General features: G+C 40.2%; 8 protein-coding genes and 1 long non-coding RNA gene across 13 annotated transcripts in view; all 9 read right to left on the bottom strand.

The window, feature by feature from the left end:
• Positions 1 to 551: 551 nt before the first annotated feature.
• Positions 552 to 7,893, bottom strand: elp6 (elongator acetyltransferase complex subunit 6). Of its 2 annotated transcripts, none has more exons than XM_036558453.1 (8): positions 7,783 to 7,893; positions 6,703 to 6,826; positions 6,516 to 6,594; positions 5,093 to 5,163; positions 3,639 to 3,763; positions 3,341 to 3,545; positions 1,487 to 1,636; positions 552 to 846 (listed from the first exon to the last, which is right to left on the bottom strand). In XM_036558453.1, exons 2-8 carry the CDS (start codon positions 6,754 to 6,756, stop codon positions 730 to 732), a joined length of 801 nt encoding a protein of 266 aa, XP_036414346.1. In that variant the 5' UTR covers positions 6,757 to 6,826; positions 7,783 to 7,893; the 3' UTR covers positions 552 to 729. The 2 variants fall into 2 exon arrangements, with proteins under 2 accessions (XP_036414346.1, XP_036414347.1); XM_036558454.1 differs by having other exon boundaries at positions 6,703 to 6,805.
• Positions 7,894 to 12,169: 4,276 nt separating this feature from the next.
• On the bottom strand, positions 12,170 to 36,580 carry sacm1lb (SAC1 like phosphatidylinositide phosphatase b). The gene is made up of 20 exons (XM_036558431.1): positions 36,508 to 36,580; positions 33,279 to 33,376; positions 32,378 to 32,452; positions 31,498 to 31,625; positions 29,332 to 29,481; positions 28,216 to 28,275; positions 26,849 to 26,882; positions 25,355 to 25,456; positions 24,950 to 25,035; positions 24,329 to 24,415; positions 23,029 to 23,097; positions 22,690 to 22,769; positions 21,662 to 21,760; positions 21,174 to 21,312; positions 20,665 to 20,734; positions 19,822 to 19,894; positions 18,867 to 18,960; positions 18,238 to 18,330; positions 17,208 to 17,265; positions 12,170 to 16,383 (listed from the first exon to the last, which is right to left on the bottom strand). Exons 1-20 carry the CDS (start codon positions 36,534 to 36,536, stop codon positions 16,247 to 16,249), a joined length of 1,761 nt encoding a protein of 586 aa, XP_036414324.1. The 5' UTR covers positions 36,537 to 36,580; the 3' UTR covers positions 12,170 to 16,246.
• Positions 36,581 to 38,986: 2,406 nt separating this feature from the next.
• gpatch3 (G patch domain containing 3) lies at positions 38,987 to 47,612 on the bottom strand. The gene is made up of 7 exons (XM_036558891.1): positions 47,174 to 47,612; positions 46,282 to 46,739; positions 43,276 to 43,450; positions 41,752 to 41,811; positions 41,490 to 41,605; positions 40,617 to 40,744; positions 38,987 to 39,413 (listed from the first exon to the last, which is right to left on the bottom strand). Exons 1-7 carry the CDS (start codon positions 47,610 to 47,612, stop codon positions 39,227 to 39,229), a joined length of 1,563 nt encoding a protein of 520 aa, XP_036414784.1. The 3' UTR covers positions 38,987 to 39,226.
• Positions 47,613 to 49,718: 2,106 nt separating this feature from the next.
• smpd5 (sphingomyelin phosphodiesterase 5) lies at positions 49,719 to 66,624 on the bottom strand. The gene is made up of 8 exons (XM_036558681.1): positions 66,342 to 66,624; positions 62,344 to 63,535; positions 60,214 to 60,289; positions 59,901 to 60,041; positions 58,041 to 58,130; positions 53,786 to 53,849; positions 51,054 to 51,213; positions 49,719 to 50,209 (listed from the first exon to the last, which is right to left on the bottom strand). Exons 2-8 carry the CDS (start codon positions 63,451 to 63,453, stop codon positions 50,123 to 50,125), a joined length of 1,728 nt encoding a protein of 575 aa, XP_036414574.1. The 5' UTR covers positions 63,454 to 63,535; positions 66,342 to 66,624; the 3' UTR covers positions 49,719 to 50,122.
• Positions 66,625 to 69,623: 2,999 nt separating this feature from the next.
• Positions 69,624 to 74,157, bottom strand: LOC118798508 (speriolin-like protein). Its single transcript, XM_036557887.1, has 5 exons — positions 73,986 to 74,157; positions 72,007 to 72,219; positions 71,411 to 71,552; positions 71,225 to 71,235; positions 69,624 to 69,928 (listed from the first exon to the last, which is right to left on the bottom strand). The coding sequence occupies exons 1-5, from the start codon at positions 74,155 to 74,157 to the stop codon at positions 69,624 to 69,626; spliced, it is 843 nt and encodes a 280-aa protein (XP_036413780.1).
• Positions 74,158 to 75,924: 1,767 nt separating this feature from the next.
• On the bottom strand, positions 75,925 to 88,770 carry grinab (glutamate receptor, ionotropic, N-methyl D-aspartate-associated protein 1b (glutamate binding)). Its single transcript, XM_036558592.1, has 7 exons — positions 88,625 to 88,770; positions 85,854 to 86,147; positions 83,003 to 83,115; positions 79,405 to 79,605; positions 78,236 to 78,364; positions 77,801 to 77,944; positions 75,925 to 76,726 (listed from the first exon to the last, which is right to left on the bottom strand). Exons 2-7 carry the CDS (start codon positions 86,137 to 86,139, stop codon positions 76,577 to 76,579), a joined length of 1,023 nt encoding a protein of 340 aa, XP_036414485.1. The 5' UTR covers positions 86,140 to 86,147; positions 88,625 to 88,770; the 3' UTR covers positions 75,925 to 76,576.
• Positions 88,771 to 94,664: 5,894 nt separating this feature from the next.
• On the bottom strand, positions 94,665 to 108,758 carry rbm24b (RNA binding motif protein 24b). The gene is made up of 5 exons (XM_036558816.1): positions 108,224 to 108,758; positions 106,313 to 106,436; positions 104,679 to 104,733; positions 103,777 to 103,842; positions 94,665 to 95,891 (listed from the first exon to the last, which is right to left on the bottom strand). The coding sequence occupies exons 1-5, from the start codon at positions 108,389 to 108,391 to the stop codon at positions 95,558 to 95,560; spliced, it is 747 nt and encodes a 248-aa protein (XP_036414709.1). The 5' UTR covers positions 108,392 to 108,758; the 3' UTR covers positions 94,665 to 95,557.
• Positions 108,759 to 109,551: 793 nt separating this feature from the next.
• Positions 109,552 to 110,681, bottom strand: LOC118798899. The gene is made up of 2 exons (XR_005006084.1): positions 110,244 to 110,681; positions 109,552 to 110,209 (listed from the first exon to the last, which is right to left on the bottom strand). It is a non-coding gene; the product is annotated as an uncharacterized LOC118798899 (long non-coding RNA).
• A 3,618-nt stretch (positions 110,682 to 114,299) lies between these two features.
• kif13a (kinesin family member 13A) overlaps positions 114,300 to 121,896 on the bottom strand; it is a 112,355-nt gene continuing 104,758 nt past the window's right edge. For 2 of the 4 annotated variants that reach the window (XM_036558446.1, XM_036558447.1), the window contains 3 exons: positions 120,375 to 120,482; positions 116,774 to 117,686; positions 114,300 to 115,183 (listed from right to left, as the gene is read on the bottom strand). In XM_036558446.1, coding sequence (XP_036414339.1) covers positions 115,002 to 115,183; positions 116,774 to 117,686; positions 120,375 to 120,482 — 1,203 coding nt within the window. In that variant the 3' untranslated portion in view covers positions 114,300 to 115,001. The remainder of the gene's footprint in view (positions 115,184 to 116,773; positions 117,687 to 120,374; positions 120,483 to 121,896) is intronic. The other 2 variants (XM_036558448.1, XM_036558449.1) reach the window with 1 other exon arrangement.

The following is a 121,896-nucleotide window of genomic DNA, read 5'->3' as shown; positions in this document are numbered from 1 at the left end:
ACTGCAGTAACACTGATGTGGTGGTGGTGTGTTAGTGGGTGTTGCGCTGGTACGAGTGGATCAGACACAGCAGTGCTGCTGAAGTTTTTAAACACTGTGTCCACTCACTGTCCACTCTATTAGACACTCCTACCTTGTCAGTCCACCTTGTAGATGTAAAGTCAGAGACGATAGCTCATCTGCTGCTGCACAGTTCGTGTTGGTCATCCTCTAGTCCTTCATCAGTGGTCACAGGACGCTGCCCACAGGACGCTGTTGGCTGGATATTTTTGGTTGGTGGACTATTCTCAGTCCAGCAGTGACACTGAGGTGTTTAAAAACTCCAGCAGCACTGCTGTGTCTGATCCACTCGCACCAGCGCAACACACACTAACACACGACCACCACGTCAGTGTTACTGCAGTGCTGAGAATGATCCACCACCCAAATAGTACCTGCTCTGTGGGGGTCCATGGGGGTCCTGACCACTGAAGAACAGGGTAAAAGGGGGCTAACAAAGTATCAGAGAAACAGATGGACTACAGTCTGTAACTGTAGAACTACAAAGTGCAGCTATATAGTAAGTGGAGCTGATAAAATGGACAATGAGTGTAGAAACAAGGAGGTGGTCAGAATGTTATGCCTGATCGGTGTATATAAACACTATAAATGACTGCAGTGACACAGAGTTTGGAGATGGCTGAGCAAAATGTCAGAGCAGTAGAACAAGTCCATCAGTTGGTGAAACTGTTAAAGTACTGCTCTCGAAGTCCCCGGCGCGAAGAAGGACGCCCCCTTGTCGTGAACTTTGTACTGAAAAACCCTCCGCTGGTTTTCCTCGGCTCTCCCTCGCCGCCAGATCTCCACCTGAAACACATCACAGAGCAGTACTGAAGTCTGGAGCAGCTCTCAGCACACCAGACATCGTATTACAGAAGCTTCTTAACTCTCAGATCTGATCTGTTTAGTCTCCATGACGACTTCAGTACGGACTGAATTTGGGACAGTAGCTATTCCAGAATAACAGCTCCTAACTTCATAATCTCATCATCAACTCCAGATTAGAAAACAGCATCACACAAACATCCTAACTAGACTAAACCTCCTAAATCCTGTCCTAACTTTAGGATGAACCCCAACAGGGTCCTCACTTCTGTTTAAGGTCCGTTTCTATGGTTTTTAGGCAGCTGAGTCAGCAGCATAGTTCACTACCAGCATAATGAGCTCCATTTATTCCTACTGTAAAACGCTGCTTTCACTGTGAGATGATTTTCTTTCTAACTCTGCGTTTTAAAGATCTCAGACGCTGCAGACTCGATCTCCACCGCCCCTCTGATCACCTTCGTGTGTTAATGTTGATGATGAAATATTACAGTGATGGTGGTGAATAATGAGGAGACGGAGCTGAACGTGTGTCTGTTTATTAGGAGGAGTAACGTTAGCGCGCTCGGCTAAAGCGTTTGGGAAATGGAGACTGAAACTGCCAATCAGCAGTCTAGATCAGTACCTGTCCGTGAATGTCCCTGCAGTAGCCGGTGGAAAGCCCCTCCACACGCAGAGACAGGCTGCACTGATGAGTGAGAGCCTTCAGGAGGTAGCTGGAGCTTTCTTCATCCCACTCCTCATCATCACATCGCACCAGAGCTACTATAGAACCCTGGACACAAACCAGACCAATAACAAAATACTTATTTATTTTTAACATATTTATTATTTATATTATTATTACTATTATAATATTATGGTCTAGGATCAGCTCTCTTCAATCTAAATACAGAATAAATACAGGCTGTGATTTCTATTTGGTTCACACTATACAAATATAACAAACTCTGAAACTCTGAAATGAAGTTTACTTCTCTAGTTTTGCACTGACCTGCAGCGAATGTAACTAACAAATAACTAGTAATTAAAGCATATAAACCCAACAATTAGCATCGGTAAAACTACAGACACTTCAAACCGTGTGGAGTTGTTCTGTGATCTCTAATAGACTGGATTATGTGGTTTCCTGTCTGAACCCCTGTAATCTAACATCATAGACAGAAGTATGTGGCTTAGCTAAGAACAGCTGTAGTAGCAGCCGTCTGGAACCCTGATTTTGTCTGAACTTTGCAGTTTTGTAAATCTGATATTTGGCTGATCCGTTGTGTTCAAGATGACAATTTGCACTTGGTCATCGTTTTTACCTCTACCACTTGTTTTTGAGTGTTGCCTCTTGGAACTGAGTTACAAGTTGTAGTGGTTGAAATCTTCCCTCTGAAGTGGGACCCTCAAATAAACAGAGCATCACTTCATTAACAGCTACCAGCGCTGCTCTGTAGGCGACCCTGCCAGTCTGCAGTGACAGCAGAGGAGGGTAAAGTTCAGCTCCTCACTGCTGGGCTTTAGTTACATTTAGGGCATCGTATGACTTCAAAGAGGGGGGCAATTATTTATTATCGCCCACCCCTAATTCTTCAGTGATATGAAGCTGAGAGATTCACCAACTTCTTATTTGAATTTTCTACCTTAAATGGTGCAGCAGTTCTGATGTCTGAGGCGCCAGAATGTAACTGCTGCAACATTTAAGGTGGAACAGGAAATTTAGCTAGATACCAGGACGTCAGCACTACTAGTGATTTTTATGCTTGTTATGAAGAAAAGGACCATAATACACTGAAACGACATTAAACTAAGATAATACAGTGGTTATCATAATTTTTTAACAGTGAAAATTCTCACATTTGTGGGTTTCTTTGGTCTCTTTTGCACCATCTTACCGTTTTTTCTTTTTTTCTCATAACTCTCTGTTTGGAGTCTCTAAAAAACCCCCGTTTGGAGGGTCATGTAGCCCTAACACTTCGCCCTACCCCTCTATCTCAACAAGAATCGGGACACCCTACTCCTAGACTAGAACACTCAGAACGGAGGGGTAGGGCTGAGTGGTAGGGGCGAGGGGTGAAATGGAACTGGGCCTAATTCTAATTCAGTATGCTACACTCACACCGGCAAAAATGTGACACGGCAGAAGAGGCAAGAAGTCACGGTGCTTGGTGATGTAATCAAAAACCTGAAGATTAGATTTTAGAAACGGGGCAAAAGGTCACTGCATTTGGATAAAAATGAACGAGCCGTCCGTTTTGATTTCAAGTTGACTTTAAACATAAAAGTTCTTTCTGTATATTTACAGTGCACTATGTACAATATATCCACAGTCCATGCATTAAGCACCAGTAAACAGGAAAACTTATATTATTATTGGTCTCACATTTCAATTACAGACAAAGACTTGGAGCTGCAACGTGAAAAATCAGCAATTGCTGTTACTGGAACTCATAAATTACACACCAAAGCACTTCAACTACATCTGATAACTCACCTGTAACTGGGAGCAGACGGTGGCCTGACAGTAGTGGGTGAAGTCCAGTATGGCTCCAGCGCTGACGCCTAAACTCAGCAGCACGCTGAGGTCATCTATAATCAGGACAGGTGGAGCCCACGGCTCACCTCCAGCCTCACTCCCACCCTGACTCAGCGAATTACACACAAACTCAAACAGACCTCTGAGCTCAGCACACGGAGACCTGAACACAGACACAGCCAACACGGCGGGACCGTCAGCGCACGTCTACAGCAGGAGGGCGAGAAACGTGCTCAGTGTCCTGCGGCTCACTGACCTGAGATAATCAAACGTGTGGGTCGTATCGCTGGTGTCCTCGTTGAGTAGAACTCTAGGAGAAGCTTTCAGTCCTTCAAGAAAAACCAGCTGACCCTTCTCCTTCGCCTGGTTCAGATTCACCCCCTGCAATACAGCACAAAGCACAGGCTTTAACCCCTTAAGGTATTATTCATAGCAGATACTGAGTAGTTCATAGTAGTTAGTGAACACTTTATAGTAGATACTAAATAATTCAAAATAGTTGCTGAATAATAAGCCTTAAAGAAATACTTTAGCATTTTTTTCTGCATTTTTGCTGCATCTGTAACATATGGTTGATTATCATGGACAATAATTCTTGACACACTTCTCTGTACTTAGAAAAGAGCAGAAAGCGTGAATACTACAAACACACTTATAACAGAAGTCAATGGGCTGTTGCTTCAGCACCTGCCAATGGTTTCTGTTTTGGGATGCACCAATGAACACTATTACATAACTATATAACACTATATTGGGCTGAATTTAAACTCACCCTAGCCACATTTACATGAAGCCTAATAATTCGTTAACAATCCGACTAATAGCTACTAGGAACAGACTGGTCAGATTGAGGCCATTACAGTTTCTATCCGACTGATCGAGGTGGGTAATCCTGTAAATAATCTGTTAAATAGAAGAATAATATCCGTGTAAACGCCTGTATCTGATTACATTCCCTATCGGAAAGTTTAAGTCTATTCTGATCATGTTCGTCACGTCATAGTGAAAGTTTATACCGTTCAACATGGCGGAGCAGAAACTGGTCTGCAGAGGAGACGAAGTCAAGCTTATTATCATACAAGAACTTTTTCAGTGCTACATAAAACCCTATTCAAAAATGTTGCATATAGAACCATATACAGCACATTCTCCATCAATCTGAAGAACTATTTCACCATGCAAAGAAACGTTTAATCATGCAAATGGTTCTTTGAGTGTTATTGGTTCTAGATAGAACCACTGGCCCAGATTCATGAAGGGCAGCGGGCAGGAGTGCTGATCTAGGATCAGATTCCTCACTTATTTACCGTGTCTTCATGAAAATGGGCCACTGTGTTTACTAACCACGAAGAACCATCTTTTTTAAGAGTGTAGAGATGCAACAAAAGTAATAAGCCCATAAATAAGCCTGTAAGTGCAGGGTTTGAAACATCGCTGCTGTCGGAAGAAAACCTAGTGTCTCCAAAATGGTAACTTTACAGGAGAAGGAAAAAACATACTCTACTTTTAATGTAAGTCAATGAAACCAGACATTTTTCCAAGCCATTTTGGGTCGTTTCTTCTGGTCCATTCATCATGAAATTTACAGACAAGGTCAAGGGTAACAGGTATTTTCATATTATGTCAAAAACTGAAAACGTCAAAAATGGAGATATGACGTTTGGTTCGGTTGTGAACAAGGAAGGGCACAGTCTGCTGGTTAGGACTTACCAGCCTTTGACTCACAACACTGTAATGACTGAAGGACTGTACGAGACCCAGAAAGCACACCTTACAGCGAGCTGCGAAAACAAAACACCAGTTAAAACACACACTTAACAAAAGGTCACAGCAAACAGAATCCATGAAGGACCTGAACTGTACACTGATGGTTCGAGAAGGTCTGGCTGTAGACATGCACTCTCAGCCTGACATGCACCGCTAGCCTATTAGTTCACGTCCTGCCACAACAGTGATTTTGTCTGTCTTTGTCTGTTTATGAGGAAAAACAGTGAACCACGTACTGCTGGGCAACAGGAGCTACACTGAATGTGTATTAGAGTTGTCATACTGATCATTAAGCAATAGAACTCTACGAGGAGTGTGTTATCGCCAATAACATCACGGCTGTGATTTGGTCGCCGTAGATCATCACAGCCGTGATGTTATTGGTGATAACACACTCCTCGAGTGTTCTATTGCTTTAATACAACAGTTAAATAAATACAGTAATAAATTAATAAACTGGGTCGTGAACGCGGCGTTTAATATGTTTTAATGTTCGCAGTTCCTTCACCAAATTATAGTTCCTTAACGAGCAGCTTGTTGCTACGTCAGAGTAACGAGCTCCGCCCACTCGCTGCACAGCCGGCAGTTCGTTCTCCAGCTCCACACAGACCAACTGACCGTTTGGGAATTTAGTGTAGTCTCATCTTCAGAGTCGGTCCAAATCGTCTGTCGGTCAAATGTGATCTTAAAAGTGTCCATTTTCTGTTTGCGGCAAAGTAAGAAGTAAAAACGTTCAAATGTCTTGCCTGTCTTCTATCAAAGTTGTTGCTTAGCAAAAGCATATCAGCGGAGTGATACAGTGTTTATGAAAAACCCGTGACATTATGGGGAAATATCAGCACGGTTAGAACGCTTCTCAACCAATCAGCTTGCGTGGCCAGAACTAACTGTTGTCTAATAATGTAATTAAATATGTAAACTTTCAAAATAAAACCTGCCACGACGATAAAACAATGTCGGGTTTACTAGCAGAAAAAACAAACAGGCTCCTGCTGAAACTCATGAAAGCCAAGATGGAGACAAAAGAGACCTTTAGGAAACGACCGAATGTATCAGGAATCAGAATGATCAGAATCCTTTACACTGTGATATCAACCCATCAGAAAAACCCAGGATACCAGTAGTGACTCCTGGGACACCACCAGGAACCAGCAGACACTTTTAATGGGTTCTATGATGTTTTTCAGCAGGGAGGTACATTGACTGAATTCTCTCGCTGTGTTATGGACGAAAAATGGACGAAGTGATGATGTCGCTAAGCAGAAGCAGCCAAAAGTTCCCGTGCCGTTGGGCGGCTTCTGCCACTGTGGCTGAGGGTGCATCTGTCTCCAGCCAGACTCTATCGGATGGTGCTGTAAACACTCACCCCTCAAGTAGAAGGTGAGGTAATGATGAATGAGGAAAGAAGCATCTGCCTGCCTGTCAGACAGCAGGATGAATTCTCTCTATAACCACCAAGAAAAAAGGAAAGAGTGAGTTCATTAATAGACTGTATTTACAGCCTAGTTAAAGCAATCACAGAGTGGAGTGAAGAGGAAGGGTGGATGAAGTACCTCTCTGAAGTTGTCCGGGCTGCTGCTCAGGATGCTGTTCAAGTCTGGAAACATTTCTCAGGCCTCATTCATGGACCAGGTTCAGTGAAACTGCTCTTCAGCCCTGAAGCCCCAGAAAACAACACTGAGGATAATAAAAGCACAGGCACGTTAAAACAGAACCTATTTGGAAAAGGTTCCATATAGCACCAAAAAGGATTCTATTACTGTTATGATATGAGCTTGTAACAGTACCAGAACCCTTTTTGGTGCTATATTTAAAACATAGGCACTTGTAGTAGGCCTTGAAACATATATATGTGTATTTATATACACACACACACACACACACACACACACACACACACACACACATATATATATATATGTGTGTGTGTGTGTGTGTGTGTGGGTGTGTGTGTATGTATAAAAATACACATATGTTTCAAGAACCATCTGCAGCACATTCTCAGTCAATCTGAAGAATCCGTTGAACATGCAAAGAACCCTTTAATCATGCAAAGGGTTCTTTTAGTGTTCATGGTTCTGTGTGTGTGTGTGTGTATATATATATATATATACACACACACACACACACACGCACGCACATACATAATGCTGCTCTATTTGAAGGGAAACTCCACCAATTTCCAAAATTTCTGCATAATTAAGTGGTTAAGATGTAAACAGAGTGGTTCAGAGTGGTTTGGTGTGAAATGCTCTGTTCTAGAGAAACTTACAGAGTCAGAACTGTTCACAGTGGTGGTGATAGGAACCAGACGTCCACCTCTAAAAGCTCCCTAACACAAAGTTACTAACCTACATGAAATGGTTGTGAATTCACTGCCTGATGACTGAGACACTTTTTTTGATCGTTTTGATCGTCTGGGCCTAAAATATATGTTTTTAAATCAATTCATGGCGGAGGGACACATGCAGGGTCTTGTCAGGCGAAATAGTCCCCAAATTATTTCAGATTTTCCATCATCAACATCCCATAAACACACATTCAGACACGTGTAGGTTCACCGGTGGTTCTGAACACAGAAAAACGCCACAATCGTTCATAAATGAATATAAAGCTGATTATATGTGTCGTACCTTTATAATCGTGGACTTTAAAGCTTTTCTGCAGTTTCAGTGGAAACTTTTATCTCTGTGACCAAAACAGCAACACCGCTCGCTGCTACAGCCTCTTCTTCCTCCGCAGCGCTGCAGCCGCTCCAGCGCTCTGCTGCCCCCACAGGCCACTCACAGTCTCTACACCAGGAGCACTACAACTCACTAACGCCAAAACCTCCCACCCAGAAATGTGATTAAAACGCAGTTAACCTGTCAAAATGTGCTAAAATCTGCTAATGTAATAATGTAATGTATCTAATAATGTAATAAAATTTCTTGACCAACAACGTAAGAGCATTTGTACTGATGTAATAACGAACTGCATTATTGGGAATTGGATTTTCCACAAGTTGGTCACTTTTTTATTTTAATCTTATTTTAAACTGCCACTGAGTGACCATTTGTCATTTTCTCAACATTCTGAAACGTTACACGTAGAATATGGATGTAAAATTAGCACACTTTTACAATATCAGACTACAGTATTATCTATCTAAGTGATCAATTTGTAAAGCGACAATTATGCAATGAGGTATTGCATCAACCTGAAAATATAAACAATATTCCCAATAATGTAATAACGTACTGCATCTGTAAAATGCTATTACATTATTGGTTAAGACATTTTATTAAATTATTAAGTAAGTCATCAATCAATCAGCCTTTATTAACCTCGGAGAACATCGAGGGTGACCCTCATTTACAATGTTGCTGAGTTGATACAGGAAAAAGGGATTGATAATGTTAAGAACATATCAAATAATAAAAGTAAATGAAAAAAAATGACTCAAATCAGGTAAGTATAAAAAGAATTAACATTAATAATAAAAATACGTAAAAATACAGTAGAAAATATAAAACAATAATTACAACATAGCTAAAATGTAGAAGTTAATCAAATCAAAGTAAGATAAATAAAACAGAAGGAGGATAAGATCAAAAAGAATACTAAAAATTTATTAAAATGAGTAAAATAATAATAAAATAATTGTAATTAAAATAAAAATAAGAATATGAACAATAAATAAATGAATAAATAAATAAAGAATAATGAAAATAAGACAATAATAGTGAAAAATCAGGTAAAACAGCTGCAGACAGAGTGGAGGTGGTTAGACAGTAAGAGTGTAAAGTGACTGAGTGACCCAGCGAGCTGAGCTCTAGTGGTTCCTGTAGTGAGGGTCCAGCTCACTGGTGCTGGAACTAAAGGCAGATTTTCCCAGTTCAGTAAAAACTCTCTGTACCTGAATACGATCCAATCACTGGAGCGAGTCTGATAATTACCATTATTTACAGACATCACTGAAGCAATACATTATACATTATTTGGTTCAAACAAGTTCAATTTGTAATCATATTTCTGGGTGTTATTACATTATTGGGTTTTACAGTGGTGCCCAAACTTTTGTCTCAGAGGAGCCACAGTGCACAATTATAGAAGGTTGGTGGATTGTCATTTGCCAAGCTTAAGTATCTGTATAAGCGGAGGAACGTCAGGTTTTCTTCCACAGCGTCGAGGAATCTTCAAAGTCAACATGAGTCATAAACCATAACTCATTCTCCTCCTGCTCTGGGACATATTAGTGGAGGGTCCATATCAGGGAGGGTCTCTAAGTTAGCTGATAGGTGGGGGGGGAGGTGAAATATGAAATTATTGGTTTATATTAGTTTTCCCCGTCCCCCTTATGCATGGTGACATCATCAAAAATCATTTTAAAGAGGAAGCTTCCTTAGATGAGGCACGCTGCCTTGTCTTTAAATGACTCTTTTACTGTCCTGTTGTGGCTCCACAGCAGTAAAATAAAGCTCTGCTGATCGATCAACACAGTTTAACAATAAATGGTCTTAAATGCTGCTAATTCACACCCTATAACTCTGAAGGTTGGCGTGCAGACTGCAGGTCACTCAGCAACGCAGACAACCGTCTCGCCTAGCTAGTAACTTAACGACAGGAGAAAGAGAGAGATTTAAGGCGAACACCAATAATTTGGAGACGAATGGACTTATCTGTGTTTATAATCACTCCAGCTGGTTTCCTGATACGTTTAATCTGCAGATTAGAAACTGACAAACACTAAAAAGTTACAAGGCTGAACTCAGTTTCTCGATCAGCTTCTCATTTAAATTTTTTCGTTCCGCCTTAAACTGTACAGTAGTTACATTCTGGCGGGAAAATTTGAACGAGAAGCTGATTTTAGCCTCGTAAAAAAATCGAACGTTGAAAGACGTTTTACGAGAAATTGTTCTACTTTTGTGGAAAAGTTTCCTGCTGGAGATGCGAGAAAAGCAACTATAGCTGAGCTAAAGCTTAAAGCAGAGCAAAGTAAGTCTGTATTTTTGTTTATAACTTTTTAGCCTGGGCGGCACGGTGGCGCAGTGGGTAGCGCTGTTGCCTCACAGCAAGAAGGGCCTGGGCTCGATTCCTGGCCGGGTGACCAGGGTCATTCCTGTGTGGAGTTTGCCTGTTCTCCCCGTGTCTGCGTGGGTTTCCTCCGGGTACTCCGGTTTCCTCCCACAGTCCAAAAACATGCAGTCAGGCTGATTGGACATGCTAAATTGCCCCTAGGTGTGAGTGTGACTGTGTGTGTCTGTCTGTCTGTCTGCCCTGCGATGGACTGGCGACCTGTCCAGGGTGTATCCCGCCTTCCGCCCAATGACAGCTGGGATAGGCTCCAGCACCCACCGCGACCCAGAAGGATAAGCGGTTTAGATGATGTATGTATGTATGTACTTTTTAGCCTGTATATCAGCACAAACTGAGACATATTTACTGTCAAGATGGTAAAATGGACATTAAATGTTGAGGCTCCCAAGGTGGTTTGATTTTTGTTGAAAGGACAAAATGGCTCTTCTTAACATTTGGGGTTCCGACCCCTGTTCTAGCTTTTAAAGGGGAACCTCACCGATTTTGCAAAATTACTTAATCATTCAAGTGTTTAGATGTAAACAAAGTCCTACCCTGTAAACTGGTGAGTAGAGTAGCAAGTAGTTTGTTGTTGACAGCATATATTTCTATTTGCTTTGGGTTCTTCTGCTTCAGCACCGGTGGGTTCAGTATCTCTCTCTCTCTCTCTCTCTCTCTCTCTCTCTCTCAAAAGCTGCTGTTGGTGTTATATCCGAATCTCTAATTCACCTTCCCTTTGGGAACTCTGGTATTCATGGCTATTGTTTTCCAGCTTGCTGTGCTTCACAGCATCAGGGCAACGTAAAGCAGCTTTTACTTTCAATTTTAGAACATTTTATGCATGTTACTGTTCAAATGCCATCGTGTGTGTGTTCTGCATTTCACTGTTTCGGCTGCATTTCAATGAGTCAGATACATTTAAAGTACAAAAAAGAGGACAAGCAACATGAAAAGCATGTAATAAGAGGTTTTGCTTTTCATTTTGGCACATATTCTGCATGTCATCTACATTATATCATCACGTTATGTCAAAAACATAACTGCTAAACAGCAGAGGGCGCCTGCGAATGAGTCCTCAAAGGATGGGAGTGAATGGAGCTAAACGGCTAAAAACGAAAAGTTAAAATAGTTTCTAATCACTGAACCAGAACTTTCCTTTAGTTTTAGACAGTAGAAGGATGTATTTCACTAAAAAAGCAAAGAAAACTCACCTGTATGTTTCCTTTATTCTACAGCAAACAGGTTTTGGGCAGCAGGACGCTAACATTACTGCTACTGAGTGCTGATTGGTTGGCGAGCAGAGCAGCTCATTGGCTGTTCGTCATGAACGTACATGAGGCGCCGTTTTAAACTCCTATAACTCGAGTTTAAAAGCCCTTAAAAACATAACGGCGGTGTTAAAATGTTTTATGCTGTTCACTGTTCAGTCAATTATGATTGTATTCTTTTACATTAAAAATATTAAAGCATTCATAAACTATGATTTTGCTCAAACGCTCCATATTAACCCATTCATTCTGGACTCGCTCTGGAGCGCCCTCTAGTGTTTGAGAAACCCGGAAGACATTACAGAGTGGTAATTCTCCTCTCTGCAAGTTCTCTGAGAGAAGGAGGAACTCGGAGAACTTGGGCTGGAGTTCTGGGCTTCTGCCTGTCTCTAGAAGGCCAGACCCCCTCATATCTGTAGTAGGACTGAGGAACTGGGAGGAGATGGGGTGGCGGAGGGGATTGCGAACCCTTCGTCACAGGAATGTAAGGCGAGGATGTGAATTTATAGGGTGTTAGATTGGAAGAAAGAGGGGTTTCAGGCATGTTGCCCCCCCAAACTTCAGTTATAACACAACTACATTAGTAAGCGGTGTTGAATGCAGCTAAGTAAGTCCAACACGGCATAAAACCCATCACGGAACTGACCAGACTGGCTAAAAACTCAAAGTACATTAACGGAACGGAAGCACAATATCAGATTTTCATTTTAATAACAATATTACCAGGTATTTCGTTTTACATTCTCTGATAAGGCAGATCCAAGACATACCAGTGAAATCTTGCACTAAAACACAGAGCGATGATCTTTATGTACACGTCTCCCTCGCGTGTGTTAGCACTCCCTTTCCCAGCTTAAGGCAGACCCATGTGGAATTACAAGGCTACAACGAAAACCCCCCAACACTGAGAATAAACACACTCAACAGAGGAAACAACTTAACGTTAAGGACAAATATACAGGGAGGACGGGGGGAAAGACCGAGACAGGCAACAGAAACGTGGCACGGCTCAGCGGCTAACCGCTTCTCCCACACTGTAAACTCGGGCACCAACTTGAGCTCTGAGGCTACGGCAGGCTAACAAAATAGTTTGCTAAAAACACTAATTTACGTCCATTACCACCTATAGCTGATCCGCCAAGTCACATTTGGTGTCTTGAGTTTGCTTTTTTTAGTTTTACACTGGAGCTACAAGGCTAACGTAGCCAGCAAGTAGCGGAAGCTTAGAAACAGCTAGCATCGTGTAAACCACATAAATCAGTTAAGGCAGGTTGAATCAGGTTGTTCAGTAATTTCAAACACTTTTTAATGTGGTTTCTGTCACTGTAGGACACGGTTCTCTACTAACATGTCCATTTTTATGTAGCTCTCATTTATATAACATTTACCTTAGCTACATTAGCCTCGTAGCTTCAATGCTAAGCTAAAGAAGCTACGTCCGACACCCAACATGTCTTACTTCATTATCACATTTAGGGTAAGAAGGCAATTTTATAGTTTATTTTTCAACAAACTATTCGTTTAAGACTCTTGGTCCCGCTGTCTGTTGTAGTTCATATTATTAGGCTATACTAGCCTCAGTTTACGATGGTGGTCCAGGACACGTTCTAACCGTACCAAACAGAACTCGCTGTCCACCCACCAGGTCGTGATAGTGCTGGACCTCAGATAAAACTTTTCACTTAATCATAAACAGACAAACGACGGAGGGAAGACCATAACATTAAAAATAAAAGGCAAAAAATTTAAATATGCCACACATTAAATAACACTTTAACCATTTTCAGTCTCTGGCTGAGGTCTGCTCCAGAACCTTGTAAAAGCTGGCAAAACATCGGTGTGGTGAATACAAAGGCATTTTCAGTACAGATGCAGAATATAAGATCATTTTCAACACAGATTTGGCAAAAAACGTGAGACGTATGAATCAGCAGATTAGCATGCCCATTAAAAACGTCCACTGGAGAGTGAATTTGTGTATTTGTGCCAGAAAGGTTGGGGCCAGGAACCTTGTGGCAAAACATAAGATCATGTACCTGGTAACACTGTGCAAGGCTACATGACACCTACTTGGGACTTTCATGGCAACAGACATAACCCGACGTAAACATACATAAAGGCTTATTTCAGCAAGCGTCAGCTGAAGGTTACTTTCATCAATTTTAATGTCATTTCACCTGAGGCTTGTTGAAATAAGCCTTTATAAATGTTCATATAGATTAACATCAGTTGTCCAAGGCTTATATAGGTGTCATGTAGCCTTATGGATGTTACCCTTCAGTAAAACCCAGAATCCTCCAACAGTTTGCTAAGAAAACCTTGTAAGTCGATGTATAATTTTTTTTTACTTTTCCCCACCATTTGAAAACAGCACCTGGCTTTCAGATCGAGCCAACATTTCATGACGAACTGACCAACAGAAATGGTCCAAGATCAACAAAAAATTAAATTCTGTATTATTAACAGTTATTTAGGACCTTTTTTCAACATTCTATGAAGTTACAGTTCTGGACATCCAAGGTTTTCTTTGGACAGCAAAACCCGACTTTTGTGTATATGTCTGTAAAAGTTCGACTACGTTTCTAGAGCTGACACCATTTAAAAACAGCTGTATGGGAAGTCCTTGAAGTGTTAAAGGGTTTGGGGTCCGGTCTCACCAATGTAACCCCAACATCATCCATTCGCAGACCTGGTGAACCAGCAGTAGTTCTAGACCTGCAGTTTCAAGGCATACCATGGTTTATGTTTGCGCTCCTTTAGCGGTTATAAGGTTTTATTGTGCTACCAGATTGTAGCTAAACTTATTAGCTGGGTAGCTAAGCCTAGCGATTAGAGTTAGTTATTCTAGCTATGTGTTTGTAGATAAAGTTATTACCTAGCTGGTAAGCCAAGATGAATAAATAAGACTGAATGCAAAGAAAGAGTTAAAATGACTCAGGTGTGTCAAACTGGCAAACAAGCAGCAGTTGACTGGACAGCTACAAGTTATGCCAGATGTCAGATTATGACAGAACGTTATGTAAGTGTTATTATAAGTAGCACATCACCAGTTACCTAAATGTTATGCTAGCACAACACTAGGTAGCCAAGTGTTACGTTAGCACCAGCTACCTAAACTGTATGCAAGCACAAGATTGTCTATTCAAGTGTTACCAGAGCCAGTTCATGAGGAGTCTGGCCACTTCCTATTTCCCCCATTATATCAAAAACAGGACTGCTGAACAGCACAGGGCGCCCGCGAGTGAGTCCTCAATGAATGGGAGTAAATGGGAGTAAATGGCGCTAAATGGCTATAAACGAAAAGTTAAAATAGTTTCTAATCTCTCGCCCAGAACTTTCCTTTTAGAAAGTAGAAGGATGGATTTCACTAAAAAGAAATCTTACATATATATTCCCTTTTTCTACTGCGAATGGGTTTTGGGCAGGAGAAGGCGGGCATTACTGCTAAAGCGTGATGATTGATTGGCGAGCGGAGCAGCTCATTGGCTGTTCGCGCTCACTGACATCATAAACGTACAAGAGGCGCCGTTTTAAACTCCTATAACTCGAGTTTAAAAGCTCTTAAAAATATAACAGCAGTGTTAAAATGTTTTATGCTGTACTGTGTTCAGGAAATTATTGTATTCTTTTACATTAAAAATGTTTCAGCATTTATAAACTATGATTTTGCTCAAACGCTCCATATTAACCCATTCATTGTGGACTCGCTCGGGAGCGCCCTCTAGTGTTTGAGAAACCCAGAAGACATTGCAGAGTGGAGATTCTCCTCTCTACAAGTTCTCTGGTGTTACGCTAACACAATCTAGCTAAATTGTATGCCAGTACAAGACCATCTATCCAAGTGTTACGCTACCACCAGCTACCTGAATTGTACACTAGCACAACACCAGCTATCTAAATGTTATGTTAGCACATAATATCAATATTTATCATTGTCCTGACGTCACAATATGCTTTGCTGAGCGAATTGTGGATATCGTCAATACTTAAAAACACTGAACTGCACTTTTTCTTTACAAAGAGAGCACAATTAGTCCTGTTTGAGTACAGTGCAGAGTGTGAAATGTTGAATAAATCTGACTGTATTCAAAGTTTTTGATTGTAATATTTTACACAACTGGTTCTTTTTTGTTTGTTCTAAATTGTGAAACCTAGAAAATATTGCAATGCATATCATGCTCTGTAAAAATGTCTTGGAGTATCACGATATAAAAATCGCTAAACCCACACTAGCCCAACACTAAGCGATATGCTAAGAAACATTCTTGACCGCAAGCCTAGATTCTCTCTTGATACTGCAAGTTTTTATTGAATTCTGCACCATTTAAGGTGGAATGGAAAATTCTGGCGGATAAGAAGCTTCAGCTTCGTTGAAGCTGCATGACTAGAAACGCTGCTGGCTCTCTGGGTCTGAGCATGGATGGGCTAAGGAATAGCGCCCCCTTCTGTCCAGCAAGAGACGGGCTGGTCCTCCTACATGGAACTGCAGTGTGGAGAGCAGCGAGTGTGCGCAGCATTGAGTCTGTATGTGTGCGGTCAACGCACTAGTCTCTCACAAACACACCCCTGTGGCCCCGCCTGGCCCCTGCTCTTCTTCCTCCTCCTCCACCTCCTCTCTCGCTCCTCCTCACGGCGGGTGATGATGACGATGAAGACGAAGGCGACGTCAGTACAGGCTCCAGCCCTGGCGCAGGCGAGAGTGGGAGAGGAGCGAGGATGAGGACGAGGACGAAGAGTCGACGGGACCCAGCTGCTTTCCACACACGCACTCTCAGTCCATCTTCTCCTTCTGGACCAGCTTGGGTGCGTCCACGAAGTCCCGGCCGTTGAAGAGGATCACGCCGAAGGTGACCACGCTCGCCATGCCCCAGAACAAGACGTACGCCAACGTCTCCGTCCACGTGTCACCTGGGAAACAGAGTTACAGCAGCATTGAACACAGGAACTGCAGGAATCTTGCATCCGCCTTGCATATTAATTTTTAATAATGTTTACGTGTGAAAAAAAAAACAAAACTGCAACTGATAAAAAAAATAATCATAAATAAAAAACAAAAAAAAAGCTGCAGAAATTTGTAAAGCTCCACTATGTAAGTTTTGGGGATTTGGAGACCTCTCTGGTGGAAATGTGAAACTGCACGCAATGTGTGGAAGAGCATTTTGTAGCGAGGGGTGTGTTTTGGTCCCCTTCCCCAAGAGAATGAATCAGATAAATTCAAATTCAAAAAGAACTTAAATTTATCAGATTCAAAACTTGGTGAAGGACACGTCTTCTGAGGATGTGAGTGAATTATCTGCTATTGTTGTCACATCTTCATCAGTATAACGTCTGAGATAATCTGAGACGTAAACATCGAGCTGGACCTTCTTTTTGAGTCTATGCATGTGACGTTAATACGTAAAGGGCGACTCCCAGCAGCGCATGCTCACCGTATTTTAGCTTGTTTTTATTCTCCTTACTCAGTAATGATACTTCTTTCAGTTTTAACAACACACATCTTACATAGTACAGCTGTAAATAATTTGCACAGAGTATAAATCTGTCTGTGTAGAGTTAAATTTTTTTTGTTTTATTTATATATTTTTGACCATGGCCATGTGCTGTTTAAGATAATGCTGAATCTTCATTTAATTTTATTATCCAACCAATATTTCTGTAATTTTTTTAAATCTAAGCATTAATAATGTGCAAATATATAATTCTAACATCTGCAGACATGAGGAGTCTCTTACCAGCCATGAGGAGACAGATAATACACATGGAGAACGCCACCACCATGATGATCGGCAGCTGAGGGAGAGAACACAGAACATTTACAGTTAACATCCAGAATGCCTTATGATGGGATCACAGCATGAAGCAGTAAACTTGACTAAAACTACAGCAAATAGATTATTACAGTATATTATTTATCATTTTATACTTATAAGTGCTTCCAAAATACTTTATTTGAACTTCAATTTAAAATATCTTTAAGTGTCTAGTTTAAAGTCCACACCACATAAGTTTCAGTATCACTTTATTTGGATAGTACACTTTAAATTATGGCTGGGCAATTTGACAATATATATTGTTATTGTGATAAATTATGTTAAAATACAATACAATATGCTTTTCTGAACATATCAAGAATATCGTCAGCAGCAGCAGAAACTAACCAGCTGCTTGTTTCATTATAAAGAGAGCAAAATTAGTCCAGTTTAACTGCATTTAGTGCAACACAGTTTGTCAAATATTGAATAAGTCATTGTATTTACAGCTTTTTGATAGTATTTTTTAAAAATAGCACTACTTATTTTTCTCTGTTCTAACTGATCAGATGTCTGAAAAAATAAATATCATGAAATATAGTGTATTGTTAAAATTTCTGAAAGTATCGCAATATAATATTTTTGCCATATCGCCCACCTCTACTTTAATTGCTTTGTTGATACTTACCTTTAACTCACATTTAACTAAATATCTATAAATTCACCTTAATTGTCCTTAACCCTAAACCTGGCCCTAACCCTAACCTTAACCCAACCCAAAGCCTAATCCTGAGGGTCACTCTGGTCCATATCCTAGTCCTAACCCTGCCACTGTTGAGAATCAACTTCATCACATAGTTTATTAACAATCTGAACATCTGCAGATAATCTATGGGAGGATATAGTGCACTAGCCAAATTAAGTAAGATCATTATTATTGTATATAAAATCTCAAATGTTTTACATGGCAAAAGATTCTGAACATTTGAACGATAGTCCTTTTGTTTCTTACCGTGAGGAACTTCCAGTCTTTGGGTTCATGGAGAGGCGTGTTCATGTCTACCTCGTCCACTGCATAGTTCCCTAAGAACAGGTCAATGGAGTCCTGAAACAGGAGGAAATAATTAAATAAAGAAAGGCTGAGATGCTCGACAACAAATAAAGAGCACTGATCCCAGATCTGTTATACCAAGAGGAAAATGAATCTGAAGGTTGTTTAGAGTTTAGAAAAAAAAAGAGAATTTGCTGATTGGCCAGGCACTTTTGCTGGACTGTCCAGCAGGCCTGCTTCGGAGTGTCACATAAACATAGCTTATTTCTTATTCTTTTTATCTATATTATCCATATTATTTTTATCTATATTCCACTATTGCGTAAATAATTCCTCCACATTCATGTACTCAGTCCACTTTAAAAATAATTCTAATATTTCACTTTAATAAATAAATAAATAAATAAAATCAAACAAATCATGGCAAAATCTGAGATTTCATGATGCACTGAATCATTTCCTAAAGAACTGTAATCAAACCTCATCAAATGACTGTGAGGTACCCATATTATTATCATTATCATTATTACTTTGTTTCCTATCAGTAAAGTGCATCCCGGTTCGTTCTCTGTATGAAGGCTTGTCTGCACCTGTCTGAAGCCGTCAGAGAAGTTGTTCTTGTAGTATCTAATCATGGAGTTCCAGCCGTCCATTAGCAGCCCCCACTGTGTCCTCTTCCCCGTCCTGAACACACACACACACACACACACACACACACACACAACACAGTGAATTACTGTCAACCAAATCAATCGAATACCATCTATTTGATTATGTTTTCTGTCACCCATCTGCTTGATACGTTATTTCTCTCTCAACCACAGAAACACAAAAACACCCAAGTCTCTTTTGTTCTCAAATATGAATATCGACTATAAGGTAGAGGTTAAAGAGGTTTTCATAATATGCGATGTATCACAATATGCCACAATGTTTCTTTGTTTAATGTTTGGTAAATTGGAACATACAAAAAAAACCAAAAAAAAAAAACCATACGTGCCACATTTAAGCAACACCATCAAAAACAGAGTGCAAATTATTTTATACATTTCACTGTAGGCTCTAAATCCAATTAATCAGGTCTAATTATGCTCTCTTTTTAACGCAGGAGTGTCCAATCCTACCCATAAAGGGCCGACTGGCTTCAGGTTTTCATTCCAAATGAGCAGGAGCTCACCTGATTCTGCTTGCTTAATCAATGAGTCTCAGTCTTTAAACAACTGATCAGGTGCTCCTGCTTTGTTGGGCTACACCGGCCCTGTGTGGATAAGACTGGGAATCCCTGTTTTGAGGCATGTGCGTGCAGCTGGTCAGTCTTCTTAAAGTACTGAGAATATTCCTGATATGCTCAGAGAAGCATGTTGTGACATACTGTCAAATAAATTATCATGACAACAACAAAATTGTGATATGGCCTAGCCCTGCGATAAGGATATTTAAAGAAAGACCTAGAAACTTTAAAAAACATATCGCCCAACCCTTTAACTCAGTTTCTCTGAGGATCTCTGATTAATCATGACTGACCCTGCACTCTGGGTTACTCACCGTGTGAAATCAGTCTTCAGAGCTCCTGTACCAGCGTACTGTTTGGCACAGGCATTGGCATTGTCAGCCCATGCTGCAGAGAGAGAGAGAGAGACAGAGAGAGAGACATGGAGAGAGAGAGAGAGAGAGACAAGCTATAAGAGTTCCAGTTGGCTTCTAGGCAATATGCAACATGCAAAATACAAAGTCTGAGCCGTCTTCCACTTCTAACGTGTAGAAAACACAGCCGGTCACCCCAGCTTAAAGCTTAAATAGCATATTTTGTTGATCATGAGTTAACACATCCTCTACAGGAAACAAAACTTTATTTTATACATTTTTTCAGCAAATTTTAGTGCACAATTTCTATTTATTTGCTGAATTTAACATACAGAAAGAAATAAAACATACATACATACTACACACACACACACACACACACACACACACACACACACTGTTGTCGGAACAAAATGGTAACTTTACAGAACAAGGAAAAAAAAACTTCTTTGCCTTTAATGTAAGTCAGTGGAACCAGAATGTTTCCCCATGTAATTTTTGGCTGTTTCTTTTGGTCCATTCACCATGAAAATTGCACATAATGTAAAGGGCAACAGGCATTTTCAAATTATGTCAAAAACTGAAAAATGTATATATACATATAAATAAATAAAAAACACTGCTGTCAGAACAAAACTTCGTATCATTGTCTGAAAACTTTGAAAACGTAGCAACACAATAAATCTACATAGTACATAAAAATATTTAAATATTTAAATATATTTAAAAAGCGTGCAGAACTTAGTTTTCCATCATATGGGTCTTTTAAAGGGAAGAGTGAATCAGTAAAGGCAGAGCGCTCACCGTTTTTATAAATCTTCTCAAAATCTATCTGATCTTCGATCCTCTGGCCAACGTGCAGGACCCCCATCCTCTGCAGGTGAAGCAAGCAGCAGAAAAGCGTTAGAAGGAGAAACACTAACAGCAGCACTGGGCCGAATACACCACATAACTTCCAAATACTTCCCATTGGCTTCTATTACAAGCCTGTTTCAAGTAAATGTGTTTTCTCTTGCTTTTCTTAGTACAGAGAAGGGTCAAGTCAAAGTTTATCTATACAGTGCTTTTTACAGCAATGTCACAAAGCAGCTTTACAGGCAAATCCAGGTCCGAGCCCCCATGAGTGTCTCCAATAGTGACAGTGGCAAGAAGAGTAAGAGGAAGAAACCTTGAAAGGAACTAAGGGCATTTAAATTTGTCCATTATTATCAGCAGTTAGCTACAGATGTGGCACACAGAGATCAGTTTGAAAAACGCTGGAGTACTACAGTTTAATGTGGTAGTATATGAATGTGTCAGTGCAGTGGCTTCACCTCCAGCTGAGACTGCAGCGATCGTCTGGCCAGCAGACTCTGGACCACATTGGTTCGGTCCAGACAGTCCATACAGTTACTGCGAAACGTCCCCTCCTGATGTACTTGGACTGTTCCATCTGTGTCCACCAGGAAGTAACTGCCCACAGATACAGTCTCATTATAGCAACACTCTTAATCATTAACCTCACTCACACATTAAAACGCTATTATACAGCCTCTGTATAACAGAGCTGCTCTCAAGAGCCGCAACAAAACCAAAACTCCTGAGGCCAAGGCTCCATCTCATGATCTTGAGGCCACAGTAAATTAATGGACAGTGCAAAAGCAGTGGAAGCTCACAGTTTAGGTCATTTCTGACAGTGTACTGACATGCAGTTTTCTATAAATACGCACAGAAGTGTTCAGCCTTTCAGTTCCACCTTACACAGTGCAGCAGTCGCAATCAGTGTGCTCTAAGCCTGTGAACTGTTCTGTGACAGACTCACCCGAACTCCTCCTGTAAATCAGCCACCGTGTCCACCAGAACCTGCAGACGATGCCACCTCATCCTGCTGCACTCCTTGTGGAAGTCAAAGGCCACATACCTGCAGGAGCGAAGCAGTCAAGGACACAAGGATAAGGTAGAGCAGGGCTCGCAACTCAAATGTTAAGAAGAGCCACTTTGTCCTTGAATAAAAATTAAACCACCTTGGGAGTCACAACATTTTATGTCCATTTTACCATCTTGTCAATGTGTCTCAGTATGTGCTGATGTACTAGTATAGGATAAAAAATATAAACAAAAACACAGACTCACTTTGCTCTGCTTTAATCTTTAGCTCAGCTATAGCTGCTTTTCTCACATCTCCAGCAGGAAACTTTTCCACAAAAATAGAACAGTTTCTTGTAAAATGTCTCTGAACGTTTGACTTTTTGCAAAGCTGAAGTCACTTCTCGTTCACCAGCTTCTTGCTCGAATTTTCCCGTTCCACCTTAAATGGTGCCTGAGGGACCAGAATATAACTTCTGCACCATTTAGGGTGGAACGGGAAAATTCAAATGAGAAACTGACTTCAGCTTTGTGACTTTTTAGTGTTTCAGTTTCTCGTTGCAGATTAAACGTATCAGGAAACCAGCTGGAGTGATTATAAACACTAATAAGTCCATTAGTCTCCAAATTATCGATGTTCGTCTTAAATCTCTCTCTTTGCCGTTTCGTAGCTACTAGCTAGGTGAGACTTTTGTCTGTGTTGCTATGGTGACCAGCAGTCTGTGCTGATCTTCAGGGTTAAAGGGTGAATTAGCAGTTCTACATTAACTCCAGAGTTTAAGACCATTTATTGTTAAACTGTGTTGAACGATCAGCAGAGCTTTATTTTACTGTAAAGGAGGATTATTTTATTTTTACCTACTAAATCTGATTCTGCTGTGGAGCCACAACAGGGCAGTAAAAGAGCCACATGCAGCTGCAGAGCTACCCCGAGTTAGAGCATCATTAGCGTAACCTTTCTTAGGTTTTCGGCGAGTCACTTACTTGATCATGCCGTTGCCAAGGCTCTCCACCATCTTGGCGAAGGCGAGCTCTAGAGGCTTTTCAGAGCCTTTCTGATTAATCTAGACAAGACAAACACAAATATTAGAGAGGAAAAATACAACAGAACGAGAAAGGAAATACAGCTAAGAGGTTATATCAGTTAAAACTGATGACTGATTGCATATAGGAAGCTTTGGGGAGCCACAATGTGATTTACACCAGATACATTATACACGAGTCACAACATTCTGCAGATTCTGATAAATCTGCTGTTACTGTGCTTTACTGCCGTGATAATATACTTTACTCACTTTACTCTGATCACGGCAAAGTACATACCAAGTTTAAAATGACTTGTTTTCCGTAGGTGATGATCTGAGAGTCAAAATGCCTCTGGAAACCATCCAGCTGTGACAAACAAGAAGTAGCCATTTATAACACAGAAACAGTTTTCTCACACAAACCCACACATTTAAACTTGAAATGTGCTAAAGATGTCAAAAAAGAAGAACATCTTTAAAAGGGAAATTCCATCGACCTTAGGTGGTGATAGGAACCGGACGTCCACCTCTAAAATCCCCCTTACAGGAAGTTACTACATGAAATGGTTACGAATTCACTGCCTGGTGTCTGGGGTTTTATGATAGTTTTGAGAAGATTTTAGCCTAAAATGTATGTTTTTTTTTCCAAATAATAGCGGAGGGATACATGCAGGGTGTTGTGAGGCAAAACAGTCCCCAAAGAAAACGTATTATTTCAGATTTTTCATCATCAACGTTCCATATAAACTCAGAAGACTCATGTAGGTTCACTGGTGGTTCTGGATAGTAAATAAAATGTCTATATTTGTGTTGTAGTCATGGCGACCCCTGGTTCCTATCACCACCACTGTAAAGAAATCTGAACCATTTCACACCAAACCACTCTGAATCTCTCTGTTTACAGCTCAAACACTGAATTATGCAGAAACTTTTCGAAAACTATAATTTTACTTTACAAGTATAAACTGAAACACAAAAGATTGGAATCACTGTTTTTAACAATATAGAACCAATTGTGTTATAAATACATACATAAAATGATTCTAATATGATGCTTATATTCTATACGTTCAAACTATTTGTAGGAAGCTGTAAAAATTACAAGATTTTCAATGATGAACAGAGCTGTAGGAAAAGCAGTGACCAGATCTCACTGATAAAGTAGCTATTCATAACTATAAACTACTATAACTTTTCAAAACAAGAGATATAAAATGATCATTACAGTTTATTAGATAACAGTTGCTTGCTTTCTTTCACACATTTCAAATTACTACAAATTAGTAAATGTCAATATAACAACATAAGCCTAACAAAACAAAGCAGACGTGATACATTAATAATATGTTGGGAACGGCAATAATTAAAAAGTATTAGAGCAAAATAAAGCTAAACATCATATATGTATGGAGACTTTTTTTAACCATAACTTCTTTGACCCTGTTTACATTTTGTTGTCCAGTTTAAAAGATTTCAGTCTACACTGTATGAGCTATTTCTGAATAACAATTATAAATTTACCTATACATAATCTATACTTTTAATTGTACATTAAAGCCATATATAAGGCTTTAAGAAAGGTTAAAATGAAAGCTTACGTGATTGCCGGACTTGCTGATCTGTGGTTTGGGTTTGTATTTTAGGTTTGGTCGCTGGGACCAGTAGAAGGGAATAGACCCGCGAGTCTGGAGGAGTTCGAGGGAGATCGAGCGAGATCGAGAGAGAGAGAGAGACCGTCAGCTCACATGAAGAAATAACACAAGCTACAAACTGTTAAAGAAGTACACTGGTTAAAAATGCTAACACAGCAAACAGTGAATAAAGTGAAGCTCCTTTAGAAATGTTATTCAACTCAATAAAAGCACTCAAGTAAGTTTGCTCTTATGTAGGAAAGACCCGTGAACCATCACTATAAGGTCTATACCATGGATGAAAAAAGAAATCACTGCGATAAGTCGTCATATGTCGATATACTCCACAATAAGAGATTATACTGAAACATATCTCAAGCCTGTTAAAGCATTAAAACCAGTTTTATATGAGGAGGTATGTGAAACTCATAATTTGTCTCAATTTCTGACAGCTGTGTCAATATCAGTATCAATGTCTGTGGTTTCCCTGGTGATGGTCTCCCAGGCCGGACAGAACAGCCCTTGGCTGTGATACATGAGCGTTTGTCCAGAATAAAGGTATATGCAGGTCGTTTGTCAGACACCTGCCTGTACAAATGAAGCCTTGGCGCCGTTATACTGAACAATCTGCTCCGTTTCCACAAAGTTGGCGGCGTGACCCTCAGAGTCAATTCCTAGGGAAATATGGGAGAAACAGATTATTATAAATGTTATAAAGGTTTTCAGAGCCAGAGTTAAACAGCTCTGAGGACCAGGTTCAGAACCACTGAATTACAGTTTACATAAATGTGACTGGGTGAACTAAAAGCACAGCTGTGAAATATACACAATAAAAATACCACCCCAAGAATTTTATTTCGTCCAAAAATTAAGTGCAGATTATTATGCATTTCCAAAAGTGACGCATGATGCATTTCGACAAGCCTAGTTATGGCGCCTGTTCCACAGCAATCAAAGCAGACGAAACAGGTGGATTGTGGGTAAAGCAGTTACCTCTGACATAGTAGCGCACGCCTGCGCGGAAGCAGCTCCTTCTGGAAATGAGGTTCCACTCAAAGACTTTGCCATTAATACAGCAGGACTTCATGACGATGACTGAGAGCAGCAACCGTTAAGGAGGAATCATCTAATAAACAGCCTGAACTGCTGAGGAGCTTCTTCAGCCAGACAGCGCAAACAAAAACGAACATTACAACAATCAAATCAGCTTAACCACATGATTAAACAACTCTGCGGCAAGTTTTAGCTGTTTTATAAGAGCAGTAAGTCACTTAAGGCCATGTGATTTCACCCCGCTTTGCATTTCGGGGTGACTTATTCAACTCTTTAGGCCAGCCAAGAATCGACACTGGGAACTGTCAGCTGATGAACTGAACTACAGATATAAAGAGGACTAGTGGAGCAATACGCCTTGCATTAAGGCACAACTGCCAACATAAATTAGTTAATTATACAGGGAGATTCACTGAAAAGAGGCCCCAAATATTCTGTTGTAACAAATATGCCACGTACCTTGACGTATGTGTAATCGATTGCATTACATGCGATGCGGGAAGTGATCTCTGTTTTTTGCCGGACACATAAAGGGGTACGGGGGGTTTGCACCCGGAAGGTGCAAAAGGAGGTTAAATGTTGCGATGGCTGTCTGGCGCCTACCTCATCGCTCCGACGCAGGGGCATCCCGGCTTGTTTGAGCCTCCATATACTGAGGAGCACATTGCACACTGTTTTGTTCAGACTGCTTTGTCCTACAGAGAGTTATTACAGAATATTCAGGGCCTCTTTCAAGTGAATCTCCCTGTATTATCTTATATTATATTATATTAGTAATTACAGAAAAAAAGGCCAAATTCAGGGCTGTTTTCTTTTTCACACTACTGAAGACAGCAGATGTTGCTTAATTGTGCACCTAAAAATAACCTCCCCAAGTCTGGCGACAGACGACGGCTTCAGGGCACTTTTTGGCTGAAAGTGCAGATTATCTGACATGCAAAGTTGTAATCACCATGGTAACATGAAACAGCTGCCCAATGATTCTCTATGGGAGTCCAAGCCCCTTATTTCTAAAAGCTTTTAGCTTAAAATCTGTGCTCATTGAATTTATAAAGGAACAGACTAACACAAGTGTCATCAATTACAACTTGCAAATTAGCAAATTCAGACCACTAAGATCGAAGAAAAGAACTGGGTTTACAACATTAATAACATTATATAACAACATACAATGAAATAGCACTAAAAAGACGAATGATGCAAGAGTAACATCAGACAACCAGAAGGACCACAGTGAGATACGCTTCACAGCAGTTAGGATTAATATCTCTCTAACTTGGGTAAACATTTCACAAAAGCCTGATAACGGCTCCTGTAAAGTAGCGAGGCCGCACCTCGTAAAACACAGCCTGCCTCTGTTTACTCTGCAGCTGGCGAGTCAAACCTGAAGGTAATAACCAAAGGTAAGGGCTCAGTTCAGACATTTAAGGATACAGCCGTGGACCACAGGGCAGGCGAACCTGTGCAGCTGTGAGAGAAACCAGAAGGATCAAATTAAAAGTGCTGAATTAATATAAACGTGTGCAATTATCAACTGATAAACAACTGACCTGTCCATCCTCCACATTCTTTAGCAATGTTGGAAAAAGTCTGACAACAGTGAAAGTAAGAGTGTTGTTCATTTTAAATGACAGGATAGAGCTGGTGTAGTTGTTTGTCATGCTAATGTTACAGTGGAGAGCTTGGACAGGTCCATTAACACGATTATCAACTACAACAAGGTATTCAGTATCTACTATAAAAGTATTCAATAACTACTATACTATATTCAGTATCTACGATAATGTGTTTGGTATCTACTATAAAATATTCAGTAACTACTATGAATAATTCAGTATCCACTATATATTATTCAGTATCTACTATGAATTATTTAGTATCCACTATATATTATTCAGTATCTACTATGAATTATTTAGTATCCACTATATATTATTCAGTATCTACTATGAATTATTTAGTATCCACTATATATTATTCAGTATCTACTATGAATTATTCAGTAACTACTATGAATTATTTAGTATCCACTATATATTATTCAGTATCTACTATGAATTATTTAGTATCCACTATATATTATTCAGTATCTACTATGAATTATTTAGTATCCACTATATATTATTCAGTATCTACTATGAATTATTTAGTATCCACTATATATATTCAGTACCTACTATGAATTATATATTATTCAGTATCTACTATGAATAATTCAGTATCCACTATATATTATTCAGTATCTACTATGAATTATTCAGTATCTACTATGAATTATTTAGTATCCACTATATATTATTCAGTATCTACTATGAATTATTCAGTATCTACTATGAATTATTTAGTATCCACTATATATTATTCAGTATTTACTATGAATAATTCAGTACCTACTATGTGTTTGGCATCTACTATAAAATATTCAGTATCTACTATTTATTATTCAGTATTTACTATGAATTATTCTATATCCACTATATATTATTCAGTATCTACTGTAAATTATTCAGTATTTAAACCTATCTAGTACAGATGCAATTTCTTTTTTGTCATGTATCTTTCATATCTACATTGTGAATATAAATATATGTATATATTTGGTGTTTTAACTTAAAAACTAAGTTACCTGGCTTAAAAAATTAATTTACAGAACACTTATATTATATATTATATTCTATTAAAGTATTAGTTGAAGTTCAATAAAATATTAATTTTAAGGCAGTCAAGTCACTTACTTTTTAAGTTAAAACACCAGATCACATGCTCCAGTGTTCTCTGACAGTGAGCCTGTTTTCTCTTACCTCGGGCTGTGTGCTGAAGTCTCTGAGCATATGGCCGTTCCACACAAACCGCTGATCTGCCTGCCGACCACAAACACAGGAAAGGGTAAAAATCATTACTCCTGACTAAACTCATGCTGGGACTGCACGATACACCGGCTGTTAATCTGTATCATGCTACTGGCTTTTGCAATACTGATATCAGAGAAGGTTGCAGTATGCAAATGAGCCCTCTAACCAATCACAGTGTTGTTTACTGCGCGCTGTGAGCATACCGGCCAATCAGAGATGGCCCTTGATTAGTGTTTTAAGCATGTTTCGAGGGTAAATTTCCTCGACAGCAGGTCTGACAGGTTTTTGAAATCCTTCAAATATTTACGTATTTATTTTTACTATTATTCATATTCATGTTATTCATTATTCCCTCTGAGATTTGTACTGACAGGCATCTCAACCTCTGACATTTTTTGAGAATTCTAAGAACATTTCAAAAATAATTCACTCTTTAATTACTTGTTTTCTTTTTTTTTTTTAAATAATGGACTAGAAATAGACTAAAACTACTCATTTTGGTCAAAATAATACAGGACATTATTTCGCTCATATCATGCAGCCCAGAAAAAGTTTTAACTAGATTTTCTAGGTGAGAATAAAAGAACACATCCTCTGCAGGGAACTCACTACTGCACATTTTAATACACAATTACTGTTTATTTGCTCAATGAAAAAAATGAGGGGGGAAAAATTAACATAAAATGTGGTCTGTGCAAAAGTTATGGCACATTTTATATTTTTCCAGTATATTAAACTAAACAAATAAAAAGAGATTATTTTATGCACTAAAATTTGCTGACAAATGTCACAATTAGGTTTATTCTGTTTAAAGGACTCATTTTTCAAAATCAACAAAAAGTAATCTGACGAGGGCGCCGAATATTTTTTACATCACTGTATGTGAATTTTGCAGGGCTGCACATTATAGATATATAAAATATCCTGTTGCGATTATTTTGTAATTATACTACAGTTACAACACATCCTGCAATGTATTACCTAGAGGTGGGCAATTCGAAAAAACATCACGGTACTTTAAGACATTTTCACTCTCTCACCCCTCTCTCACCCCTCCTCTCTCACCCTCTCCAGCAGGCTCATCTCCTGGAACTCAGGGCTGGTGTTGGCGAGCCGCTGCAGCGTGTGCGTGAGGTCGTAGTCAGTGGCAAAGTAGAACCCGTCCGTGTTCAGGACGTTATTGATCATACCCAGGAACGCCTTGTTGTCCTGCATCTAAACAGTAAAGTCAAAGCAGGTTAGATTCATATCACTCAATGTACCAGCCGTACAACCTACTTTGTAAATATACTTAAATATAATCGAAATAAACAGATCAGGCCTCTAGCAATTAATAACAATGAATCAAGTGCTTTGTTTGTTTGTTTGTTTTTTTAAATAGACCAAACAATAGAAATGTATTTAACTGAACAAAGTTAATGGTGCTCACTTCCAACACATGGGGCAGCTCTGCTTCAGCATGGACATTTGAAGCATTTAAAACTTGTAAAGACATTAAAGTGGCATTTTCTTTACTTTGTATGCTGCCGTTTTACTGAAATGAATATTATTGGAGAAGCCAGTTAACCTGTTAGCCAGTTAGTCTGCCAAGCTGTCCAGCCTTGTCCTAGTTAATAAAAGCCATTTACTTCAAATACAGGCGTTTTGTAACAGCAAACCTTTCATTTCACTCACATAAATGAAAAAATACAAAAGCAATGTTTAACTACAAACTCAGTGAGATCCTGCTGGTGTGGGTTTCTTCTCTTTCAGTGACGCACACTAAAGAGTGCTAATAGCTCACCCTGGTGACCCATGGATACACTGCCAACCATTCTTTGTTTTATTATACTAAGATTTTTTTTACAGTCAGTTTGCATGAGTTGCAGCTAGAGCCACAAACCTTCGCAAGATCTCAGAGCCTTTACTGGAATAGTGTGATTGTGCTTTAAGGATCGATCACGTATGTTTTTCATACAGTGTTAGTTCAAACACGATTTAATGCTGTAGGAAATTTATGCCAGAAAGTTGAAAAATTTATAATTTATAATCTCTCTCTCACACTGACCCTCATAGAAATTACATACAGACTCACAAACATAGCATACATTTATACACACACATTAACATCCACCTGGGATACCAGAGCAAAGGCCTAAAAAACTTAAGCAACCAATTGGAATACAGAAGCAAAGGTTTAGCAACCCTTCAGCAAACCACCTGGAATAACACAGCAACAACCTAGCAACACCTTAGCAACCACCTGGGATTCCAAAGCAATAGTTTAGCAACACCTTAGCAACCACCTGGGATTCCAAAGCAATGGTTTAGCACTATCTTAGCAACCACCTGGGATAACACAGCAACACCTGGGACTTCATCGCGATGGCTTTGTCAAGTCAGCTTAAAGTTGATTCACAAACTTCCACTTCTAGTTCAAACTGTGAACTAATCACTGAGCTGATTTATACACACTTAAAAATGATGGTTCTTCAAGGCTTCTTTAGTAAAGAAAATGGTTCTGTATAGAACCATGCACATTCACTAAAAGAACCCTTTGCATGATTAAATGGTTCTTTGCATCATATCATAAAAAGTGTTCCTCAGATTGATGGAGAACGCATTGTCACAATGATTCTATATAGAACCTTTGATTAAGGTTCTATATAGCACCAAAAAGGGTTTACTATGTCAGGCTTGGTACAGTAGAAGAACCCTTTTGGTGCTATATAGAACACTTTTCAAAAAAGATTATACATAGAACCCTTTTCAACATCTCTTTTCACTAAAGAACCCTCGAAGAACCGTCATTTTAAGTGTGTAAAGCCACATAATTGAGTCTATTAGAGATTACTTAACGACTCATGGTTTGACGGAGGTGTGTGATGATTTAGGCCTGCAGTTAGCACCATGCTAATTTGTGGGGTTTAAGCTTCAGTGCTAAAACTAAAGAAGCAAACTTCAGAGACCAAACATGTCATGGCTGATCGACTACACTGGGCAGGGGGGGCCGGTTTGAGTGGTAGATTTGACTGTGGACATTTGACTTTTGGCCAAACTATCGCTTTAACTCGAGCACTCAATCTGCTGCTAATGAAACGCTCTAAAAAAAGCCTCTTCCTACTGAGCAGGGCAGCGCAGGAGTGTGGTGGGCGGAGGTTTAGAGAAAGTAGGCCAACACTTTCAACACTCTGCGCTGAGACATTTCCAGAACACGGTAAAGCGAGTGGCCTACAGTAAAAACCGCCAAACCTGGTTATCAGTGAGGTGCAGCACTGTCTTCTTATAGGAGATCACATCAAACTCCACTGCCTTCCAGACCACGTGACCCAGCAGATCCCCGACTTTTCTCTTCTTTGTGATCACAATGAGGTACATGCCTAAAAAAAGAGCGCAGGAAAAAATAGAGGCAAAATGAGTCGAGGTAGTGAGAAAAAACACCACCGTTTATTAAAAGCAGGGCTGCACGATAAATCGGATTTTTATCTTTATTGCGATACGATAAACACAACAATATTACATTAACACTGAACTACTAGCCTGTATAAATACTTCATATATAAATGATTATTCTCTCTTCAATAGGTGTGACGAAGTCATGGTTACTGTTACAACAAACCTGCATTACCATGAGGAGCTCGTGTAGAAAATAAAAATGCACAGATGTATTCGTTTTTGTAAGCCTACATAGAAATATCTGTTCAGGGAGTGCTGAGTGTTTTTCGCTTGCACTTGTGATGCAAGTAGCTGTTCGTATTTCAGAGAATTGTGTTTCTGTTTCTTTATTTGTTTTTTTGCTATTTGTTTAAAGGAGAGGTTAGATAAGATTTCTGTTTATACAGCAAAAAAAAGTCTGTACTGGTGGCACATCCAGTCAGAGGAAAACTGATTATATTTATAATATAATAATTTATCACTTATATCATCGTCGAGATATCAAGCTTTATTGAACACTGCTATTTATGTAGGTATCATGCAGCCCAATTGAAAACAATAGTTCATCTGAACAAGTGCAAAATGAACATGAGGTCACTCAACATATTAGATTTACGCTAAAGTTTCTTAAATAGCTTTTATTCCTGTTACCACTTTCAAACAAGAGTCAGATTGGGTTTATTTTTTTGGCACTGACCTGCGACCAGCCGTATCGTTCCCATAATGCCACATATCGGTCGGGTCACAGCTGAAGGAGGGACGTCCTTCCTCCCTGCAGGACATTCAATAAGACTGAAAATTAGGGGTTTTAATCTCTGAGCTCACAACGAGTCAATCTGATTATGATTTTTTAGAAAATTATTCACTTCATCATGAAATCCACAATTTCGGGATGATCGAAGTAATAATAATAATTATAATAATAATAATAACAATAATAATAATAATCAAATATTATAAAGTAAAATAGTATACATTAACTATATATAAAAGTATAATAAATTGTGAAATGAAAGAAAGTGATTTACAGCTGTATTTTACCAAAGTGGGAACTGGTTTCAATTGTTAATGAAAACCTTTAAAGTAGCTCAGACACTTAAATACTTCCATATATTTTTCAAATTTTTGGATAATTAAGTGGTTAAGATGTAAACAGAGTTGTTCAGAGTGGTTTGGTGTGCAGGGCGTTGTGAGGCAAAATAGTCCCCAAAGAAAACTTATTATTTCTGATTTTCCACTATTTTCCATCATCAACATTCCATATAAACTCAGAAGACTCGTGTAGGTTCACTGGTGGTTTTGGATAGTAAATAAAATGTCTATATTTGTGTTGTAGTCATGGCGACCCCTGGTTCCTATCACCACCACTGTAAAGACATCTGAACCATTTCACACCAAACCACTCTAAATGACTCTGTTTACATCTCACACACTGAATTACGCTGAAACGTCAGTCAGTGAAATTCTTCTTTCTTCTTTAAACTATACTGTCGCTGTACTTCAGTGTATTTTGAGCTCGTTTCAGACCAGCTGCTTCAGCTAGACTCTGAGTGCTGTGGCGGTCCAGTATCAGTCACTGAGTGTTTGTCCAGCTGTACCTATAAGGGTCATTTCTGTGGACACTCTGTCAATGGCGAGGACTTCATTAGCGCCATCGTCCCCGGCCTCAATGTAAAACTTCTCCGGGGTGGTGTGCCTGCGAGGACAAACGAAGAGAACCCACGTAAACAAACGTCTGATTCAGAATTGGCTGATTTCTGCTCAAATCACAAAACTGGTCACTTTATTATTTTTATTTTGTTGCAGTTTTATGGTGTATAAATACACACATATGTACAAATTTGCTGTCCAAGCAAAACATGTAACTCCATTTTTTTTCCATTTTCATTTGCTTTACATCATTTGAACACAGCTTCCCTTTAGACTGCCGAATGCTGAACAGACAGAAACGCTGAAAAATCACTCGAAATAAAATGTTTTTATGTTAACTTCCATTAAGAGCTCGGAACGTTTTCGCCTTCGCCTGTAAAGTCTGTTCTGATATATATGAATAGTTTCATTCCAAAATCATCATCATCGTCCTTGTCTAAGCCGCTTATCCTTATGGGTTGCAGGGGGAGCTGGAGCCTATCCCAGTGGTCACTGGGCAGAAGGCAGGAAACACCCTGGACAGGTCGCCAGTCCATCACAGGGCGGGCAGACAGACAGACATATACATTCACACACACACACACACACACACACACCTAGGGGCAATTTTGCATGTCTAATCAGCCTGACTGCATGTCTTTGGACTGTGGGAGGAAACCCACACAGACACAGGGAGAACATGCAAACTCCACACAGAGAGGACGCTGGTCACCCGGCCGGGGAATCAAACCCAGACCCTTCCTGCTGTGAGACGACAGCAAAATGCTGTATGTATATTCGTAACAATTATGAATATGATGAGATTTTGAAAAGAATAACAGCTGATATATAACAGAAGGCTATTTCTATTATAACAATAAAGAAGATATTTATTGTAATACAGCACTGATGTTTCTTAAATGTGTAAACATCACAACCACCAATGTACATCCCGAACAAAAAAAAGTCTGCATTTGGCAAAGAAACCGTTCATATATACACATGAAAAAATATGAAACAGTAACTTTACAGGGGAGGGGAAAAAACCCTAATGTTTAATGTAAATCAAGGGAACCAAGCGTTTTCCCAAGTAATTTTGGGGCCGTTTCTTTTGGTCCATTCATCATGACATTTACACGCAATATAAAGGACAACAGACATTTTCAAATTACGTCAAAAACTGAAAAACGACAAAAATGGAGACACAAGGTTTGGTTCTGAAAACAGAATCTCCGACAGAAACATACGTTTAAGAGCTTCTTTGATGTCCATAATTCCATCATTTTATTCCAGACTATACTGTCTGAACAATGAAACAAACTGAATGTTTTCGTTTTTTTCAATCTTTCAACTTCACAACACTAGCGGGACACAAGCCCTGCAGACACTCTTTTCAAAAGAAAACACTTTCACTTCTACTCGACTACATTAGTGCGTAGTTTCATTTTTAGCCATTAACACTGAGCTTCTAAACCCTTTCTGACCTTTTTAGGCTTAATTTCATTCTGCTGTGTCAGTTCAGCTGCTGTTCTGCTTTACTGTTGACCACTCCTCTCTGCTTCTCTCACTTCAGAGCTTTAGACCAAAAACAGAAGAACAGAGCTGCGCAAACTTCAGCTGCTGTGCTGACAGATGATGAAGGAGCACCGTAGCTCTACAGGGGAACACGTTACTGCAGGGGGTTTTCGGACCTCAGACTTTCAGATACTCCCACTTGATTTTTACTAATAATAATTATAATAATTAAGTATACAGACACTTTAACTCCAGGACGGATTTATTCTCCTCTAAACTACCTCTAATGTCTATCAGTGACAAATATATATAATATATACGCTTTCATGATGCAAAGAACCATTTAATCATGCAAAGGGTTCTTTGAGTGTTCGCGGTTCTATATAGAACCATTTTCTTTCTATAAAGAACCCTTTCAAGAGTGCACATCCTACACTGTAGCAGATCTGCTCTGATCTTTATCAAACCTTTTTAAATAACTGAAAGAAACCATGCTTGTATGCGTTTTGAGTATAAAACAGGTGAACATGGGTATAATTATATTAATCCTTATGATAAACATCTCATTTAACATTACGGCAATTTCTACGAACTCCTACAAGAACCGCACAGCAAATTTATACAACTAACACAGTTTCTGAACAGGTAGTTAGGGCTCTTTCGTAAGGCAGAACCACATAAATCGTTCTTCTCTGTGATGGAAATCCTGTTGTGTACGGTTCTTTAAAGAACCTTTAAGGAAAACTGGCTTTATATAGCATCTAAAGGGTTCTGTTATTGGTACAAGAACCTTTTTGGTAGTAAGTAGATTACTATAAGATAGAACTACAGTATTATAGTGAGCGGAAACATCAGGGGAAGTTCAGGGCTATTTTAGCTGGTTCCAGCAGGTTAGCATGGTTCTTCAAGGGTTCTTTATACATACATACATACATACATACACAATATACATATACATATATATATAAATATATATACATATATATATAAATATATATATATATATATATATATATATATATATATATATATATTAGTATTTCAAGCTTAAGGCTTCTTTGCATGGTGATTGCTGGAGACTGTGTTTTATATGGTTCTATATACAGCCTTTTTTTGAAAATGGTTCTATATAGCACCAAAAAGGGTTCCTTGATACAAGCTTGACGTTGTCACAATAGCAGAACCCTTTTGGTGCTATCTGCAACCATATACAACACATTCAACAACCTGAAGGACCATTTCACCAGACAAAAAAAACAGTTAAGCATGTAAATGGTTCTAAATAGAACTCATGGTTCTAAACAGAACCATTCCCTTTACTAAAGAAGCCTTGAAGAACCCTCTTTTTAAAAACCGCACTATGTTAAACAACATAACATTATGAAAGAAAGATAAAATGCTGTAATAACTCCCTCCATTCGGCCACGAGTAAACCACTTAAAACGCAGCGCTAAAATCACTAAAAGCCGAAGTAAAACTGAGTTATGAGAAAAAATAACTGATATTTTTACTCATTTCAGCTCAATATGACACAACAAAACGCGGCAGAGTCGCTGCGGAGACTCGCCGGCTGTCAGTCCGAGGTTTTCAGCGAAAAAGGTTCCGTTTAAAAGCGCTTTAAAGGGTAAGCAGCGCTGAAGTCCTGATTAATGTTAATAAAGCCGAGCTCAGCCGGACACTTACAGACTCAGGCTGCTGTAGGTGGTCGCCATTTTTCCGACCTTCGTGACGTGTCAGCCGACTCAGCCGCGCGAAGGCGGCAACAAAACACACAGAACACGGCTGACTTTTATACTAACCAGCCCATTTTCAAGTTAAAAGTCCCTCCCGAGAAAGGCCCTGCTGGTTTTCAAATGTAAAACACACACTGTAAAAAATTATTCAGTTTTTGTTTTCACTTAAAAAAGTAAGTAGTCACTGAACTTCAAGCAGAACCAGGGTCCTCTCTATGTCCATGTTCTCCCCATGTCAGTGTGGGTTTCCTCTGGGTGCTCTGGTTTCCGCCCACAGTCCAAAGACATGCAGTCAGGCTAATAGGACATGCTAAATTGCTCCTAGGTGTGAAGGTGTATGTCTGTCTGTCTATTTGTCTGTCTGCCCTGTAATGGACTGGTGACCTCTCCAGGGTGTATCCTGCCTTCCACCCAGTGACTGCTGGGATAGGCTCCAGCTCCCCCCATTCCCCATAAGGATAAGCAGCTTAGAAGATGTGTGTGTGTGTGTGTGAACTTTAAATAATACTTTATTTAAGCAATAGAACACGAGAGGGAGTGTGTTATCGCAAAATAACATCACGTTGGCGATAACACACTCCTCGGGTGTTCTATTGCTTTTATACAACAGTTAAAAATATAAACTCCACCACCCAAATAGTACCTGCTCTGTGAGGGTCCATGGGGGTCCTGACCACTGAAGAACAGGGTAAAAGGGGGCTAACAAAGTATCAGAGAAACAGATGGACGACAGTCTGTAACTGTAGAACTACAAAGTGCACCTATATAGTAAGTGGAGCTGATAAAATGGACAATGAGCGTAGAAACAAGGAGGTGGTCAGAATGTTATGCCTGATCAGTGTAATTATTTAAAAGTCAGAGGCGTCCGGTCGGGAGTTTTTCACATAACATCATACGTCTTTACGTATTAACATCACACACACACTCAAGCTCCGACTCGATGTTTAGGTCTCAAATGCAAAATCAACATTATACTGATAAAGATGTGACGACAATAGTAGATAATTAACTCAAATCTTCAGAAGACGCGTCCTTCACCAAGTTTGGACCGAGTTCAGTCATCAGATTCATCCATGCATGTTGGCCTGAAGCAAAACCCACACTTTGAAATCATCATATGCAAATATACTTTTCCACCACAGAGGTCGCCAAATCCCCAAAACTTACATAGGGCTGCTTTAACTTTCATTGAGCTTATAATATAAAGTTAACAGAATAATGTGTTTTACATTTGTTAACTTACTAAATGAAGTTGAATTAACGCAACACCGAGTTACTCACTTTTTATGTTTAAAAGCTGCGTCATTTTTACAGTGTAGCACCACAAAACAGCATGAGAAATTGTGTAGTGCAGATTCCATGGCTGAATATTAAATAGCTCCTTACTTCCTAAATAGGTCATCAAACTATGGCTTTCTACACCCAAACAGTGCACTTAATGTTTGACATTGAGTTGTCCAGCCTTAGCCAAATATTAATGGTTTTCTGTTAGACATACAAAGCACTGTTTGGGTGTAGAAGCTGTTATTTCATGACCTACACTGTGCACTGTGTAGGGAGCAGGAAGCCATTTGAGATTCGGCCTATATTTCAATTCATAACCTGTGTTTGTGAGTAGGAGACATTTTTTATGATTTGAATTTGATGAAAACTTTTGTGTGTGAAGTTGTTTTGCAGAAAGACAAAATATTCTTTGTTTTTGCCATTTTTGATGTAAAATATAAGCCAACAAAAGCCAAAAGCGCAGATTTAACCCGAATGTGAAGCAATCAAATAAGTAATTACTGATCTGGTTACTTATTTATATGTATTATAATGCCACAATACATATAAATATTTCTTTATTTGTAAGTCATTTATTATTATTCTGTCATATTTATTATATATTTAACATCAAAATGCATTACATGTTGTTATAAATTTTAATACATAACAATATAAACATTATTATGCCAGGATTTTGAAAGGTCTGTGGAATTCTGCGGCGTAGGAGACCGAGCGCCTTTTTATTTTTGTGGTGCAACATTTTCAACCAATTCATATCCCAACTGTTTCTCTTTACATGCTTAAACGTTGTTACATATAATATGCACTTAATTATGTATTCCAGATGTAATGTACAGAAAATGACAGTGTTAACTTTATCGTCCACACCATTTAATTTAGCAATGTTCTGTGAGGGAGCTTTTAGAGGTGGACGTCTGGTTCCTATCACCACCACTGTGAACAGTTCTGACTCAGTAAGTTTCTCTAGAACAGAGCGTTTCACACCAAACCACTCTGAACGACTCTGTTTACATCTTAACCATTTAATTATGCAGAAATGTTGAAACTATAATGGAATTCCACTTTAATACTCTTCCTTGAAGGAATAGAAGACCATGCAAAGGAACCACCTCTGTTCTTCTATGAACCAAATAATAATCACAGCTGTTTCTGTTTACAAGCTTTAATAAAACCATGTGCAGTGAAGGAAACGGTTTTGAAAAACATTTGAAAACAATAAGAAATAATTTTAAACCCTTTAAGACAAAGGATTTGTTTTTAGAGTTTAAACACAGGACTTCCTGTAAAAATACGAGGTCTTTTTGAGGTCAGTTTATAAAACACCCGTCACGCTCTCACTACAAAATTAGTGAAGTAGTGAATGATCATCAGTGACTGTATGGTCAGCTGCTGGGCTCATTGCTGCCCCCTGGCCTCCAGTCTGTGTACTTCATGCTGGTGCTTGGCTGGCGTCTCAGCAGACTGTCCCCTTGGTCAATGTCTTTGGGCTGGTCATAAATAGTGGATATGTGAAAATCTGGCCGCGGCCTTTTAAGTGGCAGGAATGAGCTGAGCTTCTCTCCGTGATACCTGAGAAGAAAATGGAACAGCTTTAGTGTCATGCAGAATTTATTACTGTTATACTTCATTTACTTTGATTTCTTTCAAAGAGTCTGTTCTACAGTTTCTCATTAGGCTGAATGAATAACTGACTCTAAATGTAGGTATTGTGATATAAACTGAGTCTGTTCTACAGTTTCTCATCAGGCTGAATGAATAACCGACTCTAAATGTAGGTATTGTGATATAAACTGAGTCTGTTCTACAGTTTCTCATTAGGCTGAATGAATAACCGACTCTGAATGTAGGTATTGTGATATAAACTGAGTCTGTTCTACAGTTTCTCATCAGGCTGAATGAATAACTGACTCTAAATGTAGGTATTGTGATATAAACTGAGTCTGTTCTACAGTTTCTCATTAGGCTGAATGAATAACTGACTCTAAATGTAGGTATTGTGATATAAACTGAGTCTGTTCTACAGTTTCTCATTAGGCTGAATGAATAACTGACTCTAAATGTAGGTATTGTGATATAAACTGAGTCTGTTCTACAGTTTCTCATTAGGCTGAATGAATAACCGACTCTAAATGTAGGTATTGTGATATAAACTGAGTCTGTTCTACAGTTTCTCATTAGGCTGAATGAATAACCGACTCTAAATGTAGGTATTGTGATATAAACTGAGTCTGTTCTACAGTTTCTCATTAGGCTGAATGAATAACCGACTCTAAATGTAGGTATTGTGATATAAACTGAGTCTGTTCTACAGTTTCTCATTAGGCTGAATGAATAACTGACTCTAAATGTAGGTATTGTGATATATACTGAGTCTGTTCCACAGTTTCTCATTAGGCTGAATGAATAACCGACTCTAAATGTAGGTATTGTGATATAAACTGAGTCTGTTCTACAGTTTCTCATTAGGCTGAATGAATAATCGACGCTAAATGTAGGTATTGTGATATAAACTGAGTCTGTTCTACAGTTTCTCATTAGGCTGAATGAATAACCGACTCTAAATGTAGGTATTGTGATATAAACTGAGTCTGTTCTACAGTTTCTCATTAGGCTGAATGAATAACTGACTCTAAATGTAGGTATTGTGATATAAACTGAGTCTGTTCTACAGATTCTCATTAGGCTGAATGGGATATGAATCTCATGAAACCTCTCAAAAGTAGCTATGAAAGAACACATTTGTGGGTGGAGATCGGAGGTGTGAACACTCACCCAAATCCTCTCTTACAGTTGGGGTTCTGTCCCTCGTTCTCTAAAGCCTCAGGCATCCCAGATCGAGCGTGTCCGAGTCCCTCTCCATCCCTCCAGCCCTGCTTTTCCATCACACGCCGGCCAACACCCTAAAATACACAGAAAACACAACAGGAACAGACTTGTGAGCAGAAGGTTACTGTTCAACAAGCTATTCACGTTACATCGTCCATCAATCAATAACAGAAAATAGGACAGTATAAGGATTAAAGGGGAATTCCATCATTTTTTTCAAAATTTCTGCATAATTAAATGGTTAAAATGTAAACAGAGCCGTTCAGAGTGGTTTGGTGTGAAATGCTCTGTTCTAGAGAAACTTACAGAGTCAGAACTGTTCACAGTGGTGTTGATATAGGGATACATGCAGGGCGCTGTGAGGCAAAATAGTCCCCAAAGAAAACTTATTTCAGATTTTCCACTCTTTTCCATCATCAACATTCCATATAAACTCAGAAGACTCGTGTAGGTTCACTGGTGGTTCTGGATAGTAAATAAAATGTCTATATTTGTGTTGTAGTCATGGCGACCCCTGGTTCCTATCACCACCACTGTAAAGACATCTGAACCATTTCACACCAAACCACTCTGAATCTCTCTGTTTACATCTCACACAGTAATTTATGCAGAAATTTTGAAAAAAATGGTGGAATTCCTCTTTTAAAAGCTCATGCTTCAAACATTCTTCATGAGTCGTCCTTTATAGGTTGTGAAAAATGTACATTTCAGTCCCTCAACATTCTGAATGACACTGTTTACAGAGCAGCAGTAGAACTGTTCTGATATTCGGAAAAACGGGTGGAGTTCCCCTGCAAGCTGCAGTATCTCCATCCTTACTTTAGTAAACTTCTCAAAGGTTCCGATTTTTTGGCTGGACGTCTCCTCCAGACCTTCCCTCAGTCTCTTTTCGTACCGCATGCGTACGTAATCTCTGGAGTCCATGTCGCCTCCGTCTGTAAACAAAGGCATGACAAACATGTAATGACAGTAATCAGGACAACATATCAGCTCCCAATCCAGTCTAATTAACCAATTTAATAAATAATGTGTGCTGCTCAGCTCAGCTCAGCGGAAGCCGTGATGAAGCTTCTTCTTCTACCTTTGTCGTAGTAGACGCTCATGTCCACGTCCCAGTCGTCGGCCGTCTGCTCGTCAAAATCTACACAGGAGAGATAAACTATGATTAAAAGTAAATACAAAGTGTTATAAAGAGCATAAAGACCATTTTATTTGGTTATATCTTGTGTTTTACTGATGCTATGCATGATTACATGGAGATTTTAGTGCTTATAGAATCTAAAAAAAACATTTTTATTAAATAAATTTAATTTTGATATTTTGATCAATAAAAATAGATATTTTTACATAAAGTATTTGCTGGAAAAATATCGTGCTGAACAGCACCTGAGGCTCAGTGTTGGGGTAACACAGTCTAAAGTAACTCGATTTGCATTCAGAAACAGCTCTGTAGAATATTTTTTTTTAAACTGGCCTTTTAAACGACGTTCACTCCTGGTTTAAAAGATCTGAACTAGCTACCCGTATCAGGATAGATTTTAAGGTTCTGCTACTAGTTTTTACGGTTCTAAATGACTTTAAAGCACCACTTACATCACGGAGTGTCTGTCTGTTTATGAGCTTCTGCAAACACCTTCCATAAAACAGAGAAAACGTGGAGAGACTTTCAGTTATTCTGCTTCTAAACTGTGGAGCTCAGTTCAGCTTTTATTAGCCAGTCGAGCTCAGAGCTCACTTTTAATAAACATCTGAAAACACTGCGCTTCATTAAAACTCTACGGCTCTTTGGTGTTTGTCTTTCATTTGAGTGTTATTGTCTTATGATTCTAAATTAGTGCTTATAATTTCTTGTACAACTGATCAGCTTTATCTCCTTTAAATAAATAAAAATGGTATTATTATTATAATTATTATTATATAATAATCATGTATATGTTAAATAGGCAATTTGAAACAGTTAAATTTTTAAATCAATTTTAATTATATGCTACATTATTCGAAATCATCTTAACAAGTCTATCTAACAATGCAGAGCTCATGAACCTCAGTGTTCAAGCGTCAAGCCCAACAAATAGATGCACCCAGAGCTTAATTTATAGAAACTAACTGCAATTGAATCGTAGTCGCGATGTTGGATAGAAAAATAACAGACGACTGGCCTAAATCACTCGGCCCTGTTTACTGAGACTGGCTGCTTTTATAAAAAAAAAATACTAAATGAGCTTTTCTTTTGTGTTTTCTAGTTGATGCAGATGTGTTTGGGTTTTAGAGAGTAACTGAGAATTACAGTAATGAGAAACAAAGATTAATAATCAGTAAAATAATCCATTCAAGTCTCAGAGACGTCACTTGTAATGGATTTTGTAGGGCAGGGGTGCCCAACCCTGGTTCTGGAGATCTTCCACCCTGCACAGCTTAGTTCCACCTCCAAACACACCTGATCCAGTTAATGAAGGCCTTCATGATTATCTGAATGTTAGAGCCAGGTGTGTTGAATCTGAACCCTCCAGGGTGGCAGATCTCCAGGACTAGGATTGAGCACCCATGTTTTAGGGTAACTCCCCCAGGTGAGCTCAGGTTAATGGCGAAGAGAACAGTGCCGTACCTCCCTCCTCCTCCTGCCAGTACTGAGCGTCTGTGTAGAAGACCAGCCCTGATCCTCCTTTCTCCCACTTCAGCTCGATCTCCTCCTCATACAGCCGCTCTTTAGTGCGCTCCTGACTCGTCACGTCCTCGTGAAGAGCCTCGTGCCGTTCCCATTCTTCACAGCGGTCATCGTCCTGTAACAGCGTTACGATAAACGTAAGATAAACATCACTGACATTCAGAAATTCATCTGTTCCGTGTGTACAGACTGAGTATTAGTGCGTACAGACTCGGTATCAGTGTGTACAGACTGAGTATTAGTGCGTACAGACTCTGTATCAGTGTGTACAGACTCGGTATCAGTGTGTACAGACTGAGTATCAGTGCGTACAGACTCGGTATCAGTGCACACAGACTGAGTATCAGTGCGTACAGACTCGGTATCAGTGCGTACAGACTCGGTATCAGTGCGTACAGACTCGGTATCAGTGCGTACAGACTCGGTATCAGTGCGTACAGACTGAGTATCAGTGCGTACAGACTCGATATCAGTGCGTACAGACTGAGTATCAGTGCGTACAGACTGAGTATCAGTGCGTACAGACGACTCGAGTATCAGTGCGTACAGACTCGATATCAGTGCGTACAGACTGAGTATCAGTGGTACAGATGAGTATCATGCGTACAGACCGGACAGTGACGTAAAGCGGAGTATCCGTGCGTACAGACTCGGTATCAGTGTGTACAGACTGAGTATTAGTGCGTACAGACTCGATATCAGTGCGTACAGACTCGGTATCAGTGCGTACAGACTGAGTATCAGTGCGTACAGACTCGGTATCAGTGTGTACAGACTAAGTATTAGTGCGTACAGACTCGGTATCAGTGCGTACAGACTCGGTATCAGTGCAGACGGACTCGGTATCAGTGCGTACAGACTCGGTATCAGTGCGTACAGACTCGATATCAGTGCGTACAGACTCGGTATCAGTGCGTACAGACTGAGTATCAGTGCGTACAGACTCGGTATCAGTGTGTACAGACTAAGTATTAGTGCGTACAGACTCGGTATCAGTGCGTACAGACTCGGTATCAGTGCAGACGGACTCGGTATCAGTGCGTACAGACTGAGTATTAGTGCGTACAGACTGAGTATTAGTGCGTACAGACTCGGTATCAGTGCGCACAGACTCGGTATCAGTGCGCACAGACTCGGTATCAGTGCGTACAGACTCGGTATCAGCGCGTACAGACTGAGCATCAGTGCGTACAGACTCGGTATCAGCGCGTACAGACTGAGCATCAGTGCGTACAGACTGAGCATCAGTGCGTACAGACTCGGTATCAGTGCGTACAGACTGAGTATTAGTGCGTACAGACTGAGTATTAGTGCGTACAGACTCGGTATCAGTGCGTACAGACTGAGTATTAGTGCGTACAGACTCGGTATCAGTGCGTACAGACTCGGTATCAGTGCGTACAGACTCAGTATCAGTGCGTACAGACTGAGTATTAGTGCGTACAGACTCGGTATCAGTGCGTACAGACTCGGTATCAGTGCGTACAGACTCAGTATCAGTGCGTACAGACTCGGTATCAGTGCGTACAGAAGATTTTTGGAACTGTGGACCCACTGTGTTTATTGCGTGGGTTGACAAATAGTTATATTGCCAAGTTTAAGAAAAACTCTCTATGTTTTAATGTTCTGCACAAGGAAATGTACTTTATTACAATGGATAACAGATGAAATACCCTCTATATCGAGCTGGCACAGAGCTGTTTTTGAGCATGTATCTCTAGACCACTTGACACACCTTATGTGGTGTTATGCTCTAAAACGAACGTCTTCTATACTATTTGGCAACCTTTTCTGGTGTATAATGGGTCAGATCTCTCTTCATTCTAATGAGAGCATTTGTATAATTTACTGTGCTATTTTTGAAATGTGGGTAAAGCTTCAGTCAGCATAAACATCTGTGTATGTAAGCTGGGCCCCCCACCCCCCCCCCACACTTTTTCCATGTTATTATGTTATGCATGTGTGATAAAGGCTTCTTATATTGAGAAAAACTTAAATAAGTTAAAAAAATTATTTTAAAAAAGGTACACACTGCATTCTTGTGAGACTCACTGAAGAAAAAATGCATAGTAACATTATGACAAAGTAATTTGCAGTCGTATGCAAGTTTGGGTGCCCCTGGTCGAATTCCATGTTGTTGATTTCCTTTTTTTACTGTATTTTTTCAAGGGGAGACATTCAAGAGCATATAATGACGACACACGATTCCATACGTGTTATTTCCATTTATATATCCTTTAATTCATCTATAACCCATACCCCTCCCCCTTGTTATACTTTAAGTCATTTTATTCCCACATCTTTATAACATTCTTTAAAATAACAAAAAAAAACAAATAACTATACACAGTAAACCGTAAGAAGATGTCTAGAAGAAGAAGAAGAAGAAGAAGGAGGAGGAGGAGGAGGAGGAGAAGAAGGAGGAGGAGGAGAAGAAGAAGAAGAAGAAGGAGGAGGAGGAGGAGAAGAAGAAGGAGGAGGAGGAGAAGAAGAAGAAGAAGAAGAAGGAGGAGGAGGAGAAGAAGAAGAAGAAGAAGGAGGAGGAGGAGAAGAAGAAGAAGAAGGAGGAGGAGGAGGAGGAGAAGAAGGATGAAGAGGAGGACAAAAAGAAGAAGAAAAAGAAGAAGGAGGAGGAGGAGAAGAAGAAGAAGAAGAAGAAGAAAAAGAAGAAGGAGGAGGAGAGGAAGGATGAGGAGGAGAAGAAGAAGAAGGAGGAGGAGGAGGAGGAGAAGAAGAAGAATGAAGAAGAAGAAGGAGGAGGAGAAGAAAACGAAGGAGGAAGAGGAGGAGAAGAAGAAGAAGAAGAAGAAGAAGGAGGAGGAGGACAAGAAGATGAAGGAGGAGGACAAGAAGAAGAAGAAAAAGAAGAAGGAGGAGGAGAAGAAGAAGAAAAAGAAGAAGGAGGAGGAGGATGAGGAGGATGTCCTTTAATTCTGGCTAACTTACATCATCAGGTCCTGATTGGTCCTCCTCACTCTCAGCCTCTGCTGTCTGCTCTGTGATTGGAGGTTTGTTGGACGGTTGTGGTTCGGCTGTAGTGGTGGTCCTCGGTGGTGGGACCCTCCCAGGCCCGCTGATCTCCACCCCTCCCGCTGTAAACACGCTCTCCTCGCTCGCGGCCACCAGGCTGCTGTTGTGGTACTGATAGGGCACGTTGCCGTAGCGACGGTGAGAGCCGGTTTTGGGGAAGGTGAGGCCCAGTTTGCGGATGAGTCGGGGGGGCAGACGGCAGGACTGGATGAGCTGCAGGAACACACTTACGGGGGTCCCCACGTTCCCCGCGGGCATCAGAGCGGGGGGGTTCAGCTCCGGAAGAGCCTTCAGGTCCACTTTAGTGAAGCGGTCCGAGTGCGTCGCACGACGCCTCAGTTCAGCCTTCGTTCTATAGGGAAAGACGTCAGGATCTACAGAGAGAGACAGAAATTAATCCCTTAAACTGCAGACTGATTAATCAGCTAATGATATGATTATTCAGTATCTACTATGATTTCACTGTATCTGTTATTCGGTATCTACTGTAAATTATTCATTAACTATTAAGGTTTTAATAACTACTATGAATTATTCGGCAACTACTATGAATTATTCAGTAACTACTATGAATTATTCAGTAACTACTATGAATTATTCAGTATCTACTATGAATTATTCAGTAACTACTATGAATTATTCAGTATCTACTATGAATTATTCAGTATCTACTATGAATTATTCAGTAACTAATAATATGAGCGTAGAAACAAGGAGGTGGTCGTAATGTTATGCCTGATCGGTGTATATATACGAGTGCGGACACCAGCTGAGCCCCTCAGTCCACCTGTATAGACTATAAACCCACCTGAGTGCTCAGACACTTTGATCCTGCGCAGAACGCAGCGCTTCAGCGTCCAGTTCCCTTTAGAGTCGATCCACTGGTTTCCGGAGTACATCTTCACAAAGCGCTCCGAGTCGGAGCTCCGCACCAGCACAACGCAGCAGCAGCTCTCCGCCCTCCTGCCGCCCGGGGCCGCTGCACTCTCCGGGCCCAGCTCGCCTCCCTCCGCAGCGGGCAGGGCTGAGAGGGCTGAGCGGTCAGACTCTCTGCTCTGGTTCTGTTGTTTTGGTTCTCCGGACTCCGCCGGGTGGATTCGGACCTCCGGTCTGTGTCGATAATGAAAGCATAGAAACCCCCCGCTCTCGATAAACTGACTGAAATAGCTCCTCAGATCAGCGGATCTGAAACCGGGGGGGATATTATTCACCACGAAATACACAGTCCCCTCTTCTGACTCCGCCATGTTTGTTATGAGTCAAAATATTAAAAGTCCGGAATTTTAACGCCGAATTTCAAAATAAAAGTCGCACAGCAGGCGCCGAGACACCGCTGTCCCACCTTTAATAAAAAATCCAGTGTTTTACTGAAAAAAAATGTACTACATATGTGCTTTTAAAGTAAGATCATGTGTAAATACTACCCACTTTGACTTCGCCCAGTCTAGGCGTTTAGCTTTAAAGGCCCCATATCCTATTTCTTTTGTATTTGTTTTCCACTTATGTCCACCTATGATGTTTGTGTGGTTTTGTGCACCAAAAATGGCCTTAAGTCATTTTAGATTACCATTTTCACACCTTATATTATATATATATATAAAGCCAAAAAAGTTGTGACGCTGTGTAAAATGTAAATAAATGTGAATAAAAACAAAATGCAATGATTGGCAAATCTCACAGACCCATATTTTATTCACAATAGAACACAGAACACATCAGATGTTGAAAGTGAGACATTTTACCGTTTCATCAAAAACATTAACTCTTTTAGTAAAGGACGGCAGCAACGCATCTCAGGGCCGTGTCTACCATTGTGTAGCATCCCCTCTTCTTTAAACAACAGTCTGTAAACATCTGGATAGTGAGGAGAGCAGTTGCTGCAGTTCTGGGAGATGTTGATCTTGTCTGATGTAGGATTCTAGCTGCTCACAAGTCCTGGGTCTTCTTTGCTGGATTTTTCATTTCATGATGCGCCAAATGTTTTCTATTGGTGAAAGGTCTGGACTGCAGGTCAGTTCAGCACCCTGACTCTTCTTCTGCGAAGCCATGCTGTTGTGATGGATGCAGTATGTGGTTTAGCACTGTCTTGCTGAAATATGCAAGGCCTTCCCTGAAAGACCGTTGTCTGGATGGCAGCAAATGTTGCCAAAAGCTGTATATTTCGTTCAGCATTAATGGTACCTTGACAAATATGCAAGAGACCTATGCCATGTGCACTTATGCTCCCCTCATACCATCATGGGTGCCCGCTTTTGGACTGTGTGCTAATAACAAGCTGAGAGGTCTTTACTTTGGAGGATGCAGTGTCCATGATTTCCAAAAAGAATTTCAAATTTTGATTCATCTGACCACAGGACACTTTTCCACTTTGCCTCGGTCCATTTTAAATTAGCTTGGGCCCAGAGAAGTTGGCGGTGTTTCTGGATCCTGTTTATATATGGTTTCTTCTTTGCATGATACAGCTTTCGCTTGCATTTGTAGATTGCACAGCGAGCTGTGTTCACAGACAGTGATTTCTGGAAGTGTTCCTGAACCCATACAGTGATTTCCAGTACAGAATCATGCCTGTTTTCAATGCAGTGCCATCTGAGGGCCTGAAGATCACGAGCATCCAATATTGATCGTTGGCCTTGTCCCTTGCGTACAGGGGTTTCTCCAGATTCTCTGAATCTTTTGATGATGTTACGTACTGTAGATGGTGGGAAATCCAAAGTCTTGGCAATTTTTTACGTTGAGGAACATTTTTCTGAAATTGTTCCACAATTTTTAGACGCAGTTTGGTGAACCCATTTTTGCTTCTGAGACTCTTGCCTCTCTAAAATGCTTTTTTTATACTCAGTCATGTGAGTTAGTTTCAAAATACTCCTCCAGCAGTTTTTTATTAGTACCTCTTACTTTTCCAGCCTTTTGTTGCCCCTGTCCCAACTTTTTTGAGATGCGTTGCTGCCATCAAGTTCTAAATGAGTTAATGTTTTTCATGAAATGGTGAAATGTCTCACTTTCAACATCTGATATGTTTTTTATGTTCTATTGGGAATAAAATATGGGTCTATGAGATTTGCAAATCATCGCATTCTGTTTTTACTTACATTCCAAGTTTTTTGGAATTAGGGATATATATATATATATGTATGAATTCTGTTGATTACTCTGATGGGCCGCCCTGAATATATTTATATATATGTATGTATGTGTATATCTATATCTAAGCAGTTCAGTGACATCACATCTTAAATGAGTATTTCCTATTTCAACATATTTTCTGAAACACTTTTGCATATGATTTGAATGTATTCAAAAGGAAGCCATTAATTTGAGAAAAAACAAATATGGAAAAAATAATGACACCACACTTGAAAAGTCTATGCCATTTTATTAAAATACATTACCAGAATAATTGATGTGATGGTATGAAATTAAAAAAATCAATGTAACAAAATCGTTTCAGTTATTACAAACTCAGGTACAGTTGGTAACTGCTGCTTATGGATTATAGACGAAGTAATCCTGTAGAATCCATACCATGGAAATATTTTAATAAAAAAAAATCTCAATGTGTTTTGAATCAAAGTGATTTGAATTCCCTGTCAATCAATCAAGTATTCTTACAAAAATCTAGCAATTAGAGTTTTCTAATGGTTCTTTTCTGCACAGAAAAGTTTTCATTTTGTGCCCAAAAGTTGCATTCAGTGTTCAGTTTGTCCTCCAGTGTTTGTAATAACAGTCTTTCCCCAGGAAAACTGTAGTGTTCAGTGTTTTACAGTGTGACGTTGAGTCTCAGGCCAACAGGAATGTGATCTGTTAATCCAGCCAGCTGGGTCACATATGTAAACTCCTCCACCTCCTACAGGACAGAAAGAAGAAACTGTATTAAATATACTCTCCCAGAAATCACAATGACCCAAATCTAGGCAGCACTGAATATTATCTGTGAATTAATGATAAATAATTCAGTCCATGAAGTACATCCTACAGCAGTTACTGGATAATAATTCGTAATAGTTACTGAATAATTCATAGCAGATACTAAATGATTCATAGTAAATACTGAGTAATTTAAAGTGGTTACTGAATAATTCATAGTAGACACTAAATAATTTAAAGTAGATACTGAATAATTCATAGTAGATACTGAATGATTCATAGTAGATACTGAATAATTTAAAGTAGATACTGAATAATTCATAGTAGATACTGAATGATTCATAGTAGGTACTGAATAATTCATAGTAGATACTGAATAATTCATAGTAGATACTGAATAATTCATAGTAGATACTGAATAATTTAAAGTAGATACTGAATAATTCATAGTAGATACTGAATGATTCATAGTAGGTACTGAATAATTCAAAGTAGTTACTGAATAATGCATATAAGATACTGAATAATTCATAGTAGTTACTGAATAATTCAGATACTGAATAACAGGCCTTGAACTAGATTTTACAGGCTGCCATAATGGTTTTAAGACACCACCTCAAATCACATGACAACCAAAACCGAAAGCTGAAAGGGTTATGAAAGAAGCATGTGACGGCTGACAGACTGAAATTTATACCTCTAAAAACACTGAGTGAAGTTTGGTTTCGTATATGATTATAAATTTCATGATTAAATGAACACTGGTAAAAATAAGTCACTCAATTTTGCTTATACGTGAGTTTACTCTCTGTTTGGAAACTTACTGTCCGGCAATGGTCAGTAAGGGTGCTCTCTCTGTAGAGGAGGTAGTCGAGGCGACGGCCCACCCACGGCTCTCCAGGTTCAGGATACACGAGAGGCTCACTGCCCTGAGATACTGGGGGGGCCAGATACACTTTACGCAGCTCCTCATCCTCCAGCGTCCTGCAGAAACAACAACAGAATGAATTATTTCTGAACTGTATCTTATTAAAACAAGCAGAGAAGTTCTGTGATTCTCGTTTCTTATTTTTTAACTAACATTAAAACAAGCAGAAGTGAGAAGTACAGACTGGAAACTGTCAATAAAACGCAAATCAAATAAAAACGTAATTCATCACATAACTGTAATTTATTACAAAGCTATGTAATTACAGACAGTGATATAATGTAAATGACATGTATAGCAAAATGACAGCAATGACAGCTCTAGGCTTCTAAATATACACACATTATATGGGTTAACAAATGATACAAGTCAATGTGAAAGCATATATTGAATTTCAGTCAAATTACATCCTTCCATCTGGTTCCCACGTCACTGTCCAAGTTAGTTTCACTCTGTTGTAAACAATCTACAACTAATGATCATGTAACTTGTTGTCCGTGAAACAGGGAAGTGGGTTTGTGGTCTAGTGATTCAGTTACTGCACAGATCCTGTGATCTACATAACAAATAACGTCGCAAAGATCACCTGAAAATCACCCAAATTCAGTAGGGCTGCATTATATGGACAAAAAAATCCAATATTAGGATTACACTGCCATGAGTAATGACTGTGGTGTGCCTTGCAATACAGCTATTCTCAGGAAAATGACAAATACCTGGAACCAACTTGAAAAAAATTAAATAATAACAACTTCAAATTTTACAAACATTGATGCCGAGTTGAACTGAACTGAACTTGACATTAAACTGAATGATTTCATTGATTTTAAACTGATTTTAGTGACATTTTGAGAATTAGGTTAAAAATGCCAAAAACAGGTAAAAAAAAAAACTGTAAAAAATTTTGTTGTACAACTGATTTACTAAATTATATTAATATTTTTATATGCGTGATGCTCATGGCACTCAAATATTCATGGACATATTTTGACGCAGTGTAATGAGAACCGCCTAATACAGGAAAATCACATAAATCAATATACGACACAATTAAAGATCATTATTTTGGCCAAAATACATTTTTTAGTATTTTTATATATAGTATAGTATTTTTGTTGGATTACACACTCTGTTTCATCAAAAACCTACTTTAAGTCATCTGGAGCTGTGACTGGTCAGGTGTTCACAGCACACAGTAAACAAGACTGTGAATGGTTAAAGGGTTGTGCCCAGTGCAGCTTTGTGTGGCATCAGTACTGAGACTAATCACATCCGCACAAAAACAAACTGCACAAAATCCATGAGACACAAATCCATCTGAATGCACCCTGGATATTTCTCTGAGCAAAAGGAAGTGGTATTGCGTTCCTACTAGGGGAGGACGATATGAACTCGAATTTATATCACGGTATTTTCTATTATTCAGACAATAACAATGTGAAATCACAATGTCACAAAAGTGAAACAATTTATAGTAGCTGCAATAATAATAACAAAACAACACATAAATAATAATAATATAATTATTATTATTGCTATTACTAGTGCTGTTGCAATTATTATTATTATTATTATTATTATTATTATATTTTTATAGGCCCTTTAAATATAAAAAAAGAATACAAAGTTCATTGTAAACTGTGTTTCCGACTGTAAAGTATTCTTCATGGTGTAAATACTCCTAGCAGCTTCTTCAGTTCTCATGTCACCCGTTTTTACAGTCTAAAAAATCATATCTTAGCAAACGAAGCCACCTTAAATTTAGTGAATACAGCTAATATTTCTTATTATGAGATTGTTGTAAAAATATTAAGCTTGTTCGAACTGTTTCCATACACTTTTACCGGCTTTAAGCCATTTTATCTGTCTTTTTTCATTGGCAAATCAAACCTGGTTTTATAAAAAGATAATTGTGCACGTTTCAAGAAATGAATGCTTAAAGAAGTGAAATTATCTGCTACTTTCATACGATAAAATTACTTAAAACAAGTAAAAACGTCTAGAAATGAATCAAATCATCTTAAACATTCATACGACAATCTCATAATGATGAATATCAGATATACTGACTTCAGTATAGGTGTTTTCACTTGCTAGGTTATTGTTTTTGAAGCGTAGCTGTGTGATGTGCTCCTCCTCGTGTTTGTTTTCACTTTTTTAATTGATCCTCAACTCCATTTTGCAGCATGTTGGTGAAATAATATTTCACTGTTTGCTGTGTCTAACAAAGGCAGCCCGCGGTTCCAGGCCTGCCAGGTTAAGTTTATCATGTTAAGTTTAGCTGCTGGAGCTGATTCGTTCTTCTCTGTCGTTCTCAGTTACATTAAACCTGTTTTGTCCAACAGAGCGAAGAATAAGAGTACAAACTGAAACCCTGAAAAGTAAACACCACACTGATTGACGCAGGAGCGACTTCAAGCAGCAGCCAGCGGTGCAGTTTAGTCTAAAACAGCCTTTTGTTGAGTTTCTAAGAGTTAGTTAAGCTCTTTGTGCTCATGTGCTCATCACTGTCATACCGCCACACCTCCCACCCCTCACTCCTACGGTAAAGACAGAAAGCTAAAGCAGGTTTCAGCAGTGATCTGTGAAAAGGTGAAGAATGTGGTGGAACACGTTGCTCAGGGTTACCTCTGCAGATTATCTGGAGTTTTCACATTCTCGTCGTACAGGGTTGGCTGCTGCAGCAGGGTGCCTGCAGGACGGAGAGGAGGAAGAATGACTTGCACTGTTCAGAAGCTCAGAATCAAAGTTTCAAATGCAGTAAATAAGAATCAACTAAAACATTTTAGTAGAAAACGGTAAAAACTGTACGAAATTGTGGCCAAAAAACCCAAACGATTAACTCGGACCACAACAACGTGTCTTTATAAACACTTTTAACAGTAATAAAAATGAGAATGGCACTTCAAGGGTTCTTTAGCAAAGAAAATGGTTCTTTATAGTACCATATAGTTTATGGTTCTTTGCATGATTAAAGGGTTCTTCAAATTATGAAATGATTCTTTAGACTGATGGAGAATGTGCTATAAATGAAAATGGTTCTATATAAGCACCAAAAAGGGTTCCACTACTGTTACAAACCAAAGAACCCTTTTGTAGTACTATATAGAACCCTCTTTGCTAAGAGCATAGTATAACCACTACACAGTTAAAGACGGTTCTTTAAAGGTTTTTCGGTGAAGAAAACTGATCTATATAGAACCATGAACACTCAGAGAACCCTTTGCATGATTAAATAGTTCTTTGCATCATGAAAGTGTTCTATAGATTGATAGAGAACGTGCTGTAGATGGTTCTATATATAACTTTTTAGAAAATGGTTTGCATGATTAAATGGTTCTTTGCATCATGAAATGGTTCATCGGATTGGTGGAAAGTGTGCATGAATGTGCTATAGACAGTTCTATATAGCACCCAAAGGGGTTCTTCTATTGTTACAAGCTTGATGCCATAACAATCTATCAATCTATAGAACACTTTCATGATGCAAAGAACTATTTAATCATGCAAAGGGTTCTCTGAGTGTTCATGGTTCTACATAGAACCATTTCTTTACCAAAGAACCCTTGAAGCACCATCTTTTTTAAGAGTGCATGCAAGAAAAACAGAGCAATGCAAGCAAAAAAAACCCTCGACACAACAGCGGCGCTCGCAGTCTGGAAAAAACACAGATTAAATGAAGAATTAAATTAAGACGGAGAGGCTGGAGCTGTTCTCGGCTCTTTTTGCGGGGGGTGGGGGGGGGCATATAATGCTCATTCTCCAACGTGAATTTGGGGTCAGCAGGCTAATTTCTCTGCCCTCTATGCGGCAGCGAGCTCTGCTATTTCACTGCAGGTCAGTCTGTATGTGAACTGAGGGCCAAACTAATAATATAAGCTTATATTCTTAAACTTACGAGGAATAAAGTTTTTATCTTAATTTAATCTCTCTCTCCCTCTCGCACACAGCGTTTCATGCCGCTTCTTAGTGGATGATTTTTGGGCGTGTCGTATCAGCAGTTACACTGGACCGAAGTTTCTGAAACTGCCAGAACTTTATCACAGACTGTCTTTGGTCGCAGAAGCTGCATTCGCATTACCAGACTGAAGCAGCGCAAATCCGATTTTTTGCCCTGATGTGACACAAATCTGATCTTTTCAAATCAGACCTGAGCTGCTTTCATATGTGGACCTAGATTAGATATATCTCCAATTCTTGTGCCTTAAGTGTTACTTAGGCTACGTTCACACAGCAGGTAAAAGTGGCCCAAATCTGATTTTCTCACCAAATCAGATTTTTTGTTTGGCTGTTCAGATTATCTTTTAAATGTGATCTGTATGCGACATCAGTCTGAACAGATCAGCTCCTAAACTGAGCCACATGCACAAAAGATCAGAGCGTCACGCTGCTTCACGGCTCATCCAGAGGTAAACAATCACGACTGCCAATGAACGCCAGTCGCTCCCGGAGGATCAGCTTCATCTTCACCAGCATCACAGGAGCCATCATGAAGCTTCACTGACTGACAGCTGGGCTCATCACCCTGAATGTGTTCGAGCCGTAAAAAGGGCGCGGTCACTTCTTTGGTTCGCGTCCTCGGATTCTTTAAACTTTACTTTCCAACTTTTATCTGTTCTCTGACGCTGCAGCCTCGTTCTCCTGCAGCCGCGTTCGGACATTTCTTCAGAAATCTCTGTGCGGAGCGGTTGCGATAAGTCTTTTCTAATTTTTTGTACAAAAACATCAGCCTAAATGTTTTTGAGTCTCAGCAGTGCGAAATTATGACGAATGTCGAGTTGGATTGACGTAAAAGTGGCGCAAAAGATGTGACACATGAAGTCAGATCTGGCCATTCAGTCGCTTAGCCACATATTCAGTGTTTATCTGTTCACACTGACACACATCTGTGTCACATATGAAGAAATAGATCAGATTTGGGTCACTTTATCTTGGTTTGTTCTACTGGTTTGTTTTCGTTGTTCATGAGGCACATGGTTCATTCATTCACGTGGCGTTACTGATTAGTACGTACGCACGCTGGTCGTTTCAGAACGCAGGTTCATTCACATTAATGAGTGCACTCAATAATCCAATCATAATTGGATTCTTGCAGTTATCTGATTATTCAAATGGTCATGTAAACAGCACACTCTGATTTCTTCGATTAGAGTAAGGCCTAGAAATCTGATTGAGAAATCTGATAAAGAGGCTGGATTTTAGCTCAGTAATCAGATTTCTCAGTGCATGTGAACTCTTACTCTGATTTCTTTCCCGAGACGCAGCAAAACACTTTTGGAGTGATGCTGAAACCAAATACCTGCTTGATGAAATGAAGAATTTAAATATTCTTCATCTTCTAGATGATGTTTGTTCATATTTTCAGGTAAAGTGGTATGATGTAAAAAAAAAAAAGCTGCGGCCTGAAGTTTGAGTTTTACATCATGTCTTCTTCTGTGAGTTTATTGGCTGGTTGCAAAGCAGAAATCTGATGACTGTCTGACTCATGTCGACCCGTAGTTTCCCCATTATCTGATTACTCAAAGGCATGTAAATGTTTTCATCGGATTACTGACAAAATCTGATTTCCTGCAGTTATCGGATTATTAAGTGCATCTAAACGCACTCCGCAGTGAAACTTCTTTCAATTAAAAAAAAACAGATAGTGCAGCTTTAAAACCAAGTAAAATAACAATGGGGTGAGTTTGTGCTGTTAAGTCTTCAGAGAAGTCAATAAAGGAGGTCAGATCACACTGCAGCCCACCCTGCCGCTCACACAGAGAGAGTTAATGTTCTACATTATGTTTACGTCACGTCTTCTTCTGTGAGTTTATATGCTGATTGTAAAGCAGAAATCTGATTACAGTCTGACTCACGTAAACCCAGAGTTTCCCCATTATCTGATTACTCAAGTGCATGTAAACGCATTGATTGGATTGCTGACAAAATCTGATTTTCTGCATTTACCCGATTATTAAGTGCATGTAAACGCCCTCATTGACAGATCTATGTACACATATCTGAACCATCAATTTAAATCAGAAAGATCAGACCAGAGAAAAAAAATCGGAATTGAGCAACGAGGCCTGTAATGTGGACACAGCCAGAGGCAGTAAAGCGGTTGCCATGGAGCCGTCACATTAAATGTTCAAATGATCACCAACTGTGACTCGAAATCAAAGGATTCTTTGTGTTTTTGTCTTCGACAGCACTATCAACAGGGATCCGTTTAGAGTCTAACAGAGCAGTCCAAAGTTTTTGCCTTTCCTATCTGCTTTCCTTGATCTGTAGCCCAGGGGTTCACTCAGTAGAGGGGCAGAGCTGACTAGCATACGGCCACAGATCAGGCAAAATTAAGGAAAGCAGACTGGAAAAGACATTTCTGTCTCTGACGTCTCTCTCTGTAATAAACAGTGTTATGGGTTGTATCTTAAAGCTACACTATGTAAGTTTTGGGGATTTGGAGACCTCTCTGGTGGAAATGTGTAATTGCAAGCAACATGCAGAACAACACTGTGTAACGCGGGTTGTGCTGTTTTGTGTCCTGACTCAGTAACTCCACTTATTTCAGTTTGAATAATCTTACATAGTGCAGCTTTAAGCTTTAAGCACTCTCTCTCTTTAAGCACCAGGCTGTCGAGAGCGTCGATTAGCAACGACTGTATTGATTTTTAGATGTTTTTCTTTCTTTGTTCAAACCAGATTGACGCTTGTAAATCAACGCAGCTGCACTGTAGACGGTTGGTGGGATTTTCCATGTCAAATCTTTTTTTCTTCACACCCCAGGGTTGACACCTAATCTTTGAAACCTAAACAACTATGAGGAAAAGACAAACTCAACAAAAAAGGTTTAGAAGTGCATCTCTATTTCTCCATTGTGATTAGTGTGAGTAAATGCTGATACCTATAACCCAAGGCTTCTCTTTTCCAGGTCCAGCTCTGCAGGGATCTCTGTAGTCGTTAAACAGACTGTGATTCTGCTCCAGTCTGTCATCTACACACGTAAGACAAGACACAGGATTAACCACACAGCAGCATCTATAAACAAAGCATCAGCGTTTTCTATTCATCAATGTGCATAAACAAATAGACAGCATGCATCCAACACGTGCGTGAGTGGAGCCGCTAACAACAGACAGCCATTGTGCTCTATTTGAGATAATGATAATCTACATTGCCTACAAATCAGTGTGAACGTTCATGCAAATGTACGCCTTCTCAGCGCACCACATAACCAATGAACAATAATCAATTATGGATTCTAGATGAGCCTTGTTAATATGCACAAACACTCAAAAGATACAATATATAAGATACAATATAATGCAACAGGCTCTCAATATATTACAAAATATAAGTAATACACACTGTAATAAAACTGATAAATCAAATGTGCCATTTCAACTGCATTGGTTTTGGATTAGGGTCGCTTATTATTGGCCAACCAACGTATCATTTGGGCTCTAAAAATCACAATTATTAGTTTACTCCACTATTATATAAAAAGTGGAATATTATTTGAATGCTCGTAGGTATATTTCATTTGTTTCCATCTGAATTTACGTGCCCAAATCGTAAGGCAAATTATTCAGTAACTGCATGAAATAAATGTAAATTTTTGTTTTTGTTTTTTTTTGGTAAAAGCTCCCCTCAAATAACAGAAAATGTGTTTTTTGATCACACATTTTGCTATATGCTTACAATTTACTGCTGAAATCCAAAATTCTTTGTATTATTTTATAAAGATAATTTTTACAGAGCAGATCACTGAAGAGACGCCATCTGAGATCCACTTTATAGCCCAGATTTGTGGAAAAACGGGTCGACTTTCAGTAGGCTAAAAAATTTGAGTTCAGCTTCTTTTATTATCAGGGTTTAAAACTACATTACCCATCTATTTGACTGGAAAGAAGACAGTTACAGCTCTCATACGACCCCCACCTTTAGAATGTAGCTTATGAAATATTAAAGTTATGAAGTAAAGAATATGACGAAGTGCGTTTTGGAACCACCGGTGGTTCCACAGAGTTAAAAAGATTAAAAATAATTCTGAATCATAGCAAAAGAATCAAATGTGATGCATTGAATCGTTCTCTAAGGCAGGGGTGTCAAACTCAACTGCTAAAAAGGCCGTACTAAAAAATCTCCACATCTCTGTGGGCCAGAGAACGCCCTTCTTCATCACTGCCACTCTTCCGTTGCCTCTGCTGTTCATCCAACTCTCCAGTGTTTTGTTTCATAATGGTAATTAATGTGGTATTCTTTCATTACGGCCACACCATCTCCGCACACGAGGCACATACTGGAAGTCAAAAGGTATTCGAGCTCCACCCGTATTGAAATCCCCATTGTTCACTTTTTACAAACTAGGTGTTTTTTCAGTTGTTGCTGGGGGAGGGGCCTTCCACCCAATGACAGCTGGGATAGGCTCCAGCACCCCACCGCGACCCAGAAGGATAAGCGGTTTAGATGATGGATGGATGGATGGATGTTGGGGGAGGGGGTTGGAGCACACTTTCTATTGCAGTGCATGCTGGGGATTGTAGTGCAGCACACTGCGAAAGGGGCTAACGTTAATAGAAAATGAAAATTTTGCAGGCTGGATAGGATTGTGCTACAGGCCTGTACCTGGCCCACGGGCCTTGTGTTTGACACATGAGCACTAAAGAATACTATCTGAATCAGTATGAGGGCATGCCTAATGATAAAAAAATAATAATAATAATAATAATAATAATCAGACACATTCTTCTGTGGGACACACCTGGAGAACAGTTGTCAAAGTTGAAGTCCCCACAGAGCACATCAAACACCACAACCTCGTCCTGCTGCCGGGTCATCGTTTGGAACTCGGTGATCCACTGGGTGACCATGTCCAGCTGCTCAGAGCGAATCTCTCCGTCCCCTGATAAACCAAACAAAAATAACAACAGATAAATACTTACAATCTCTAGAGGAAAGACATCAGACTCCCAAAGACAAACCTAACCCCAGAAAACAGAACAAGCAAAGCCATACTCGTGCAAAAGAACCAAGCTCTTCACGTTTATTTGAGACTAATATAAAACACTGCTTACGTTCTGGAGCGTGAAGATGAGTGCAGTTAAAGAATCCAACCATCTTCTTCTCTCCCTTCTGTAATCCTATTTGCAGCTGGTGAAGAAAACACTCCGTTTTAAAACCACGGTGAAGTATATAGTCTATAGTTTTAACACTACAGTGCACAGAGCCCAAACTGAGAATCTTTGTTTTGAGACACCTGATACTGACACTCAGATGGTTATTCTAGCATTAATTAGATGGATAAGGTGTGTTGGATCAGCGACGTCCTGCACATTTCAGTGTTTTTGCTGCTCAAACACACCTAATAAAACTGGCACAATTAAATTCACAGTCCAATAGAAGAAGAGTTGAGGGACGGTTCTACTGGACGATTTCTGCTTAATAAAGTGGTTGAGATGTAAACAGAGTCATTCAGAGTGGTTTGTTTACTGGTTCAGATTTCTTCACAGTGGTGGTGATGGGAACCAGGGGCTGCAAAATGCAAATACAACCATTTTATTTACTTTATTTACTTTTTTTTTTTATTTTATTATTTTTTCGTATTTTTCAATTAGATTTTTTAACTGTCCTAATTTCTAATGTGATCTTTAATTTAACGATTTTCCCTATGAAATCTATAGTTTTAACTGTTTATCATTTCTATTGTTTTTCAAATCTATAGTTTTAATTGTTTTTCATTTTGGGGTGTGGTTCCAATGTTCTTCCCTATTTAGTCATACTCAAATCTAGCCACCACAGGAGGGTGAAGGCAAACCCAGGCTTCCTCCTAAGTCATGTGAAGCACCACCACACCACATTCGAACTGCTGCTAACTAGGGCTGAATGATATGGGGAATGATTTGGGGACCTAATTGCAATCTTTCTGACTAATATTGCAACTACGATTTAAACTGCGATTATTTTTTATAAATTGAAGTTCAGGCCTGTTTTTTTTTTTATATGTACCCACCTTTTCTGACTTTACATTTGACCCCTGAATGTATGTGTGAGGGATCCAGTAAGTGATGTCACAACACATGGAGGTTTAGTCGCCTCTGATTGGTCTAGCTGATCTAGAGGCAGTTCACAAGCTCTGTGTTATTAGGTTAAACTTCCCCACTTAAAACTTAAGACAATGTTTTTTGATAATTACGCTATTTTAATTAGAAATAACCTGCAGCTCGCGCGATTTGAAAATTGCACTGTTAAATTGCGATTTTGATATAAAAACGATTAATCGATTCATCTTTCAGCCCTACTGCTAACACAGCGTGAACGCTGAATGCACTCAGAGGAGAACGCTAACCGCCAGTTCTGTTATGTCAGCTAACAGACGCCTGCGCTGAGTGATGGGGGGAGATGAGGGGCCATTCTACCCACCCAGAGAGAGCGAGGACAACTGTGCTCTCTTGGACTCCTGGCCACGGACAGCTGTAGCATCACCGGCTATCCAGCTATTCACCCGATCTCCTGATGACAGGGCCTACGCTTAGATGGTGGTACCACACGGGAGTCCAGCCTTTATTTATTTATTTATTTATTTATTTAACCCGAAACTCACACTGCGTGAGCTCAATGAACACATGAAACGTTCTAGCACATTTCTTGTACTTTTCAATACAAACAACATCAGTTCTCTTTAATAGGTCAACATTTCAAATGCTTCAGTTTTAAATCAGTTGGCTATTTTATTACATGAATTAAGGGCTACAGTGAAAGCAAGAGGTGACGGCTATTCAGGACAAAGAGTCGTGTATAATTGGGGCATTTTGGTGCAGGTGTAGCAGCTGTGCATTGACCTGCCTCACCTTATTTACCTGAAAAACCGCAGCACAGATTATAGAAAATCAAAATAATAAATAGGACGACGGCTGATTGTGTTCATCCCCTGCACTCTTCTGCCTTGTATGCACCACCCTAAATGGATTTTAAACAGGACATTTTAGGCCAAAAGCTTCTCAGAAGTATCACAAAACGCATCAGGCAGTGAATTCATAACCATTTCCTGTAGTAACTTTCTGTGAGGGAGCTTTTAGAGGTGGACGTCTGGTTCCTATCACCACCACTATGAACAGTTCTGACTCGGTAAGTTTCTCTAGAACAGAGCGTTTCACACCAAACCACTCTGAATCTAATTATGCAGTCAACTTAATCCGAACCTTTACCTTAGCACAGAGCAGCCCTTTGGAGGCCAGCGCGTCCTCTCCTCGGCCATTGGGGAAGCAGTGATACTGCGCCTCCATCACGGGGAAACGGCTGGCCAGGAACAGGCCGCTGTTGAAGAACTTAAAGGAGGAGCAGGTCCCGCAGGGCTGGCAGGCGTAGACCCCGATGTCGTACAAAATATGGCTGAAAACCGTCCCTAAAGCCTCAGTTAGCTTTTTGGCCGCCCTTTTATCGAACACTTCTTCTAGGCACACAATGTCCACGTTGGCTGGAAACAGCATGGACACCTCCAGCGGTGTGTCTCCAGCCTTGCCCAGCGTCCGTAAGGCTCTCGGGGGGTTCCTGCGCCCTCGGCTGCCCTGCTGGTTGGAGTTCTGGTTGCAGTTCCACTTTGCAGGCTGCTGCTGGTTCATATGGTCACTGGCCACATTGACACTGGCGCCCCCGGTGGACGTTTTGGGAATCGCTCCGTCCAAAACCGTGTCTGCGCTCTGTTCGGCTGTACCTGGTTGCACCTGAGCATCCGTGGCTCCATATGAGGTGGATGCGGACTGAGGAAGGAGGCTGATTGAGGGGCTGAGGGTTCCAGAGCTGCTGGGCGAGTCGATTAATATGCGTATGTGTGGTCGGTTAACACCCTGGACGATGCTTTGGCCGATGGCCAGAGCCCGGTTCTGGGAATGCCCCAGATTGTTAAACCGCGCCAATCCGTCCGGCAGTAGGCACAGATTGGCAGTGACAAACCCAAAAGTCACCCTCCCAGCCTCCTCCCAGCCCACATTCCGATTTTCCATTTCGACAGTCGCCACCTGGTGGCGGTAAGAGAAAGGCCGCCGTGTGAGCTGGAGTGGAGCCCAAAGCAGGAACCCCAGGAAGGCAAAAGGTGTTGAAATGAGGAAGAGGAAGAGAAAAAGGATGAAGCCAAAAAACACCTGGAGCGGATGGAGGTAGCATTCTTCCTCCCGTCTCCTATGACGCTCCAGGCTGGTGGAGATGCACACGGCAATGAGCCGGTCCAGGAACCAGAAGCAGGGGAAGACGAGGCCCCATCCTACAGTGTGGAGAGCCTCCGCAAAGCCATTCGGGAAAGGGGATTCTCTCAGAGACATTCCTCCAGCAAAGAGACGCCGCAGTGAAAGAGTCTGCTCATTTCATATCCCCCACGGAGAGTTCTGTGGACGAACAATGACCCTGCAAAGCGCAAAACATCTCAGTGTCTGGGTTTGCCTATAACACAGGCTAGATACCACAGGAATATCTTGCCATACTTGAGAGAAACTTTCATGATACACAATACATATCGCAATATTTCTGTTTTTCTGAGGTTTGGTAAGTCAGCACATATATAAAAGCCACGTAGGGCCACACTTGCTATCAAAATGCTATCAAAAGCTGCGCACAGTCACTAAATCCAATTAAATAGGACCAATTATGCTCAGTCAGTAAGGAAGCAGTGCAGTTAAATATCCACGATATGCTCAGAAAAATATAATGTGATGTCATTTTACAATAAAAATGCTGTCATATTGCCCACTCTGAACAGAGGCCAAAATGAACCTCAAATACTATACATGCCTATAAATTTAGATGACAGAAAATTCAAATCTACAGTTTTCTCCTTACCGAAGAGCCATTTTGCATCCGAAGTTAAGCTTCTTTAGTTTTGCACTGGAGCTTTGAGGCTGTATAGCTAAAAAGTAATGGAAGCTTATATCCCACTTATTAGCACTGCGTTGAGTAATCTATAAAAGACTTTCTTATTAGTTTCTAACGTGCATGATCATACAGTTATCTATAAAAAGGGAGAAATGCACGCAGGACAAACGTGCATAGTAATAGTGGGCAGTACGGCTAAAAATTTATATCATGGTATAATTAGAATTGCTTCAGGTTTTGGTATACGTCTCTGAATAGTGCATTTCTATGTGTGTGTATATATATATATATATTGCTGCTGTCAGAATAAAACCTCGTATCTCCAAAATTTTACAGGAGAAGGAAAAAACGTACTTTACTTTAATGTAAGTCAATGGAACCAGACATTTTCCCACGTCACTTTTGGGCCATTCTTAATAAAATTTACACACAATGTAAATTTTCAAATTATGTCAAAAACTGAAAAACATATATATATATACACACTTTTTTTTAGATCGAGTACAAGCACACTTTTTTTGTATGTGTAATTTTGGAGCTATAAATCCTGTTCTTTGGTGACTCACATTTTATGTTTGAATAATCCATTGTGTACGAACACAGCCTATGATTTATACACTCACACTGTACGAAAACACTCGGTCTATGCTACGTGAAACACAGCCTCCACAGACAGCTCTGTCTATGAACAGCTCCACATAAAACTGTTATTTTGAATGAAACACGCTGCGTACGTGACAATATATGTGCGCTACGTTATTTATGTTTATCACATTTCATTTTTCTACAGTTTATTAAGTCAAAACTGTTGCGTCACAAATAAAGTTCAAAATAGTACCAAACACTATGAGTACAGTGATTTTCATTCAGTGTTTCAGGTGCTGCTCTGCTCAAAATCCAGTTAAACAGGCTTGATTATATTTTTAATGTTTGTAATTAAGCAGTGCTGCTCAGAGAAGCACATTGTGACATAATTGATCATGATAATGATAATATATTGCCATACTGCCCACCCCACTACCACCAAGCATATGACAAAACTCAGTTTTACAAGAATATCAACCGGTATACCGGATGAACCGGCATATCACTCACCACTACTGCATAGCAGTGTGTCATACAGTGTGAGAAACCAAATTATCAAGACTATTAGAGATTAAATTTGACGTATACTGTGTAAATTAGGTTTTAAAGGCTAGGGCTTCAAAGCTTACAGTATTGTAATGAGTTGTGTAAATGCCGTACACATAAGCTGCGAAAGGTCAAGAGGGGAAGGTCTGCTTTCATTTGGAAGGAAAGAAGCTTTTGGTTCAGAAAAATATTGGACAGGGCCTCGCGCCAGCTGGAGCACCCGTAAGCTATCAGTCCGGGCGAGATTAACATAGGACGGGGCAAGAATACACGCAGCGGATAGTAATCCAGTCCTGGCCATCTGGATAACTTTCCTCGCTGCTATCAGCAAGCCAAAGATAACAAAACTGTCAATAACAGTATCTGCACTGTTTTTTTTTTTTCCAGTGGAAAATGTGCCACTTGCTCTCAGCACCTGTTGTTGCACTGATCTCATAATGGCATTAACTAATGCATTTAAAGACTAAAGGAAAACTACTGAGTTTCCAAGAGGTGGGCAGCCTAAAACTGTATAAACATGCTGGAATGAAACAAAATGCTCCAAAATAGAAGAAATAAGGTCCCTATGGAAATGCAGTGAAGCTGCTTAGTGAATTCCAGCATCTGTCAGCATAGGAAGCTTGTTGGGCTCTATTCTTCACTTTTTTGGCCATAAAATAAAACGTTAAAGCTAAAGAAAGAGGTGTAAACAACAGCAAAGCAGTCCAGCTGTTTGCTGTCACCAACAGAACAGAAAGAAATGACATTTAAAAAGGAAAAAAATGACATTATATCGTCGACAAATGTAAATTCAGCCTGAAATGCATACATTCATACATGTAGGATAAACTGTCAGTGGTTTCAGCGCAACACATGACGAGGCTGAAGTTGGAATGTTCCGTTCCACCTTAAACGGTGCAGCAGTTACATTAGGGCGCCTCAGCCGCCCGAATGTAACTGCTGCACCATTTAAGGTGGAACGGGAAATTCGAATAAGCAGCTGACTCCAGCTTAACAATATGAATGGCCGCAGAAGATTAACTCCAGATGAGGAGGGAAAACAGAGTAAACCGCTAAAATAGCTCATTTCTACAACCGTTACTGAGGTTTCAGTCTTTTCTCGCCACGTTATAAACCGATATCTTGTTAGCAGGGTGGCTAAGGTTAGCTAGCAGGCTAATGAAGTTTACCTTTACCTTTACCTTCAGCACGGTGGACTTACTGGACTTACCTTTACTGAAGAAGCCTGGTTTCATGTACTCCGAGCTTCATTTCTGCTCTATAAGCTCAATTCTGCTAATATCTAAGACTTACTGTGTGCAGAATGAGCCTGATAACCGCTTTAATCTCCTCTTTATTTAAATTATCAGCAAATAAACGAGCTACCAGAGCGAGGGGGGGTGCGCTCTCTTTCTTTTTCTCTCTCGTTCTGATTTAAAGTCTCTCTCCCTCTCTTTCTCTCCGTTTCCCTTCTCTTCCTCTCTGCCTCTTTCCCTCTCGTTTTACCTCCCTATCTTCCCTCTCGCTCTCTGTGTTTCTTTAGCGCTCTCTCTCTCTCTCTCTCTCTCCCTCTCTCTCTCCCTCCCTCTCTCTCACGCGAGCAGCACTATTAGGTCATGCGCGTTCCCGATCGGAGCCTCTGCGCGTTCCCGCGGCTTTCTGGGGTGAAACTAGGCTAGCTGTGCTAATCTGACACACTTTTGCCCCTCACAGCTTCTAAAAGCGCCACGTTGCTCACCTCAGCACGATTAAAAACGAAGCTAAATTGAGTTTTCCAACATTTTTTTTTCCCAAATTCCTGCATAATTCAGTCCTTAAGATGTAAACAGAGAGATTCAGAGTGGTTTGGTGTGAAATGGTTCAGATGTCTTTACAGTGGTGGTGATGGGAACCAGGAGTCGCCATGACTACAACACAAATATAGACAGACATTTTATTTACTATCCAGAACCACCAGTGAACCTACACGAGTCTTCTGAGTTTATATGGAATGTTGATGATGGAAAATAGTGGAAAATCTGAAGAAATAAGTTTTCTCTGGGGACTATTTTGCGTTAGAACACCATTCATGTACCCCGCCACCTGAATACATGAACACAAACTGAGTAAAGTATGTTTTAGGCCTACCTCTATCACAAAACTACCGTGAAACAGTGTCTCATTCACCAGGCAGTGAATTCATAACCATTTCATATAGTAACTTTCTGTGAGGGAGCTTTTAGAGGTGGACGTCTGGTTCCTATCACCACCGAACCAATGAATGACACATTAACCATTTAGTTATGCAGGAATTTTTAAAAATCAGTTGGCCTTTAAATAAGCTTTCCAAAATGCTCAATTACTAAAGCTGTTCGTAGAATGTTAATAACTAACTTTAATAGTAATAACTGGCTTCCTTCTGTTTTAGCCAGCTATAAAAAACAACCCCGCTCTGAAGTAGACCTTCAAGACGCATCATCAGAAGGGTGTTTTCCTTGTATTTAAACCAGAAAAGCTCACTCAGGAGACAAGCTGTGGCCCCACTGTAGGTGGTGAGTAGGCATGTTTACAACAGATGTAGTAATGCTTCGATTTTTAATTTTTAGTCAGACTCCTTTTAACTGGTCTGCTATTCTGCTGTTCTTGGGCTGACCATGAAACAACACAGAAGCAAAAAGGATTACTGACCAATAGGGTGTACCAGATTCACTGAAGCATTGAAATAATGCATGATAACTGTGTATAACTGTCCTGCTGAAACTCCTCACCTTCTCCCATTTACTGTCTTTCGGGGAATCTGTTTTTGTATTGTTAGCTCTGTTTTCCTGTTTTGTACGTAACCCTGCTGATGACATCCTGTATGAATAAAAATAATGCTTGGCCACAACTTAGTAAAGCACATGTGTGATGTGTGGCTATTATTATATGTGGCTAGTATTAATGCACAGGAACGAGGTCCTACTGTGTGGCCACAACTTAGTAAGGCATGGGAATGAGATCCTAATGCATGGCCACAACTTTGTAAGGAGTGGGAACAAGAGTCTAATGCGTGGCCACGACTTAGTAAGGCATGGGAACGAGATCCTAATGTGTGGCCACAATTTAGTAAGGAGTGGGAACAAGATTCTAATGCGTGGCCACGACTTAGTAAGGCGTGGGAATGAGATCCTAATGTGTGGCCACGACTTAGTAAGGCTGTGGGGATGAGATTCTAGTACGTGGTCATGACTAAGTAAGGTGTGGAAACAAGATGATTAAGTCATGGCTATGACTTAGTAAGGCATGGGAACGAGATGCTAATGTGTGGCCACGACAAAGTAAGGTGTGGAAACAAGATGATTAAGTCGTGGCTATAACTTCTTAGGCGTGGGAACAAGATAAGTCGTGGCCACAACTTAGTAAGGCGTGGGAATGACATCCTAATGTGTGGCCGCAACTTAGTAAGGCGTGGGAACAAGATAATTAAGTCATGGCCACGACTTAGTAAGACATGAAAATAAGATTCCTAATGCGTGGCCACAACATAGTAAGGCATGAGAACGAGATAATTAAGTCGTGGTCATGACTTAGTAAGGCATGGGAATGAGATCCTAACATTTGGCCACAACTTAATAAGGCATGGGAATGAGATATTTAAGTCATGACAACGACTGAGTAAGTCATGGAAATGAGAACCTAATGCTTGGCCACAACTTAGTAAGGTGTGGGAACGAGATCATGCCTTATTTAGCTGTGTTCAAGGCTTAATTATCTAATTTCTTTAATAAAGAAATTGGGCAACGACTTATCTCGTTCCCATGCCTTATTAAGTTGTGGCCACACATTAGGACCTTGTTCCCACGCCTCACTAAGTCGTGGCCACGCATTAGGATCTTGTTCCTGTGCGTTAATACCAGCCACATGTAATAATAACCACACATTATTTTTATGCAAACAGGATTAATTAAATTAAATTAGCATTTTTCATGTAGTACACTCTTTAAAAAAGTGGTTCTTCACGGGTTCTTTAGTAAAGAAAATGGTTCTATATAAACCATGAACATTCAAAGAACCCTATGCATGATTAAAGGGTTTTTGCATGCTTCAGATTGATGAAGAATGTGCTGCAGATGGTTCTATATAGACCCTTTCTGAAAAGGGTTCTTCTATTGTTATGAGGTTAAGTTTGTAACAATAGAAGAACCTTTTTAGAACTCTTTAAAAGATATTTAGACATTTTCAACACAGAAAATATCAAAAATCAAATCAAATCCTGACTCCAGATTCAAAAATTGCATCAGACATTAACATATGTATATCGTTACACCCCTACCGACCCTTGACCTTACACAGAAAGCCTGGCCTTCTTGAGAGATTTGAACTTAATACATAAAGTAAACAGAACTGAAAAAGGCAAACGAATGAGTCACAGTTGCTTTATGTTCCATTTTTGTGTATTGAGTAGAGCGGGTGTGTGAGCCTTTTGTAGGCCATGATTGTGGCATTGTTCCTACTTGGCGGAGCAAGACGGCCGGCGTCACAGAGTTTAAAGTGGCTACCACAGCAGTAAGGCTTGTCTGTCCCGCCGGGCCATGTAGCACAGGCAGCTGAAGAGCAGCAGCAGGTCTTTCAGCAGGCCAGACGGCACAGTGTCCACTAACACACGCCGCAGGAGGTCTGGGTTATCATAGCCGAGCTGGCGGGCGGTCTGTGTGTCCGGCCGCTGTTTCAGGATGCCGTACGTGTTGATAATGAACTCTGTGAAGGGCGGATGGAGGGTCAGGCTGTAGCCCAGCGAACGCAGACGGTCCATCAAGTCCAAATAACGGTCAGTCAGCTCACACCTGTATGCCTCGTCCACTTCGCCCTGTAAGAGGGTGTGTAGATACCTGTCAAGGAAATTAAAGACAGACCAGCAGTGATTAAAGACAGCCGAGATACACCATACATCCAAAAGTATCTGGACACCCCCTTTAATTTACTTTAAAGGGCCCATATCCTACATTTTGTGTATTATGTTGTCTTTTTCCACTTATAATGTTTGTGTGACCCATAATTCATGGCTACGTGACAATTTTCCATTCTATTTTTAGATCCTTAGTATTAAATAGGCTGTTTTTGTTACTGTGCCTTTGAGGCTGCAGCTAAAAGCTAATCACCCACTGGTCTCAAACCGTGTGGGGTTGAGCAGTAATCTCTAATAGACTATAGATAATGTGGTGTCTGACACTAAATTACACACTGCTGTCTATAAACAGGGACTGAAAGAAAGGAAACTCAGACATTTTTCCCTTGTGACATTTTCAGGCTGGCTGTTGTGGTGAGAACTGCATCAGAACAAAACAGGAAAATCCTGTCGAATAAGGAAGGGATTCCATCTTTTAATCTCGACAGTTTACAGCACACTCCCTATTGCAAAGCTGTAGGCTGTGTAATATCCTGCCACAACCTGCGCTAGATACTCACCTGTATTATGACTTGTACTAGCAGCTCACCTGTACTATAACATATACTAGCTACTCACCTGTACTACAGCATATACTGGCTACTAAGCTGTAATATGACCTGCACTATCAGCTCACCTCTACTATGACCTGTACAAACAGCTCACATGCACTATAACATGTACTAGCTACTCACTTGTACTATGACCTGTACTAGCAGCATACCTGTACTAGCTATTCACCTAGCTACTAACATATACTACCTACTAACCTGTACTGTGACCTGTACTATCTGTTCATTTGTACTATGACCTGTACTAGCAGCTCACCAGTGCTGTATCATATACTAGCTGCTACCCTGTACTATGACCTGTACTATCTGTTCACTTGTACTATGACCTGTACTAGCAGCTCACCTGTGCTGTATCATATACTACCTACTAACCTGTACTGTGACCTGTACTATCTGTTCACTTGTACTATGACCTGTACTAGCAGCTCACCTGTGCTGTATCATATACTAGCTACTACCCTGTACTATGACCTGTACTATCTGTTCACTTGTACTATGACCTGTACTAGCAGCTCACCTGTGCTGTATCATATACTAGCTACTACCCTGTACTATGACCTGTACTATCTGTTCACTTGTACTATGACCTGTACTAGCAGCTCACCTGTGCTGTATCATATACTAGCTACTCACCTGTACTATAACCATCACTAGCAGCTCACCTGTACTATAAAATATACTACATACTCACCTGTACTATCACATGTACTACAAAATGTACTAGCAACCCACCTGTACTATGACCTGTACTAAAACCTCATGTGAAATCTGACTTATGCTAACAGTGTAACTGTACTATGACCTGTACTAGTAGCTCACATACACAGTGACTTGCACCTCACCTGTATTATCTTGTCTGGGATGTTGACCACAGTGAAGCCGTACAGTCTAGACTGGTTCTGGAAGATGTAGGCCAGGATCCTTCGGTCCAGCTGGAAGGCGATTTCTCCCACCAGTCGCTCAGGATCTGGGGGCAGGTTAGTCAGTATTTATTGCTTTAGTTTTGTATTTGTATATTTGTCTTATTAAGCCTGCGTTGAATTCCAAGATTCTAATTCTAATTTACCGGCACATGCAATAGAAGTAAAGACAATGTTATTATATTTTGATTTGTGCAAAAGTTTGAATACTCCTGGTCAAATTTATTTCTGTTGATTTTTTTTCTGTACATTTTAAGGCACAATTACAGTTTATCTGCTGAATTGAACATAAAAAATATGAAATGTGGCCTGTGCAAAAGTTATGGCACATTTTTTAATGTAAAACTTAGCAAATAAAGAAAAATTGTGCACTAAAATTTGCAGAAAATTGCCTTATTTTATAATGTTCATACATGGCCATATATCAGATTTTCATATGTATGTACATTTGCACAACTAATGTATACGTCAACTTAGGTCAAACCAGCCGGGTTAACTAACCTTCCACTCTCTGGTGGGAAAAGGAGCTGTCTGGCAGCTGGTTGTTGGGATTCGGAGTCGTGTTCGGTGACTCCTTCTCAGTCGGCAGGCTGAGGGGAGAGGATGTGCGATGAGTGTTTTTAAGGAGGCCGCTCATGAATTTGCTTTCGTTCACAGAGTCGAGCAACTGAAGCCTCGCTTTCCTCACTGGATCGCTGTCATTGTGGAAAGAGACTAGACAGATAATGACAACAGTTAGTTTAATAGCAGCTTAATGGTTGTGGAAATGGTGGTTGTAGACCTACACAGCAGGAAAATAAGGTAAATAATGGTGCTCATTTGCTCACTCGAGTATCAGGAGGAGGAGTATCAGGAAGTCTGTCTGTGAAATTATCTTCTCACAACATACAGCCAGTACAAAGTGATGCATTCAGACCCTTCCTGTGTTAACTGATGTGGCCTTCTATTCTGAGGAAGTGGAGTTTCTTACCAAGATATTTACTTTTATATATAGAAGCATGAACAAGTTTGTTTAGTAGGGCATCATGTTTGGTTGGTGGGGTGCTGCCCTACTAAATGACCTCAGAACATTGCTAATTGTTATAGGAGGGCGGCTTTGACATATTCTCCTGCAAAATAAGAGGATATGTTTGCTATTTAGGAATTTCTCTGTTAAATAAAAATAAATAACCAAGTCATAGAAGTACGTATATAGTGTACACCAAACGGACACTTCATTGTCCACCTCCTTGTTTCTACACTCATTGTCCATTTTATCAGCTCCACTTACTATGTACTTTGTAGTTCTACAGTTACAGACTGTAGTCCATCTGTTTCTCTGATACTTTGTTAGCCCCCTTTTATCCTGTTCTTCAGTGGTCAGGACCCCCATGGACCCTCACAGAGCAGGTACTATTTGGGTGGTGGATCATTCTCAGCACTGCAGTAACACTGACGTGGTGGTGGTGTGTTAGTGTGTGTTGGGCTGGTGCGAGTGGATCAGACACAACTATTTGGCAACTATTTTCGGTGGCGCTTTACAGCACTTTCACCATCAATCTGAAGAACGCTTTAATCATGCAAAGGGTTCGTTTAGTGTTCATGGTTCTATATAACATTAATATACTGGTTTTTACTGATGGTTTTGGCTGGTCAGAGTCCAGATTTAAACCCTATAGAGAATATTTGGCCATTAAACACAAACTAGCTCTGCACTGTTTTTCAGCTGTTTGAAGCCGTCAGTGCTGAGGGGATCAATACTGACTCCTCTTTCTGTAAAAGATGGACTGAAAAAAATTACACATAAAACTTCAATATTTAAAGAAATCAATGGAAATTCTCTCCTGCACTAACTCACTGCATCTATTTGTTTAATTTTTGCTCCTTTACTAACTGATAATTTGTTGTTAAGACCATTAAAAGCTTTTGCCATTTTGGGCCTTTTTTGCATGGGAGTGTGTATATGTAGAATGTAAGCTCCCCTTATTCTGTTGTACTGTATGGATTTAAAGGAAGAAATAAATAAATCCTGGAAAAACTCTGTCATAGATTTAGTTATTCGTAGTTATACGCACTGATTATGTTCATTGTATATTCACACTTTCATACGTCGAGGTGGCGATGATGCATTTGGTCAGTGCATTGTTGCAAAACTGAAGAAACGTTTAAAAAAAAAATTTATAAATGACCAAAAAAAGCTGTAATCGTAAGTTCAACTTTGATGACCACTGTTTGGACAATTCTTTGCATTTTGGGATGTCCTAAGTTGTTGCTGTTGCTCTTCTGGGCTGTTTTTGGACAATGACTACAAAACAGATTGTTCGATATATTGAATATCGTATGTTGTGCAGCACTTTTTCTGAGCTGGTAGATCCAGTTCATCTTGCAGGCTGCATAAAATAACTAAAGTCCTGGCAGATCTTCATTATAAGCTCACCCGCTTTTTACTTCCGAAATAGCGGCTCACTTTGTAGACCTTTAGGCCTCAATCTGACACTCACCTGCTGCGCCCGACGTTCCTGCGCTCTCAATGGCCGATGAGAAGCTGTGAAGTTCGGTGCGAAGCTCCATGTTTTCCTTCATCAGGCTCAGCATGCTCCTGAGGTCATCGACCTCCCGCTGAAGCATTTCGTTCTGAACGCGCAGCGGGTCTTTATTCTGCTCTTCGGCCATCGGGACGACAAACAAGGGGGCTGTGAACAAGCGCTCGCTTCGGAGAGTCACTTAAGGCATTGCAGAACGTTCCGTTGTGACGTCACACTGGTTGGCATGACGTCATAAGGCCCCGTTCATAACGACTTGGGAACTGATAGTATTCTGATGACGTCACAATTGCGCTGCCACCATTTTGGACGGCAACTTCAGGCTGTGTGTAGTGAGATAATAAAGCTGTAACTGATCCAGCAAAGGCAGAAAAAACACGTTATTAACCCTTTTTAAATTTGTAAAGCACATTATATACAGTGTGTTTGAGTGGACTGACTTGATTTCTTTTGATTTGTTGTTGCAACAACCTAATCTAAATCGATCTAAACAGCTGAGATTTCCCGCTGCGTTATTTTCACGTTCAAATCCGCATACCAGCACACTAAATAATATACAAAAAATGGCACATATATCATTAGAAGTGCACTCATTAGCGCAGTAGGTGAAGTACAGTAGTGTGTGGTTTGGGATGCGGCGTTAGATGTGAGTGAGACGCGATCAGCAGCTCCAACGGCTGATTAGCTTCGCTGTGCTGCTCGTCAGCTGCTCAGTAACAGATAAACATATCCAAGCAGAACTGAGGTATTTGATGATTAAATATCCTTTATTGGTGTAAATTGATGTATTTGTTGAGGTAAATTAATGTATTTGAGGTAAGCCGATGTCGGCTTCGTTTTCTCCAACCTACGAAATTCGTTCTAAGTTTAAGGTGCCTCAGTGAAACTGCAGCACCTTTTAAGGTGGAACGGAAAATTCAAATGAGAAGCTGGTGAATAAGAAGCTGACTTGAGCTTAATATTTATGTATGAGTTTATTATTTAAGAGATTTGACAGCTTTAGTAGCCATTTTTATTACTTTTATAAAATATCATGCACTGGAATGTTCTGAACTCTTAAGATGTGCAGGATATACGGATCCGCCAATCTAGCTAATCTTCTCCTCGTAGCGTTTTCTGGAGAAGCGTCTACATGTCTTTAAATCTTTTTAGTGGTCATTCTGGTAAAGGTGATGAGACGAGCTCTATCAGAGCACAGTCAGAGTTACAGCAGAGCCAGTTTACGAGGAGCCTGGCCTCTTCCTATTTCGCCCGTTATATCAAAAACAGGACTGCAAAACAGCAGAGGGCGCCCACGAGAGAGTCCTCAATGAACGGGTGAAAATTAAGCTCAACGACTAAAAACGAAAAGTTAAAATAGTTTCTAATCTCTCGCCCAGAACTTTCCTTTAATGTTTAGACAGTAGAAGGATGGATTTCACTAAAAAAGCAAAGAAATCTCACCTGTATGTTTCCTTTATTCTACAGTAAACAGGGTTTTGGGCAGCAGGACGCTAACATTACTGCTACTGAGTGCTGATTGGTTGGCGTCATCAACGTACATGAGACGCCACTTTAAACTCCTATAACTCGAGTTTAAAAGCTCCTAAAAATAAAACAGCAGTGTTAAAATGTTTTATGCTGTTCTGTGTTCAGGAAATGATTGTATTCTTTTATATTAAAATGTTTAAGCATTTATAAACTATGATTTCACTCTATCTTAACCCGTTCATTTTGGACTCACTCAGGAGCGCCCTCTAGTGTTTGAGAAACCCGGAAGACATGACAGAGTGGAAATTCTCCTCTCTACAAGTTCTCTGGTTACAGCTTGCCTTCCAAATTGGCGACGTGGTCTTCTTAATGACGTAATCGAATACTATAAACACATCTCCGATCAAAAAATAAACAACTCATGAACAAACTTGGCTGAGGAGGTGCCAAAAAATCTGTTTATTCCACATTTTTTAGCAGATTAAAGCTCATCTTCTACATTATGTGGAACACAGTGCTGGAAACTAATCAAAAGATTAATATCAACCTTCTAAAACTACAGCAGTGCAACTTATTACTAAAACAATGTCAGTCAAACCATAAGGCATAACATAAATCATAAATATGTTTAAGGAAACATACCATACTATCCAAACATTAGTAACAGAAGTGAAGAGCATTTTAATCTAATTATAACTTTTCTTGCACTTTTCACCTGATTCGAAAACCTAAATCACAGCAGATATGAACTAAATAGAGAAAGAAAAACAGTATTAGCATGATCTATATTTACAGTCAAAGCAGCGATACAGTTGGAGAAATGGAACATTTAAACTCTGATTTTAAGATGACCGTTTGGTGACCTGATCCACCCCTTAAAGGAGGCTATGCACGATTTGAAACTTCAGATTTTTGCATTTGCTTGGATTAGACGATTTAGGCTCAGGATAAAAGGGTGTTCACAGAGCAGGTCCACCAAACAGGCTTAAATCACAGAGTGCTGGGTTTAGAACAGCAACTATCCAGGAATGTTGTAAGGCTTGTACAGAACTTTATACACAACCTTCTCCTCCCCTGCGTTAGTTACGGCTTCTGCCGACAATCTGTAAGATGTACAAAAAGATGTTGATGATGTCCAGGTAGAGGTTGAGTGCGGCGAAAATGTACTCCTCAGGGCTCAGAGACAGCTGCTTATTTCCCAGGAGCAGCTGAGTGTCCACGGCCAAAAACTGCAAACGAAATGAATAACAATGATTCACAGATAGCAGCAAAGAATAAATCTCATTAGAGTGAATACATAACCCACGCAAGTAAACAAACATGAATCGATTTCAGCACAATCTAATGCACAATTTGCACCGAACATGACACGAATAAACTAATTTGTGAAATATTCAGACAATTTTTTCACATCATAGAATTTCAATTTCACCAAATTGTTCGCACTGCAAAAGACCTGAATATCTATCAGCTGGGAAAGAGGAACTGGTTAGCACTAGCTTAGCTAGGGGGCTCCAGCTCCAAACACCAGAACAGGTTATTTTCGGCTTTCTGTCCCTCTGACATCAGACACTCGACTTCGCTTCCTCAGATTTGAGTCATTATCATCTAAATCTGTGCCAGTTAAGCTTTTGTTAGTCAGAATCAAACCTGTTCTGTGGTGAGCAGAGCTGGCAGCATGCTAGTGAAACTAACACTAACCAGTTACTCTCTCCTGGTTATCAGCATCGTTTAATATGTAGAAAGCGGTGTTAGATTGAAGCGCTGACGTTTATTAAATGGTAGATTTAAAATCGTGCACTGATTTCATTTATTTGCCGTCCGTGTGAAGGAACTGAACTTATTTGATTGTTTTCAAGTTTGAAATAGCGCAGCAGGATATAGTGGCACAATACCGACATAAACATAGAACCAATCTGCAAAAAGCAACGACGTTGCAATTCTGTGGCCCCGAGTACCGTTAGCTAACCCTGCGGAAAAATAACATGCTGAGCCCGGTTTTTAAGCGTTCCATCTCAAACCGTGTCCACATGGAAACGCCACTGGAACGGTTAACCAGAACCATTTGGCCCTGCGGTGGAAAAGAGGCCAAAGTTCCCCCAACATTTAGCCCACAATTTCTCACGGTGGTGCTCAGATGTTGTTGTTACAAGATCACGTCTGGCCCCCGTAAATATACAAAACAAGCACATAAATTTGCAGTGCACTATCCAAGTGTTGTCATTTGCCTTTGCACACTTGTGCAGGGTGTGTATCTGGAGTTAAGAAAGCACAGCTAAATAAGGTCTAGGGTCAGTTCTTACGCAGGTGAAGACCAGGGCACCCAGTGAAGCATAAACGATGTCCAGGATCCTGTTTCGGATGAAGATGCAGAGGATCCCGAAGACGAACAGCACGATCACACACACAAACAGCACACCCATGCAGGAGGTGAAGTCGTATTTGGTCTGGAGGGAAAACAGACAGGACAATGCACAGGTAATAAATACGCTTTAACTAGTAAACTAATTTCAACACTGACTGATTGAACTACTTTCAAAAATACACCGACCACACAAAATGCTCACACAGTAGTGAAACACGAACAACCAAACTTTTATTTTGGCTTAAAAAAAAAGATTCCATACTGATTATTCCTATAATCAACTACAATTTTAGCACTTTCGATCGGTGCACTAGTTTTTTTTTTTTAATTCCCCTATTTAAAATGCGAGAGGTGATTCGGAGCACTCACTGACCTGCATAGAGAAGAGGACCACCGTAAAGCAAACCACCACAGTAATGCCGACGGCCATGACGACCGTATCCGTGTCGTAGAAGCTGGCGATCATCCCCGTCATGTAGGACATGCTTAGAGTCAGAATCGACTGAAACAGAGTCATAAACAGAAAGCAAAACTTTAAAAAGCTGCAAATTTACAATAAGGACAATTTCACCAGTTACAACTTCATAAAACTTGTTTAAAAGTTTAGTTTTTTTGTTTATTTTTGTTTATTTCTTTAATTCATTAAGTTTCTCATTGTAGTGCAAGAAAATGAATGAAAATACAAGTGCAATGCATCACAGCACAAGAGCTTACTGACATGAATGTGAAAGTCCTGAGAGTGAAGCATGTATGATAAAACACATATATAAAAATGCTTCTAATTTAAATACTGTTTTCATGTAATAATATGAGGATGTCTGTTAAATTAATTTAGCCAATTTACTTATAATACTTTATATGTAGGGTATGAGCGCAAAATATTACAGTAGTTTTAACCTCTTTAACTCCAGTGGTTCCAAAACACACTTCGTCATATTCTTCATAACTTTCATATTTCATAAGCTACATTCTAAAGGTGGGGGTCGTATGAGAGCTGTAACTGTCTTCTTTCCAGTCAAATAGATGGGTGATGTAATTTTAAACCCTTATAATAAAAGAAGCTGAACTCAAGTTTTTTTCTGTTGAAAGTCGACCCATTTTTCCACAAATCTGGGCTATAAACTATAAACAGATGGCGTCTCTTCAGTGATCTGCTCTGTAAAAATGATTTTTATAAAATAATACAAAGAGCGTCTAAGATTTTTGGCTTTCAGCAGTAAATTGTAAGCATGCTGTATTATGTTTATGATCATAAAACACATGTTCTGTTAATTTGAGGGGAGCTTTTACAAAAAACACCAACACTTTACATTTATTTTAAGCAGTTTCTGAATGATTTGCCTGAAGACTTGGGCTTGTAAATTCAGATGGAAAAACCGAAATATACCCTGGGGAATAAGATTACGGAATAATTTGGCCATAAAGTTCAAATTTACGCTTTCAGTTATGATTACCACAAATGTAGTCGCTCAGCCAACATGTCTGGTGTCTGAAGTTAGCCTCTTTAGTGTGGCTAACTAGTATCTGCAACTGGAATCTCACCAGAGCCACCAGGTTCCACGGGTGTTTACGGCGGAATTCCCCACAGCAGCTGATGGCGATGAGCGGGATGAGGAAAACAGCATAGGAGACGTAATACGTCCAAACGTTCTGTTGCACAAATTTTTTGACGTTCTTCTCAAAGGTGAAGAGAGCCACGAAGGAGAAGGTGACGAGGAGCTGGGCCGTCAGAACGAGAAAGACCTGAAAATGGACAGAAACAGAAAACACAAATTAAATGAGGGACTCATTTGGTAAAATCTCTTATAAAAAGTTATGTTACGATAATATTTGGTGGTGGGCTTAATTTCACTATACAGGAAGATATTTTCACAATGCAGCTTACAAATAACGATGCTCAGTTTTCCTAAAGTCTGATAAGTTGGAACAAAACAGAACAATAATCCCAGATTTAAAGCAGTAATGTTAGAAACTATGAATACAGTGATTCCTGTTCAGTATTTCATTCACTGTGGTGCATTCCCAATCCAACTAAACAGGACTGACTGTGCAGTTAGTCAGGGTTTAAGTACTGCTGATATACTGCTCAAAAAAGCTTACACCGGTCAGGCATAACATTCTGACCACCTCCTTGTTTCTATGCTCATTGTCCATTTTATCAGCTCCACTTACTATATAGGTGCACTTTGTAGTTCTACAGTTACAGACTGTAGTCTATCTGTTTCTCTGATACTTTGTTAGCCCCCTTTTACCCTGTTCTTCAGTGGTCAGGACCCCCATGGACCCTCACAGAGCAGGTACTATTTGGGTGGTGGGTCATTCTCAGCACTGCAGTAACACTGACGTGGTGGTGGTGTGTTGCGCTGGTGCGAGTGGATCAGACACAGCAGAGTTTTTAAACACCTCTGTGTCACTGCTGGACTGAGAATAGTCCACCAACCAAAAATATCCAGCCAACAGTGTCCTGTGACCACTGATGATGGACTAGAGGATGACCAACACAAACTATGCTGACACACATGAGCTGCTCTCTCTCACTTTACATCTACAAGGTGGACCAACAAGGTAATAGAGTGGACAGTGAGTGGACACAGTGTTTAAAAACTCCAGCAGCACTGCTGTGTCTGATCCACTTGGTGATCACAAACACTGTCACGGGAGCGTAAAGGTGAGGATGTGAATTTATAGGGAGTTAGATTGAAAGAAGGAGGGGTTTAAGCCATGCTCCTCCCCCAAACCTCAGACATAACATAACTACATCCAAACACTGTTTTTTTAAGTATACAGTATATTTCAAAAGTACTATCGTTGAGAAAAGCGGGTACTGTACTGTAGATTTTTGCCTCCCAAGGCACAATGTAAATTTATGCACCTTAAATGAGTTTTAAAGACAATAGTTTTTCATTTTTTTTAAAGACACCTTATAATTAAGAAATTAATGAGGTTAATACTCTTTCTGTTAAATCTCTTCTTGTTACCCTTGCTGTTCCTTTGCTGCTGTAGCACTGTGAATTTCCCCTGTGGTGGGACTAATAAAGGATTATCTTATCTTATTAAAAGTGCATATAATCTTTTTTTGAATAATTTAAAAAGTTAACTCTTTGCATTGTGTTAAAATTTCATGATAAACAGGCCAACAGAAATGGTCCAAAATTACTTGGAGAAAATTTCCATTACATGTTAATAGTGGTTTTACCTTTTTCCTGTAAAGTTACCGTTTTGAAGATACAAGGTTTTGTACACAGTGATTTACTTCTGTGCGCAGTGGAATGTTTCCTAACTAAAAACACTGAACATGCTCCCTTGAGGGAACCACCCAAGTCACAATGTTTGTGTTCTGAAAGGAAAAACCCCATTAACAGTTTAACGATTCAAGCGGCCTTCATCCGCTTGGTCTCATTATCTGTCCCCGACTCCACCTTAATGGGTCGTTCCAATCTGTTCTAGCTCAAGCGAAATTTGTTAGATTTAAGCAATAGAACACAGAGGAAGTGTGTATCGCAAAATAACATCACGGCTGTGATTTGGTCGCCATAGATCATCACAGCCGTGACGTTATTGGCGATAACACACTCCTCGAGTGTTCTACTGCTTTTATACAGCAGTTAAATAAATAAAGTAAGAAATAAATAAACTGGGCCGCAGCTTGTTGCTACGTCAGAGTAACGAGCTCCGCCCACTCGCTGCACAGCCGGCAGTTCGTTCTCCAGCTTTTTACACTAAATTCCCAAACTGTCATCACCACTGAGCAGCTTTTCAGTCGGCAGCTGTGACAGAAGAACAGCTGAACAACCTGGAATCAGCCAGAAATGAACCCAACACCATTCGCCAAACTAAATGGGCTGTAAGATGCTTTACAGACTGGCTGGAACAAAACAACATTAATACTGATCTGGCAAAAACTGACAAAACTGAGCTGAACTTGATATTGCGGCAGTTTTATGGCTCAGTCTGATTTGGTCAGACTCTGAAGATCAGACTACACGTTTGGCGAATGGTATTGGGTTCATTTCTGGCTGATTCCAGGTTGTTCAGCTGTTCTTCTGTCACAGCTGCCGACTGAAAAGCTGCTCAGTGGTGATGACAGTTTGGGAATTTAGTGTCGTCTCATCTTCAGAGTCTGACCAAATCGGCTGTCGGTCAAATGTGATCTTGAAAGTCTCCATTTCCTGTTTGTGGCAAAGTAAGAAGTAAAAACGTTCATATGGCTTGAGCGTCTCCTACAGCTGACAGTCATTGCTTAGCAACAGCGTCTCAGCGGAATGATAGTGTTTGTGAAAAAAAAGGCTTCTCAACCAATCAGCTTGCGTGGCTGGAACTTACTGTTGTATAAGAGCCCTCAAAGAGTCGAGGAACTGAGTGAACGGAAGTGTCTACTTCAGTATTTCCTTTTTCAAACCCAAATTTTTAACCACAAAGCTGTTTATGAGCCACAGCTCTAAACTACTTTAAAACATGTCTCATTTCAGAACCGCAGCGTCTGATTTCCTGGAGTTTATGTTTAAAACTGCTCCGTCTGTTAGACACGCCGACTGATGCGCCTTCAAACTTTACTCTGCTACATTCTCAAAAAAGATGGTTCTTCAGGGGTTCTTTAGTACAGGCAATGGGTCTATTAAGAACCATGAGGTCTGTATAGAGCCATTTCATCCTTAAAGGGTTCTTTGCACCGTGAAAAGGTTCTTCAGATTGATGGAGAATGTGTTGTATATTATGCTTGTACATGATGCTTGACACTGTAACAACTGAACCAATTTTGGTGCTAAATAGAACCATTTTTTTTACCCTTTAAACAGAAATGGTTCTATACAAGATGGTTCTTCAAGGGTCTAGTAAAGAAAACAGTTCTACATGGAACCACTAATGTTCAAAGAACCTTCTGCATGATTAAAGAGTTCTTTGCATCATGAAAAGGTTCTTGAGATTGATGGAAAGTGTACTGTACATGGTTCTACACAGAAAAGGATTCTATATAGCACCAAAATGAGATCTTCTATTGTTACAAGCTTGACATCGCAACAATAGCAGAACCCTTTTGGGTGCTATATGGAATGTTCTACATAGAACCATCTACGGCCCATTATCCATCAGTCTGAAGAACCATTTCACCACGCAAACTTTTTATGTACAAAATGCATACCTTTCGAATGAAGGCTCGTCTGATCGATTTGTCGTCCAGCCCTGAGATGACGATGTCCTCGTTGTCGTAAGACGGAGGAGGATCGTTGCTTTGGTAAGGATCGCTCATCGGATCTGTTTTAAGAAAACAGAAAGGTTAAAGCCAGCTGTGAACTGTGCAGCTGGTTTATAGGTTTACTGCATGTCACACTGTGAGAGAATGGCAATAAAATCATCTCAGACAAACTCTGGGGCAGATCACAATACTGAGACGGTGATTTACGCTCCAGGTCTTGTGTCAAACAACTGCCAAGCATGATTTTAAACCTAACTTGTTCAGGCACGGAAAAATAATCTGATAAAACGATGTAGCTGCTTGGAGGGATGGGTGATACGGCAGAGATGATACACATAATGCATCACTGTACTTAATTGATACTTGTTAGTTGAGATTTAGTAAGTTGGCAATAGACAAAATAGAAACTGTAGGGCCATGTAGAAAACAATAATAACAATAATAATAATAATAATAATAACAACAACAACAATAATAATAATGTTAATAATAATAATAAACCTACAATTACAATGATTTGGCTCGATATTTCACAAACTGCACTGTTTTAAATCCAATTAAACAGGCCTAATTGTGCTCATATTGTAATGAAACGTAGTTAGTCAGTGTTCTTTAAGTACTGACGATATCCGCAATATGCTCAGAAAAGCGTGCTGTGACAATTTATCACAACACTGATAAACTGTCATACTGCTCATCCCTAGGTGCTTAGAGTTAATCTAGATTAAAGACAAAGCATTAAAGCAAGCATTGTGATAAATCAACAAAAACACAGCAAAATAGGGGAAATAGGTGAGAAAAACTATAGACAAAAATCATAAACCTTAAAAAAAAATAATAATAATCATCTTGGCTTGAACCAGACCTGAACCGACGACCAGCCGATATAAATAATCAACAGAACGGTGATGTCACTGAGCTTCTGCCATGTATGACCAGAATAAATAAACTGCGCCTGCGATGAAAATCAAGCTCAAAATCAGCCAAAATGAGTGCGTTTACATGCACTCAATAATCCGATCATAATCAGATTTCTGCAGTTATCTCATTATGCAAATGGTCATGTAAACAGCACACTCTGCTTTCTTAGATAGGAGTAAGGTCTAGGAATCAAATTAAGAAATCTGATGAAGAGGCTGGATTTAACTCACTAACTGTAATCAGATTTCTCAGTGTTGTGAACTCTTTCTTTCGGGTTTCTCAGTCTGAGCATGAGCGAAAACAGATGGCAGCACCGGAAATAAGTGAGCAGCGTCGCCGCGAGACGCAGCAAAACACTTTTTACATGCTTTACGAAATGAAGGACTTAAATATTCTTCATCTTCTAGATGATGTTTGTTCATATTTTCAGGTAAAGTGGCGCAAAGTTTATTAAAACAAGCCGCGGCCTAAAGTTTGAGTTTTACGTTACGTTTACGTCTCGTCATCTTCTGTGAGTTTATTGGCTGGTTGCAAAGCAGAAATCTGATTACTGTCTGAATCATGTAGACCCGGAGTTTCCCCCATTATCTGATTACTCAGGTGCATGAAAAGGCATTGATCAGATTACTGACAAAATCTGATTTTCTGCAGTTAATGAATTATTAAATGCATGTAAACACACTCATTATTAACCAATACTAACAACCTGTGATTTTATCTGTATCAGTGAAAATATTGCTGATAAGTACAAACTTACAGAGACACTGACAGGACTGGGGAGCCCAATTAAAGTCACTCCCTGTTTAACTAAACTGGAAAATCTGAAAAAACACCAGCATGACTGAAATAACAAATACGTGTAAAAGTGTACCCGGACTTCATCTTTAGAATGAGGGTAACAATATGGCATGCAAAAAAATATAAACAAGAAAAATAAGAGGTACATGAATTATATTGTTGTTATTATTATTATTATTATTATCTTAATACATACAATTTAAGACTGTTTCTGTTGTTTATCTGAGTTAAAGAACAAGTGCGACAATTCAGAACTGAACACCAAAACATGTCTGATCGACTACATTTGGACTAAGGGGAGTAACTGTTTTTTAGTCATACTGTCGCTTTAAGTGTTCAAAGGCTGCAAATTTTATCTCGAGACTGAAAAATTCCTTTGCAGTTTCTGTCCCTGACAGTTTACCATGACCAAATCAGAGCGTGCAGGTCTGAACTTGCCTTAACTCAGCCGAGGCCTGGAAAAGCATCCTTGACCTAAGCTACGTTCACATCACAAGCCTCGTTGCTCGAATCCGATTTTTTGTTCAAATCCGATCTCTCTGACACGATGGTTCACGCTCGTTTAGGTAAGTGATTCAAATCTATCATTAATGTGACGAACCGGTGTCCTGAAATGACCCTCATGAGCTCATCCTACTCAGTAACGTCACGTTAATGAATCTCTGCATCATCAGCACAAACTAACGAGCAGAACGAGCTTCGCTGAGAAGATCATTAACTCTGATCAGCTCTCAGCTTCATTATTAGAGCGAGACGAAGGAGAAAAAGGTGAGATGAGCTGCTTTTCCGTTTACAGAGTTTAACTTCAGTTCGGCGCTGTTGCCATGGTAACGCTGAATGATGGCGCACGCGCAGTGAAAAAAAAAGCACATGAATTCTGATCTGAGCATCACATTAAGGCTGCATGGCCACGAATCGGATATGTATCCGATCTAGGAGCACATATGAAAGTGGCTCAGGTCGGATTTTGTCCACACAGCTCTGAAAACATCAGATCTGAGTCACATTAGGGCAAAAAATCGGATCAACCTGGTTATGTGAGCGTAGCCAGTGTGATCGCTCAGTGGACGTTACTCACCGTTAGGCTCGTACTGGTAGGGTCTCTGGTTGGAAGGCTGACCGTAGGGAGCCGCATGTGGAAAAGGTGCTTGTGGAAAGCCTGGCCCACCCTGGCCATACATGGGCTGGCCGAACGCACCAGGAGGTGGAAAGGGAAGCCCCCCAGGAGCCCCGGGACCCATCGGCATCCCCGCGTAATCCGGAGGAGGAAGGACAAATCCAGGTGGACTGGGCTGGCCGAAGCCTGAGCCTTGCTGTGGGCTGTGGTCAGTTATTGGAACATAGCCGCTTTTGTCCTGCGCCATGGCTCAGTCTATATTAAAAAATAAATAAATACAAGATTAATAATGTACAACACAGCGACAAAGCCTTACTGGATTTGGTGATCCATGTGACCAGCTAAGAGTTTCTGCTTCTGTTTATTTAGATTTAACCCTCCTATTATATTTGGGGTCAAATTTTTTTTTCTATTTTAATGGGGAAAAAAATGGGTAAAGATAAAATTAACATGATATGTTTTCAGTGTTCTGCACACATTTTATATGCATCCGTGTTCTTTGGGGTCAGTTTGACCTCAGACTGTTCAAACTGCATAAAACATAAGAAATATTAACATTTTACACACATTTGTTTTGGTTTGTGGATGATATTGAGGTCAGTATAACATGCAATTTTATAATCTTCAAAAAACATCCCTCCTGCCGGGGTCACACTGACCTCAAGAATAATAGATGTGAGTAAATTTGAGGATCACAGGGGGGTTAAGAACTTTATTACTGTATTATATTGCATAACAATCTGTTTTCCCACAAACTGCAACTAATTAATAATGCATACTTAAATCCAAACACAATCTTCATGAATATTTTAACATGTGCTGCATTTTTCCTGCATTTTCTTATTTTATATGAAGCCCACTTGTGATATTTGTGTCATTTCATGCACCGAAAAACAGTCATAACTTATTGAACTTTTCATAGAAGTTGTGCCTTCAAGATAAAAATATGCAAACAAGCGCTGTCCTGATTGGCTGCCCTGTAATGTACATCATTCAAGCAGCCCAGTGTGGGCGGAGCTAAACGGCTGTAGGCTTTAATAGGCGGATACATCGATCCTTGCTTTTACACTCACTATCCATTTTATCAGCTCCACTGACCACATAGGAGCACGGTGCAGTTCTACAGTTACAGACTGTAGTCCATCTGTTTCTCTGATACTTTGTTAGCCCCCTTTTACCCTGTTCTTCAGTGGTCAGGACCCCCATGGACCCTCACAGAGCAGGTACTATTTGGGTGGTGGATCATTCTCAGCACTGCAGTAACACTGACGTGGTGGTGCGTTAGTGTGTGTTGTGCTGGTACAAGTGGATCAGACACAGCAGTGCTGCTGGACTGCGAACCAAACACATCCAGCCAACAGCGTCCTGTGGGCAGCATCCTGTGACCACTGATGAAGGACTAGAGGATGACCAACACAAACTGTGCAGCAGCAGATGAGCTATCGTCTCTGACTTTACATCTACAAGGTGGACCGACAAGGTAGGAGTGTCTAATAGAGTGGACAGTGAGTGGACACAGTGTTTAAAAACTCCAGAAGCACTGCTGTGTCTGATCCACTCAGACCAGCACAACACACACTAACACACCACCACCACCACCACATCAGTGTTACTGCAGTGCTGAGAATGATCCACCACCCAAATAGTACCTGCTCTGTGAGGGTCCATGGGGGTCCTGACCACTGAAGAACAGGGTAAAAGGGGGCTAACAAAGTATCAGAGAAACAGATGGACTACAGTCTGTAACTGTAGAACTACAAAGTGCACCTATATAGTAAGTGGAGCTGATAAAATTGACAATGAGTGTAGAAACATCACAAACACAATGGGTTGTTTCTGCAGCTCAGCTTCCATGTACCGTGTAGAGACTCAAGGGCAGGTTCAGAAACTTTAACAGTACCACCTGAAACACTTTCACATCAACAAAAGCGTGACGGAAAGTCAGTTTACCACAATATGGGCCCTTTAAATAAGGGGAGAGCAAGGTAGTTTAAATAATAACAGTCATAGCAAGAAAAATACCGTGTTTACAGAAACTTTATGTCTTCTAATTTTTAAAAAACAGACGGTACTTTTTGGAAACTGGACCCAAAAACGAAGAGCCGGGCCAGGAGCCTCAGTTTACACTATAACGTTACACGAGTGAAACCCAACCAGCATATCAGCTAACGTCAGAGTGACGTTACAGTTTTATCCGCCAGCTGAGGCGCCCGAATGTAACTGCTGCACCATTTAAGGTGGAACGGAAAAAATCCACCTCAGACGCCCGAATGTAACCACTGCACCATTTAAGGTGGAACGAAAACATTCCACCTCAGGCGCCCGAATGTAACTGCTGCACCGTTTAAGGTGGAACGGAAAAAATCCACCTCAGGCGCCCGAATGTAACTGCTGCACCGTTTAAGGTGGAACGGAAAAATTCGAACAAGCTGACTTAATCTTCGTCAGAATAATTCATCAGAAATGCGTTTTTTTCCAACAATACAGCCACATTTGGTAACCTAGGCTTATCCTAAAACATATTAAAAGGTTTAATCCTCGTAAAAAATCATATTTGAACAGTAATCTTGTTTAGTTTACGCCTTCACCCGGAGCCGTGGCCTCAGCTAAGCTTAGCTTCAGCTTCATAACAAAAGTTAGCTAAGGCTAACCTACGGCCACAAAACAGCGCAGCTCGAGCGCAAACGCGCGTTTATTTCGTCCAGGAAAGCCGTTATTAGAGCACAACTTACTACTTTCGCTTTATCTGGAGCCGGAGAAGAAGAGTCGTATCGTCCCTCACATTAAAAACGAGATTAAAAGCGCGTTCCAGGTGCTCGGATGTTGATAAGAAAGTACCGTCGCTACCGTTCATTCGCTACAGCTCAAGAGCTTAGAGTCGACTGCCCAAAGAAATCGATTCATCGCGAGTCGACTCCAATCCTTCCACAACTGAAAAAGCGGAAACGACGTAAAATGTAAAGGTTAATTTATCTAGCGTTAGCTATACAAATCTCCTTCGTTAAAGATCAAATATGCTTAATATTTCAGCTTTATTTTTGTCTGATAGTTATATTGAAACATTATTATTGTATTGAATCGACTCCGGCACTCGGAATCAGAATCGGGGTCGACTCTAAATTTTCTGGAATCGAACAGTCCTTCGCAGCGCAAATCAGCGCCCTCTAGCGACAATCCTTTGAAAGTGCTCCCTACGTAGTGCACTACATAGGGCATGAAAGAATAACGCGCTTATGTACAATAGAAAGCCTACGGAGGCCTGATGATGACATACCGTATAAAAAAAAAATAATGCGTGGGAACGAGATCCTAATGCGTGGCTACGACTTGGTAAGGAATGGGAATGAGATGATTAAGTCGTGACCATAATTTAGTAAGGTATGGGGACAAGATCACGGCTTACTAAGTCGTGTCCACGCATTAGGATCTCGTTCTCGCGCTTTACTAAGTCGTGGCCACGTATTATTTTTATTTATACAGGATGTCACCAGCGGGGCTCCGTAGAAAGCCGTTTGCTATTCATTTCAAGCTTTTAATAAGGTTTAAATTGAGTGTTAGAGCAGCAAAATAAAGGAAACTATGCAGGGGGGATCTAAGGGCAGGACTGAGAGACACTAAGGTTAAAGGGAAACTCCAGCCAAAATTAAAAATGTATCCCTCACTACATCTGTTGTAAACATGCCGACTCTCTCCCTACAGAATTGAGTAATAGAGCAATATTTAATACACTGATGCTTGTGTGTGGTGTTTCTGTAGGCCAGCTGACCCAAATAGGACAGTCATATTATGGCATCTCATATGAATTTTCTATGACTGTCATATTTAAAAATGTCCTGCTTTAAAGGGCCCATATCACGGAAAACTGATTTTCTTTTTTATCTTTTGTAAAATAAAAGAGTCTGATGTAATATCGTTCACTTCCCAGTCCATATATGGAAACTAAGCTGCAAAAACAGCCTGGTTTGAAATCACTGTTTCTGTGATGTCACAAAAAACAACACATTTACATATATCCACCTACCCAACCTACAGCAATTTAGCCCCACCCCCTTAGGCTGAAGTTACAAGGAGTGTTTCAGCTTCAGTCTGCTTTTCAAATGAGGCTCAATACAGGTCAGCCAATCAAAACAGGGGTCATTTACATATAACACTCTTAAAGGCACAAAAACAGCCTGTTTAGTTCTAAGGGATAAACAGAGGCTATAAAAGGGTAATGTAAAATTTAATTACAGGTTGGGGATAAAATGCAAGAAAAATGTAGGATATGGGCCCTTTAAGACTACACTTTAGTGTTAGTATGAATACTAGCACACATTTCAAATGCACCTGAAATCTCAGAACACTAGAAAGCCATTTCAGGGCACAGACATGATGAAATAACCACTAAAAGTGCTCAAATTTAAGAGAGAATTGGAACCAGTAGTTGTATTCACAGCGCACATTAGCATTCAGTGCTACTCGGTATAACTAATATGGCCATGTTTTGTGATGTAAATGTCAAATAGATGAAAAAGAACAGAGTTCTGGGGCCCAATTTCCCCGAAAAACCAGACAAAAATGACTTTTTATGAATGTAATGGCAAATAAAGGCCTTCTCATTGCAAATTTAGGCCCAGTCCCATTTCTTATTTTTACTCCTACTGCTTGTTTTCAAGTGCCATCTTACAACGTTGAAATCTTCCCTTTGATATGGGACCCTCAAATAAAAACAGCATTACTTCATTAACAGCTACCAGCGCTGCTCTGTAGGCGACCCTGCCAGTCTGCAGTGACAGCAGAGGAGGGTAAAGTTCAGCTCCTCACTGCTGGGCTTTAGTTACATTTAGGACATCATATGCCTTCAAAGAGGGGGGCAATTATTTATTATCACCCACCCCTAATTCTTCAGTGATATGAAGCTGAAGTCAGATATTCACCAGATTCTTGTTCAGATTTCCCCGTTCCACCTTAAATAGTGCAGCAGTTACATTCTGGCGCTTCAGGCGTCAGAACTACTGAACTATTTAAGGTGGAACGGGAAATTAGCATACTATTAGCATACTATTTACGCTTGTTATGAAGAAAAGAACCAAAATACATTGAAATGACATTAAACTAAGATAATACAGTGATTATTGTAATTTTTAATGGAGAAAATTCTCACATTTGTGTGTTTCTTTGGTCTCTTGTTCTCCGTCTCGCCTGTTTTTCTTTTTTTCTCATAACTCTCTGTTTGGAGTCTCTGAAAAACCTCCGTTTGGAGGGTCATGTAGCCCCAACACTTCGCCCTACCCCTCTATCTCAACAAGAATCGGGACACCCTACCTCTAGAGTGGGGTAAGGGGCAAGGGATGAAATGGGATTGGGCCTTAATGTGTAAGTGGGCTAGCAACAATGTGCTCTAGAACTGCAGTGGAACTTCTTAGTCCATCCAGCTTCTCTCAGTACAGGAAGTTTATTAGACTCTATGCTTCTCTTTTGGGATATTTTTGGTCTAAAATAAGATGCTAAAGCTGCAAAGTGAGACAAGTGATCAACAGCAAAGCAGAACAGGAGCTGAACCAGCACAGCAGAATGATATTAAACCTAAAAAAGGAATTAGAAGCTCAGCATTAATGACTAAGAAGGAACTGAGGGAAACAGATTACTGTACTCACTAATATACACTAGTGGTGAAAGTATCATCATTTAAAATGAGATATCCATCAAAATCTTACTTCATTTTGTGTAACTGATTTAACTGAACTCGTTACTTTAAACTAGGTCAACGTAAACTAAAAGAGCATTTTAAAAGTGAAAACTGCGCCCCCTACAGCACGTACAATTCCAAGTGGACGAGTGGTAGTGTTGGGGAAGTGAAGGAGGGCTGAACACCTGAGGTGGACAGTAATCCTCACAAATTTCTGGAAATAAAAACATCTTGGTGGATTCCAAACATTTCCCACCCACACAAGGATGAATTCCAGTTTATCTTTTTATTTTAATGAATCACAGCCATAATTTAGTCTTTCATTTCTGTGTAAACTATAAAAGAGAATAGTATGTTGAAAAATGGGATCCTCAGAAAAAATGTGATTCCAAGACAACGACATGTAGTTTTATTTCCAGAGCTTCATCTTATAATAAATTCAAGTTCAGGTATAAAAATTGAACAGCATTTGTAAAGCATAACCACCTTCATCACACACTGGAGACAAACAGCACACAGACGTACAAGAACGTTAATACTGACAGTGATCAGGGCTGCTAATATTTCTTTAACCTGAAAGCAAGAGGTACTGTAGTATAAAAGACATGACCATACACAAACTCATCAGAACTCAATGTGTATTTCAGAGACCCAATTAATCCACTACTATAATATTTAAAATATTAATACAGTTCATACACTCACTGGCCACTTTATTAGAAACACCCACCTTGTACTTCCACTAACTGGCCACTTTATTAGAAACACCCACCTTGTACTTCCACTAACAGGCCACTTTATTAGAAACACCTACCGTGTGCTTCCACTAACTGGCCACTTTATTAGAAACATCTACTTCGTGCTTCTACTCACTGGCCACTTTATTAGAAACTACCACCCTCTACCCCATTTATCACTGGTCAGTTTCTGACCACTTGGCTGATGCTCCATTCTCAGCACAGCAGCAACACTGACATGGTAGCATGTGTGGTGCTGGTATGAGTGTATCAGACACAGCCACGTTTCTGCAAGGTTGAGAGTGGACCACCACCCAAAAAAAATCCAGCCAAGAGCAGCTCTGTGGTCAGAAACTGACCACTGATGAAGGACTAACTGTTGAATAACACAAACTGTGCATCAACAGATGAACTACAGTCTCTACCTGCACACCAGCCAGGGAGCAAGTGGGTAAAGAGTGTGAAAACTCTAACAGTGTGCAATATGAACTATAAAATACAGTATTAAAACTCTGAGCGCAAAGATATAAAGTGAGTACAAAGCACAGAGTGTGGACGCTGTTTATGTACAATGCAAAATTACTCTTTTTTTTAGTGTTGCTCACACAGCAGCATTAGACGACCCTAGATGTATACAGTAGGGCTGTATGGACAAAATACTATATTGCGATTACTGTACTGCATATTAAATGTAATGTATCTTACAATATACAGTGCAAAAGTCTTAGGCTGTGAAAAAAAAAAAAACAAGACAAAGCTATAGTCTGTTTTCCCCTGATAGCAAGAGGATATTGGGCCACTGTTGGCCTGCTGACGGCAAAGCTGCTGGTCCACTGGTGTTTTGCTCAGCATTTTCTGGGCGGCCCACCTGCGGTAAAGTGGAATATTTGACCAAATTTCACTTATCATTGCTTATTATCTGCTCACAGTCTAATTTTCTTATTTTTCCTTCCTTCCTTTCTTTAATAATACTCTGTAAATTAGTTTAGTAAATAATTTTACAACAATATTTAATGTAAAATCATTTTATATAAGGACACTTATATTATTTTTTCTCTTGGTTGTTTGTAATATTTGTCTTATTTTCCAAAATAAAAGTCTCTGAGCATTTCAAATCTGTTTGAGAAGATTAAACTAGGTAGAGTTTGTATGCAGGACCGTAATCTGGGTGGTCCGAGGGTGGACCTGCAGTGGCAAACAGTCAGCGGGGTGCCAACCTTATCAATCCAGAGGACCGATATATACTCGCTATCTGGGTCCTGTAAAAACACTATATAACATTAGAATAAATGTAAATATAAACAGAGTAAAAAGGAATAAGATTGTTCTGTTTTCCGTAAAGTTGTGCAGGTTAATAGAAACACAGGTTTGGCTCCTGACTTCTCACTGCGCTCCAGCATCACATGGATTTGTTCAATTCCATCACCTGACTTAATTCAATGAAGATCTGATGAGATAAACCAAGTAACAGTAAATACTGGACTTCCTCCAGGAAAGATCTGGACATGCTAAGCTAAAACAATTACATCAAATCACAATATATTTTTATTTCCATTTATTCTAATATTAGTGTCTTCTTAAGGGTCATTCTACAGAAACGTCCACTTTTCTATCTCTCCATAGGAGTCACTGGTGTTACTGATCCTCATTGGTGTTACACATAATCCTTTATTACACCAGAGACACTTATAATGAAAAATGCATTTTACTAAATAACTGCTACAGAGCATCAAACCACATGTTGTCAATCACAGAATATCCACTAAAATATGTCATTTAATCCATTTGTATTCTATTTTTCCACAGTTACCTCAGAATAAAGTCAGTCACACCAGTGACTTCAGCTAAAAGCTTCATATGAAATCATGAGCTAAATGAGAAAATCTCTGATAACTGAGAGACACAGTGGACTCACCATGAGCTTTTCTTCATAGATCCTCAGAAAACAGGTAAAAGGAAGTCGAGTGATGTCATCAGTGTGACTTTTATTTCAAAATAAGAGATTTTTTGTTACGCAGTAACACCAGTGACACGACTCCTGGAGAACTTTCATTATATATTTTATAATATTTATTTGTTATTTGTTTTCTTTGTCATTTAAATCATATATTTCATAGTCATGTACAGATTATTGTAGTTAAAATGGCAGAAAAATGTGTTTTTTACTTCAAAATATGGCCTCAGCCTTCACACATGACTGTGGGGACGAGCTCTTCTGTGGTGATTGGAATTCTAGATAATTGATTTACAAACCAATACTGCTAAATTGAGGCTCAATAAGGTGTAATTGTTAAAATAACTTATATAAGTTATATTATTTATTTATATTAATAAACTGAAACCCTAACATGTTTTTCAAGTGTCATATATCTGTAAACGCTAGGGACACAAAAATGGACGTTTCTGTAGAATGACCCGAATGTTTACTGCCCAGATAAACGGCTGTACGTATCATTATCATCATTTTGGCCTGAGACGTTTGCACAGCACTGGATTTAAAGAGCACACTGAGGTGACACGGTTGAGGATGATGCGAGTTACTGTTTTGCAGATTTAGCCTTATTAAATACACTTTAAATAACACAAACACAAAAGACAACAGCTACCGATAAAAGCTTATTTCTCTTCACGGTGAGCATCACTGCTCTCTGGCTGGACTGCAGCCTTCCTTCATACTCAGCGCCGGCTGCAGGACGAAACAGCGCAAAATCGAATTAACACAGTTTCACCCTTTTACCTCCAATGTCGTCGGTCAGCCGAGACGTGTTTGGTGTCTGAAGTTAGTTACCTCTTTAGTTTGGTGCTGGAGCTACGAGGCTAATGTAGCTAACAGATAATGAACAGCTCACAGCCACACATTAGCATCACGCTAACTAACGGCATTTGTCTCTAACTGTGTGGAGCTGTTCAGTGATCGCTAACAGACCTGATTATGTGGTTCCTGATACTGTATTAAACACTGTAAACACTATAAACATGGACTGAAGTATATTAGCATAGCTAAAAACAGCAGCATGGGCTAAATCACTGTTATAAACACCACATAATCAAGACTACTTAATAAATGCACATGGTTTGAGGCTAATGCAGTTAGCATGGTGTATACAGCTATAAATTCCCATTACTTGTTACCTACACTGGCCTTGTAGCTCCAACGCTAAACTAAAAAAGCTCATTTGGCTGCTCGATATCTTGGTTTGAGTGGAAACTGGGACACTTTTTACTTTATATGCACTTTAACTGCCCGACTCTTCTCTCCACTACTGTATGCGGTCAGTCTGTAGCTGCTGTGGTTGGTATTGGCTAAAAGCTGCAGCCGCTGCCGTTGCTACTGCTGCTGCTGCTGGTGCGGGTGATGCTACAGGCTGCTGGACGTAGCCGTAGCCGGCCGTGGTGAGGTAGCCTGCGGCAGGAGAGGCGGCGTACGGGTACTGGTCATAGGCTGTGGAGTACTGAGCGTAAGCAGCAGCACTTGTGTAGTCCAGAAACGGAGACGCAGCAGCAGCGGTGGTGGACGCAGCAGAAGGTTGGACGTTAGGGATGACCACACTGGGCTGGACGAAGGCCTGAGGATATACATAATGAGCAGGAATCCTGGGAAATATACAAACACAGGGGTCAGGAATGTAACACAGTTTCACAAACATACTCATGATTTGTCCACTCACTAAACAAGCACACTGTAAAAAAAATCACTTTACTTTACAGTAATTTACAGGCAGCAGGGTTGCCAGATTATTTACAGCAGTCATATTTTTACAAGACTACATAAGACAGCAGCGTATTACTAATCAATAATATCCTCTTTTCTGAATATTATATACACATCATAGGAAATAAGAGCATTATAACAGCAGTTTTAAAATTCTGCATATTTGCATTTTAAGTACATTTTAAATAGTTGAAATTCATAAATGAATCAAATGTTTCATTTCAGTTTTTTAAAAATACAAACACATATTCTTTCCAGGGCTGACAGGCTGCTCTAATAATAGCAGAGACGTTCTAAAGGAGGAGACGGGTCACTGGTTGGACAATGAGTGGGAAAGTCTGTCACGCTCAACATGGCGTCTGTATATGCAGAAATTCCCACCCTTCAATAAATGAGCCGATCCGTTAGCTGGTTAAACCTCAAATGGGAAAATCCCTCCCCCGCTGCGGAGATCTGTGAATGCGATGTGTTATTTGCAGAGCCAGTTTACAAGGAGTCTGGCCACTTCCTATTTCCCTTATTATATCAAAAACAGGACTGCAAAACAGCAGAGGGCGCCTGCGAGTGAGTCCCCAGTGAATGGGAGTGAATGGAGCTAAACAGCTAAAAACGAAAAGTTAAAATAGTTTCTAATCTCTCGCCCAGAACTTTCCTTTAGTTTTAGAAAGCAGAAGGATGGATTTCACTAAAAAAGTAAAGAAAACTCACCTGTATGTTTCCTTTATTCTACAGCAAACGGGTTTTGGGCAGCAGGACGCTAACATTACTGCTACTGAGTGCTGATTGGCTGGCGAGCGGAGCAGCTCATTGGCTGTTCGCGCTCACTGACATCATGAACGTACATAAGGCGCCATTTTAAATGTTTAGAACTCGAGTTTAAAAGCTCATTAAAATATAACAGCAGTGTTCAAATGTTTTATGTTGTTCAGTGTTCAGGAAATTATTGTATTCTTCTACATTAAAAATGTTTAAGCATTTATAAACTGTGGTTTTGCTCAAATGCTCATTATTAACCCATGCATTTTGGACTTGCTCGGGAGCGCCCTCTAGTGTTTGAGAAACCCGGAAGACATTACAGAGTGGTAATTCTCCTCTCTACAAGTTCTCTGGGTCTTTGAACCAAACACTACAAACTATTTTTGTGAGCTGTCTTGGTCAGATTTGGACAGTGATCTGCTTTTGAAACGATGATTTGGCTTTTAGCTCAGGATTTAAAGTTTTCCCCCCATTTAAAGAGAGGGAAGCCGAGCCTTGTGTAAGTGGAAGAGTTGTTGCCAAGATGGCCATCAAGGGGACAGACTTTCCTACAAGGACTTCAATAAATACTCAAATTTTGATTGTAAGTTAAAGTATTTACTAAAAGATTTAAGCTGCAATATACAAAGTAAAAATATGTTACATGAATGTCTTACAAGCTCTGAAAGTCAGTGTTCAAGCTCAGGCTGTATGGCATTAAACTCAACGTGGACAATGTTGGCATTATGCTAACAAGACACTGCACATCCCATAGAGACTGGATCCCATAGCTAGTTGATGTTAGCATTATTGTAACAGTGCAGACACTTCCTCCAGAGTGCAAATTTCTACAGTACATATATGCTGGAAATACAAAAATGCTACTGTTCATTTACCTAAATACCTCATACTCTATAATTATATATTTGTACGGCTAAGCTAGCATGCTATTAGATATCTAGATATTAGATATCTAACGGGCAGTCGTAGGCTGGAGGTTAGGGAACCAGCCTTGTGACCGGAAGGTCGCCGGTTTGCTCCCCTCAGCCGACAGTACGTGACCGAAGTGCCCTTGAGCAAGGCACCTAACCCCCCCGATTGCTCCCCGGGCACGGCGGATAGGGCTGCCCACCGCTCCGGGCAAGTGTGCTCACTGCCCCCCAGTGTGTGTGTTCACTAGTGTGCATGTACGTGGGTGTTTCACTGCACGGATGGGTTAAATGTGGAGGTCTAATTCCTCTGTGTGCAAAACACAGTAGGCTAATGGTTCTGAATCTCATCACAAAATGAGCACATGCCAATTTTGATATTAATCAATTTCAACCGTATCTGTACGATCAGACTCATAACTGGTAGTAGTGCATGTAAATTTGAGTGTAATAGTTTAACAATCTGGAAAAAAAAATGTTTGATTTTATGGTTAAATAACCAAAACATCTATAATAACATTAATAAGAATGTAAATAGAAACTAAGCAAATGCTGCAACTATTCCGTGTTCCATTTAAAGACATTTTAACACTGAGCTCGTTTTATAATACTGACTCCGCCCACAAAATAAACAACACAAAACACAGCTAGTGTCATAAACTGCAATAACATAGCAATTAAATACGTCATTTTACACAATGATATAATTCTACTGTCTTAAAAACACTAACAACGTTTTGTTTATTTCACATTTTACTCTTTCCAGTCGTCACAATTTGAACACAAAGGTTGGTCAGTAGGGGGAGCACTGCACTCCCTGACCTCAAACTCCACCTACCAGCACAGCCACTGGCTCACAAGCTGCTGATACTGTTGTTTTATTGGCTCGCTACAGAAACAACTGCATGAATTAGGGCACGAAAATCGCTGTTGTTTCCACGTTGTATGAAAATTTCATGAATCAGACGTAAAGTAGTTGTAAAGGTGGTTAAATCTGCACATTTTATATATCGCAGGTGTCAGAAGGAAACCTTGCATCTCCATTTTTGTTGTTTTCTGTTTTTATCATAATTTGAAAATGCCTGTCCTTTATATTGTGTGTAAATTTCAGGATAAATGGACGAAAAGAAACGGCCCAAAACTGCTCGGAAATAACTCTGGTTCCATTGACTTACATTAAAAGTAAAGTATGTTTTTTCCTTCTCCTATAAAGTTACCATTTTGGAGATACGAGGTTTTCTTCCGACAGCAGCGATAACTTTAATTAACAAGGGCCAATGGGTGATGGGGTATCTGATGAGCCCAATCAAACATCTTTACAGGCCAACTCTGTGATTTACATATCCTGTACGTGAAGCACAGCACACTGGGTAGCTTTGATTTAAAGTTTTAGGCCCAAAAAACCTACTAAAATGCATGTTTGTATATTAACGTACAAATGGAGTTCAATAAAAAAATGCACAGACGGCCCCCCCACCACCCCCACCCCGCCAACACACACACGCAGACTCACATTTCAGCACGTCTCACCTCATCAGAACAGCTGAGCGTCAGTGTAACACTCAGAGCAGGGCGACAGGTGGAGGAGCTCACAGTGGACTGGAACACACTCTCTACACTCTCTGTGTGAGCGGCAGGGTGGGCTGCAGTGTGATCTGACCTCCTTTATTATCTTCTCTGAAGACTTAACAGCACAAACTCACCCCATTGTTATTTTACTTGGTTTTAAAGCTGCACTATCTGTTTTTTTTTAATTGAAAGAAGTTTCATTGCGGAGTGCGTTTAGATGCACTTAATAATCCGATAACTGCAGGAAATCAGATTTTGTCAGTAATCCGATGAAAACATTTACATGCCTTTGAGTAATCAGATAATGGGGAAACTACGGGTCGACATGAGTCAGACAGTCATCAGATTTCTGCTTTGCAACCAGCCAATAAACTCACAGAAGAAGACATGATGTAAAACTCAAACTTCAGGCCGCAGCTTCTTTTTTTTAACATCGCGACACTTTACCTGAAAATATGAACAAACATCATCTAGAAGATGAAGAAAATTTAAATTCTTCATTTCATCAAGCAGGTATTTGGTTTCAGCGTCACTCCAAAAGTGTTTTGCTGCATCTCGCGAAAGAAATCAGAGTAAGAGTTCACATGCACTGAGAAATCTGATTACTGAGCTAAAATCCAGCCTCTTTATCAGATTTCTTAGTTGGATTTCTAGATCGGAGTATGGTGTTAACATGACCATTTGAATAACTGATCGGATTACTGAATGCATGTAAACACACTCACTGAGTCGGAGGAAAAAAGAAAACTCTAAGATATGGTGAGTTTGCCCTGCTACGAGTCGCCCTGTAACGCTCGAAATATTCAAGTCAGAGACGTCGGGTCAGTTTTTACACCACGTCGTACGTCTTTATACGTTAAAATCACACACAGACTCAAAAAGAAGCTCGATGTTTACGTCTCAAATGATCTGAAAAACAACACTATACTGATGAAGATACGACAACAGTAGATTAGAAACGTGAGCGAACTTTAAGTTGGCTTGACAAAACCAGCTAATAGCGCTTAAAGAGTTAAGGCAGTTGCAGAACAGTGTAGATTGTTTTTGACAACACCTTCAGGTTTATGTAGTGATTCCAGGTTGCTATGGTATTGCTACGAGGTTGCTATGGTATTTTAGCTTGTTGTTAAGGCATTGCTTGGTGGTTGTTAGGTGGTTGCTAATGTGTTGCTAGGTGGTTGTTATGGTATCCCAGGTGGTTACAAAAGTGTAGCTAGGTCATTGCTATGCTATCCCAAGTAGTTGCCAAGATTGTTGCTAGGTGGGTGCTAAGGTATCCCAGGGGGTGGCTAGGGTGTTGCTGGGCAGTCACTATGGTATCCCAGGTAGTTGCTAGGGTGTTGCTGGGTAGTTGCTATGGTATCCCAGGGGGTTGCTATGGTGTTGCTAGGCAGTTGTTATGGTATCCCAGGGGTTTCTAGGTTGTTGCTGAGCAGTTGCTATGGTTTCCCAGGGGGTACATCCTCAAAAGACGCATCCTTTACTGAGTTCTCTTTGAATTCTCTTTCAACGCCCTCATTCATTACATTCATCTGTATGTAGAAGTGCTGTGAAGCATAAACCAAGTTACAAATGATTCTACTGGACGTTGCATGCAATTACATATTTCCACCAGAGATGTCTCTAAATCCCCAAAACTTACATAGTGCAGCTCCAAACAGAAACATTAATTTAAAGAACACTGCTGGCCTCTCTTTATTCCCTGGGGTGAAGCTCTGAGGCTCGTTCTGCTGGCTTTTCTCAACCATTTGACTAAGGGAGCTAAACATTTTTAGTAATTTTAATTAAACTATCCAGCGCTGACCATGTTTTTTCTCTGCTGGCTTAGATTGGATACATTCACTACCCTAAAACATTCTAATTCCAGTCTAGATCTGTCTGAATTCACGTGAATTAAATACTGCACAGGATATTTCAATAATTCAGTATATAACTACAGCATTATTCGTGCTGAGTTCATGTGTGTAAATGGTAGACGGATGATGGCAAATCGGATATTCCATTGTTTTCAATGGAGGAGAGACAGAAAATTCTGCTACTGCAAGTGGCAACGTTCCGCAGACCGCAACAGTAAACAGAATGATCTGTAAAGAGGTCAATTTTCCCAACTTTTGAGATCAACCACAGTGGTGTAATAAAAAAATATTTTTTTGGGAGCCATGCATACCAAACATCTCAAATTCCAGACAAACTCAGGACTATGCAACAAAATAAAAGAGTAAAGTGTTGTCTTGACTTTCTCCACCTTTAAACAATCAACACTGATAAAGTTCTCCTCTAATAATCATCCGTTTTTACCAGTTCACCGTGCCAACATTTCCATGGCTTCATGTCACCGTTGCCCATAAACCACTACGAGGGGCAAAATTATTTTTTTTTCGACACAAACATGCGAAAGCAGCACAACTCATAAACAGCGGCAGACTGAAAGCCTCCACATGAGTAACAGTGTGTTGTGGAGTTCGGGGCTGAACTCTAATGTGCAATAACAGAAACCCAAATCCCATCTGTGCATTCCAGGGTTAAAAATACCCCCCCATACTGAGCTCCATATACACACTGTACAGACTCTAACGCCTTCACCCCGTAACTGCACACAGGTCAGACCAGTAAAATGAAAAAAGAAAGAGTTTGATATCTGCAGAATGATGAACAGGCCTGTGGAAGATTAATATAACTGAGAAAGCTGTAAAACATCAAAAATTAAGTTCTAATAAAATTTATGTTCAGAATGAGGTTCTTATGAAATTGACCCCCAGAATTAGTCTTAATAAAATTAATATCCAGAGTGAGGTTCTAATAAACAATATCCAAACATAAATTTCCAATAAAATTAATATCCAGAATGAAGTTCTAATAAAATTAACATCCCGAATCAAGTATGAACTTATATCAAGAACATTTATAAATGGTCATATACAGTGAAATTATATACATATACAGTAAAATTTATATCCAGGATGCCTCATATTTACATACATTACATAGTAACTTTTTGTTCCAAAATATTTTTAAATTTTATGATTGAAAAATAAATACCTTTTTAGAATTGGTAAAAGTTAAATGTAATTCATATAAAACTGTATATAAAATAAGTTAATAATATATATAATATATAATATGATGAGTGTTTCCAAACTTAATCCAGAACAGCAGTGTTACAGACCTCGAAATCTGACCCTGATTTTATTATAATTCTTCAGGAAAAGATTCAACGTAAAATTTTACTTTGACAAAAACAAAAAAATAATATAGTAAAATAATTTAATATTTACGCAGTTGAATCATATTTATTTATATTATAATTATATTTAGGTCATTAAAATGCATTTTCACTCTGTCTCCCTCTCTTTTCTCAGAGGTGACCTGAACAATCCACGGTGTTTAAAGTTCAGGGCTAAATAAAGCGGCTTTGTGATCCTTCAGCCTCCAGCCCACCTGTCGCTCTGTGGCGCGAGAAAAAGCAGAGTTTGAGCCACAGCTGCTCACACACAGTCACACACCGGACCATCAGAGGGTCAGTTTTAACAACAAATGTTCCAATGCTGTGAGTCGGCCTGTAAAGCCTGACATAATCATTTAAAAGTCAGAGGCGTCAGGGTCGGGAGTTTTTCACACCACATCGTACGTCTTTACGCTTTAACATCACACACATTCAAAAAGAAGGGTCCAGCTCGATGTTTGGACCTCAAATTATCTCAAACATACTGATGAAGATATGATGACAATAGTGGATAATTCAGTCACATCCTCAGAAGACGCTCCTTCACCAAGTTTACACTGAGTTCTCTTTGAATTCTTACACAATTAGCAGATTAATCGACTCGAGGAAGGGGTCAGAGGCACAACCCACACTACTAAAGGTTCTTCTGCATGTTGCACGCAGTTACAAGTTTCCACCAGAGGGGTCTCCAAATCCCCAAAACGTACATAGTGCAGCTATAAGTAAATCATTAGTGCCCTTAAAGTCCTCTTGTGATAAGTATGGATGGTGAAAAATTCCTTCAAGCCACTATCAGCAAAGAAACCATATTCCTGAGATCATTTTCAGTCTTTCAGCTTTTTCAAATAAGGTTGGTGACCCGGATGTAAAGAAATGCCAAGAAATAACAGTCAGTTTCAGCTCTTAGCTTTAATAACTGCTATATTAATTTAACTGCAGGAAATAAACTAGATTCATGCATTTATTGATGGACTGACTGATTGATATCTTACGTATATTTTGATGACACCCCCTCGCTTCCCCACCTGCCAAAAAAAGCTAGATTCAATGTTGAAAAATGATTAAAAAAAAAATCATCATGAGTTTAATTTAAGAGATACCAGAGCTAAATGGCACCCCAAATCATGGAGTCGGCCACCATCACCATCATTGGTCTGAATCTGCTATTTCTATGGAAGTACTGATGACATCCATCAGAAAAGCGTATTGTCATGTTATGTATCACAATAACAATAATGTCCCACCCTTATAAACTAAAAACAGCAAAAAAAACAAACCAAACCAAACACACACACACCCACATACACACACCTTGTGAGCTGGCGGAATGGGGCGGTGTACTGTAACTGTAATGGGGTCTGATCATCATCACTGTCTCTACAACACAAAGAAAACAACGGCATTTTATTAAATTAGCAGAGCTGTACAGTTTTCTCTATTCAAAGACATTCAGGTGAAGCAGTTTGAGACAGTTTATCATGAAAATGCAGAAGACTTCATGTCACATGAAACAGGAATAAATATGAACGTTAAACCACATAAATATCCATTTTCTGAGTCACACAATGACGTGTAAATGACATGATGACACATAGTTATTACATAAAGTGGTTATGAATTCACTGCCTGAGGTCTGAGACACTGTTTTACAGTAGTTTGGAATATTTTGGCCTAAAATATTTTTACCTGCAGGTTGTTGTGAAGCAAAGTAGTCCCCAAAGAAAATATATATTTTTTTTCCCCATCATCAACATTCCATATAAACTCAGAAGACTCGTGTAGGTTAAAATGTCTATATTTGTATTGTCGTCATGGCGACCCCTGGTTCCTATCACCACCACTGTAAAGACATCTGAACCATTTCACACCAAACCACTCTGAATCTCTCTGATTACACCTTACACACTGAATTATGCAGAAAATTTGCAAAAACTGGTGGAATTCCCCTTTAACTGTGGTAAAATGACTGTAAGGTGTGGCCTCAATTAAAGAGAAGGCTCTCTCTCTCTCTCTCTCTCTCTCTCTCTACTGTCACTGGATGCTTGCAGAATGTTTGGAGACTCGTAAATTTCCTTTAATGTTTTGAGATACAGTCTGAAAGGCTGAGTGACACAAAGCCTTTTGCAGAATAATATTACATTAAAACATGAATGATAAAGCAGTAAATATCCATTTGCAGCACTGATGTGTATTTGAATAGTGATGCTGCTTACCCATAAGGCCTTTGGAGAAAAGCTGGATGTATCTGAGGGACGCTGAATGAGAAACCTGAGAAAAGCACACAAAAAACGGATTCATCTCGTAATAATAATAATCATAATAATGATAATACAGTAGCACTCAGTGATGACTGCGCTGTGTATTATGTCTGATTTACAGTGTCAGTGAAAAGCTGATCTAAAGATTTATTCACAAATGCTTCAAATTTGTTACCAGGGAAAATATGAATACTAAAGTGAGTAATAATTGGATCATTCAGACTGACATAAATTTACTCTATGAACATTTTAATGGCAAAAAACAAAGCTTTACTATTATAATCACATCAGTTACATTCATTAAAAGTGCCCAAATTTCCTTTAAATAAAAGAGTACAGTAGTTTAGCCCCACCCACTCACATCGAAGTAGTGCTACCACTCGGATTGCTTTTTGAACAAGACAAGCCAATCATAACAGAGCTTATTTACATATACAGTCTTATGCAAAAGTTTGGGCGCCCCTGGTGAAATGACATACATCTGCTGATTTTCTAAATGAAAATAAGTAAACACACCCTCTACAGAGAAACCGCTTCTGCACATTTTAATGCACAGTTACTGCTCATTTACTGAATTTGATATATTTGGGGAAAAAATTAAACATAAAATGTGAAAAAGTTCGAGCAAACTGTATATTTTAGTATATTATTATTAAGTATTTTTCCAATATGTTAACCTAGGTAAACAGAAATTAAGCATTAAAATTTCCAGAACAATGCCATATTTGAAGGCCTCTTATCATGGAAAACCAAATTTCCATCACTTTTCTGAAATAAAGGAGTTTGAAGTAATATTTAAACGCTGTCCAATTTATGGAACAGCTAGTCTGTACAGTCCATATATGGAAACTAAGCTGCAAACAACAGCCTGTTTTTAATTCACTGTTGCTGTGAGGCACACTAACACTGAGGTTCTAAACAGTGTTTCAACTCCGAGTGCTTTCTGAATAAGGCACAACACAGCAGCCAATAAAAACAGAGCTCATTTACATATATCAGATATCAAATGTAGGATATTATAGTTGTTTTTTGAGCTGCTACTTTAGATGCTGTCGTTATTGCAATGAGGCAGCAATAAGATTACCTGAGTACACTTAAAAAGCTGGTTCTTCAAAGGTTCTTTAGTAAACACAGTGGTTCTATATAGAACTAAGAACACTCAAAGAACAATTTGCATGATTAAACGGTTCTTTACATGGTGAAATCGTTCTTCAGATTGATGGGATGGAGAATGTGTTGTATATGGTTCTGTATAGCCCCAAAAAGGGTTCTTCTACTGTTACAAGTTTAACATAATAACAATGGAAGAACCCTTTTTGGTGCTACATAGAACACTTTCCAAAAATGTTCTATATAGAACCATGTACAACACATTTTTTCAGTCAATGTGAAGAACGATTTCACCGTGCAAAGACCCCTTCAATCATGCAAATGTTTCCTCGACTGTCCAAGGCTCTATATAGAACCACTGTGTTTACGAAAGAACCCTTGAAGAACCAATTTTTAAGGGTGTATGTCTTCAGGCTGCACATCTCTCTGCTTACAAATGAATTTATTTCCAAAACAAACATTAAACAAACGTCTGATACCTGGCTGTAGGATCCGTGGCTTTGCCCCCAGGTAGGCCAGGTTAACGTTGGCTTTCCTGCCGTCTATGATGGGGTTGGGGTCTTTACAGGCTCTCTCTGCAGCAGGCCGGTCAGCCATGGTCACCTGATCACACAAACAGGACAGAGACACTTATCATCTCATTTATCAGTACAACTGTGAGGAATTTGAAGCAGTGCAGCTCATATAAGGGCCATTTAATCGAATCAGGTCAGAGTTAAAAACACATTTGGGACTTTTAACTGACTTGGACTCTGAGTGACCCTAAACCTTAATTATGTTTATTTTATTAAAATTAATGACTGAAAATTCCTTTCACTAGTAAAACAATCATAACATTAGTAAACTTTACCAAATGTGTCAGTAGTGACTGTTTCAGTAGTGACTGTTTCAGTAGTGACTGTTTCGATGACAAATTTCGCTCATTTTGACCTCAAAAACTCAGCAAACACAGCTTTGAACAGCTGTTCACACAGAAAATCATCATATTTTACATTAAAACTCTAAAAAGTGCTGAACTGCAGAAAATATGACGATTCTTAATGTTCCACACTGATTTTCAGACTTTGGGACACATTTGCTTCAAAACAATGGGATCTAACTGCTCACCATGTGGCCACGAGGGACAGGGATGCAGCCTCACTTCCTGCTCTAAAATGCAATAGTTAATAGGCTCCGCCCATTAACTCTGTGTTTTGGTAATGACATGAAAATATGACACAGCACTTTTTGCTAATTTCTTATTTAAAAATTAAACCCTTGATAAATCTATAAAAACCACCCTATAAATGATGATTTTGTATATATTTAGCTTATTAATATCTCTATTAATGCCTTGGGTTTAAATAGACTACTACAACACAATCATTGTACATATCTACGCATTGAACACTTCACTATTTTTTTAAATCGTATTTTTTTGTGAAATAATTTGGTGGAATAGTCCATAAACAACAGAGCAACACAAATAACCAGTTCTGTGTTTACACCGTTACATGAAAACCCACTGGTGAGTCAATAAAGCGGCATCTTCTCCTTATTCATTTCCAAAAGAACCTCAAATATGATTGTAGCTTCTTGCACCTTCAATACGCATCATCAGAAGGGGGTTTCTAGTCTTTAAAAGGGGAGAATCTACTTTCAGACATCACTTTATAATCGCTGAAGGAGGCGAGCAAGCATGCTTAGAACAGACATAGCCATGGTTAGATTTTTCATTTTGGTGGAGTGTCCCTTTAAAAGAAACTATGCTGTGTCAAAATCCTTATCATTATTAAATGTTTACACGAATATTAATTTGAAAACAGAAAAATGTGACGAGATAAATAAAAAAAGACAAATATCTGGTCTTTGAGGTTTCAAACAAGTATCTAGCAGGTCTGAATAAAAATGTAAAATTAAAAATAAAAAGTAAAAAGTATGTTTTTTAATGGAAATAATACTCGAGTAAAGTGCAAATCCTCCAAAATAATGTTTAAGTATAGTAGAAAAGTACAATTACCTAAGTATTTTCCACTGTTGCTCCTTTAGCATTTGACTCGTTAGCTTCTAATTCGAATTTTCCGCTCCACCTTAAATGGTGCAGCAGTTATAGTCTGACGACTGAGGCGCCAGAATGTAACTGCTGCACCATTTAAGGTGGAACGGAAAATTCGAATTAGAAGCTGGAGATTGTCATTTCTCCTGCAGTTTTACACTCAGTACCTAAGTTTTTGGACCTGAGATTCACTCTTTAACTTAAGTTTGTTGTAAGTAGCTACTTAAGTCATTACTTTACTCAAGTTATTTAGTACAGTCTAGTCTACTTCAGCCTAAATGCTTTACTTAACAGTTATATCATTGTTCATGAACAGTTCATGGCTCTTTCGAGCCGGGAATAAAACTCCACTTACAAACCCGTAGCCCCTGGACTTCCCAGTCTGTCTGTCCGTGATGACCACAGCCTCATCAATGTCCCCAAACACCTCGAAATACTTCCTGAGGCTCGAGTCAGTGGTGTGGTACGGCAGGCCTCCAACGAAGAGCTTGGTGTAGGTCGTGTCCTTCTGGTTCGAGTGCATCTTCACACTCAGACCACAGAGGCTTCAAACTTCAAACTTCTCCAGCCGACAAAACCCTAGAGGTAAAAGCTGAGCTCACGCGGACTTCTGGTGACCAAACTGGCATGCAGACCAACAAACGCCTTGTTCTGAAGCAGCTGCGTGCGGAAAGTGAGACCAGTGAAACTTCATGCCAACTGCTTTGACAGTTTGGCTCTGCCGCAATGTGTTAAGGCCCCGCCCCCCTGTGCTATCGCTGCAAAATGACTGGCCACTTTATTAGAAACACCTCCCCAGTGTTTCCACTCACTGGCCACTTTTCAGAAACACCTCCCCAGTGCTTCCACTCATTAGAAATACCTATCTTGAGCTTCGACTATCTGGCCACTTTATTAGAAACACCCACCCTATGCTTCCACTATCTGGCCACTTTATTAGAAACACCTACCTTGAGCTTCCACTCACTGGCCACTTTATTAGAAACACCTCCCCTGTGCTTACACTCACTGACCACTTTATTAGAAACACCCACCCCGTGCTTCCACTATCTGGCCACTTTATTAGAAACACCCACCCTATGCTTCCACTATCTGGCCACTTTATTAGAAACACCCACCTTGAGCTTCCGCTAACTGGCCACTTTATTAGAAACACCCACCCTGTGCTTCCACTCACTGGCCACTTTATTAGAAACACCCACCGTGTGCTTCCACTATCTGGCCACTTTATTAGAAACACCTCCCCAGTGCTTCCACTAACTGGCCACTTTATTAGAAACAACCACATTGAGCTTCCACTAACTGGCCACTTTATTAGAAACACCCACCCTGTGCTTCCACTATCTGGCCACTTTATTAGAAACACCTCCCCAGTGCTTCCACCCATTGGCCACTTTATTAGAAACACCCACATTGAGCTTCCACTAACTGGCCACTTTATTAGAAACACCCACCTTGAGCTTCCACTAACTGGCCACTTTATTAGAAACATAACTTTATTAGAAACACACCTTGTGCTTTATCTTACTGGCCACTTTATTAGAAACACCAACCTTGAGCTTCCACTAACTGGCCACTTTATTAGACACTCTGCGCTTCCGCTCACTGCTCTTTGTAATTTCAGCTTATTGTAAAATGATGACTCATGCAAACACAACACAGACACCAAAGGAGACGCCTTCATACTGTAAACGTTCTGTATTCTAGGACATCTTTGTACCCATTTTTTTGTACATTTCGTAGAGATACAATATAAATACAGTTCTGTACATTATATTTGTTCAAATACATTTCTATGTACAACTCCTCATGAAGGAGAGCAGCTTGGTTGTCTTTATAAAGTAAGGGCCTGGGTCTCTTTCCTTCCACACACAATTACAGCATTAAAATACACTTCAGTCATCCACAGTTATTCAGGCAACAGAAGCAGAACAACAGAAGTGTGTGTCTCTGGCGGTCCCTGATGTTGCCCGTCCCCCCGGTTCGTCTTATTTCCAACCGTTATAGAAAATATAATCATTTATTTGCATGAGTATCTCAAACTAGCAAAACATTACTCATTAGTCACACGCACAGGTAAAAAAGAAATGCAGTCAGCGATGTTGAAGAAGAGTGACAGTTTAAAGGGACTGACAGACTAAAATGGTTCTGCCGGTCATACACAGGGTTTTGGGTCCTGGTCAGCACAGTATTTTCTTGGCAAAGTGGCCAAACGCATAGAGCAGTCCGAGCAAGCCCCATGATTCAGTAACAGGAATAAAAGGGGATCACACTGTATTTGTCTGAGGGCTGAAATACAGGCACTGCACTGCCGTTTCTCGGCTCCGTCTCAAATCAAGCTCTGTTCACTACAGAGGATACAGACACTTTGCGACCTTTGCCACTTTTGATATCTGACCACATTGCAGATAATATCCAGTGCACTCTTACAATCCAACAGCACAACATGTCCAGAAGGGGAGGAGGGGACAGTGAGGAGCGGATTACTCAAACAGGACAGACCCCAGTTAGCTTAGCCTCAGTGAGCTAACCTGTTAGCCATGCAAACTTTGCAATGCCAAATGTTTTTTGAGAAGTTTGAACATTTCATACATATTTATTTTTGAATAACTGCTTTGTCTGAATATGAATTGGTGGAAAGTCTTTTTTGTTGTTGTTAGCCATATAGCTAAACAGTGCTATTAGCATGCTAACTAAAGTGGCCGAGTTGTATCAGCAGTCACGTATAACAGAGTACACTCTTCAAAAAGATGGTTCTACCAGGGTTCTTTATTAAAGAAAATGGTTTTCCATGATTCCATGATTAAAGGGTTCTTTGCATTGTGAAAACGTTCTTCAGATTTTTGATAAGGGTTCTATATAGCACCAAAAAGGCTTCTTCTACTGTTACGGTGTTAGCCTGTAACAACAGAAGAACCCTTTTTAGTGCTAAATAGAACCCATTTCAAAAGGGCGCAATAGAGTACAATTCACAGCACATTCTACATTAATCTGACGAACGTTTTCACGATGCAAAGAACCCTTTAATCATGCAAAGGGTTCTGTGAGTGTTCATGGTTACATATACAACCATTTTCTTTAATAAAGAACCCTTAAAGAACCATCTTTTTAAGTGTGTAGTTTGCTACCTAAAGCTCAGCAATGTTTGGCATTTTAGTGCAGATTATTATTAGTTTCGTTATTTTCGGGTTTGAAAAGGGAAACGCATCATTTCTCCAGTCGACACTTGTGTTCAGTCGGTTCCTCACCTCTCTGGGGGCTCATCTAACACCCTTAATAAAGTTATGGAATGGCTCTTATGATGGAGTCAGGGATTCCCCTGCGGAGAAAGGATGAGATGCTGACCTGTTAAAACCAGTATTGAATCCGTGTCTTGTACTTTGCCCATTTGCCAAGGGTAACTGTCAATTCAGCATCTATAAAGCTAGTTGGTCAATGTTGTTAACTGTTGTTTGGTTTAACTCTAAAGTGGGAAGCTGAAGCTCGGAATTATGTCATTTTCCAGCTACCAAGAGGGAAAAATCACAGATGCCTCCTTGAAAGCGAGTGTTGCATCAAGCTAGCCAGCTAATGCTAGTGATGAGTGATAACTTCATGATGATTTTATCATCTCAATACCGTGAGCGTTACAGTGTCAAATACTACTACAATCTCACTTAACAGTAGAGAAGAGCTGTTCTAGTACTGATGACGATGTGAGCAGCTGTGTTGATAATGGCCTTATATGCTAAGTAAAAACTCCATCCTGACTTTCCGTGTAGGAATTCCCTCTCAAGAGGGGTTTTCTCCTTGCTTTTCCTAGTCAGAGATGGGAAATTCCGAGTTAGTTGAACAAAACATGAGGCACAGCTATCATTTCAAAATGTATACGCAAGAAATCATTGCAGAGCGATGAAGATTATAACATATAAAATGGGTCTCGCGCTATTTAGCGGTCACAACCTCTAAGAAAAAAAAATATATATAAAAAAGAAAAAAATGACAATATGTTGGGTCTCCACACAAGGTTGCTATTGGTTGTACTACTCTCTCCTTGTTGCTCAGCAACAATACCATCATTACTGTCCACCTAGGACAATTTTCAGCAACTATAATGCTAATTGGTTGTTTTAGCACAGCTAGCTAGCTATCGTTCTGATATGCACAGAGGTGGACAGTAGCTAAGTAAATGTAATTCGTTTCTGTACTTAAGTAGTTTTCCCTGTATCTGTACTTTACTGAAGTTTTTCCATTTTGGGCGACTTTTTACTTTCACTCCACTACATTTCACAGTCAAATATCTCACTTTTTACTCCACTACATTATGAGAAATCTGTCGCTCCTTTTGGTTTATGTGTGTATAAAAACGTAACATGTCAAAATGAAAGAAGCACAAAGCAAGAACACCAATCAGGCCCAGCGGTCACTTTGTTTTGAGCTTGTTTTGACCTGTTGGTCATACCGACCCAGTGCAGCACACGGTTCAACATCAGTGCAGCAGCGTAAAATTTCAACATAAATTCAACATAAATGATGAACTAACCTAACTTTGTGTAAACAGACCACAATATAGAAATATGTACTCATATGCAGTTGTGACTGACGAGACTCCAAGTCTTCTGCTGGTTATGTTATAATCATTTTGATCTTTGCTGGTCGGACTCCGCTCAGACGGAACGCTAATAAGCTCTGGTGCATAGTTTTTGTTAGCCTCAGTGAGCTAAGTAAGCTAGCTAGCTAAACAAACTTCATCAGACCATTTTTTGACGAGTCTGAGCGTCACATGAATAACGGCCTCTCTAAATCTTCGCCTTCAGACAGAGAGGAGCGGAGCACGGCCCTTGTTTCTGTTGTTGCTAGCTAAGTTGCCCTTAGCATGCTAGTTAGGAAGCTAGCAGAGTAAAGTAATGAAGCTAACAGTAGTCCTGTAGCAGTTTGCTACATAAAGGGCACAAAAAGATGGTTCTTCAAGGGTTCTTTAATAAAGAAAGTGGTTAGAGTCATGAACACTCATAGAACCCTTTGCATGATTAAAGGGTTCTTTGCATCATGAAAGGGTTCTGCAGGTTGACAGAGAATGTGCTTTAGATGGATCTATATAGAACCTTTTTGAAATTGGTTCTATATAGCACCCAAGCTTGTAACAATAGAAGAACCCTTTTCTGTGCTATTTAGAAACCTTTTCAAAAAGGTTCTATATAGAACCGTCTACCGCACATTCATGCAAATTTACCATCAATCTAAAGAACTCTTTTATGATGCAAAGAACCATTTAGTCGTGCAAAGAGTTCTTTGAGCGTTCATGGTTCTATCTGGAACCATTTCTTTACAAAAATCATCTTTTTTAAGAGTGAGTTTGAACTGAATTTTATAGTTCTGAGATATTAAGTATGTAAAAATATTGAATAAGGCATATAAAGAACTCTGTTCAACGTCTTTTGTGTTTAAGAGCTGAATCATGTCAGACTGCAGTGATTTCTGGGATGTTCTGCTGCTGAATCCTACCTTTATGTTAACTTGATTCCTTGTTGCTAGAACGTACTAACATCTAACACAGGCTAATACAGTAAAAAAGCACAAAAAAGCAAAACGCATCTCTTTCATTCCTCAAATAAAACCGAAGCCTTTTTTAAGCGCCTCGTTCCGCAAAACAAGTGTACAGTGTGATCCCCCCTAAGGCATCTCACTGCCTCGGCTTCAACAGACACCAAGGTGCTTTACCTCCCACAGCGCACAGTCTGGGTCTCTTCATGTAAACCTGTGTGAAAAAGCCTCATGGCAGAGCGTTTCAAAAGGCGCGAAACTCGGCGTCCGCGAGTCTGACGAACTCATTGTGCATCCAGGACGAGTCACTCCAGTGCAAGCGTTAAGAAAACAGCTCCAAAAGCTCGGCTCTGTACAGATACAGTACTCAGAAAGCAGGTAAAATGCAACAGAAACCAAGGCAGCTTGCTGTTAAAAGGCATCACAACCCCAAATCTACCACAATCTTAAAAGTTCCAATGCATTTGTGGCCATTAAATCAGAGATATGGCACTTAGCGAGAATCAGTCCCACTCACCCTGTACACACACACACACACTCTACACTACATAGTACAAAATAGTTCAGTTTTAACAGCAGATCTGAAATGCTATGTCTTTGGTAACACCTGATATAATCACGCAAAGATCGAAGAACATTATAACAGTAGTACATTCTCAACTTCAATAGATTTCCATATTTAGCCTCACTAAAGCTACGTTCACATTACGAGCCTCGTTGCTCAAATCTGATTTTTTGCTCAAATCCGATCTCTCTGACACGATGGTTCACACTCGTTTAGGTAAGTGATTCAAATCTGTCATTAATGTGATGAACCAGTGTCCTGAAATGACCCACATGAGCACATCCTACTCAGTAACGTCACGTGAATGAATCACGTGCATCATCAGCACAAACTAACGAGCAGAACGAGCTTCGCTGAGAAGATAATTAACTCTGATCAGCTCTCAGCTTCATTATTAGAGCGAGACGAAGGAGAAAAAGGTGAGATGAGCTGCTTCTCCACCGTTTACAGGCTTTAACTTCTGTTCGGCGCTGCTGCCATGGTAACGCCGAATGATGGTGCAGCGCAGTGGAGAAAAAAGCACACGAATTCCGATCTGAGCATCACATTAAGGTCACATGGCCACGAATGGGATATGGATCCGATCTAGGACCACATATGAAAGTGGCTCAGGTAGGATTTGAAAAGATCAGATTTGTGTCCACACAGCTCTGAAAACATCAGATCTGAGTCACATTAGGGCAAAAAATTGGATGTGATCGACCTGGTAATGTGAACGTAGCCTAAAGGGACACTATCATCAGCTAAATATCGCGATTTATAGATTCAGTCGTGTTAGAAGTGGTAAATAAGCCAAAACGATGGAAGTTTGCTTGAAGTTTGAGCCTAAAATCAACAGAGAAGATGATATAAAATTTGTGCAACTGTGCATTTGACATTCAAAAAAGGATGACGATGAAACGGTCCTGTAGTTTAAAAAATACACAGATTTGTCCATCAATACAGAGAGAATGACAGAGACAGCAACGTATTCAAGGAGGACAACACAACCACCAAATTCCCTCTCCAGGATTTTGAACAGAACGCTGAGTCCTCTTCTCCGGGGTCAGCCACCTTTCCGTCCCATAACAAGAGTGTATTGCTTCTCTATAGCAGCACAGGCTGTGGTGGTGGATCCGTGTCCACGGCTGGAGGGACCCTGCTGAGCAACGCCGGCCTCACGAACACGCCCGTGGCCCGAAGCACAGCGGAAGTACACTCGGCCCTGCACCGTGCCGTTGTGTTTACCTGCACGAGAGAAGACACACATGCTACAAACATGCTGATGTGGCTAACACATATAAGAAATAATGGGGATCTGCTGGTGAGAGCACACCAGCAAGGCTTTAGCTCTTTATTAGCAACATTAAAATTACTGAATTAGAATCAGAATATTTAGGCCTAATCCCATTTCTCATTTTTACCCCTACCCCTTGTTTTCAAGTGTCTCCTTGCCCCTTGGAACTGAGTTACAATGGTTACTGGTTGAAATCTTCCCTCTGAAATGGGACCCTCAAATAAAAAGAGCATCACTTCATTAACAGCTACCAGTGCTGCTCTGTAGGCGACCCTGCCAGTCTGCAGTGACAGCAGAGGAGGGTAAAGTTCAGCTCCTCACTGCTGGGCTTTAGTTACATTTAGGGCATCATATGACTTCAAAGAGGGGGGCAATTATTTATTATCACCCACCCCTAATTCTTCAGTGATACAAAGTCAGATATTCAACAGCTTCTTGTTTGAGTTTTCCCGTTCCACCTTAAATGGATTAGCAGTTCTGATGCCTGAGGCGCCAGAATGTAACTGCTGCACCATTTAAGGCGGAACAGGAACTTTAACTAGCTACTGAGACATCAGCAAACTATTAGCAAACTTTTGTGCTTGTTATGAAGAAAAGAACCGTAATACACTGAAACGACATTAAACTAAGATAATACAATGGTTGTCGTTTTTAAGAGAGAAAATTCCCACATTTGTGCGTTTTTCTTTTTTCTCATATCACTCTGTTTGGAGTGTCTCTGAAAAACCTCTGTTTGGAGGGTCATGTAGCTCCAACACTTCGCCCTACCCCTCTATCTCAACAAGAATCAGGACACCCTACCCCCTAGACATGAACACACCAAACTGACAGTTGGGGCTAAGTGATAGTGGCAAGGGTTGAAATGGGATTGGGCCTATATTGTCCATTTCGTTTACAGAAAATGGACATTTTTCTGTGGCGCTGTCGTATTTATAGATACCCACTTTCTCATTCTAAACACATTGTGCCTTTAAAAATGTTTTGCTCTAAAATGTATTTCAAACAATGGCAAAATCAGACAGTTTTCCGCCTCACTCCAAAAGTTGTCCATCAACCAAGACACATTCGGTCTCTCAAGTTTGCCTCTTTATTATTATTATTGCACTGAAGCCGAAAGGCTAATGAAGTAATGGAAGCTTTGGGTTCTCTTTTGAGTCTTGGTTCCTCTCAAGGTTTCTTCCTCTTGCTCTTAGGGGTGTTTTTCCTTGCCACTTTTCTGTAAAGCTGCTTTGTGACAATGCCTGTTGTAAAAAGCGTTATATAAATAAGCTTTGACTTGAGTGATTACGGATGGCTGTGGCATCGCTGGGGAGCGATTTCGAAACCTCCCTATGACAACTCTGTCAAGCCCCTGTGTGATGCACTCTTGTCCATGTTTATAGACAACAGTAAGTCAAACAGCGTCAGAAAGCACCTAATCAAGTCTCCACATGGTTGGAGGCAAGTGTGTGATGCTTTAGCCATGCAGTTGTCTTGGCTGATCTGGAGTAAGGGATCAAATGTGTACTTTTGATTTGTGAAAACACCTTAAAGTTACGTACCTACAGCATGGTCCAGCTCCACTCCTACCCAGATGCCCTGGGCAAACTCCACCCCGCCCACATAGTGCACCGTCCCGCTCCGGGTGCCCACCCACACCTGCTCTCCAGGGGCCATCCAGTCTGGCAGCTGGGCCACAGGTGCACCCTCTTCTTCCTCAGGAGCAGAGGAGCCAGTTTCTACTGTGGTTTTAATGACAATATGATCTTCTAGGCTGCTGCCTTCAGGCTGTGTGGGTGTGGTACTGGATGAAGAAGAGGACGGAGAGTCTTTCCCATTGTGGAGGTGGCACGGTGTTGCTTGGACGTTGGCACAGAGACTCTGGCTGATGCCCTCTGTATTTCTGGGGGGACTTTGGTCACTTTTAGCTTGTCTCAGTGACTCGGGCGTCTCCGTCTGCCATTCGGACTCGAAACTGAAACTGAAACCATCACCAGCACCTTTGAAGTCAGTGAACTCTTGGCTGACACTCAGGATGCACTGGTTGGCCTTGGGTGAACAGGACTGGCCTGTGCAGTTCAAAGAGGAGTGGACAGGGCCAGGATGGCAGTGCCCGGCTTCGCCGAAGGAGCTTTTATTGAGCAGGAACTCCGCTGGGTCTCTGGAGCCGGAGCTGAGCTGGTCCGAGCTTTCGCTGCCCGTGAACAGAGCGTCGGACAGCGTGGCGTTCGAGGCGCTGTGGGAGAAGTATCCACTCGTGCAGCTGCTGGACGTGGGGCTGCGGGACACTTCCTTCTCAGCCCCTTTGTTCCCTGGGTAAGAGGCCATGCCTCCACATAGAGTAGCCTCCTGGGTCTCCAGACTGGCGTTGTACACCTCAAAGTTGGCGAAGTCCTCAGGAACGTACGGCTGGAAGTTTGGAAGAGAACCCAGACCGGCTGCTGGATCCAACTCGGGCTCCTCCTCCTCTGAATCCTGACCAATTGGAGTCACATGTGGCCAGACGCAAGAGCAGTTCTCAGTTACTTATTACATGGTAAATAAACTGTGTTGACTATGGCTGATAGACACTACAGATAAATGGTTGTAGACATTTGAAACTTTTGCCACAAGAGGGCAGTTTTCTTTCTGCTGTTTAATCTGCTCTTCTCTGTTAATACCATCATTTCTGAAAGGTGTTGATGCACTTATGTGATATGCAAAGAACGTGGCCTAACAATGTCAAAAATTATGAGATTTTTATTTAGTTTGTGTTAAAAACTGCCTTTGTGGTCAAATAAAGAGGAATATAAGTCACACAACAGTTGTGCTTTATCGTTACTCCGACTGAACGTTTCAATAATAAGCTCTTACTGGTCAGAACCGCACTCTGAACAAATTCACACGCTCGCTTTGGAAAAGACACGGTGCACCCAGCATTAAATAAAAGCCTTGTGCACCTTTTATACCAGGCATGTCAAACTGGGGACCTTCCAGGCCAAAGTGCTGCAGAGTTTAGTGTTTACGCTCATCTAATGCTATGAATTCAGTTCATGAAGGCCTTGCCAATTAGCTGATGAGCCGAATCAGGTGTCTTTAATGAGGCAGTGTGCTGAGGTCTGCAGAGCTTCGGCCCGCGAGGACTGAAGCCTGATGTGTTTAACACAGTGATAGGAAACATGGTGGCACACAGAAACCTCCGGTTGAACTTACTAAAATTACGTTTTTGTAACAAACAGAGACGTGGACGTGACTGATTCGAATTTTCATGTGGTTTTAACTGAGCCGTCCTGGAAAAACTTATTTAAGGTTCACAATCAGACCTTAAAACCACTGTTGAACCTTTGAGGGAACATTTACACTGTTTGTACCTTGATGAACAAAAATGTACCTGAACAGAACCTTTATTTCTAACAGTGTAGGGAGCGCAAAACTAACCACAGCACACACTGAAACAGCACATCTAAAACTGCTGCTGTTTCTGGATTTGCAAATGAATGATCACAGTAGACTGGGGGAATTTGCTGTCCTCTAGTGGCAAAAGCTTAAAATGCCTTCATTCAATCTCTCCAGATTTCTCAACAAATTAACCTAATTTTAAATTAATTATTATCATAATTCAGCCATTGTCTACATAGTTTATTTTCCATGGAATAACTACCTGAGATCTGCTGGCAGAATCACATTAGATACATCTGATACATGTGTTTTAATATTAGGAGGTTAAGTATTGTGTCAGTTGCAATGCATGCAGTAAAGAACTGAATGGAGGAATTAGGAGACTGAAATGGCACTGAAGTAATGGACGGTGTTATGAACTCAAAAAAACAAACAAACCAAAAAACTGTTTGAACTAGACGAAGAATCATGCTGCTTTGAAGTTTGGAGACTGTAACATTACTCTGAAGATCATGAAGTCTTCTGTGAAAAGGGGGTTCTGTGTGTTCCACGCAGTCGATTCTACATGTAGACGTTTAGAACAGACTCCGACTAAAACATCTACAGTTTAAATGCGCTCAGTATACAGAAGCTGGTTTTTCACAGAGACCTCTGCTCACAGACGTCATTCCACTCCTCAGGATTCACCAAAGAACTCATTTTAAACGTAATCTGTCTTATGTGTTGTTATTTGTTGTAGATGTTGAGAGAGAGGACTGCATTTTTGCAAGTGAGAGTGATACCTGAAGGGCCCATATTCTACGTTTCGGGTATTTTATTTTGTTCTCCTGTAGTGCACTTATAACATTTGTGTATTTGTGTTCTGATGGTAACTTCTGAAAGTCCTCAGGGCCGTAAGGAAAAAATAAACTTCAGCTGCTCCTTTCGTTTAATCACTTCCCACATATTCCACTCCAATAACTCTACAGACCATCAGCAGGAACGACGCTCCAAGTGATTCTAATAAGTCTAAACTGCTTTAAGATGAACGGGTGGGGCTGCACTGCTGTAAGCAGACTAGGTGGGGTTAAACTGCAGTAGGCTGAATGGGTGGGGCTAAACTGCTGTAGGCTGAATGGGTGGAGCTAAACTGCTGTAGACTTAATGGGTGAATGGGTGGGGCTAAAGTGCTGTAGGCTGAATGGGTGGGGCTAAACGCTGTAGGCTAAATGGGTGGGGCTAAACTGCTGTAGGCTGAATGGGCGGGGCTAAACAACTGTAGGCTGAATGGGTGGGGCTAAACTGCTGTAGGCTGAATGGGTGTGGTGGGGCCTAAATGCTGTAGCTGAATGGGGGGGCTAAGCTGTAGCTGAATGGGCGGGGCTAAACAACTGTAGGCTGAATGGGTGGGGCTAAACTGCTGTAGGCTGAATGGGTGGGGCTAAACTGCTGTAGGCTGAATGGGTGGGGCTAAACTGCTGTAGGCTGAATGGGCGGGGCTGCACAGCTGTAAGCTGAATGGGTGGGGCTAAACTGCTGTAGGCTCAACGGGTGGAGCTAAACTGCTGTAGACTGAATGGGTGGGGCTAAACTGCTGTAGACTGAATGGGTGGGGCTAAACTGCTATAGGCTGAATGGGTGGGCATACATAATGTTATATGAATTCAACACGGTGTTGTTTTATGCAGCTTAGAGTGACTGTATGTTTAGAAACACATGCATGTCAAATATCAAAATCCGGTTTTCTATGATATGGCCCTTTAATGCAGTGTGTGGGAGTGACTCTGATGTGTGTGGAAGACTTACAGCGGTGTGTGTGACTCTGAGAGGTGTGTGGTTTGTTGTGCTGCTGTGGCCTTCACTCCGGGCCCGGGGGCGGGGCAACACGGAGCCTTCCACTAACCAGCGCATGCTCTGCAAAAACACACATACGGCATGCAAAACAGCGCAAACAGGCAGATGCAGTCGGCAGTTGGTGGCTGTGGAGTTAGGGGTGAGCCTGGGTGGGCTTAAGCATGCAAACATTCCTGCTTTAGTTCCAAAATGAAATTCAGCTTAGTACGATAAGCTGAGGTGATTATCGCAACAGAGAAAAAAAACAGCTTGCAAACCCCCAGTTATAATTTACAGGTGTTTAAAGGGGTAAAGAGTCTCTTAAATGTTCAAACAATGAAAATTCACCTGCTTTTTTATTTATTTTGTTGTTAGTTTCAACCGCAGGCGTAAATAATCTTGCACTCATCTGTGTGGAGTTATTTAGTGATTCATAACAGATTTTATGTGGTTTCTGACACTGCATGACACACTGTTATCTATAAACATAGGTTAAAGTACACTATATGGACAAAAGTATTGGGACACCCCTCCTAAATATTGAGTTCAGCTGTTTCAGCCACACTTATTGCTAACAGGTGGATAAAATTAAGCACATAGTCTTGCAGTCTCCATAGACAAACACTGGCAGTAGAGGGTCGTACTGATAGGATGCCACCTCTGCCACAAGTCAGGCTGTGAAATTTCTGTCCTGCTAGATCTGCTCCGGTCACCTGTAAGTGCTACTGTTGTGAAATAGAAGCATCAAGGAGCAACAACAGCTCAGCCACGAAGCGGTAGACCACCAAACTCACAGAGTGGGCTGCCGAGTGCTGAAGCCCCCAGTGCCTATTCTCTGTTGAATCTCTTACTAATGAGTTCCAAATTGCCTTTGGAAGCAAAATCAGCCAAAGGACTGCGCATTACAAGTTTACTAAATGGGTTCCCATGGCTGAGCAGCTGCACACAAGCCTAAGATCAAAATGCCCAAAGCCAAGCGTCAGATGGAGTAAAGCGACACCAGACTCTTAATCAGTGGAAACGCATTCTGCGGAGTGACGAATCACACTTCTCTAGCTGTCAGTCTGATGGACGAGCTGGGTCTGGCGAATGCCAGGAGAACGTTACCTGCCTGACTGCACTGTGCCAGCTGTAGAGTTTGGTGGAGGAGGGATGATGATATGGGGCTGTTTTTCAGGGGTTGGTCTAGAACCCTCAGTTCCAGTGAAGGGGAATCTTAATGCTTCAGCAGAACAAGACATTTTGGACAGTTGTACACTTCCAAATTTGTGGGAACAGTTTGGGGAAGAACCTTTCCTGTTCCAGCATGACTGAGCCCCAGAGCACAAAGCAGCTCCATAAAGGCCTGACTGGGTGAGTTTGGTGTGGAAGAACTTGACTGGCCCTCACAGAGCCCTGACCTCAACCCCATCACACACCTTTGGGATGAACTAGAACGTAGATTGTGAGCCAGACCCTCTCGTCCAACATCAGCGTCTGACCTCACAAATGCTCT

The sequence above is a fragment of the Colossoma macropomum genome, unplaced genomic scaffold (genome assembly GCF_904425465.1).
Source record: "Colossoma macropomum unplaced genomic scaffold, Colossoma_macropomum, whole genome shotgun sequence".
NCBI classification, from domain to species: Eukaryota; Metazoa; Chordata; class Actinopteri; order Characiformes; family Serrasalmidae; genus Colossoma; species Colossoma macropomum.
Note: the sequence above shows the minus strand (reverse complement) of the source record. Positions and strands in the feature narration are given on the sequence as shown.

Bases quoted from the DNA above. Each gene is read 5' to 3' on its own strand.
- elp6 (XM_036558453.1), bottom strand. From the start codon at position 6,756: ATGTTTCCAGACTTGAACAGCATCCTGAGCAGCAGCCCGGACAACTTC. The intron at 3,764-5,092 runs GTAAGTCCTAAC...GCTGTATTGCAG, and splicing joins GTGTTGTGAGTCAAAGGCTG to GGGGTGAATCTGAACCAGGC. The intron at 847-1,486 runs GTACTGATCTAG...GATGTGTTTCAG, and splicing joins GCAGGGACATTCACGGACAG to GTGGAGATCTGGCGGCGAGG.
- sacm1lb (XM_036558431.1), bottom strand. From the start codon at position 36,536: ATGGCGACCACCTACAGCAGCCTGAGTCT. The intron at 19,895-20,664 runs GTGAGCGCTCTG...CTCTCTCTGCAG, and splicing joins TGAGAAGATTTATAAAAACG to CATGGGCTGACAATGCCAAT. The intron at 18,961-19,821 runs GTGAGTAACCCA...GTGTGTGTTCAG, and splicing joins CTGAAGACTGATTTCACACG to GACGGGGAAGAGGACACAGT.
- gpatch3 (XM_036558891.1), bottom strand. From the start codon at position 47,612: ATGGCGGAGTCAGAAGAGGGGACTGTGTATTTCGTGGTGAATAATATC. The intron at 41,606-41,751 runs GTAGAAGAAGAA...CTTTGTTTACAG, and splicing joins GAGCGTCTACTACGACAAAG to ACGGAGGCGACATGGACTCC. The intron at 40,745-41,489 runs GTAAGGATGGAG...TGTGTATTTTAG, and splicing joins CCTTTGAGAAGTTTACTAAA to GGTGTTGGCCGGCGTGTGAT.
- smpd5 (XM_036558681.1), bottom strand. From the start codon at position 63,453: ATGTCTCTGAGAGAATCCCCTTTCCCGAATGGCTTTGCGGAGGCTCTC. The intron at 60,290-62,343 runs GTAAAGGTTCGG...TTTCTTCACCAG, and splicing joins AAGGGCTGCTCTGTGCTAAG to CTGCAAATAGGATTACAGAA. The intron at 51,214-53,785 runs GTAACCCTGAGC...TTGTTTCTGCAG, and splicing joins ACTCCAGATAATCTGCAGAG to GACGCTGGAGGATGAGGAGC.
- LOC118798508 (XM_036557887.1), bottom strand. From the start codon at position 74,157: ATGGCCGAAGAGCAGAATAAAGACCCGCTGCGCGTTCAGAACGAAATG. The intron at 72,220-73,985 runs GTGAGTGTCAGA...TTATCTGTCTAG, and splicing joins AGGAACGTCGGGCGCAGCAG to TCTCTTTCCACAATGACAGC. The intron at 71,553-72,006 runs GTTAGTTAACCC...ACCTGCCCCCAG, and splicing joins TTCCCACCAGAGAGTGGAAG to ATCCTGAGCGACTGGTGGGA.
- grinab (XM_036558592.1), bottom strand. From the start codon at position 86,139: ATGGCGCAGGACAAAAGCGGCTATGTTCCAATAACTGACCACAGCCCA. The intron at 78,365-79,404 runs GTGAGATTCCAG...ACTCTGTTTCAG, and splicing joins CGTGGAACCTGGTGGCTCTG to TCGATTCTGACTCTAAGCAT. The intron at 77,945-78,235 runs GTCAGTGAGTGC...TTTTCCCTCCAG, and splicing joins TGGTCCTCTTCTCTATGCAG to ACCAAATACGACTTCACCTC.
- rbm24b (XM_036558816.1), bottom strand. From the start codon at position 108,391: ATGCACTCGAACCAGAAGGACACGACCTACACCAAGCTCTTCGTTGGA. The intron at 106,437-108,223 runs GTAAGTGGAGTT...TTGTGTGATCAG, and splicing joins AGTCCAGGGGCTACGGGTTT to GTGACCATGGCTGACCGGCC. The intron at 104,734-106,312 runs GTATCAGACGTT...TGCTTTTCTCAG, and splicing joins GCCACGGATCCTACAGCCAG to GTTTCTCATTCAGCGTCCCT.